This window comes from Gorilla gorilla, chromosome 23 (assembly GCF_029281585.2).
Source record: "Gorilla gorilla gorilla isolate KB3781 chromosome 23, NHGRI_mGorGor1-v2.1_pri, whole genome shotgun sequence".
Taxonomy (NCBI): domain Eukaryota; kingdom Metazoa; phylum Chordata; class Mammalia; order Primates; family Hominidae; genus Gorilla; species Gorilla gorilla.
In genome coordinates this window covers 34,832,683-34,975,645 of record NC_086018.1, presented here as the reverse complement: position 1 = coordinate 34,975,645, position 142,963 = coordinate 34,832,683, and the positions used below count along the sequence as shown (strand labels likewise).

General features: G+C 48.0%; 2 protein-coding genes and 1 pseudogene across 5 annotated transcripts; all 3 read right to left on the bottom strand.

Annotated features, from left to right (window-relative positions):
* Positions 1–27,603: 27,603 nt before the first annotated feature.
* On the bottom strand, positions 27,604–27,685 carry LOC115932023 (uncharacterized; annotated as a pseudogene).
* Positions 27,686–35,702: 8,017 nt separating this feature from the next.
* On the bottom strand, positions 35,703–62,533 carry CSF2RB (colony stimulating factor 2 receptor subunit beta). Of its 3 annotated transcripts, none has more exons than XM_031005664.3 (14): positions 62,449–62,533; positions 53,841–54,088; positions 52,760–52,883; positions 49,951–50,141; positions 46,564–46,721; positions 46,316–46,484; positions 45,617–45,752; positions 45,297–45,472; positions 43,240–43,379; positions 42,150–42,312; positions 40,703–40,793; positions 40,457–40,514; positions 39,492–39,595; positions 35,703–38,767 (listed from the first exon to the last, which is right to left on the bottom strand). In XM_031005664.3, exons 2-14 carry the CDS (start codon positions 53,914–53,916, stop codon positions 37,642–37,644), a joined length of 2,712 nt encoding a protein of 903 aa, XP_030861524.2. In that variant the 5' UTR covers positions 53,917–54,088; positions 62,449–62,533; the 3' UTR covers positions 35,703–37,641. The 3 variants fall into 3 exon arrangements, with proteins under 3 accessions (XP_030861524.2, XP_030861525.2, XP_055230532.1); XM_031005665.3 differs by having other exon boundaries at positions 45,297–45,454; XM_055374557.2 differs by lacking the exons at positions 52,760–52,883; positions 53,841–54,088; positions 62,449–62,533 and adding an exon at positions 52,310–52,396 and having other exon boundaries at positions 35,709–38,767.
* Positions 62,534–98,375: 35,842 nt separating this feature from the next.
* Positions 98,376–118,465, bottom strand: NCF4 (neutrophil cytosolic factor 4). Of its 2 annotated transcripts, XM_004063415.5 has the most exons (10): positions 118,243–118,465; positions 112,149–112,233; positions 111,206–111,359; positions 108,846–108,916; positions 105,766–105,893; positions 104,600–104,657; positions 103,884–103,982; positions 100,609–100,739; positions 100,298–100,363; positions 98,376–98,763 (listed from the first exon to the last, which is right to left on the bottom strand). In XM_004063415.5, the coding sequence occupies exons 1-10, from the start codon at positions 118,272–118,274 to the stop codon at positions 98,568–98,570; spliced, it is 1,020 nt and encodes a 339-aa protein (XP_004063463.1). In that variant the 5' UTR covers positions 118,275–118,465; the 3' UTR covers positions 98,376–98,567. The 2 variants fall into 2 exon arrangements, with proteins under 2 accessions (XP_004063463.1, XP_063560683.1); XM_063704613.1 differs by having other exon boundaries at positions 98,630–98,763; positions 100,298–100,739.
* Between the last annotated feature and the right edge of the window lie 24,498 nt (positions 118,466–142,963).

The window sequence follows — 142,963 nt, the reverse complement described above, 5'->3', positions numbered from 1 at the left end:
CAGGGACATCTAAATCTGGCCGGGCACGATGGCTCATGCCTGTAATCCCAGCACTTTGGAGGCTGAGGTGGGCGGATCACTTGAGGTCAGGAGTTCGAGACCAGCCTGGCCAACAAGGTAAAACCCCGTCTCTACTGAAAATACAAAAATTAGCTAGGTGTGGTGGTGCGTGCCTGTAATCCCAGCTACTCAGGAGGCTGAGGCAGGAGAATCCCTTGAACCTAGGGGGCAGAGGTTGCAGTGAGCTGAGATTGTACCACTGCACTCCAGCCCGGGTGGAGAAGACTCCGTCTCAATAAATAAATAAATAAATCTGCCTTCACGCAGCTGAATCAGTTCCTGGGAGTTGGGGTGGGTTGTGGTGGGGTTGGGCAGTCTCAGGACCGAGTGGTATCTGTTGGTCTATCAAAATGCTAAATCTGAAAAATATCTCAAAGACCAGTTTTTTTAGATTTCACAATAGTGATGTCATCTATAGGAGTAGGTGGGGGAATTATAAATCTTGCCACTTAACCCCCAGTTAAGTGACTCTGGACAGTAAGCAAATTATAGAAAAACAAGCTAAGCACTGGGCAGTCATTGTTTAACTCTGCCTATTCCTTAGCAAAGTTCAAGCCTCTACCTTAATTCTACCCTTGTCTTATGAATGCAGCTTCAGTCTTTGGACAACGAGCGGAGTGGTGGTGGGGATCAGTTTTCCTTGCCTGTAAGTTTAGCTACAAACTAAATTCCTCTCATAGTTTCTTGAACTCTGCACTAAAATAAGCAAAAAAGCAATTTAGCCTGTGAGGTTAGAAGCAAGACAGAGTCAGTCACATTAGTTTTCTCTAATTCATTACTTGTAATTATTATTATTATTATTTATTTATTTTTATTTTTTTAGATGGAGTCTTGCTCTGTCACCGGGCTAGAGTGCAGTGGCGTGATCTGGGCTCACTGCAACCTCTGCCTCCCAGGTTCAAGCAATTCTCTGCCTCAGCCTCCCGAGTAGCTGGGATTACAGGCGCCTGCCACCACGCCCGGCTAATTTTTGTATTTTCAGTAGAGACGGGGTTTCACCATCTTGGCCAGGCTGGTCTTCAACTCCTGACCTCGTGATCTGCCTGCCTCAGCCTCCCAAAGTGCTGGGATCACAGGTGTGAGCCATTCTGCAAAGGCAGTTTCAGTATTTCCGTGGGCTAGGTTTCTGAGAGTAATACGGCATGTTTAGTTAAAATGTTATTGTGTAAGTTAACAAATTGCCTTCCAGAAACACATGAATTTGCACTGTCATGAGTGAGAGTGAGCGAGCCCGTTTCCTCCTCTTCTCATGGACTTTTGCTGTCACTTGCTTTACTTTCAGTAATATGAGAGGTCTAATAGGATCACACAGTTGTTTCATTTTGCATTGCTTTATTAGTGAAATCGAGCACCTTTGCTCTGGAGGGCCTTGATTATGCTTGCAACCTTGGGAAGGGGATTCAGAGAGAGAGAAACAAACAGAGGGAACACGCTATTTGACAGCTCTGAAAATACAGTCCTCCAGAGCAAAAGGGCATCTTCGTTCTCCTCACAGGCACCGTCAGCCCTTACAGTCTATATCTCAGATGGGCAAATTCCTCCTGCCGGGTTTTAAAAAATATATTACTTTTGGCCAGGCACGGTGGCTCACACCTGTAATCCCAGCACATTTGGGAGACCCAAATGGTAGATCATTTCAGCGGATCATTTGAGGTCAGGAGTTTGAGACCAGCCTGACCAATATGGTGAAACCCAGTCTTTACTAAAAATACAAAAAAAATTAGCCAGGTGTTGGCTGGGCGCAGTGGCTCACGCCTATAATCCCAGCACTTTGGGAGGCTGAGGTAGGTGGATCACGAGGTCAGGAGATCGAGACCATCCTGGCTAACAAGGTGAAACTCCGTCTCTACTAAAAGTACAAAAAATTAGCCAGGTGTGGTGGTGGGCGCCTGTAGTCCCAGCTACTCGGGAGGCTGAGGCAGGAGAATGGCGTGAACCCGGGAGGCGGAGCTTGCAGTGAGCCGAGATCACGCCACTGCACTCCAGCCTGGGCAACAGAGCCAGACTCCATCTCAAAAAAAAAAAAAAAAATTAGCCACGTGTGGTGGCAGATGCCTGTAATCTCAGCTGCTCGAGAGGCTGACGTAGGAGAATCGCTTGAACCCTGGAGGCAGAGGTTGCAGTGAGCCGAGATCCCGCCACTGCACTCCAGCCTGGGTGACATAGCAAGACTTCATCTCAAAAATAAATACATAAATAAATAAAATAAAAATAAAAATATATTATTTTTTATCCTCTTTCCATTCCTTCTTTGGTTTTCGTTGCTGTCTGCCCCAGTCCAGGGTCCAAGTGGCCATTGTGGGGAAGAGCCTAAGTCCTTCCATGACACTTTTTTTTTGAGACAGAGTCTTGCTCTGTTGCCAGGCTGGAGTGCAGTGGCACGATCTCGGCTCGCTGCAACCTCCACCTCCCAGGTTCAAGCGATTCTTCTGCCTCAGCCTCCTGAGTACCTGAGATTACAGCCACCTGCCACCACCCCCGGCTAATTTTTTGTAGTCTTAGTAGAGACGGGGTTTCACCATGTTGGCCAGGCTGGTCTCGAACTCCTGACCTCAGGTGATCTACCAGCCTCGGCCTCCCAGAGTGCTGGGATTACAGGCGTGAGCCACCGTGCCCGGCCTTCCATGACACTTTTAAGACTACTGTTAGCATTCAGAGGGTGTAGGTCTGTTGGAGTCTTCAAAGCAGAACAGCTATAAGAGAAACCATCTCGATATACAGGATTGTCCGTGTCAATCCCCTGTCACCACCATTCCCTTTGAAGTTTTCCTCTGGATGGCAGAGACTTCCCAGAAGCCCCTTGTGTGGTTCTAGCTTTGTTCCCCAGTGAGAGGCTCTAGAGAAAGATCTAGAAGACAGGAGAGAAGGAGAGGACACTGTCTTCTGAAGGCGCCAGTAGCCAAGTGTGGGGCAAGTAAGATGCCCAGCCCCTCCCTTGGGAGCTCTTGAAAGCCATCCTTGCCCATTAGTGGCAGCTTCTCCCACCCACTGGCGGCTTCTCTGGCTTTTGCTCTGCATGCTCTTTCCACAGTTGTTTTGGTTTTAAAAGGGGTTTTTGGAGAACAAATATTTGAATATAGGAATCTGGAATTGTTCTTTTCATCTTTTTAGATTTGAAGGCCACAGTGACTTCATTGCCGGTAGAAAGTGAGACACTAGTCGTTCATGACATGCTTTGACAAATCAGTTACCTAAATTAGCATCTGTAATTGCCTGGGGTCAACTGCCTATGGCAAGCAAGGCCTTGGGACATCAAGTAGCTGTTGCAATATAAGATTCTTATATTAGATTCTTCTTGTAGAACCGGCGGGATTTTTCTGACCCTACTGGAAAAAGTGGAGGAAAAATAAAGAGACAAATTTAGGACTGTAAATTTCCAGCTGAAGGCAAAGATAGACCACCAGAGAATTATTAGATTACTCTGAAAGAACTCATTTCTTATGGTCACAGGGCCAAGATTTCTTTTCTCTATCTCTCTCTCAGTCTCTCTCTCTTTTTTTTTTGGAGTATAGTGGCATGATCACAGCTCACTGCAGCCTTTACCTCCCAGGCTCAAACGATCCTTCCATCTCAGCTTCCCAAGTGGCTGGGATCTCCAGGTGCGCACCACCAAACCTGGCTAATCTGCAAAATTTTTTGTAGAGATGAGGGTCTCCCTATGTTGCCCAGGCTGGTCTTGAGCTCCTAGGCTCAAGTGATCCTCTCACCGTGATCTCCCAAAGTGCTGGGATTACAGGCAGGGCCGGGATTTCTAAAAACCAAACTCCAAGTAAAATAAAATACAAATTTAATTCGTGACCTTGCTAGATCTCTTCTGTGACAAGGGATTAATTGGGAAGGAGAGAGACTCTAAGAATGAGAATGTGGAAATTTGGGCAGATTTTGATAAATCTGAATACCTTGAACCCCAGACTTCATCTCCCTAGTCATCAATAGCAGCTCTTTTTCTGGAGATCAATCTTCTTTTGCCTCAAGACTTTAATTAACTCACCTGAGGCTGCTGCCTTGAGGGGACTGTTGATTTTACTCCCACCTTTTATTATTTTCAGAACCATAACATCCTGGCAGACCCTCGGGTAATGACGACCAAAGCTGATCTGGGAGGAGGCATCCAAACAATTGCAAGACCTTTGCCAATTTATAGTGTCAGAATCCTGGGGAATACGTGAAGGAATGAATTTCAGGCTGCGAGACCAGGGCAGAAGGAACATAACGTTGAACAAACAGAACTGATGAAGATGGAAGGCTGGCTGGAGAGCCTGGCTTCAATCTGTCAGACGGAGCAGCTGGGGGCAGCTCTCATAGCTCACTGGGTGCTGCAACCCCAACCCGGGGCCCGTGGTCCATTAAATGCAGTCAGGATGCAGGCATTTACCTTGCTATATTATAGAGGAGGGGATTCAAGGCTTAGGCAGATAGGAACGTTGAAGTGTATTTATGGTGCGCAACCTGCTCAGCCTTCCCGGGGGATGATACAGAGGATGCTGTCTTCATCAAGCCTTTTTAAAAATACTTTGGTGTGATGAGACACAGTGAGGCCTATTGGGGATGGAGAAACCTAGTTCCAATCAGTCACCCGGGGACAGGGAGCTACACTACGGTGCAGATGTGCAGCTGCACAGAGACAAAAATATTATGTAATGAGCATGCGGAATGCCTGCTCAGAGTGAATTGTTGTTAGAACAAGTTTATAACAAGACATAATTTATAACGATGTGCAAACGCTTGCTGGCTGCTAGATGAAATACACAGTTAGCCTGTAAAATATCTTACCAAAACCAGTTCAACGGGAAATAGAGGCTGAGCACGTTGGCTCACGCCTGTAATCCAGCACTTTGGGAGGCCAAGGCAGGCAGATCGCTTGAACCCAGTTCAAGACCAACGTAGGCAACATAGTGAGACTCTGTCTCTACAACAAAGAAAACCCCCCAAAAAACAAATAAATAGTCAGGCTTGGTGACGTGTACCTGTGGTATCAACTACCCAGGAGGCTGAGATGGGAGGATTGCTCGAGCCTGGGAGGTCAAGGCTGCAGTGAGCCATGATCATGCTTTTGTACTCCAGCCTGGGTGACAGAGCAGTAACCCTATTTCTTAAACAAACAAACAAACAAACAACAACAACAAAAAAAACAAAAGGAAGTAGAAATGCTAGTGAGAAAGAAAAAAGATGAGAATGTTTCTGATGTTTATTTTAATCTGATGCCCAATTTAATACTAAGCTTTGGAAACCCACATGGAAGTTGACTGAAGGCAGAGACAGGCCTGGCATCTTGGAGTGGCATTTGCCTGGGACACAGAACCTTGAGAGGTGAATGCCAGCAGACATGTAGAAAAAGAAAGAGTGTTTTCAGAAAGCAACGTCTCCATTTAAATGGTAAAATACTAAAGAATAGAATAATTATAGAAAAAGTGGAAAAGTGTATTTAATAATTAATCACTTATAAATGCATCAGGCCTAGACAGTTTAACAGGCAAGCTCTTTTGTTTTTAAGCTCATTTAAAATGTTAAGTTCTTACAAGGCAGATTACTTTTTAAGTAACAGATAATCCTCATGTTATTTAAATAATACCAATGGAAAGATAAAGAAGGAAGGAAAATCCCCCAATTCGTTCAATGCAGCTATTATATCTTAAAATGCGGGATGAAAGCACACAAGGCCCTTTAGAAAGAAAACCCAAGATCAAGAGGATGATGCCTCTTTGTACAATGAAGATCACCTAGCTGCTAATCAGAAACAGTTGCAGGCTAGAGTTTAAAGCTAGAGAAAAGCCTCAAAGCCAAGAGTGTCGCTTTACCTGAACTTAAACTCCTGTCTCCCAGAAAAAAAAAAAAAAAGAACTCTGCTGATGTTAATAAAAGCGTTAATTTACTCATTGTTGCATGTATTAAGTCTCTTTGAAAAGCTTAATTATTTCAAATGCATGTGATACATTGCTGAGGCTAAATTACATAATTCATGAAAATTGATGATGGCTCAAAAATTAGTCAGTGTACATAAATGATTCAACAGTAAGCTTAGCAGATTTCTACAAAAAAGCATGATATTCATAAACTGTGAAACCTCAGTGGATAATTGCAGCATTAAGAGATCTCTACTGTTCTCTTTTTACAGTACCAGAATTTTTGAATATATGGTATTGGACAGCTTTTTATATCTTGAAATCTAAGTGTAAAACAATTCTTTTTATTTATTTTTCTTTTTCCCTTTTTATTTTTTAGTGACAGGGATTTGCTGTGTTACTCAGGCTGGAGAGCAGTGGTGTGATCACAGCTTACTGTAGCCTTGAACTCCTTCTTTTTTTTTTTTTAATTTGAGGCGGAGTCTTGCTCTGTTGCCCAGGCTGGAGTGCAGTGGTGCAATCTTGACTCATGGCTAATCTCTGCCTCGCCTTCTGGGTTCAAGCAATTCTCCTGCTTCAGCCTCCTGAGTAGCTGGGATTACAGACACGTACCACTATGCCCGGCTAATTTTTGTGTTTTTAGTAGAGACGGGGTTTCACCATGTTGGCCAGGCTGATCTCAAACTCCTGACCTCAGGTGATCCACCTGCCTTGGCCTCCCGAAGTACTGGAATTACAGGTGTGAGCCACCGTGCCTGGCCAGCAAGAGGCTTTTGAAAAGATTTACCAACATCTAAAAGGGACAGATAAATCATTTTCAATGACAAGTTTGCTAAAGAAAATGCTCTAAAATAAGGGAGGTCAGGGCCTAGACTCAATGAGAAGCCATCTGAAGTCAAACCAAGCTGAGGAGAACATTAAGGGCATTTTGGTTGGAGCTCTCTGTCACCTGCCACTGGTGCCCAACCACAGGAGCCTTCTGGTGCGGTCTTAGTCGGAGGCTCATTTTATTAAAACGCCTCACATGGCCACTTGGAGATGGAGGCAGAAACATTTCCCTGGACATAGACCCTTGAGAGGTGAATGCCTGCTGTCATGAGTAGAATATTTTTTTAGTAGGATCAAGATGACTTTTCAGGAAGCAATGCTAAGTTTCTCGAATGGTGAAGCATTTGGCATTCTGTATGCAATCTCTCTGAAGACAGGTGTGTGCAACACCAGGAATTTGTCAACATAGTTTTGAACTTTCTGGCAATTGTGATTGAATAGGAATAATATGTAAAATAACTATTAAAAATAAGAGACAAAGCTCATAATTTGAAGAAGATATGCTTATATGTCTAGAAAGCATGTAAGATTTAAATAAGAATTATTCAACAAAGAAGACTTCGAGAAGGAGCTGGGTATAAACTCATTACACAAACATCCGTAGCTTTTCTTTGCACTAATAATAATCATTTGCAATAAAATAGGTTGGGAAGATATTGGCCACAAAAGAGGAAAATGAAGAAAGCAAGCAAGCAAGCAAGAAAAAGGAAGGAAGGAAAAAGAAGGAAAGAGAAAGAAAGAAAGAAAAAAAAAGGAAGAAAGGAAGGAAGAAGAGGAGTAGGAGGGGGGAAGAAGGAAGGAAGGAAAAGAAAGAAAGAAAGAGAGAGAGGTGGGAGGAAGGTGGAAGAGAGAGAGAGAGAGAGAAGGTAGGCTGGCGCTGAAATCTTAAAATCCTGGAGATGAATCTAATAAGAACCTAGGAAAAAGCTTTTAAAATCTGCTGAAGTAAAATTCCCAAAATAAGTGGAAATCCATAATTATTGGATCAAAAGAGCCAGTATTACAAAGTTGTCAAAACTGTCAGATCTTCCCAAATTAAGAATTAAATTTAGTGCAATTCCAATAAAAATTCTAAGTGGACATTTTTATGACTTGATAAATTGATTCTAACAATAATTTGGAGGAATAATAGTGTAATTGTGTCCAATAAAATGTTGAAAAGGAAGACTAATGAGTGAGGATGCCAAATATCAAAACACTCCATAAGTTATAGCAACTGGAAAAGCATGACGTAGTCATAGGAATACAGAAGTGTTCAGAGGAACAAATAAAAATTGTCTTAGTTAGCTCTCACTACACATTGAACCTAAGACCCCATGATACCAAAAGCATCAGAACTTTCTTCTTATGCGAAGAGGGAATCATTCTTTCTTTCTTCTTCACTGTTGTCTTTTATTATTATTATTATTATTATTATTTTTAAAGCAGACTATGGCCTGTAATCCCAGCTACTCGGGAGGCTGAGGCTGGAGAATTCCTTGACCTGGAACCGGGGAGGCGGAGGTTGCAGTGAGCTGAGATCACGCTACTGCACTCCAGCCTGGGTGACAGAACGAGATTCCGTCTCTAAATAAATAAATAAATAAATAAATAAATAAAAAAACTAAGCAGACTATGTCAAGGTCTTCATGTCCCTTCCCAGAAAAGCTTGCCTTGACTTTAACAAGAAAGAATTGTATAATGTCTGCAAGTTATTTGCTCAAAGTTGCCTTCTCAGAATTATGCTGAAAAGCCCTCTGTGCTTGGAATTCCACTTGCCTGCTGTGTATGTATGTATGTATATACTTCACTTAAAAATCAGAGGAAAGTGGCCGGGCACAGTGGCTCACGCCTGTAATCCAAGCACTTTGGGAGGCCAAGGCAGGCGGATCGCTTGAGGCCAGGAGTTCAAGACCAACCTGGCCAACTTGGTGAAACCCTGTCTCCACTGAAAATATAAAAATTAGCTGGGCGTGGTGGCGCACACCTGTAGGCTGGAGATATAGTAGGCATAATCCCAGCTACTCAGGAGGCTGAGGCAGGAGAATCACTTGAACCCGGGAGGTGGAGGTTTCAATAAGCCAAGATCACGCCACTACACTCCAGCCTGGGTGACAGTGAGGCTGCCTCAAAAAAAAAAAAAAAAAAAAAAAATTAGAGAAAAGTGATTGCATCATCATCCCAAGTGGTAAAAGACAATTGTGATTCAGTGTCACGTGGGCCTGGAAACTCCTCCATTTCTCCATTGGGCTGTTGCAGAGGCTCTCTTGCACATGGGCAGATACTGCTGGTGTTGCCATCGTGCAAAGGAGACGTGGTGTAAAGCCAGACTCTAAGAATGTCCAGGAGAGTGAAGAATCCCACCGTCAAGCAGAGGTCTGGAAGCAGTGCTGGGATGTCTTGTCTGGATTGTGCCTGGCAATGTAATGAGCAGGAAATAAAGAGACACGTTCTTTGATGAATCTCAGGCTCTTGGGGTTGCACAACCATTTCACGGGGATCAAGATGAATCACTTTGTCCTCTGTTCCAGCGAGGGGAGGCCTTCCCAACCTCAGCCAGCCCTAGGGGCACACCAGGAGCAGCAGAGAATGGCTTCCTAGAGCCCAGGCAGCCCCGGGATCCCAGAGAATGATGTTCTGTGCCTGGGAGGCAGATTTGGATCATGCCTGAGAATTCACAAAGCTGAGCCCCCCCCATGTAAGGCCACTGGGAATAATCCCAATAGTTTCCACTTGTCAGCCTCCAGTTAGAGGGAGTCTGCCTCTCGTGGTCAAAGTTGCCAGGCCTGCAGACAAAACACTGGGGCAAGGCAGGTCCCCAAAGCCATCGTGGAGCAGATTGGTCCAGGATGAAGCTTTCACTGTCCATTCATGGGAGGAGAAAACCCTGGAAAATGAAGGCAAGGGAAATGGCCAGCTGCCTCTGTTTGAAAAGGGCCATCCTGTGAGCTGAGATCAGAATTCTTTGATTACTTCGTTTGTATTAAAATGTCCCTTTTTACCAGCCTGGCCAACACGGTGAAACCCTATCTCTACTAAAAATACAAAAATTAGCTGCGCATGGTGGCACACACCTGTAATCCCAGCTACTCGGGATGCTGAGGCACGAGAATTGCTCGAACCCGGGAAGTGGAGGTTGTGGTGAGCTGAGATCATGCCACTGCACTCCAGCCTGGGCAACAGAGTGAGACTCTGTCTCAAAAAACAAAAAATAAAATAAAATAAAGTAAAATAAAATAAAATGCCTTTTTTTAAAGTAGAAAATGATGTTGATAGTACATGATATTTTCTTTTTTATTTAAAAATAAAGTTGTATTTTTCTTTCCATTTTTAAAAATTTTTTACTCATCAATATAAACGAAAACTGTCTAGAAACCACATCTGTAGAGGTAGGGAAACAGAGAAGTAAGTCGTAATCAAGAACAACAAGGTCTCCAACCTGAGCTTTGTAGAACAAACTCCAGCATGGGGAAGAAGGCAGGAACTCAGTTGTCAGAGGCCACACAGGGTGGCCCAGCTCTCAGAAGCAAGGCTGGGCCCAGGGATGAGGACAGAGGCTCAAGGAAGTCTAGGCACAACTGTGACCCTGTGAACCCCTCCTGCCCTGGGACAGGGCTGGTCCTGGAGCTGAGGATGGAGCTGAGCCTCCAGCCGGGCAGAGGGGGAGGGTGTCTCAGTCACAGAAAGAGGAAGACCCAGGAAAAGGAGGCAGACAGGTCACCACTGAGAACAAGAGAGGCCTGGACAGGCAGATCCTGCAAGTGTGGCTCAAGGCATGCAGCTGCCTCTATTCCCCATTTTTGGCTCAGATGACCCCTTCCCATAAGCAACCATGTGTGTGGGCATTTCTCTGGCCTTAGCAGAACCAGTGGCCTAGGGCAACGCCTCTTACAAGAGACAAAGTCACTGGGAGTAGGGCATAGGGGGCTGGGGGGTGGCCAAAGAGTCACATTCTGGCACGTGGAGCTTGAGGTGTCTCGTCTCTGGAACATATAAGGAAAGAGGTTCTATAGGTCATTGAATTCATAGCTCTTAGGTTTGGGGGAAGAACACTTACTTAGGAAAACCCTTAGGTAAAACTTGAGAGAGCCTGCAAACTTGAAAGCAGAGCACGTAGGCCGGGATGAGAAGAGGAGCCCTGAAGACCCCTGAGGACACTGGTGCCTAAGGGCCTGGCTGAGGTGCTTGGGAGGCCAGGAGGGGAACAGAGAAGGGACAGTCAGAGCGGGAAGGAGAAAGCAGAGTGTGGTGGGAGGCATAAAAATGGAGAGACTTTTAAGGCTCTAGGAGTGGCCATGGTGCTGGTGTTGTGTCTGAGAGGTCAAGGCGGGGGTGAATCCATCTGGTTATGTGATGTGGAGCTCCTCTGTGATGCTGGCAGGAGACCATTCTAAAGCCAGGTCATAATAAATAGAGAGAGGAGTGAATAGGAAATGGGAATATGAAGACAGCTTTTTGGAAAAGCTTGACTAGAAAGAGGAGAAAAAGACGGTATGGAAGCCTAAGGTGGATACTTGATTGGGGTGAGGGAAGGGGGCATTTTTTTTTTAAGATGAAAGACAGTTGGTTATGTTTTCAGGTCCTAGGAAACATACCAGAAATTAATGAGATACAAGAAAAACAGGGGGTCTATTAACGGGGTGAGGAATGTGAGATGGATAGATGCTAGCTCATACTTGGTGGCAGTGTAGGAAAGTTGAGAAACAGTGACTGGGAAACAGGGATTCTCTGAAGCTGGGTTTATTAATTCCAAATTGCCAAGTGTCTGTTGTTGGGGACATTTCTGACATTGTGAATGTGTGATCATGTGATCCCAGGTTACATCCAATCTAACCAGCAAACAAATGTCTGTCATAAGAACAAATGATTGATTGCTGCCTAACAAACCACCTCCCAAGCTTAATGGCTGAAAACAACAACCATTTATTATTTGTCACCATTCTGTGGGTTGGCTGGGCTCACCTGGGTGGTTCTTCTGCTCCACAAAGCAGGCGAGGTCATTCCTGTGGCTGCATTTAGCTGGGAGCTTGACGAGGGTGGAGTGAGAGAGGGCTTCACTGGCTTATTCCCCTCCACATGGCTTCCCATCCTCCAGGGTTTCTGTCTCCACATGGCCTCTATAGTAGGAGAGCCTGGACTGCTTTACACCATGGCTGACTTCTAAGAGAGCAAAAGAAGCTGCAAGGCCTCTTAAGGCCTAGTCTCAGAAATCATATAGCTTCACCCCCACTGCCTTCTACTGGCCAGAGGAAGTCACAAGGAGGCCCAGATCCAAGGGGAGGGGAAAGAGATTCCACATCCTTATAGGAGGAGCTGCAAAGTCAGGAGGTGGAGGAGCATGCAGGATGAGAGGGACTGTGGTCACCAAGTTTGGAAACACCTGAGCAGAGTACATCTCAGGAGTCACTGTTCTAGCTGAATCTTCATTCTCAAACATAGGGAAGCATTTCAGATGCAATTTGCAGTAAACATATCTTATGCTTTTTAAACTGCTAAGTGAATGTGAATTAGATGAAAAAAATCATTTTAAATGAACATCATAATTATACTTTTATTACATAAATGTGTATTTGTGGTAAAATTACAAACAGTGTTTTACAAAAAGGAAAAACTGAAGTCAATTGAAATTCCACTCCCTAAATAACATGTGCAGCAGGCATATAACCCTGCAGGCTCTTGGACTTACAAACAGAAACTCAATCTGTAATTCTTTCAGCCAGAAATCCCTTTTCTGACAAATTAATTCTTAAAAGATATGTAGTCCTCTTTGAATAATCATTGAAAATCATTAAGTGGAACTTGAGACGTTATGGGAAAAGAAAAAGTTGTTGAGTTTAAACCTTATTTTCTGGATGTCTAGTATATGTCTGGGAGTATGGTAAGCTTTGAGGATTCAAAACTGCACAATACCTACCTCACCTCTGCTCTCAAGCTGCTTATGGAACAATAGGAGAGACAGACGCACAAAAAGAGAATTTCAGTAAATTGCGGTGGGAGCTACAGCACAGGGGTGCACTGAATGCCAGAGGAGAGGAAAGGGAAGAGGAAGGGGAGGGAAGAGGAAGGGGAGGGACAAGGAGGCAAGAGGAGAGAGAGAGCAAGTTTCTTGCCTGCACCTAAGGAGAGGGTCAGTACACCAGGGCAAGAGGGAAAAAGGGAAAACATGAAGGAACACAGGCAGATGGAAAAAGAAATTTATGAAAGAAGAGTCTTTGATGCTACATATTATGTCCCAGGTTTGGTTTTGTTTTTAAAATTTCCATATTCAATTTTTTTTCCTTTCTAAAAACTTGTTTTATTTTTAAGTAAAAATACCCCAAGCCACATGAAACATGGTTAGCTTAATAAATCATTGTAAGGCCAGGCAAGGTGGTTCATGCCTATAATCCCAGCACTTCGGAAGGCTGAGGTGGGAGGATTGCTTGAGGTCAGGAGTTCAAGATCAGCCTGGGCAACATAGTGAGACCCCCCCTCTCTACCAAAAGAAAGTATTTAAATTAAATTTAAAAATAAATCATTGTAAGGTGAATATCCTTGGATTGCTCCCCACCCTACACTCCACACGGGAGGCAGAACCTTGCCACCCACCCAGAGCCCTGCACTGCTCCCAGACAAACCTCCCAGTCCCCCAACCCAGGAATCCAGTGTCCTAATTTCCATGTCAGGGTCTCTTATTTTCTCACGTTATTTTATCACCCTGTGTGTATCTCTGAATACTATTGCTTGGTGTTCCCTGTTTTTAATCTATAATTTCCCTTCCACTTCTCTCTTTTTCTTCTTCACAGTGTATTTGCTTATGCAATTTTTCCCACATACTTTTTGTGCTGAAATTGAAGTAGTCAGTTGTAAACGCATATTGATTATTTCAAGAGTAAAATGCTGCAATAAGTAATGATTATGAAAGCTATTAATTTTATGAAGAAAGACAATAATTAAGAACTTTAGCTGAGTAGAAAAAAGATTGATTATTAATACAAATATTAAGAGAGTGCATTTGCTCGATCATTGTAGGAAGAATATTATAGACTGTCTGAGCTTATAAAGCTTAAATAATAAAAAGCAGAACAATGGAGATTTAATTATATTACAAATGTAATATTTGTAGAAATTTTAGAGAAGTAGCAGTTCTCACAAGAAACAAAATCCCTTTTAAAACTCTATTTCATTTTTTAGTGGCTTAGTTTCATTTAAGCCAGGGGTCCTTGAAGCAAAAGCACTATTTGAGAATTCTCTACATCTTGTGAGGAATACATTAGAAGCAAAATGTCGACTTTGTCATGTCCAAAGATAAAACAACTCTAAAATCAGTACATATCCAAGATAAATCATCTTTGAGTCAGACATAATAAAGACAATGGAGAGAATGAGGAAAGACATTGCTAAAAATAAACAAAGCACTCCACACGTTTTACTCTGATTATTCAAATGCAAAACAACAGATTTTACAAGAATGCTTTAGGAAGGCATTTCCTCACAGTTTTGAGTCTCTGGAGGGTAATTTAAACAAAATGTTTATAGAAATGACTCCTATAGACGGCCAAGCATTTTTGGAAATCGAAGACGAAGGCTTTGGGAATCCTCTTGAACCATTAATCCTAAGTGCAGAGTTCCTTCTAGGAGCAAATTACCAGAAACTATCTGAATAACGTACCACTAAGCCCTGAAAGATTAGGGATATTATCCAATGGGCTTGTTGAACAGGAGTGTTTATTAAGCATGGTGGGAATGTGGGAGAGGAAATCCAGGAGCTATGTGTAGCAAACAGCGTTGAGAAATTGGTATTCTTCCCCAGAAAAATGTCAACATTTAAAGTTTGGATACCAACATTGATAATAATGAAACTGTAGTAAGTGTCTGTCTCTGGACTGATGGTATTTCAGGTTTATTCTCGTATCCCACAAGTGTGTTCTATGATGATGATGGTGCTTAGACCTTCTTAGGAGTCCCAGGCTCTGCTTATGAAAATGTCAGCAGAACAGAGAGGGCTGGAGCACCCCCCAGGCTCAGAGGGATGCTGGGTGACAGGAGGACCAGGGATGGAGGTTGAAGGGCTCCCCCAGGCACACGGGGATTGGGGACTAGAATATAGACTGATAAATACCTTCCAAGACCCACATTTTACAGATGAGGAGAGCTCAGAGCCAGGTTCAGAGACAGTGGGAGAGTACACCTAAGTTTACACAGCTACACAGAGGCTAAGTCGAGGCTGGAGCTCATCTCTCTTGGGAAGAACATAGGTCCTTCCTGATGCTTCTCAGGTCCTGTTTCCAATCATCCTTTTTGGGGCTCGACATTTCTATTGTGAGCTCATTGTCTGTGAATCCACCTAAATCTCATCATTCTATTTTTCAGCCTGAACTCACCCTCCACACACGCCTGCCCAAGTATGAGAAGATCTCCAAGGTAACTTTCCTATAGAAAATAGCTGTGTCTCTATCTGAAGCCCAAATGTTCAAGCACACACTCCTTTAATTCCCCTTTATGTTCAGTTCCCTTCCTGATGTTGCATATTCCACAAAAGAGGTTTTCTATTCTACCACCATCTCAGCCTCTGGGAGGTTCTCCAGGAATCTGTCTGGAAACCAGGACTTGGAGTTTATCAGAAAGAAACTGGCATCAGCTTAGAAAACCAGCAAGGCAAGTGGAATGAGAATGAGGGTGGGTTAGAGATTCACCCATTCCAAAGACAGAGTAGATTCCACTCCATTGCCTCATAGAGTTTTTTAAGGACATACAGTCCAGGAAGCCTCTCCTCTCAGGACAGGCTTGGAACAATTCTGGGAGCAGGTAGACTTGGCACACGAATGAAATGAGGATGCATGACTGGGGCCCAGGCCAAAGGGACACTGCTGTCCGGGGATTGACAAATCGGGCCCCCAATAACACCTGGGATGCCCACGAGCGCCTTCAATGATAAACTAACTCATGTAGACAGAACACCTACATGCCATGATCTGTCCAAGTGCGTCATACATATCTACTAAAAATCCATATAATAATCCTGAGAGTGAGGGGCTATTATAATCTCCGTTGCACAGATCAGAAAACTGGGGGTCAGGGAGGTTAAGTAACTTGCCCAAGGCCACACAGCTAGCAAGGGGGCAGAGCTGAGATTTAAACTCAGACAGGGTGGTTCCAGCTACACAATCAATCATTACAGGATATTGCTTATCCTGACACCACCTTCCATAACCGAGTTACAGGAAATTTACCCTTCTGGTCAATTTTCATAGCTGGACCCAGGACCTCCACAAGGCTCATTGATCATTGTTTAGTTTTAAAGTATTTTATTGTTTAATGTTTTTATAAAAGGATACTTTAGAATTTGCAGTTACCACTGTCTGTAAGAAGCTTTGGCTTTGATATTTTCCTGTGTTCTACTTTCCACATACCACATACATTTCTGCATTGCACACACATTGCAGCCTGACCGGGGGTACTGAGCTCTTGCCACTCAGGGAGCTGGGAGGCTGAGAGGCATCTTCCTCACCAAGGGAAGGGACCAGCAGTGTGAGTCTCTCTGCACTCACTTGGTGGGCGGTGAGGGTAGACATTTCCTTGCGGCAATAAGATGCAGCTTCCTGAGCTCCAGGCAGCAGAAATCCCCAGCAGACCCTGTGCCGGGTCAGTTTTCCCAGGCCCTAATGTTTCAGGGCATGGCTGTGGGAGGAGGGCACGAAGGATGAGTCCAGCACCAGCGATCCTCTGAGAAGCATCCTCCTACTTCCACTCTGTGCACATCTCAGACTGAGCTCCTCCTGGCCAGCCCTGGGTCTGATGCCTCTCTGCATTCCCGGTGTGGTGAAGGGGTTCAAGGAAGCCAAGTGGGACCATCCAAGACAGAAAGAATGCTGGGGACAGGACATTAGCTCAGACCCTTTATGTCCCCTGAATGCCCTCTCCATGCCAGCACCGTGATTTCACACACATGCAGGGGTGCCAAAGAGAGCTCAGGGTCCCCAGGGTGCCCCAGGCATTCCCTGAACACCCTCCAATCCTCCACTCCAGGAAAGACTTTCCCCACCAGGGAAGGGCATCCTACGCTGTTCCCAGCCAGGTCCCCTTCCTGGCAGGCAGTAATTCAAGAATCATCAAGGCAGAATGTCAATGGTTCCCACCATTCCCTCCCCACATCCCTTCCCTTCTCCCCAACACAGGAAAAAGACAGGAAGAAAAGGTAGACACAAATCTCTGAATTCTAAACATCAGGACTCAATGTGCCCATCTCTGTGGCCTACACAGGGCATCTAGTCTTTATGTCACCAAGTGAGGTCCCTCAGTGTGTGTGCACAGCCTCATACCTGGCTGGATAGAACCAGAGATGCAAAGTAGAAAAGCATGGGCTCTGGAGTTTCTGTCCTCAAGGAGTTGCTCATCCATCCATCCATCCATCCATCCATCCACCCACACATCCATCCATCCATCCATCCATCCATCCATCTATCCATCCATCCATCCATCCACCCGTCCACTCATCCACCCACCCATCCATCCATCCATCCACTCATCCATGCATGCTTTCATTCCAATACCTTCCAATACCCAAATTTTCCAACACACAATTTCAAGTGCTACCTCTGTGCCAGGACATGTGCAAATAACCAGGGAGGGAGATGTGAATCAGGTGTGTTTGTGGGGTGTTGGGGGTGGGCATGAACACTGAGCACTCCAGGACTGTGTGGGAAGAAGGGACAGGGCAAAACAGGAACCAAGGAAAATACAAGTGATTTAGCTAACTCCGATCATCAGTTACCATGTGACAGCATTATTTCACTTGGTTCCTTCAAAATCGTTTTGAGGTTTGTAGATGACCATCTCCAAGTAACAGACGACAGTTTTGGGGCTTGGAGAAGTAACATGCAGATAATTTGCACAAGGTCTCATTCTTAGTGATACTAGAGGTGGGAGTACAACCCGGGTCTGTCTGGCTCTGGGCTCACACCAGCTGTGGTTATGGGAGCCACTCCCATCTGCATCCCCATGAGGAGTCAGGGAAGGCTGCATGGAGGAGGCCCTGCGTCAGCTGAGGCTTGAAGGATGCATGGAAGTTTATAGTAATTTTTTTCAGATTTATTCTGTGTTTAATTTAGGTAGTTTCAATTACTATGTTTTCAAATTCACTAATATTAAGCCAATTCAATGACATTTTCTTTTCATATGTTGTACTTTTATCTGTGGCAGTTTTATGTGTTTTTATTTTGACATCTTCCACTTCTGTTATGTTCATGTTTTTGAAAAATTATTCAGCCTATTCATAATAACTGTTTCAAAGTCCTTGTCTGCCAGTCCCATAATGAGCTGCATCATTTTGGGGTTCTATCTTTGACTTATTTTTCTCTTATTATGAGTTACATTTTCTTGCTTCTTTCTACATGTGGTAATTTTTTTTTTTTTTTTGAGATGGGGTCTCACTGTCATCCAGGTTGGAGTGCAGGGGCGCGATTTCAGCTCACTGCAACCTCCACCTCCCAGGCCCAAGTAATCCTCCCACCTCAGCCTCGCGAGTTGCTGGGACTATAGGTGCACACCACCATGCCTGGCTAATTTTAAATTTTATTTTATTTTTTGCAGAGACAAGGTCTCACCATGTTGTGCAGGCTGGCCTCAGACTCCTGGGCTCAAGCGATCCTCCCGCCTCGGCCTTCCAAAGTGCTGCGATTACAGGTGTGAGCCATTGCACCTGGCCTACATCTGGTAATTTTTGATTGGATGCTGAGCATTGTTTATTTTATGTTGGTGACTGCTGCATTGTGTTGTCTTTCTTCAAAAAGTGTTGGACTTTATTCCGATGAGTCATTAAGTTACTTGCAGATCAGTGACATAGTTTGGATATTTGTCCCCACCCAAGTCTCATATTGAAGTGTAATCCCCAAAGTTGGAGGTGGGGCCTAGTGGGAGGTGTTTGGATCATGGTCAGGGGGATCCCTCCTGAATGGCTTGGACCATCCCCTTGGTGATGAGTGAGCTCTTGCTCTGAGTTCACAGGAGATCCAGTCATTTAAAAGAGTGTGGCACCAGCCGGGCATGGTGGCTCATGCCTGTAATCCCAGCACTTTGGGAGGCGGAGGCAGGCAGATCATCTGAGGCTAGGAGTTTGAGACCAGCCTGGCCAACATGGTGAAACCCCGTCTCTAATGAAAATAGAAATATTAGCCAGGTGTGGTGGTGTGCACCTGTAATCCCAGCTACTCAGGAGGCTGAGGCAGGAGAATAGCTTGAACCAGGGAGGTGGATGTTGCAGTGAGCTGAGATCGTGCCACTGCACTCCAACCCGGCAACAGAGTGAGACTCCGTCTCAAAAATAATAATAAAAGCATAAAAAATAAAACTAAAATGTGTGTGGCAGCTGCCTCTGCACTAATGCCCTCTCTCTCTCTCTCTCACTTGTTCCAGCTTTCACTGTATGACGTGCCTTCTCTCTTCACCTTCTGCCATGATTGTAAGCTTCCTGAGGCCTCCCCAAGAAACCAAGCAGATGCCGGTGCCATGCTTCCTGTACAGCCTGCAGAGCTGTAAGCTAATTAAACCTCTTTTCTTTATAAATTACCCAGTCGAAGGCATTTATTGATTTACAGCAATATGAGAATGACCTAATATGGAAAATATCCCACTCTCAGTGCCAATTTTCTGTATTAGGTCACTTTCACACTGTTATAAAGAAACACCCAGGACCAGGTAATTTATAAAGAAAAGAGGTTTAATTGCCTTACAGTTCTGCAGGCTGTACAGGAAGCATGGTGCTGGCATCTGCTCAGCTTTTGGGGAGGCCTTCCAATTGTGGCAGAAGGTGAAGGGAGAGCAGGCATGTCACAGTGAAAGCAGGAACGAGAGAGAGAGAGAGATCAGCGTAGGGGTAGGTACCACACACTTTTAAATGACCAGATCTCCTGTGAACTCAGAGTGAGAGCTCACTCATCCCCAAGGGGATGGCCCAAGCCATTCACGAGGGATCCCCCAACCATGATCCAAACACCTCCACCAGGCCCCACCCCCAACATCGGGGATTACATTTCAACATGAGATTTGGATGGGGACAAAAATCCAAACCATATCAATCAGTTTGATCTTTCAAGGTTTGTTTTTAAGCTTCCTTAGAGGACTTTTATTATTATTATTATTATTATTATTATTATTATTGAGATGGAGTCTTACTTTGTTGCCCAGGCTGGAGTGCAGTGGTGCAATCTCTGCTTACTGCAATCTCCGCCTCCTGGATTCATGCAATTCTCCTGCCTCAGTCTCCCAAATAGCTGGGATTAGAGGCACCTGCCACCACGCCTGGCTAATTTTTGTATTTTTAGTAGAGATGGGGTTTCACCACGTTGGCCAGGCTGGTCTCGAACTCCTGACCTCAAGTGATCCACCCGCCTTGACCTCTGAAAGTGCTGGGATTACAGGCATGAGCCACCATGCTGGCCTAGAGCAGTTTTAGAATGGCCCTCTCCTGGGCTGGTTTAGTGCTGGCACTAAGGTGTTTTTCTTCTTGGTTCTCTACTGAATGTGTGAGGTGTTCAGTAAGAATTCCTATTCTGGCTTGTTGGAACTTGAACATCTCCCAGACCTTGGTGAGTTCTGGAAATTGTTCAGATACATCTCTCTGTGTACTATTTACACAGTCTAGTGGAGCTTCACCCCACACATGCATGGTTTAGTGTTCAGCAGTACAGGTAAGAGGATCTCTATGCAGATTTGCTGGGTCTCTTTCTCTGTGCAGCTCTTTCTTCTCTTGTTTTCTACACCAAATTCCAACTTCTTTTGCCTCCTCAGACTCAGACCCCTATCGCCCAACACAGCAAGACTGCCATGGTCATGTTGGAGTTCTTCTACCTACATCACAGTCAAGAAAGTGGTAGAAAGGTAGAAAGGTAGGCACGGTGGTTTATGCTTGTAATTCCAGCACTTTGGGAGGCCGAGATGGGAGGATCACCTGAGGTCAGGAGTTCGTGACTAGCCTGACCAACATGAAGAAACCCCGTCTCAACTAAAAATACAAAATTAGTTGGGTGTGGTGGTGGGTGCCTGTAATTCCAGTTACTCGGGAAGCTGAGGCTGGAGAATCACTTGAACCCGGGAGGCAGAGGTTGCGGTGAGCCGAGATCACGCCGCTGCACTCCAGCCTGGACAACAAGAGCGAAACTCCGTCTCAGAAAAAAAAAAGAAAAAGAAAAGAAAGGTAGGATGATCATAGGACCTACCGTGTTTGTTTTCACTCTCTGAGCGATCATATAGAAGGACTCCTCTTTTCTAACAGCTGAAAACAGATTTTTAATATCGTTTGTCCAGTTTTATACTTCTAAAGTAGAAGGCTATACCTGGTCCTAGTTACTCCATTATGGCCAGAAGCAGAAGCCTCTTCTCCCTCTGCCCATGCCTGTCTTTTGCCCCTCCTCCTCCACTTGGAGCCATTTGGCCCATTTGGGTGTTGACTTTGATGCAAGTCAGGGGTGCCTGCATTGGCGTCTGTGCATGGGGTTGTGGGTGTGCGTGTTTGTGTAGTGGCTGGGTATACGTGAGTCCTTAAGGTGGAAGTGGGGCATGGGAATGGGATGCAGGGGAAGTGGGGGATGGGAATGGGGTGCAGGGGAAGTGGGGCATGGGAATGGGGTGCAGGGGAAGTAGAGGTGTGACGGAAGTGGAGAGGTGTGAAATAGCTTCTTGGGAAGGGCAGAGTTCCTCCTTGCTACTGGGAAGTGTCATTTGGGGTCCTGGCAGTGTTAAGAGCCTCCCCACAACCCCCGCCTCCGATGGTAATCCTGAATTTAAGTGAGACCAGCTGGTGTGGTTTTGTTCAGCTGAGCATGGGCAGGGCAGGAAGACTGAGAGTTCACCATTTTCTGTACCGAGAAGCCCCTCTGCCTCCTCAGGAACTCCATTCCTATCCTGTCCTCCTTCCTGGCTCGTTCCCAGCATCCTCAAGGTCTTGTCAGCACCCTCGTAGGGTGGTCAGGTCCCATCAGGGTTGTCTGAGCATGTGTGTGCAGGTATGTGTAGGTGTGTATGTGAGTGTGTGAGTGGGTGGAGGCTTGCGTGTTTCATGGTTTCAGAAGTGTTGAGGAAGAAGAAAAGAAGACGTGTCTTTTCTTGTGACATCACAAAGGGCAAGAAACTAAGAAATGCCTCAGGCTCCTGCAGAGAAGAAGGGATGGGCAGTAACAGCTTGGGGCAGGTGAGGAAGGATGGTGGAGTGTTTGGTGTTGAGTGAGGTGGCCCAAAGGGTGTCTGTGCATCCTCAAGACCTGGGAGGAGACAGGCTCCATCTGTGGTGGGTGGATCCACAAAGCTTATCTGCCAAAATCACTTGAAGAGCTTAACGCAGCCCACTTGGGCATCAACCCAGTAGCACCTAATACAAACACACAGAATCTACACCAGCACTGCAGGGAAGGGTGAGAGCGGCAGAAGAGGAGATCCACACTAGGTGGAGAAGGCACAGGCTCAGGCTCCTGGTACCCCCAACATGGCCTTCTCCCTCCTCATCGGCCGTATCCCTGGGGAGACAAGAGGGGTGGATGGGCCTTATCCTGGCCCACATCTCCTTTCTCAGGACCTGGGGTAGGATGGCAATTCATGGATGGAGGAATAACAAGACCTGGTGAGATCAGCTTGGCCTGGCTCCCAGGTGGGCAGGAACACAGGACACCAGGGCATGGAAGACCCCACCCCCACCCATGGCCAGCATCCACCTGTGCCCGCACCTGCCTGTCCAGAGCTGACCAGGAAAATGGTGCTGGCCTGGGAGCTGCTCCTCATGGCCCTGCTGGCCCTGTGCTGGGGGCTTAGCCTGGCGGGGGCAGAAGGTGAATTCCGTGGCTCCCACCCTTTCCCTGCCCCCTCCTCACTGCTGCACCCTGGAGGAGGCCCGCACCATACCCCCGGGACCCTGCCCACCCACCCTCCTCCTGCTCCCCTTGCTTCGTCTCTCCCCCGGACTTCCCTGGGCTTCCTTCACTTCCCTCCTCCTGCACATTCCTGCTCATCCTGTCCTGGAAAGTCCAGCTGAGTGTGTCTGGCTTCCCAGCCCATATTTCCCAGCATGGCACTCCAGGCCCCCAGGCTCCAGGTTGGCTGCTCTGACCGTTTCTCTTCACCTCCTTCCCCAGCAGACACTCGCTGCGCCTCAGTGGTTCCACCTCCAGACCTTTACTCCAGCAGCGTCCTGGCTTGGAGTTCATCTCAAGGCTGGGTTTGTGCCTCATCCCAGGATGCTTGGGGGTCTGGGGGGCAGGGCCTGCCACTGCTGGGTGTCTCCATCCTGCAGGGATTGCACGGTGCTTCTGTCAGGAGAGGAGGGTCCACAGGCAGAAGCTCACCCTGGCAGAACCCCTTCCCAACCCAGGGCACCTCTGCCCCAGATCAGCTGGGGGTGGTGGTGATAAGGGACTCTGCAGGGGAGAGAGGTGACCCCTTCCTGCCCCTCTTGTCAGAAACCGTCCTGCTGCAGACCCTGCGCTGCTACAGTGACTATACCAGCCACATCACCTGGGGGTGGGCAGACACCCAGGATGCCCAGCGGCTTGTCAACGTGACCCTCATTCGCCGGGTGAATGAGTGAGTGACGCTGGGTGCAGGGGCCACGGGCAGGGGCTACGGTGTCCCCTCTGCCTGGCGTGGGATGTTGGTATAGAGAGGGATGTGTCAGGTCAGCCTCGGGGTGGGAGTAGACAGAGGACAGAGGAGGACGGACGCCCTCCCGGGAGCTCCTGCTCAGCCAGGCACCTGCCAGGCACTACTGTCTGACCTGGGGTTTCTGGGGAGCACGTTCTACACTGATGTCATTGATGATGGTGGTGGTAACAATGGTGACAATCTTCTCTTATTTTGTCACAATTTAACACAGTTGCCCCACATGACCTATCTTAGTTCCTCCTCACTGCGAGGTGGGCAGGGCCAGGCCACGACGCCCAGTTCACAGATGGGGAAACTGAGGCCCTGGAGGTGAGGCGCCAGCCCTGGCCACAGATGGGGAGTGGCAGAACAGGCCATGTGGATGTGTTTGGGAGGGGGCTCCATGCTCTCCCAGGCTCCTCCTCTGCATGTGGGCTGCCACCTCTCCTACCCGAGCTCTCCTGGGCATGAACCACACAGGAAGGGGACCGGCATTGCTCTGTGGTGTTGCCCAGGGTCTGAATCAGCCTTAAATGAAATAATTAAGCCACTGGAACCAGAGAGGCAGGTGACAACTGATTGGAGGTCCCCCCACCTAGAGGGGGAGGGGCCCCAGCTCTGCCACCCCCCACCCCTCCACCACCTTCAGTTCTCCTGGGGGCCTCCATCAGACCTTCTCCATTCTCCTCAAAGACCATCCTGCCCCTCCCTGTGACCTGCTTCCTGTTGCTCTGACATAACAGGGGACCAAGGAGAAGCTCCCCACCCACCCCACACTCACACTCCCCACCCCCTCTGCCCACCACTGGGGCCTGGGCCTGGGCCTGGTTCTGGGCTGGGGCTCCTGTCTAAGGCCAGAGACCCGATGCAGTCTGGCCCTGTTGCTCAGGAACATCACGGCCCCCAAGTCCCCACTCTGCCCTGCGTCACCCACCGTGCCCTCTCCCAGGATCTTTCCCAATCGCCTTGCAAACCTGCCCCAACCCCCTCACAGATGCCCACAGGAGTGCAGCGCCTGGGCATCTCCTGAGCTCACAACCCTGCGGCCCCCCTTTCTCTGCTTCCCTTGACAGCAGCAACCCCATAAAGAGTTGTCCACGCTCATCATGTCCAGTGTCTTTCCAGCCATTTCTTCCTGAGCCCACTTCCCCAGGATGTTGCCCCCATCAGGCCACCCAAACTGCTCTGGTCCAAGTCAGCAAACATCCCAGGAGCAGGATCTCATGGTTGGGCCTCTGCCTTCTTCCTACTTGACCAGGGGCAGCCCCTGACAAGGAGGACCACTTCGGCCTCCCTGCAGTTCCTCCTGCACCTGGCTCTGCCCACAGCTCACCCAGCGCCCCCAGGGCCCTGCCCATCCTCCTCTTTCTCCTTGTCTGCTGCCTCTATGTTCTCTCGGCTGCCAAGGGTGAAACGCCCCAGGCCCAGTCCATGGACCTCCTCTCTGCTGTATCCACTCTACCGAGACCACCTCCAGCCCTGAGGGCATCTTCCAAAGGCGACCTTGAGCCCACACTTCCCCTACGCTCCAGCCCTCCAGGCGCACTGGCCTCTCCGCCTGTCACTTAGACAACAGGCATCTCCCACTCCAAAGGTCCTCAATTAAAGTCCCCCTCTCACCGGAGCGGCTCTGCTGCCTCTGTCTTCCCCATCTCCCTTTGCTAAATGGGAGCTCCTAGTGGCTCAAACTAAACAACAGGGAGGATTTTGTTTTGTTTTTAAGTCTCTTTTGCCACCATTCCTTTCCGACTGCAGCATCCGATCCACCAAAGAATGCCGCTAACCTTATCTCAAGCAGAACGCAAATTCACCCACGACAGCCCCACCGCCCTGGTGCACACCACTTCCTGTCACCTGGATATTCCAGAAGCTTCCTAACAGGGCTCCCTGCTTGCAACATTGCCACATTTCCACCTCAGTCTGTTCACAACCGAGGACCCTCAGGAATCCTTTCAAAGCATTCATCAAAATCTGCAACGCCTTTGCTCATGACTGTTTCCCACTCACTAGCAGTGAGATCCAATCCCGATCCAAGACCCGGAGTCTTCTTCAGTGAGCGGTGAGCACTCAATGAACCTTTGCAGAGTGAGTGATCCCCATGCACAGTGGGCTAAGCTGTGTCCTCTCCCAGCAGAGACCCTCCGGAGCCCGTGTCCTGCTACCTCAGTGATGACATGCTCTGGTCAGCCTGCCCCTGTCCCCACTGTGTGCCCAGGAGATGTGTCATTCCCTACCAGAGTTTTGTCATCAGTGACATTGACTACTTCTCATTCCAGCCAGACAGGCCTCTGGGCACCTGGCTCACCGTCACTCTGACCCAGCATAGTGAGGGACTGGGGGCCTTGGCTGGGGCCTGGTCCCCTGTGTGAACCGCCCTCCTGTAGTTTCTATTTCTAGAAGGAAACAATGTTGCAACAAATATTTATGTACTTATAGTTTTGGGTATGGGTCCAGGTATTTCTAGAAGCATAATAGTAAAGTCAAAAGGTGTACGTTTTTCATTTTGCTAGATATTGTCCAAGAAACAACTTCCCACTAAAATGATCAAGAGAATGAGAAGTCAAGGCAAAGAGTGGGAGAACATGTTTGCAAAAGACATATCTTTCGGATAAAGGACTGTTACCCAAATTATTCAAAGAACTCTTAAAACTCAACGATAAGGGCCGGGTGTGGTGGCTCATGCCTGTAATCCCAGCACTTTAGGAGGCTGAGATAGGAGGATCACCTGGGTCGAGACCCTATCTCTACAACAAAATAAAAAAAAAAAAAAACAGTGAGAAAATGAACAACCCAATTAAAGACCAGAGTAGACACTTCATCAAAGAAGACATACAGATGTGAAAAGAGCATATGAAAAGGTGCTCACATCATGCATCATTAGGGAATTGCAAATTAAAACAACAAGATACTGCTACACGCTGGTTAGAATGGCCAAAATCCAGAACACGGACAGCACCAAATGCTGGTCAGGATGTGGAGCAGCAAGAACTGTCACTCATTGCTGATGGGGATGCAAAATGGTACAGCGACCTTGGAAGACAATTTTGCAGTTTCTTATAAAAGTTAACATACTCTAACCATATGATCAGCAATTGTACTCCTTGGTATTTACTCCCATGAGTTGAAAACATATCCACATAAAAACCGGCACATAGATGCTTATAGCAACCTTAACCAACAAAACTTGGAAGCAAAAAAGATGTCCTTCAGTAGGAGAATGGATAAATAAATTATGATACACCCAGACAATGGAATACTATGTAGCACTGAAAAGAAATGAGCTATCAGCCGTGAAAGGACACAGGAGAAACTTAGCTGGATATTACTAAGCGAAAACAGTGACTCTGAATAGGCTACATACTGTATGATTTCAACTGCATGACATTCTGGAAAAGGCAAAACTATGGAGAGAGAAAAAGGATCAGTGGTTGCCAGAGGTTAGAGTGAGGGAGGGATGAAAAAGTGGAGCACAGAGGGTTTTTAGGGCAGTGAAACTATTCTGTGCCACGTTATAATGCTGGATACCTGTCAAGATGTATTTATGTAAACTATAGCCCTTGAGTGATAATTATGTATCAATGTAGCTTTATAGGTTGTAACAAATGTACCACTGTTGCCATGGATTGAATGTTTATATCCCTTCAAATTAGTGTGTTGAAATCCTTTTTGCTTTTTTTTTTAGTTTCTTTTTTTCTAAGTTCATGTCTGATAGGTAATATGCCCACATGGTAGCTGACAGAGCAGAAGCATCGCCATCTTGGACAAGCACTGCCATTCTAAAGTTCCCCTTGATCAAAAATTGCCTAAATCCAAAGGTCATCAGCCTAATGACTAAGGTCAGCATGACCATAAACCACAAATGACATCTCCGACCAGAAACATTCCAACCATAAGATAAATCCCTCCCTGACCAGAGACAAGCCAGCCCGGAGATAACCTCCCCCCGGCAGAGAGACGTCAGCCCCAACATAACCTCCCCTTCGGCCAGAGACATTCCAACCCCACCATAAACTTCTCCCCCACACAGAAACATTCCAAGCCTGTGATAAAGCTCTCTCACTCTAAAACCAATATATACTCTTGTTGTTTATAAGCCACCGGTCTATGTTATTTTGGTTATAGCAGCCCAATGGGCTAAGACGATCGTAGTGCAGGCTGTTGATAGTTGCAATAGAGAATCCTCCTGACTGAAATTGGCCAGAAGCCCCTTTCAGGTTTATTCTCCAAAATAAACCTGTTTTTGACTGTTGAGCCCCTTTTCCGGCTTCTTTCCTCTTTCTTTAACTCTTACAGTAACAAGGTTTGAAGGTGGCACATCTCACACATGCATAGGAACACCCAATCATCACGTCTATGAATTACAAAATGATCTGTGTTGAAATCCTACCCCACAAGGTGATGGATTAGGAGATGGGCCTTTTGGAGGTGATTAGTTCATGAGGGCAGAGGCCTTAGGAATGAGATCAGTGCTTTTATGAAAGAGACCCGAGAGACTCCCTTGCCCCTTCGGCCATATGAGGTTACAGTGAGAAAGCTTCACCTATGAGGAAGCAGGCCCTAACCAGACACCAAATCTGCCAGCATGTTGATCTTGAACTTCCCAGCCTCCAGAACTGTGAGAAATAAATTCTTTTGTTTATAAGCCACTGGTCTATGTTGTTTTGGTTATAGCAGCCCAGTGGGCTAAGACGATTGTAGTGTGGGCTGTTGATCGTTGGGGAGACTGTGCATGTGTGGGGCAGGGAGTATATGGGCATTCTGAACCGCCCACTCAATTTTGCTGAGAACCTAAAACTGTTCTAAAAAGTAAAGTCTATTAAAAAAAAATAGACGTGTATTTTATAGTACAAGAGTACCTGTACCCCCACACACTTCCCACTCTGGATATTATCAGTTATTTTCCCAGTAATATTTACCAATGTGGTGAGTAAAAGAACTACATCTCATTTTAATTTGAATATACAGCCACACCTCATCTTATTGCACTTTGTTTTATTGTGCTTTGCAGATACCGTGTTTTATACAAATTGAATGTTTGTGGCAGCCATGCTTTTGGCAAGTCTACCATCACCATTTTTCCAACAGCATGTGCTCACTTCATGCCTCTGTTATAGGACCAATGGGTTCATATGCCCACCGTGCAGTAACAGACCCATTACATAGTGACAGCAGGGTTTGCAGCAGAGAAAGTTTAATGATTGCAGAGTGCTGAGTGACAAGATGGGAGGAGACCCTCCCGTTTATCTCACCAAGGAGCTTTGGTCTGGGGTTTTTAAGGGGATTATAGAGGGTGAGAGACTCCCTCCATAATTGGAAAATTGGGGTTGTTGATTGGTCGGGGGAAGGGGGGATGAAATCATCACGATATGGAAACTGCATTCTTTGGTGAGTCAGCCCATTGTGGGGTCCTTCAGACCAGCTGGGTCAGTAGTTTCATCAGTGTATGGGACCTGAAGGACTATCTCACAGGGAAAACTAAACATTTTATAATGTTCACGTTGTTATCTACGGAGCAGTTAAGGGGAACCGTGATCTTGTAACAGGGTCTATGTGATTTTAGCACGACAGGCACCAAACAGCTGTGAGGACACAGGCTGGAGAGCAGGCCGACCTCATGATGGAGGCCAAATGTGCTGCAAGCGTGGGTGACTTTTGTTTCTCCCCCTTCCTTCTTCCCTGATTAATTTCATAAAGTTTATAGGGGCAGTTTCATCTTTGTGTCACCTTTTGGTAATTCTTGCAATATTTCAAACTTTTTCATGATTATTTTCTCTGTCATGGTGGTCTGAGATCTGTGATGTTATTACTGCAATTGTTTTGGGATGCCATGATCTGTCATAGAAGACAGTAAACTTAATCAACAAATGTTCTGTGTGCTCTGACTGCTCCACCGACGGGCCGTTCTCTTATCTCTCACCCTACAGTGAGAAGCCTTCATCTATGAGGAAGCAGGCCCTAACTAGACACCTAATCTAGCCTCCCTAGTCCCAGAGACCCAACAATACATAAATTAGGCCAATTAATAACCCTACAATGGCCTCTAAGCTTTCAAGTAAAAGGAAGAGTTGCACACATCTCTTACTTTAAATCAAAAGCTAGAAATGATTAAGCTTCACTGAAAGCCTGGATAGCCTGAAAGCTTGGCCTCTTGGGAAAATAGTCAAGTTATGAATGCAAAAGAAAAGTTCTTGCAGGAACTTAAAAATACTACTTCAGTGAACTCATGAATGAGAAAAGAAAACAGTCTTATTGCTGATATGGAGAAATTTTAGTGGTTTGGATAGAAGACCAAGCCAGCCACAACATTCCCTTAAGCCAAAGCTTCATCCAGAGCAAGGCCTTAATGCTCCTCAATTCCCTGAAGACTGAGAGAGGTGAGGAAGCTGTAGAAGAACAGTTGGAAGCTAGCAGAGATTAGTTCATGAGGTTTAAGGAAAGAAACCATCTCTGTAACATAAAAGAACAAGGTGAAGCAGCAAGTGCTGATGGAGAAGCTACACAAAGTTATCCAGAAGATCCAGCTAGGATGATTAGTGAAGGTGGCTGCACTAAACACAGATACTCAATGTAGACAAAATAGCCTTTTTATCAGAAGAAGATGCCTTTTATTTGAAGCTGCAACGCTTCAAAGCACAGGCAGAATCTCTCGTTAGGGGTTAATGCCACTGGTAACTTTAAATTGAAGCCAATGCTCATTTACAATTCCAAAGAACCCTAAGGCCCTTAAGTATTGATACAGTTGGCCAGGTGCGTTGGCTCACGCCTGTCATCCCAGCACTTTGGGAGGCCGAGGCAGGTGGATCACGAGTTCAGGAGATCGAGACCATCCTGGCTAACACGGTGAAACCCCGTCTCTATTAAAAATACAAAACATTAGCTGGGCGTGGTGGTGGGCACCTGTAGTCCCAGCTACTCGGGAGGCTGAGGCAGGAGAATGGGGTGAACCCAGGAGGTGGAGCTTGCAGTGAGCCGAGATCGTGGCACTGGGTGACAGAGTGAGACTCCATCTCAAAAAAAAAATAAAAAAAAGATACAGTTTGGCTCTGTGTCCCCACCCAAATCTCATCTTGAATTATACTCCCATAATTCCCATGTGTTGTGGGAGGGACCTAGTGGGAGATAATCGAATCATGGGGACAGTTTCCTCCATACTGTTCTCTTGGTAGTGAATAAGTCTCACAAGATCTGATGGTTTTATCAGGGGTTTCTGCTTTTGCGCCTTCCTCATTCTCTCTTTGCCTGCTGCCATCCATGTAACATGGGACTTGTTCCTCCTTGCCCTCCACCATGATTGCGAGGCTTCCCCAGCCACGTGGAACTGCAAGTCCAATTAAACCTCTTTCTTTTGTAAATTGCCCAGACTTGGGTATGTCTTTATCAGCAGCATGAAAACAGACTAATACAAAAATTATGCTAAATCTACTCTGCCTGTGTTTTGGAAATGGATCAGTAAAGGCTGGCAGCACATCTGTTTACAGCATGGTTTAGGAATATTTTAAGTTCACTGTTGAGATATAATGCTCAGAAAATATATTTCTTTCAATATATTACTGCTTATTGCCAATGTACCTGGTCACCCAAGAGCTCTGATGAAGATACACAAGATTAATGTCGTTTTCATGTCTGCGAACATAACATTTATTATGCAGCCCTTGGATCAAGGAGAAATTCCTACTTTCAAGACTTGTTATTTAAGAAACACATTTCCTAAGGCTATAGCTGTCATAGACAGTGATTCTTCTGATGGATCTGAGCCAAGTAAATTGAAAACCTTCTAGAAAGGATTCACTACTCTAGATATCATTCAGAACATTTGCGATTCATGGAAGGAGGTCAAAACATCAACACTAACAGGGTTTGGAAGATGTCAATTACAACTCTTATGGATGACTTTGAGTGATTCAAGACTTCAGGGGAGAAAGGAACTGCAGATGTAGTGGAAATAGAAAGAAAACTAGAATTAGAAGTACGGCCTGAAGATGTGACTGAATTGCTGCAATCTCATGATAAAACTTGAACAGGTGAGGAGCTGCTTCTTATGGATGAGCAAAGAAAGTGGTTTCTTGAGATAGAATCTACTTCTGGTAAAGATGCTGTGAACATGTTGAAATAACAACAAAGGATGAAGAATATTAAATCAACTTAGTTGACAAAGCAGCAGCAGGGTTTCAGAAGATTAACTTCAATTTGGAAAGAAATGCGATCAAATAACATTGCATGCTACCAATAAAAATTTCATGAAAGGATGAGTCCATTGATGCAGCAAACTCCATTGGTGGCCAATCACAAAATTGCCACAGCCTTCAACACAACCCCAGCCTTCAACAACCACCACTCTGCTCAGTTGGCAGCTATCAACATCATGGCAAGACCCCCCAGCAGCAAAAAGATGACAACTTGAAGGCTCACATGACGGTTAGCATTATTTTTTTTAGCAGCAAAGCATTTTAAATTGCAGTATGTACATTGTTTTTTAGATATAATGCTCTTGCACACTCAATATACTACAGTATCCAGCAATTAGTCACATTTCTTCACTGTCTACAGCCCTTAGCCGAATAGTTGAGTCATCTCAATGCGGATGTCAAAGCAAACTAAATATGGCCTGAGAAGGACTCTGTACTTCCATATTTGAGTCCTTGTGATGAACTACAACCTAAATTAATAGGTAGACAGGATTGAAAACCTAACTTAGGAGTATGCGTCTGTAACAATCACTGAGTTTTGGCCAATCCCAGCAGTTAAACTTCAACAACTCATACGCTGCTGAGCGTTCAAACTGTGTTCAAATAAGGCAATCGCCAATCTGTAACCAATCCAGCTGTTTCTGTACCTCAGTTCTGATTTCTGTATGTCACTTTTTTTTTTGTCTATAAATTTGTTCTGCCCATGAGGCACCCCTGGAGTCTTTCTGAATCTGCTGTGATTCTGGGGGCTGCCCAATTCACAAATTGTTTATTGCTCAATTAAACTCCTTTAAATTTAATTCAGCTGAAGTTTTTAACAGGAAGATAGAGGACAGAGAATGACAAATTTCCAGAACCAGCCAGCAAGAAACACTTTTAACACACACACACACACACACACACACACACACTAGCAGATGCACTGTGTCTGAGCTGGGCATTGAAGCCTGAAGTGAGCCTGGCTCAGGGAGCTCTCAGTCTAGTTGGAACACAAAGCTGTGAGCCAGGAATTACAAGATGGGTAATAAAGGCAGGGGGACAAAGTTGAGTGGCAGGACAGAGAGGCTGAGACATGCTCTGTGATAGAAGCAGGAGGTGGACAAATGCCTATGCAGATGGGGCAGGTCCTCCGTGAAACCCCACCTCCAAGCCAAAGACAGTTTAAAGCCTGAAAGCCAAGCTACAAGTTAAATCATCCGACTGGACTGGATTGAGAACTTGTCTTTCTGTTTGGCATGCTTACCTCTGATTAGTCCTCACCCTTCACCTATTTTACATATACCTCCCTACCCTTGCCTAATTGGTTTTCTTACACCATTGTGCACAGCTTTGAGTGGTGTTGTCACTTTAACCTTTTTTGCATACTCACAAACCAATCAGCATACACTCCTCATTTTGAATCCATAAAGGGCCCCAGACCGAGCCACATGGCAAAACCTCCCCCTACACCCCACCTCCCACCCCTGAATCCCCTTTCCACGGAAAGCCATTTTCATCACTCAATAAAATTATTCTCAGTTCTCCTCACCCTCCAATGTCCAGTATATCTTCATTCTTCTTGGGCGAGGTACAAGAGCTCAGGAACCGCTGAACATGGGTACAAGTTATACAAGTTACATGCGATAGCATGGCTGAGTGAGACCTGGGCAAGGCATCACTGATTGGGGGCCCCGACTTGCAAAGTGACCAAGAAGAAAAGTCCTACATCGTTTGGGAAGACTTGGGGATTTCCAAGGGAGCTGGAGGGGCTGTGTTCTAAGAAGAACCCACACTTGAGTTAGGACTTGTAGGGTGACTCTGTCCCTGGTGGAGTCCTGATAAATAAGCAACAATGAGGAAGAGGCCCCAGGTTGGGGAGGGCCCCAAGTGGGGAGAAAAGTCATCAATTGTTCTGAGAGACAGCTAATCACAAACAACCGGGCACAACAACCTCGTTCTGCTTGTTCTGCATGTAGCCCTCTTCAACGTGACTCTATGAAACTTCCCTTCAGCCACTGCCTCTTTGCAGACAGCCCCTTCTCTGCTCATTGTAATTGCGACCTTGCGACGTATTTTCATACCTTCTCTAATAAATACCTTCTTTACCTACAACTGGCTTGGTAAATTCCTTTACCTCCTGTGCCACCAGACCCAGAGAGTTGCTACCTGCGTCACCGGGTAGATGAAGTTACCCCTGCTCAGGACACCCAGCATGACCCATGGCCCAAATCACCGCATTTCAATGCTTTGGGCACACTGACCCTGCACCCGGGCTGCCCAGCTTCTATTGATTGAGCACCACCGGATGCAGGTTGCCTTGTTGGGGTTGGGAAAGGATTGTTTCCAAACGAAGGAAAGGCTCCCTCTAGGAGCAAACGATTGTCTTGGTGCAAGCGTTCTGTGTGATCAATTAAACATGTGAAATGCTTGTGAGGCCCAAGCTGCTCATGGCCTCCAGCCCTACTCCTTCCTTATGTAGTGTGTTCTCAGGGTTCCCCACCATGAAGGGCTCCGGGACTGGCCATTTCCACCCAACATGGGCTCTTCCAACAGGCAATTCATCCCCCAAGTTCCCCATGGGGGGACAAATGTCAACTCTGGATGGCCAATGGCTTCCCCAGCCCACTTCTGCTTCCTGCCCTCCCTTTCATCCCCCTAATAAGTTTTTTGTCCTCCTCCATCTTAGGGACAGCCTCCTGCAGGCCTTGCTCACCTCAATGATCACCAATACATGCATGGCTCTGGGCTGGGTTCTCAGGGGAAGACAGATGAGGGAGCTGCAGTCCTCCAGGGAAGGTCTCTCTGGACTCCAATGGGTGAGAACTGCACCTTCAGTGTTCAGCTCCCAGATAAAGAGACATTTTTCAGGGTCATCTCTGATTCAATCTCCCCCTGTCACCAAATCAATTTATTTGGTTTATGGATTTTTCTGTCTTGCCAACCAACATGGATCATCTTACATCTACGTATGGATCTTTAGGTGAGAGACTTACCTTTTGAGGGCAGGCTCTGAGACACAGGGCTACAGTTCAAATCTTGGCTCTGCCCCTTACCTGCTGGCAGACCTGGGGCAAGTTGTGTGACATCTCTGTGCCTTAGTTTCCTCAATGACAAAAATGATAAAGATAGTATCTTCCACTTCCATAGTATCTAAATGAATTGGTCTTAGAGGTCACTCAAATGGGGCCTGCCAGGAATAAGCTCTTGATCACTCTCAGTTATTTGTATGGGGAACTCAGTCTCTATTTAGTTTTTCACTCTCATGACTAGGGATCAAATACAGGACGTTCAGTTATGTTGGAATTTCAGATAATAATGAACGATTTTTTTAAAAGTGTGTTCTTTATCCTCCTTTTCCTCACTGTCTTTCCTCTTCCCTCATCCCTCCTGGATTTTCCCAGGAGTGCCCTGTGCCTCCCTCCATTGCATGGTGTTCCACACGCCATCATGTACCGACTGTAGTGCCCCAAAGACCAAAGGCCCTTCTGTTTAGCAGAATTCATTTCCTTATGTTATAGGAATTATTAAAAAATTATTTGAGGCAGATAAAGAGGAAAAGGGGTCCTTGGGAAGTTTTCATTTCTGTTTTAAAAGCAGCTCCAAAAAACATTTCTTGTCTAGCAGGAAAGCCCCGGCTCTTAGAGTCAGGCTGGCAACCTTTGATATGCAAATGCAGACCGTTAGAAACTGGGTCCACCCAAACATGGGAATTCCCGCCATCTTTTCCTTGTCCCCATGTTTGCCTGGCAATATGGCCGCCCCCACATAGTCCCACCTGTATAGAACATCATGGCGCCCTGCATTTGCATATTAAAATGCTAGGGTGAAAGGGCCAGGTTTTTCAGGGTTACATGAATGACATGCCTGGTCAAACCAATCCCCTGAGCCCTATGCAAATCCGATACTGCCTTCTCTAGCCTCCTCATATAACTGGCTTATTTCTGTGGCACTCAGGGTTTCCTCTCTCAGCTTTGGATCCCCCCTCCCTCTGTCTCTGTACAGGGGAGCGTCTTCCTTCTTTCTTGCCTGTTAAACTCTCCACTCCTTAAAACCACTCCATGTGTTTCCGTGTCATTTTATTTAAATTGGCGCAAGACTAAGGACCCTGGTGTTCCTCCAGTCACTGGAGCTGTATCACTTACAATAGCAATTGAGGTTTCAAAGAGCAACCCCTTCCTCCAACTACACCAACATGCACACACAAAATCAGGGTTTCACTTTGTTTTATGTTACAAATATTTTATTGCAATTTTTTCCCTTTAACAATGTCTGGATATTTTGGAATTAATATCTCAGACTTCTTTCTAATCCACATTGGTTCATCTTGTTCATTATGAACAGAGGATTCTACTTTACAATGTACTAAAATGTTGTTATGTATTTCAGGACCATTGAACATTCAAGCTGTTTATCATTTTCTTTGACCACCATCATTGCTGTAATGAATAGGGATTTAAGAGCAAAAGTAACGAGAACACTTGCTTAACCACTTATGAAAACATATCATAAAAGTAGAACAATCAAAATGGTGGATGCCATAGAGAAAGCAAGGTAACAAAATAGGAAGCCTAGGGACCGATAAAGTATATATACGAGGATTTCCTATATCACAAAAGTAACACTTCAGGTACATGGAAAAAGAATTTCAGTACCAAAAGGCACCTCCGTCTCACATCCACACATTCAAAAATAATTAAAATTTTACATGAAAAGTTGGAAACACAAAGTGAACTAGAAAAACAATATATAAATTAGGACAAACACTGCTTTGCAATGGGAGGACCTTTGTAAATCTGACAGTAAAATTGAAGAAGGAGTTTACTAGGGATCTATTTGACATTACAGAAGCATTCACATGCATACACCATAAAACCTCATATACAACATTATAAGGCAAACTACAGATTTGGGGGAAAAACACTCCACCATCCGCGAAAGACTGTATGTCAATAGTCAAAAAGACTTAATCAGAAAATGATAGCATCCAGCAGAAGAAAGACCTTAATGGGCTTGGCCCAGTTAAAAAATACCAATCGATGCCTAAGATACCTATAAAAATATGTGCAAACTGGATAACTAAAATAATGCAAATTAAAGCAAATTAATGCCATTATTTTTCCTGTATCTGAAAGGCAAAGATTTAAAAGAACCATAATCCCTGGTGCGGGCCCAGGAATAGATCAGCAGCCCTCATCTGTGGCCGGTGGGAGGGAGAGTTGCCTGGTCTATCTGGAAGAGTGGCCACCCGGGCCATTTGGACCAAAGGCCCTAAAGCATATATGCCTTTGGGGCATTTTTCTTTGTTTGGCAGTTTCCCCTGACTTTTCTGCAGTAGACGTGGGCTCTGGACTCCTCTCCTGATGTTCCCCAGGTCCCACCAGCCTGCCCACCACTTGGGCCGTTAGCTTCTCTACATGACGTGGGGTCTCAAGGGACTGGAGGTCCCACAGACATCACTGAGACAACTAGCAGGGCTCCCCAGAAGCTCCCAAACAGTCTCTCATGTGCGTCCCTTGCAGTGCCCCCCACCCCAATACCATGCCCATTTCTCGGAGTGACAATCGAGGCTAGTCTGAATTCCCTGAGCCTCACTGAGCGTGCCCAGTCCTGTGCCACTCTTCCAAGCCCTAACCCCCATGGGTGCCCACCTGGTGCCTCCCACCTCTGCACCCAGATGAGAATCATGTCATGTGCATCAGCGACTGCCAGGGACAGGCAGCCCACACAAGTCCTCAACGCAACCAGCCGCGTCTCAGTCTGATAAGGCTCAGCTCAGGCCTCAGCCCCACCCTCATAATAAATCAGTGAAAAAAGAAGGAAGAAAAATGGCAAAAGCAAGGAAACCTGATTAAAAAAATGAGGGGGAGATGGAATGAGTATATCTAGAAAGTTCTAATAATTCAGAACCTACAAATAAGTTAACCTGACAGGGAAAATGTGTGCATGTACGTGTGTGTGTGTGTGTGTGTGTCTGTGTGAGCGCAGGGAGACAAGTGATTTGCTGAAGGTCAAGGGGACCGGAGCAAGGCTATCTCCTTTCCCAGGCCTCTAGCTACCTTGACAAGAGGCTGCCCCTTGGCTTTGCAGAAATGACTGAGGAAGGTCAGGCGGGAGGGAAGGCAAGCCCTCTCCATCCCCTTGCCTGTCGAGGTCTGCGGGTCTCAACACACCTCCCCAGGCTTGTTGACCTCCCAAGGGGGCAGAGACAGGTAGTCCTGCTGCTTCAGGGCTTTGAAGAGCTGAATGACGGGCACCTGGGGCACAGCCTGGCCTGGGGGCTTCTTGACTTGAAAAGCCTGGTCTAGGTCCCTGATCTCAGGACAGGGTCCCGGGGAAGAAGGTTTACTCCGGAGCGAGAGAGGGCCGGGCCCCAGGCCGGGGAGGAAGCAATAGTCGCCCACTTGCTGCAGGACAAGGAGGCCCTCGGGCTGTGGGGATGTTGGGGACACATCTGCCCGGTGTTCCCCTGGGTTCAGGACAGGGCTTCTGGCCTCAGGGGGGACAGGATTGTTCCTTGGTGACCTGGGGGACTGGCCCTCAATTGGAGGGAGCTCCACATAGCCCTCAAACCCTGACTTCACAGGGCCTGGGGCTCCAGGGGGTCCACTGGCCAGCCCAGGACATAAGCTGGGGGTCTGGTCTGAGGGGAGGCCCAGAGAGGGAACTAGGGAGACAGATGAGGCCCCTGAGTGTGGGGTGAATACCAGGTCTGCAGAGGAGACATAACCAGAGGCCACTCCAGGGTCCTCACTGTCCCCAGAGCTCATGGGTATAGCCACAGGGCTGTCCTTTTGGTCCTGTCCTCCCACCCTTGGCCCAAGAGCAGGAGGGGCAGGGCCTCCCCCGGACTCCAGGGAGGGGCTCCCTGCAGCCCCCTGGCTCGGCCTCCTCTCCACTTCCACGGCCTGTCCCGGTCCCATCGCCTGGGCCAAAGGGACCAGTTGCACCTGCCCCCCAGCAGGCAGACACAGGTACTCCAGGGACCCTGGAGGTGGGGACTTCTGGCTCCCACCCTCCTGTGGGGGCTCCGGCTGGCCCAGGATGTCAGGCAGGGAGCGGCTGTGGGGCGGCCCCAGGTAGGGCCCATTGAAGTCAAAGCTGGAAGCCTGTTTCTCAGGTGTGTGGGAGGCGGCAGGCGGGCCTGGCTGGGGGCTGGGGGGCTGCTCTGTGGGTAGATCTGAGGTAGCTGGAGTCGTGTCAGGCCCAGACGGTGGATCACAGACATGCTTGGGGTCCTCTATGGTGAGAGGTGACACCTCGCTGTCCCTGAATCCTACAGGGAACACCCTGTGGGAAGAACATGGGCAGAAGAGTTGGGACCACCCTGGGCAGATGATTCGGCTCAGGCACAAGGGTCTTGGTGGGGTGGAGATGGTTCTCTGGAAGCCCTGATGTCCCCCAGATCTCACAGAGAGAACCTGAACGGGACAGGGTTGAGGGAGCAGGGGCCCCAGAGAAGGACATGGGACATGGATTCAGTCTTTCCGTGGCTCAGGAGCTCCATCCTCCATGCTGAGCTCAAGGTCTTCCTCCGCAAGGCTGGTACCCTCTCCCTTTTGACCTTAAAGTCCATCCTCCTTCAGCACCAGGCTCATGCCCAGCCTGTGCACTGGGCAACCCTTCCATCATTCTATCAACCATGCCACCCCCTTCTCCCTGCCAAGTTGGTGGTCAGCTGCCGGCTCAGGCACTGAGTTCCCGGGAGTCTGCAGCCCCAGCTACCCCATGAGGCCTCTGCTGTGTGACGCCTCTGAGGCAGCCAGGGAGGGGAAGGCCATCTGTTTCCCTCTTTCACTTCCGGTCACTCCCCTTGTCTGGCACTTCCTTGCCTGGAAAGAGGAAGTTCTTCCTCACATCCCCCCCAGGTGCCTCCTGCTTTAGTGCAAACCAGCTCCCTTGGATCCCTTCACAGTGAGCCACAGGCAGCCTCACTTGAGTCCCTGATTTCCACAATGGAGTCAGCCCCCCGTATGATCCCCAAAGGTCAGGAGTGATCCACGAGCCCACTCACCCCTCCAGCTCAGGGAAGTGGCTGCCCCACAGCCCCTGGTGTGGGGGACTTCTGCTGGTGAAGGCCGACATGCTGCCTGGGGGCCAAAGCTCTGCGCTCCCGTTCTGCAAGAGCAGAGACATTTGGGCCGGTGAGCATCAGGAGGTCCGAGGTGGGGGCAAGGCAGAGGGTGACAGGGGTGCAGGAGGATTCAAGGAGCCCCCAGACAAGAGAAGAATCTCCACTTCTTCAGGACTGGCCACGGCCTTTTGACACCAGCAAAGTGAGGCCCAGAGAGGGGCTGGGACTTCCCCCATGTCCCTGCTACCTGAGGACAGGGCCCTTTTCCTGTGATTTTTCTAACCTGGAGTGCCTGTCTCCATGCTCACCCCCATTTCTCCTCCACACCAGCCAAGAGACCCCTCCACAGGCAAAGCTGGCCCTGCCTGCCTGACTATACAGCTCCCATCACCCACACGCTGGTGTCTTCCCCATGGTCATCTCAGCCTCCCAACATGGCCCCCAGCCTCCTGACTCACCCCTTCAGCTCCCTTCCTGAAGGGTTTCTGTCTCCACCCTCAAGATGCCCTGAGCCAGAGCAACTTTTGCCACCAGGCACCACTGGGACCCTCAAAGCTCAGCCCAGGTATCTTGTCCTTGGGGAGCCCTTCTGTCTCCTGACACCCCATCCATCCTTGTAGCAGGAACCCCCTCTGTGAGCCCACCCTGTCCCAGGCATCCCCACACTTAATTCTCTCCACTGGGCTCCATGCAGAGCCCCGGCAGGCAGGGCCAGGTGTGGGCACTCCAGGGAATCCCGGGAATGAATTTCCAAGTGCTGGCCCCACTCCCAAAGCTCCCAAAGCCCAGTCCACCTACATCCCTACCACCCAAAGCCCACAGGAAGGGAAGGAGGAGGTGGGGACAGAGACAAGAGAGGCAGGAACAGAGAAGCCCCCACTCCGCCCCTCGCAGCAGGTTCCTACCTGGAACAGGTGGCTCTTGCTGGGGTTGGGGATCTTCTCCTCCCACTTTCTGCGCAGCCTGGAAGACACCACAGAGGTGACAGCCATCAGAGACCTCAGGGCCAGCTGCTCCCATGCTCATGCCCAGAGGGGAAACTGAGGCCCAGGAAGCGAGTGGCAGAGCAGGGCCTGGAGGGAGCTGGGTGGGATTCCCTGGTGCCCTCTGGGGTCTCGGCTACCACCTCCAGCCCCACAGAGTCCCCTCACCTGTACCCGTAGATGCCACAGAAGCGGAGGGCCAGGAGCACAGTGATGGTGACGAAGATCACGACGAGGGCCAGTACCCACATAGGCAGCACTTCCAGCAGCCGGGGAGAAAGAGGAATGTCAGCATCTGGGCGGGAAATCGACCTCAGGGCAGGGAGTGGGGTTGGTGCAGTATTCCCTAAGACCCCGCTCTGTGCAGGCCCAGGGCTCTGGAACTTACTGCCTTGGGGGATTAGGGGAGAGAGGCCAGATCCATGCTGGGAAGGGCATTGGTCTGAACCCCCACAGTGTTCAAAGTGCTGGGAGGACACAGGAGGGTCAGATCCTTTCCAGAATCTATAGCACAGGAGGTGGTACAGGGAGGGCAACAACCACTGTTCATGGCAATCACAGGGGACTTCCTGAAGGAGGTGGCATATTAGCTGGGCCTCCAGTAATAGGAAGGATTAGAGGTGGAGATGGGGAAAGGCATACTGGCAGAGGCTCCAGCAGGAGCAAAGGCCCCTCCAGAGGCCCCTGATCCCTCCTGCTGCCCAGCCCTGAGCTCCCAGGCCAGGTTCCTCCAGGACTCCCCTCTTCCTCCTCTCTTGGGCCCATTGGTCCAGCCTCCTTTCTACCTGGTTGTGGCCCTCTCCCTGGGCCCCTGCCACTACCAAGCCTGGCTGGGGACTTGGGTTGCTCCCAGTATCTCCTGTATCCTTACTCTCTCTGAAACCACCCCTTGGACTTGTCTTGTTCTACGGGAGTTGCCTGGTGGTCACTATGGTGAAAGGTGAGGGGTCAGTGCACGCAGCAAGTGCAGGGAGGTGGGAAGATGAAGGAATCACAGCAAAACCTTCCAATCCAAGGACCCAGTCTGTGGCTCTAGATTTTCTTGCTTCCATGGTAACAGGAAACTCGGGCTGAGCAACCACAAAAACTTGGTAGTCCCAAAAGCTAAGAAACCAAGGGCCATATTAACAGAAGCCTAAGTCCCAGTTTAAAGGAGGAGCGATCACGAGACCTGCTCTCCTCTGCGCCCTCAAGTCCTCACTTGCAGTCTGTACTGAACACCAGGTGTCACTTTCCAACGACTAGTGGTCCAAGGGGGGGAAGGAGGCCTGAGTGGAATGGGGTCTGGAGCCCCACATCTCTGTGCCCACCCAGAGATGTGGCATCCTCTGCCCAGCTGTGCTGTCTCATGAAGAGTGGGTGGAGAACTTCTGACTCCATGCCCAGTTTCTGCCTGCTTTACCCTTTGCCTCTTGCAGCTTGTGGGTCTGATGACCAGGTGGGAGGTGCTGTCTGCAAAAGCCTTCCCTTTCTCTTTGGCCACCATCTAATCGGGGAGACGGCTCACCTACAAGCTGTTGCAGGCCTGCTACGGCTGCTGCATTGGGGATTTTCTGGCAGTGAGAAACTATGAGCTGGTCCTGGCCAGAAGCTCTGGACTCCAGCCTTCACCTACCCGACTCGGTGTCCCAGGAGCGCGCGTCACTCCACTCGCTCCAGATCCCATTGTAGCCGGTGCGGAAGGTCCTGACCCTCACCCTGGCCCAGTACCTGGTGGAGGGCTCCAGGGCTGGTAGGGCCATGCTGTGGGCGTTCTGGAGGGTCTCCGTCTTGCTGTCCTGTGGGTTGGCGCCGAGGGTGAGGCCTGGCCCGGTGCCAGTGGGAGCAGCTGCAAATCCCTCCCACCTGGACCCTCGGCTTCACTGGCTCCTAGCTCCTGCCATACCCCAGGCCTGCTGCGGCTTCTCTCTCACCACCGTGGATCCTCCCTGAGGGCCCACCCAGGGACAGCACTTCGGATGGCACCGGGGACTCCACCTGTCAGTGCAGCCCCTGACATTGACAACACTGAGGCCCAGAACCCTGAAGCCACCTGTCCCACCCTATTTTGAGCCTTCTCAGCTCCCAGCCCTTCTGGGGCAGCCTGCACCCATATTGTGGCCTTTTCAGGAATGCAGTGCAGGCCGACTGGACTCTGGACCCTGAGAATGGGGGTTCAGGACCCCAGGGCCCGCTCCTGGCTCCACCACTGGCCCACCTCCTTCCTAGCCTCAGTTGCCCCATTTCTAGACTGAAGGTGTGGGGTTGGTCCTGTGGTTTCTGTTCTGGGCTCTGTGGAGGCAGGGGACTGAGCCCTGGCCTGGGCGCACCCCCGACTCATTAGAAGCAGCTCTGTCTGTGCCTCCATGTGTGTCCAGATGAGATTCCTCTGAGGAAATAACCCCAAACTTTCATGACTTTTGAAAACCTTCTTCCCAGTGGCCTTTCAACCCCTCCCTGCCCAGAGGGTCTTCTGTTGCCTGGGAATTCAGGGTCAGCTGTTCATGTTGGCCAAGCCACGCCACTTTTCCGAACCTCAGTTACTTCACCAAGAGACAGGACAGTGACCTGCTGACCACACAGCCTAGTGATCACCACGTCCCAGTGGCTACCTCTCACTGGTCACCTGCCAAGGGCCCGATGCCTTGCAGGTGGAACGCCTCTGGCTGCTTTCCCCTCTCCCGCCCTCCCCAGTGTTTCTCCCCTCCCCGGGCAAAGGCCCTCACCTTCCACGTGGCCGTGTCTTTCCTGTACTGGATCTCAAATGTGTGGTCTATGTGTTCGTATCGCATTTTCATTGTTTCCCAGCGCAGGCTGTAGCTGTCTCCATCCTTGGTCACGTTGAGGGATGGAGGGGCCATCTGGACTGGAGGGAGGGAAACTTTTAGGAGAGTCATCACACCCACCCTCCAACGGAACATTCCCCGTGTCTCATGCTAGACACTGGTGCTGTCTCCACTGGCACCAGACCCCAGGTTCTGCCCATGGTTGGATCCTTTTCATCCCCACTTCACTATATCATGTTTTGACCTGAGTGGTATTCTCGTGGGAGATGCTGAGATACACTTGTTTTGTAGTGATGTGGCCCAATGCTTGCACTACTCCTATTTTTATTTTTATTTTTTGCAGTAAAAATAAAACCACTGTTAGTTGGTTCTATTCTAGTCAACTGGCTATTTTTTTTTTTTTTTTTTTGAGACGGAGTCTCACTCTGTTGCCCAGGCTGGAGTGCAGTGGTGTGATCTTGGCTAACTGCAACCTCTGCCTCATGGGTTCAAGTGATTCTCCTGCCTCAGCCTCCCAAGTAGCTGGGATTACAGGCACCCGCCACCAAGCCCAGCTAATTTTTGTATTTTCAGTGGAGACGGGGTTTCACCATGTTGGCCAGGCTGGTCTTGAGCTCCTGACCTCACGTGATCCACATGCCTTGGCCTCCCAAAGTGCTGGGATTACAGGTGTGAGCCACTGCGCCCAGCCTGACTATGTTTTAGCCACTGTTATACATCCTTATTCTACATGAATTATTCCACTCCATTCTAACAGCCCTATATGGTGGGTACTATTAACCTTCACTTTTCACAAACAGGGAAACTGAGTCACAGAACCATTAAGTAACTTGCCCTAAGGAAAGGCAGCTAAGCAGTGGTAGAGGCAAAGATTGCAATCCCACCAGTGTGACGGGCTCTCAGAGGTGTAGGGAGTTGACTAAAGGCCAGGACATTCACATGTTCTCATCGCCGGAAAATCCCCAATAAAGCGGCTGTAACAGGCCTTCAACAACATCTAGGTGAGGCCTCTCCCCAGCCAGATAGTGGCCAAAGAGAAAGGGAAGCCCTTTGCAGACAGCACCTCCCACCTGGCCGGCAGACCCACAAGTTGAAAGAGGCAAAGGGTAAAGAAAGCAGAAACTGGGCAGGGAGTGAGAAGTTCTGAACTCTAATCTTGATCTGCCTACTAATAGCTGTGCAACTTTAAGTAAGCCACTCAACCTCTCTGAACTTCAGTCTACCCAAAAGAAAAAAGAGAATGCTTATAACCTTGATGCCTTCACTGTATAAACATAATATGAATGCCCGTAATTTGCTGAGGTCTCTTATGTGCCAGGCATTATATGAGGCCTTTAATATATCCTGTGCATTTGAACAATCAGAATTCCTTTTTCCAGTGAGGATCCCAAGAGAGTTAATGATAAATTCAAACCCAGGTAATTAAGACAAATTGGCCTCTGCCCTTCACATATGCTAAAGACTGGATGGAAGAACTTGGTCATCATGAAACAACGTGAGAGGCTCCATTGCACTGGGGTCCTTGTTACATCACAGAAACGAGGGATGTTAACCTCCAAGGATCAACACTATTTGTACACACCACAGGCTCCAGTTGAAAAGTACATCATAGATCAATTACATTAAAGATAGAATATCAGTCGGTGGGGAATTTCGGATATCAGAAAGAGGAAAATCCAATGAGGAATGAAAGGGAAGGTTTTGGTGACCGGACCAGGAGGGTGTGGTTAGCAGTGGAGATTTGGAGAGCTGCAGGATAGGAGAGGGAAGCAGAAGAAAAGGACAAGAGATCAGAGGTTTTAAAGATCTGCTCCTGTTTTTGGCCACTGCCGTCGTGGTTTCATTGCTTCTCTGTTCACTTTTGGTCACTGGACTGCATCTCTTTGAAAGTGACAAACATGAAGACGGGGCCAGGAGGAACCCTGAACTGATCAGGTTACACAATGAGGGTGTGCTGGTCCCAGACCATCCCCACAGCGGGCTAGGAGCAAACTCACTGTTCACTGAACTCTTTATGTGTTTCTCTGCCCTCCTTGGCTGAACAGAGATGATGTATTGGCCGTGGGTTGCGGGGTCGGGCACAGGAATCTGGCAGTGGTGCCTGGTGTGGAGGCTGCTGAGCTCCTCCCTCAGCACTGGGGAGCACTCTTCCTCCCTGAGGAGCACAGCAGAGCTGAGGGCAGGGAGAGAGAGGGCACACGGGAGGGAGGAGAGCTTGGGGTGGGCTGTGGCTTCTGCTGGGGCCTCAGGGACAGGAGGAAGCTTGGAGACAGCAAGGCCAAGAGGAGGGGAGGGGACGGAGAAAAAAGACGCTCACCCTGCATCCGGGCTGGGCTTGTAGAATAGGCCAAAGGAGACCGAGCTGGCCACCTCCTTCCTCACCTCCCAGGAGCAGCTGAGCACGGCAGCCCCATCAAAGAAGCACTGCAGGTTCTGGGGCTGGGCCTCATCCCCTGGGGTGGAGACAGGTCCTCATGTACTCCCTCATTCATCCCTCCCATAGCTCTCAGTGGGTGCCCACTGTGTGATTCATCACACAGAGGTCACGAGCTCTGGGGCCAAAAGACCAGGGCTGAAACTTCAGCCTGAACCTGCCAGCTGTGTGTCCAACAGCTCCGAGAGAGAGAGAGTTCTGTGCACCCGCACACCCTCCCGGGAGAATGGAAATAGTATCTAAGTTTCAGTGTTTGGGGATTGAACAGAAAAATGTGGGTAAGCCCTGAGCATCCTGCAGCCTCCATTAACACACAGCTGCTAATAGCACTATTGTCGTTATTATTGTAATTGCCATTGGCAGAGAACGTGCAGAAGACTGGAAACCCAAAGTGAACAGATGCAGGGTCCTACTGGTCAGTGGTCACAGTAGAGGTGGGACGGCCCAGGGACGCTACTGGAAAGATGGCAGCAGGAGATCCGGGAAGCCCCCAGGTGGAGCCCAGGAACCCTGCTGTGCCAGGAGCTCCTGATGAGCCCGCCCTCCCACCATGGGGCATTTCATGGGCTCTGGCAACATTACCTGGCTGGGAGTCCCAGCAAACCTCTGGGCTCCACTTGCTGGGACGTCCTGAGAGCCGAGAGCCTGGGGCCAGGCGGGTCCGAACTCGGGCCACGTAGGTGCTGCTGGGCATGAGGTGCTCTGGCCCCAGGGTGGCCTGGGAGGTGTTGGAGAGGAGGATGGCTGCGTCCTGTCAGGAGACAGTGGGTGCTGGAGGAGGGGTGCCGCCCATCCCTTCGGGCTGGGGCAGAGCTGGCCGTGGTTCCTACCTCCCAAGAGTCCTGAAGCCGCTTGTAGACCACCTCAAATTCCAGATCCCCCTGGGACAACCAGTGGCTCTGGGGACCCCCAAGGGCCACACTCCAGGTCAACAGGAAGTGGTCCTGGTCGGTGCTGATCTGCAGGTCCCTGGGCTCAGGAGGCTGGACTGGAGGGGAGGAAGTGAAGGGCACCTAAGGGCTGGACCGCTGGGGGGGCAGTCAGGGCCTGCATGGCCTTTTGTGTGGACACAGGGGGTTCCAGGCCACCCCTGCCCCCAGCAGCTGAGGGACCTCGAGCAAGACCCGTTTCCTCTGTGAGCCTCAGCCCTTCATCTGCAAAACTGTAGGGTTTCAACATGAAAGCAATGGAAAGCCGTGCAGATTGCAACGCGCACGTGACCCGAACTCCATAAAAAGCGCTGGCGAGGAAACTCATTGGAGCCTCCTCTGTCTTGAGGCTCCCCACTGCCTACGCTGTGGCCTGGGTGGCTCCTGCCAGCAGAGGGGCCTGCGGTTCAGAGGCCTCCCCCTCCTGCTGTCCAAGCTCCCTTCCTCCTGCCCGGGGTCCCTCCTGTTGTCAATGCCCGGGGCAAATGCCTCCGGCTCTAGGAACATCCTCGGATCTGCATCTCCAGGCGGAATCCCTCATTCCTTCTCTCATTTCGCCATAGCTCAGTGGAATTCCCTCCACCAGGGCCTTACCACAGATGAGGGATTCCTATGTTTCTGTGTCTGCCTCCCCTAAGGTGTGAGGAGATGGGGGTGGGTGGGATTGGTCCTGACCCCCTTCCCTATCTCCAGGCTGAGATGCGGCTTCTTAGTGAATTATGGGGCAAGGTGAATGAGTGAATGAATGAACAAATACGCGTAGGCAACTTTGGGGCTTCTCATGAAATCCTTGCAGCCACAAGGCAAGCATCTATCTCCTGGGAACTCTGGGTTGTTCAAGAAAATGCAGAATGAAGACATGGCGCCTGATTTCTGGTTTCTGGTGTCTGCTTGCTGAGGGATGGCTTTCAAACAAAAACATCCTCACACATAGGATGTAAGTGCTCTCTGCTGGACATGGGCTATGGCATGCTAGAGAATGTCAGGAATCATCAACCCAGAATGGCAGACACACAGCAGGGGAACCGCCCCTCCTCACCCACAGCCAGGACAGGCGTCCCTCATGGGTCACTGCACTCCCAGCCCCCGAGGCTGTCATGGAGGGGGAGTTCTTCCCGGCAGGGCCCTCTCGGAAGCTGCCACAAACTGCACAGACTGGGAGCCCCATGAGAGACCTGCTCAGCCAACTCAAGAGGTTTAGTTCACCAGCTCATTTCACAGACAGAGAAACTCACAGAGGAAGTAAAATGTGCAAGGTCTCCAAATATGGAGACTCAGAGCAGATCAGATGCATGCCTGTCACCTGCCCAGTACCTCCCAGCATCCTTCATTCATTGCTAATCTGCATTAGGCTGGACCCTACCTCGCTACTCAACACAGGCTCCAGGAGGCCAAGGGCCACACTTCTCTCCCTATATCTAAGTTGTCTCCATCGCCCCAGAAACCTTCCTTGTTTCCAGGCTGTAAGCTCCAAGGGCAGGGTTGCTGGCTGGTTTGTTGACTGCTTTGTTGGCTTATGTAGGCGCTCAAGGAAAGAAGGTTGAATGAATGAATTTTGTGTATATCTGAACTATGATTTGCATGTCCTCATGTCCCCATCTCCCAGCCAGTTGTGTCCTCATCATCTCTAGGAATGAGTGCTTTAGTTCACATCCTGAATTTCAACTTCTTTCCCAACTCCTGCTCCTCCAATCTACCCTGTAAGTCCCCTGTCCCCAGCATTCTCACATCCACATCTGATCATGTCATTTCCCCTCAGTGCTCTCCATGCCTAGAGGGTCCCCTCTACCTGAGACTGCAGGAGACAGAAGCCTCTCCAGGGACAGGTCCTTGCCTGTGTCTCCTGCTTCTTCCCACCGCTGTCCAGCCCTTGAAGCCGATGCTCCCTGGACACAATGGTGAGCAGGTTCCCCAGCCGCCCATGCCCTTCTGATCCCCCAGCCTCTGCACAGCTGTTACCCTGCCAGAGAGGCTCTTACTGCCCTCCCCTCCTGTCCACCCTTCAGATCTGAGTTGCAAAGCTCTTCCCTCTGGGAAGCCTGTTCTGATCTCCCGGGGGCCCTGCCCTTTACCCCCTGCATGAGGCACCCAGCCGCCACTGTCAGTAAGTTCTCACGGTGGACGGCATACAGTGTTTCCCCTCCCTCCAGCCTGGGCCCCCTGAGCTCCATTCGGGAAGGAAGGGACTCTCGTGTCCATCAAACCCACGTGTGGAAACGTTGCTTCTGATGGATTCCTGGTGGCCTAACTGATCCCCTCCTCTGGCAGTGGCTTTATGATGTTGTGGCAAAAAAGGGCAGGAAGCCATGGTCAGAGCCCCTTCCGTGTGACCCTTGCAAAGAGCACCAGGTGGCTCGGTGGTTAGGACCAGGGACTCAGACCATCCTGCACTGGATCTCAGCTCTGCCAGCAGCAGTAGAGAGGCCTTGGACTAGTCACCTCCCTCTGTCTCCATTTCAGCAGCAGCCAAAGGCACCAATAACAGCACCAAGCCTGCCGTGGTTCTGAGACTCCAATGACAGCCTGCAGTACCTCCTACCAGCCGGCCACCAGCATGGGTTTTTGCCACGTCAACAAAAACTTTCATAAAACGTGTCCCTTTTTAGGTTTAGCTTCATTCTAAGCAATCATTTCCTTGAATCCAGGACTTCGAAGTGCAGGTTATATTTCTTTCTAATATAGAGGCAAATAAAACCTAACTACCTAAAATGATCATCTACCCCACCCTAGACCACAGATGGCTTCATGGACCACTGTGGGATTTCGGCCCACACCGGGGCCCCTCCTCCAGGGCAGGGAGGAGACAAGCTCCCTGTCTACCATGCAGGAAGCCCCCAGGAAGGCTGACCCATCTGTGTCATTACTGCTCAGCTGTGGGACTTCAGAGGAGGCATCTGACCTCCTGGGCCTCAAGGGCCACATTCAGGAAATGGGTTGCTTCAGAGATGAGATGAAACAACTAAGCGGACAGAGTTTTCTAACTTGGTAGGTTTCTAAGTGAGTGGTGAGAACGGTTTTCTTCAAGACAAGCCTGCAGTGCTGGAAGCCCATGGCTTAGTGGGAGGTGGTAGCAGCCAGGGGCATGGGAGAAGCCTTTGTCAGGGGCCCCTCTCACAGTCCCTGCTCTGAAGTCTCCATGTAACCAGACCATACCCTCATCCCTCAAGAAACCCTCACCCAACCCCAAGCCACAGCCTTCTGCCTTGAAGACTCCCTGGACCACCCCTGGTGCCCCCCCCCCGGTCCACACAGGAAACCAAGCCCCGGGCAGGGCCCCCAGCCCCTCACCATGCTGGGTCAGAGTGACGGTGAGCCGGGTGCCCAGAGGCCTGTCTGGTTGGAATGAGAAGTAGTCAACGTCAGTGACGACAAAACTCTGGCAGGGAATGACACATCTCCTGGGCACGCAGCGGGGATGGGGGCAGGCTGACCAGGGCATGTCATCACTGAGGTCACAGGACACTGGCTCCAGAAGGTCCCTGTTGGGAGAGGACACGGCTTAGCCCAGGGTGTATGGGTATCACTGACTCATGAAAGGTTCCTTGAGTGCTCACCACATGCCTGGCTCTGTTCAGAATCAGGGGCCAGCAGTGATAAAACACACAAAAATCCTGCCCACGGAGCTGCCATCCTGGGAGAAGGGGACCCGCATGGAACAAAGTGTGTAGCGTGTGCAGTGGAGAGAACTTCATGTGGAAAAATAAAGCAAGAAGCAGGTGAGGAGGGAGGAAGGGCTGGGCCAGGGAGGCAATTTGAAATATGGGACAAGCAGGCTTCTCTAAGGAGGTGACCTGGGGGCAGAATGTTAAAGGCATCGAAGGAGGGACTGTGCAAATTGTGAGGATTTCAGGAAATGGGAATAGCACGTGCAAAGGCCCTGGGGCAGGCAGAGTTTGGTGGGCTGCGTGGCTTGGCCTAAAACCAGTGCCCAGGGAGTAGAGCGTGTAATAGGGAGGTCTAGGAGACCCCTCCATCTACATGATGGGATCGGATCTCACTGCGAGTGAGTGGGAAACAGTCATGAGCAGAGGTGTTGTAGATTTTGATGAACGCTTTGAAAGGATTCCTGAGGGTCCTCGGTTGTGAATAGACTGAGGTGGGAATGTGGCAATGTTGGAAGCAGGGAGCCCAGTTAGGAGGCTTCTGGAATGTTCAGGTGACAAGAAGTGGCGTGCAACAGGGTGGTCAGGCTGGCGTGGGTGAGATTCGTGTTCTGCTTGAGATAAGGTTGGCAGCATTTGCTGGTGGAGGGATGTAGCAGTCAGGAAGGAATGGTGGCAAAAGAGACTTAAAAACAAAACAAAATCCTCCCTGTTATTTAGCTTGAGCCACTAGGAGCTCCCATTTAGAAAGGGAGATGGGGAAGACAGAGGCAGCAGTGCAGCTTGGGTGAGAGCGGGACTTTGGTTGAGGACGTTTGGAGTCGGAGACGCCTGTTGTCTAAGTGACAGGTGGAGAGGCCAGTACGCCTGGAGGGCTGGAGCTTAGGGGAATTGTGGGCTTGAGGTCACCTTTGGGAGATGCCCCAGGGGCCTGAGGGGGTCTCTGCAGAGTGGATACAGCAGAGAGGAGGTCCATGGACTGGGCCTGGGCGTCTCGCCATCAGGAGGCAGCAGACAAGGAGAAAGAGGAGGGTGGGCAGGGCCCCGGGGGCACTGGGTGAGCTGTGGGCAGAGTCAGGTGCAAGAGAAACTGCAGGGAGGCCACAGTGGTCCTCCTTGTCAGGGGCTGCCCCTGGTCAAGTAGGAAGAAGGTGGAGGCCCCATCATGAGATCCTGCTCCCTGGGACATTTGCTGACTTGGACCGGAGCAGTTTGGGTGGCCTGGTAGGGGCAGCATCCTAGGGGAGTGGGCCCAGGAGGAAATGGCTGGAAAGACACTGGACGTGGTGAATGTGGACAACTCTTTAGGGAATGCTGCTGTCAAAGGAAGCAGAGAAAGAGGGGCCACAGGGTTGCCAGGTCAGGAGATGCCCAGGCACTGCACTCCTGTGGGCATCTGAGAGGGGGTTGGGGCAGGTTTGCAAGGCAATTGGGAAAGATCCTGGGAGAGGGCATGGTGGGTGGCACAGGGCAGAGTGGGGACTTGGGGGCCGTGATGTTCCTGAGCAACAGGACCAGACAGCATCGTGTCTCAGGCCTTAGACAGGAGCCCTGGTCCAGGCCCAGGCCCCGGCGGTGGGCAAAGGGGGTGGGGAGTGTGAGTGTGGGGTGGGTGGGGAGCTTCTCCCTGGTCCCCTGTTGTGTCAGAGCAGCAGGAAGCAGGTCACAGGGAGGGGCAGGATGGTCTTTGAGGAGAATGGAGAAGGTCTGACAGAGGCGCCCTGGAGAACTGAAGGCGGTGGAGGGGTGAGGGTGGCAGAGCCGGCCCCACCCCCCAACGCTGGGGTGACCTCCAATGGGTTGTCATCTGCCTCTCCGGTTCCAGCTATTTAATTATTTAATTTATGGCTGATTTAGACCCTGGCCAAGACTCCAGAGCAATTCTGGTCCCCTTCCCTTGTGGCACGTGCCCAGGAGAGCTTGGTTGGGAGAGGTGGCAGCCCACATACGGAGGGGGTCCTGGCAGAGCGCAGAGCCCCGTCCCAGACACGTCCACACAGCTTGCTCTGCCACTGCCTACCCCGTGGCCAGGGCTGGCACCTCACCTCCAGGGCCTCAGTTTTCCCATCTGTGAACTCCCAGGCCAGCGCCATCTCTCCCTGGTCTACTCTGGACAGGCAGGCAGTGGCACAGCTGGGGCTTCGTGGCCTGGCCCTGCCCACCTCACAGTGAGGAGGAACTAAGATAGGTCATGTGGGGCAATTGTGTTAAATTGTGATGAAACAAGAGAAGATTTTCACCATTGTCACCACCACCATAATCAACAACATCACTGTAGGAGGCACTCCGCAGAAACCCCAGGTCAGACGGCAGCACCCGGCCTCGCAGGTGCCTGGCAGAGCAGCAGCTCTTGCAGGGCCTCCCTCCTCCTCTGTCCTCTGTCCACTCCCACCCCGAGGCTGACCAGACAGGTCCCTCTCTACACTGCCGCCCCATGCCAGGCACAGGGGATGTCGTAGCCCCTGCCCGTGGCCCCTGCACCCAGCATCACTCACTCATTCACCCGGCGAATGAGGGTCACGTTGACGAGCCGCTGGGCATCCTGGGTGTCTGCCCACCTGCAGGTGATGTGGCTGGTGTAGTCGTTGTAGCAGCGCAGGGTCTGCAGCGGGATGGTTTCTGACAAGAGGGGTAGAAGGGGGTCACCTCTCTTTCCTGCAGGGACCCTTGTCACCATCACCCCCAGCTGCTTTGGGATGCCCAGCTCTGGGGAGGGGTCTCCCAGGTCCCTGCAGAGGCACCAGGTGGCCAGGCACATGTACATGTGTTCATGTCTGCCGGGGTGGGCTCCTGGTTGCGGACCCTCCTCTCCTGGCAGAAGCACGATATTCTGTTGGTTCTCAGCACGCTTTCTGGGCCTCCGCAGTGTGCTGTTCCTGGGCACGGTCCCCTCCCCCAACCCCAGGACAGGGACATGCATCAAGCACAGGCCTGGCCCCTGGACCGACTGTGCAGCCTGGGAGGGGGCACACACTCAGCACTGGGATGCAGCGTGGCAGAGTTCTACCCTGCACCCTCCCCCTCCTCTCTAGTCCCCGTCCTCAGGAGCCTGGTATTTGTTAAGGGGACTGTGGTCCCAGCATTATCACAGAAGCCAGGTCTCTGGGAGCCCTTGGGAGGGGCTGTTTCACCTCAAGAGCCCAGGAGCATCCCAGTGCGGGCTTCAGGCACAAGGAGGGTGCTAGCGGCTGAAGCAGGGAGAGAACCCCAGCCAAGGCCCTGCAGGAGCAAAGTCCCGGAGGTGGGAACCACTGAGGCACAGAGAGTCTGCTGGGGAAGGAGGGGCAGGGAAACGGCCAGAGCAGCCATCCTGGAGCCTGGGGGCCGGGAGTGCCGCCCTGAGAAATGTGGGCAAGGAAGCCAGACACGCTCAGCTGGACTTTCCAGGACAGGATGAGCAGGAATGTGCAGGAGGAGGGAAGCGGGGGAGGCCCAGGGAAGGCCAGGGGGAGAGACAGAGGGAGGGGAGCAGGAGGAGGGTTGGCGGGCAGGATCCTGGGGATAGGCTGCGGCCCTCCCCCAGGGTGCAGCAGTGAGGACAGGGACAGGGAAGTGGGTGGGAGCCACGGGACTCACCTTCTGCCCCTGCCAGGCTGCGCTCCCAGCACAGGGCCAGCAGGGCCATGGAGAGCAGCCCCTGGGCCAGCACCATCTCCCTGGTCAGCTCTGGACAGGCAGGCACCAGCACTGGTGGGTGCTGGCCATAGGCGTGACAGGGTCCTTAGTGTCCTGAAGTCCTGTGTTCCTGCCCAGCTGGGAGCCAGGCCAGACCCATTTCACAGCCTCTTGGGACCTCTCCCTCCTGGCCTCTGCCTCCTCCAGGCCTGCAGAAGGAGATGTCAGCAGTGAGCTGCCCCTCCCCTTCCACGTGTCCCAGGGACACCGCCCGTGTTGTGGGGACAACCCAGAGAAGTGGCCCTCATGCATGACCCCTCAGTCTCCTGCGGCATGAAGGCAATGGACATGCGCTGTGTGGCCTGAGGGACTGGGTCCCCACTTGGATCACTGACACCTACCACTGCACAATGCGCTAGAGAGCAGAGCAGCTGAGACGGGGGCCTAGGATTTGACTCCTACTAAGCTCCCCGTGGGCTGCTGGTCCACGGCTGTTGGATGCCACAGTGTCATCCCCTGGACATGAACACATGTACACACACATGTCCTCAATTCCACAGGGCCTGTGCTCTCCCCACTCCTGCTCCTTTTACCGTCATCCCCCCCACCCTCTGCTTGCCAGTTCCCTTTTCTCCTCGGAGGCCGGGGGTTTCCTCCCTTTCATTTCACTGGTCTGGGAAGTACCCAAGAGAGCAGAACAGACAAGTGTGGCTCCTTTTCTTCTGTTAGATTGTTGGAAGCTTCACTCAAGATGCCCACGCAAACACACACACACACACACAAACACACGGACACATGCAGGCACACACATGCACAACACACTCACAGACACACACAGATACATACATATATACACGTACACACAAAACATGCACACACATACCCACATGTATACACACAAACGCACACACAGACACACACACATAGGCAGACACAGACACACACAGATACATACAATATACACACATATACACACACAAACATGCACACACACATACAAACACACACAGAGACACAGACACACATACACACACGAACAACACAGATACATACATGTATATACACATATATACACATATACACACAAACATGCACACACATTCACACATACACACAAATTCACACACAGAGGCACACACATACACAGACACACATACACACACGCACAACACACACACACATACACACTCGCATATACCATCTACACACAGACATACACACACATATACAGATACATGCACAGACACACATACACACACACAGAATCTATCAATGGACATTCTGGCTGGAAACAAACTCTACTTGACCCCAGACTGAGAAGGAATCAGGAATCAATGTGAAGTGATGAAATATTCAATTTAAAAAATGCTAAAATCATTGATTAACAACATAAAAATGCCTATCTAAAACCCCATTTCACACCATTCCCCAAATAACAAGTTAATTATAAATTTAAATGTAAAATGTTACATCCTATGAAAGCTGCAAACCAGAGGAGTGAATGCCTTTGAACTCTTTAAGCTTAAAAGCATAGGAGACATCACAGAGACAAAGGCTGGCAGAAGTACATAAAAGTGAAATCTTCTGTAATTTGTCAAACTGACTGAACCATAAAAGGAAAGGACGGAGTGCAAACAGAAAATCTTTGCACCAATGTACTCATCCGTTAGGCTACTGTAACAACATACCATAGATGGAGTGGCTTACTAGTAACAAAGTTTATTTCTCATAGTTCTGGAGGCAGGGAAGTTCAAGATCAAGGTGCGGGCAGATTCAATATCTGGTGAGGGCCTGTTCCTCACAGTCTTCTCTCTGTAATCTCACATGGAATATGCAAGGGAGCTCGCTGGGGTATTTTATAGGGTGCCACAGGCACTACCTCCAGATATTCTCACATTGGGGATTAGGTTGCAACATAAACTTGGGTGCACTTCAACATATAGACCATACCAACCAGAATTATGGAGGACAGGTTAGTGTCCTTTACTGTAAAAGGTTAAAACAAATCAATATCATCAAAGAGCACAAACAATACTCACATACACAGAGAGAATTCATGATAGTGGCTGACGATATTGCAGTGTTTTCCATGAGCCAGGCATTATTCAAAAGGTTTTACGGATATGAATACATCTATGTATGGGTTACCACTAGAAGCTCCACTTTGTAGATGAGAAAACAGGGGTGGGATGTTATGTAATTGGTCGACAGTCACACGGTTGGTAAGCAACAGGTTGAGATTCGAGCCCGCAGTGGGCTGCCTCCAGACTCTGTCCCTGACCTCTGTGCCAATAGTGATTCAATTTCCCAAATGTCAAAACAGCGCACATCTATTCTGACGTATGCTAACCCAGCAGACACTTCTACAGACATGCACAGATACAGCAAAAATAAAAGAGTACATGAAGACATCTAAATCAGCATCCTCAGGGAGATTTGAGAATCGTAGCCATTTAAAAGAAGACACTTCTATGCAAAGAACAGAGTTCTTGGAATTTGAAGATATGAGATCCATAATTTAAAAAAAAATCGATCAAAGGCTGGGCGCGGTGGCTCATGCCTGTAATCCCAGCACTTTGGGAGGCCAAGGCGGGCAGATTACTTGAGGTCAGGAGTTTGAGACCAGCCTGGCCAACATGGTAGAACCCCGTCTCTACTAAAAACGCCAAAAAAAAAAAAAAAAATAGCTGGCCATGGTGGCGCACGTCTGTAATCCCAACTATTCTGGAGGCTGAGGCAGGAGAATTGCTTGAACCTGGGAGGCGGAGGTTGCAGTGAGCTGAGACCGTTGCCATGGCACTCCAGCCTGAGACTCTGTCTCAAACAAACAAACAAAAAACAACAACAACAATCAATAGTGGGCCAAACCACAGAATGGATACTACAAATGAAAAAGATAGATATATAAAATAGAGCAAATAGTCAAGGAGATGAAAAGTCTTAGAGAAAACTTTAGGTTTGGGAAAGAAATTCAAAAATTCCAGCATTCAGAAGCAGGGGGTGGAGAGAACTAAGAGCAGGTATGGCAGGCAGTGTCAGCTACCTAGTCTGAAAGACAGTGGAAGACCGTGTCCCTTTCCTCCTGGCAGCAGAAGCCAAGGTTTTAGCTGAGTTCATTGCTACACAGAATAAAAAGGTCTATTTCCTTCCTATACTCCGTTGCCACTAGGTGCAGTCAAGTGACTAAACGTGATCCAAGGAGATGAGAATAGAAACATTGTGTATGTCTTCCAAAAAAGGCTGCTCAATGGCAGTTGACTTAGGTGGGAGGGGTTCATTTTTGTCCCTCTGTCTTTCTTCCTTCTTCCAGCCTGCAACTTGGAGGTGATAGCTGGAGCTTCAGCAGCTATTTTGGACCATGAGGTTACCTTGAGGATGGAAGCCATATGTGAAGATGATGCAACAGAAAGAGAGGAAGCTGGATTCTCACTCTCACTCTGGAGCAACCATACTATCCTGAAACTGCTACCTCTGGGCATCTTTTATATGCTGGGAAAAAGAAACTTCTATGTTGTTAAGCCACTGTTGCTTAGGGATTTTCCATGTGCAGCCAAACAGATACAACAGCAAATGGGGAAAGCTTCACAGGGCTTTCAAGGAGACAACAGGCCACTCAATAAAGAACAAGACTCCTTTTAAAAATATTTTTTAAAGACAGTAAGGAATCTGTATTCAAGGAGGGAGGCTACTACAATGGGGTTTTGTAGTAGGGGACAGAGATCAGGGTTAACTCCCAAGATTCCTTTTAATAAAGCCATGCCCAGTTCTCACTGGTAAACTTTTCCTCTTGCTAGAATATGAGGATGATTCTAGAAATGCTTCCAGAAGAAAACAAATAGGATACTTTGAATGCAACAAGGGTCAGATTGGCTAAAGATTTCACATAAGAGACTCTGAACTTTAAATAGATGTCTTGAAAATACCAAGGGAAAATTATACTTAAACCTAGAATCACAAAATGCCAAGTTTTCTTTGACATTTAAAGGACACAAAAAATTTTGGGTATGTAAGGACAAAGAAAGTTCTTCAGATCTTTTCTGAAAGAAATTACTCTAGGTTATATTTCAGGAAAAAAAAATCCAAGAAAGCTGAAATACTGAGGTAAAGAAACCAGTAACACTTACAGATAAGTAAAGAAGAATATTGAACTAAAACTCAGATGATTTTAACGTGGGAGTTGGCTGTGAGGCTGGGGTGGAGAGTGGAAGAGAACTGAAAACTTGCTAAAGATCTCCTCTTGTTTTGGAAGATCATATATGTGGTAAATAAACCCAAATGCTGGTAGCAAATATGGTTTCTTTAAAAAAAAATACTATTTTTTTTTTTTTTTGAGACAGAATCTCACTCCATCACCCAGGCTGGAGTGCAATGGCATGATCTCGGCTCACTGCAATCTCTGCCTCTGGGGTTCAAGTGACTCTTGTGACTTAGCCTCCCGAGTAGCTGGGATTACAGGCATGCACCACCACGCCTGGCTAGTTTTTGTATCTTTAGTAGAGGCTTGGTTTCACCATGTTGGCCAGGTTGGTCTCAAACTCCTGGCCTCAAGTGATCTGCCCACCTTGGCCTCCCAAAGTGCTGGGATTACAGGCGTGAGCCACTGTGCCCGACCCAGAAAATATAAGTTCAATACATTTTAAATCCCTAAAAAGTAAAGAATAAAAATCACTAAGAATGAAGAGTAAGCATGGGGACAGGAGGATGACAGAGAAGGGGTGGGAGGGACAGAGAAAGGAAGAGAGAGAAAAGAGAAGAGAAAAACCAAACACCTTCTTACTCAAAATAAACATGCACATATTACATTTCCAAGCTCATGAAGAAATTGAATGGCAGGGATAAAAACTGGGGGTGGGGGGGAAGCAAAATACAAATTCACTCCAGACAAAAACAATTTCATAGGTCAACCTGACAAAGACTTTTAAATGAAGAAGACATCATGGCCAAGTAGAGGGTACTCCATACATGGAAGGAGAACCCTTAAGAAACCTATTTATGATTCAAACAAACAGATGAACAGATTAAAAGGGAAAAAAGGATAAGCTGATCTTGACAGACACTCCTAAATATTTAATAATAAACAAGACATTTCTGGTTAAATGAACAAACAAACCCTGGCAAATGAAGCAGTGGAGGAAACGTTGGCATCACTGAAAGTCTGCCAGAAACCAAAGGCGATGACAGAGTCAAGGGGGCACGTTAGTGTCCTCCTGTCAAAGCCTCACACAGGAGGCTCTCACTATTGTCTTTACTTCCAGTGGTCAATGTCCCTCAGATAATCTCTAAATTCAATGCAATCAACATGAAAATTCCGAAAAGGAATTTAATGGGCTTGGCAAACTGATTTTTATTTTTATTTTTGAGCTGGAGTCTCACTCTGTTGCCGAGGCTGGAGTGCAGTGGTGTGATCTCGGCTCACTGCAAACTTTGCCTCCTGGGTTCAAGCAGTTCTCCCACTTCAGCGTCCCAAGTAGCTGGGATTACAGGTGTACACCACCAAGCCCGGCTAATTTTTCGTATTTTTAGTAGACATGGGGTTTCACCGTGTTGGCCAGGCTGGTCTCGAACTTCCGACTTCAAGGGATCTGCCTGCCTCAGCCTCCCAAAGTGCTGGGATTATAGGCATGAGCCACTGCGCCCGGCCTTGGCAAACTGATTCTAAATTATAACAAACCAGAGATGAGAGACTTGCTCCATTTGCTAGAAAAATAATAAGGAATGTAGTGACAGCCAAATGGAACAGAAAACAATAAAGAAAATAACAAAGTACGTATAGAAGCCTAGGATGTAATAGGGGCACTTCAAATCATTGAAGAGAGGAGAAATCACACACTCATAATTAGCAATGTTAAGACAATTAGATGGTAATTATTTTTAAAAGTTACTTTACACATTACTCACTTCTCTAAATTCTAGGTGGGCTAAAAATCTCAAAGTCAAAACCAAAATAGTAAAATTATTAAAACTCTTTCTGTAATCTTAGAGGTTTACAAGACACCAAACCAGAAACCATAAAGTAAAAAGAGGTTTACAAGACACCTGTGATCTTAGAGGTTTACAAGACACCAAAATCAGAAACCATAAAGTAAAAAGTAATGACGGGTTTGACTTAACAATGAAAACATTTTTATATGACATAAGACATCTTAAACATGGTAAAGAAAAAGATAAGGCATAACCTGGGAGAATATATTTTCAACATATATAAATGGATTATTAATACACGTAATAATTGAGTCACTCCAAAAGTTAAGATGTAAAAGAGAATTCAACAGGAGAGGAACAAAAATTTTTCCACGTTCATCATAAATGAAATCCAAATGGCCAATCCACATATAGAAAATGTACAACTTCACCCATAATCAGGGAAAGAAAAAAATCACGCAACATTGAGAATTTCCATACATAATACTGGACAAAATTAGAAGACTGATAATTTCTCTAAAGGTAAATTGGCCCCTTTATGCACTACCTTGGGGACGTCAGCTTAGCTCAGCTACTTTGAGGCTGATTTGACAATACCTATTACAATTTCTAACGCACAACCTCTGCACAGCAATTCTGCATTTAGTAATTTAGGCTACAGAAACACTTTCATAGATGTGGAAAAATTAGAAAAATCTAGGTGTCGATCAACGTGAGATTAGATGAATTGTGGTGTACCCAGCCTAATAAATGCCACATATTTCTTAGGGTTACTTAACGAGTTAAATCTGTATGTATTATTGTAGAAATTTGGAAATATTCCAAAATACAATATTAAGTGAAAAAATTAGGTATATATATATATATATATATATATATAAAATAATCCCATTTCTGTAAAAAGAAAAACTACCAGCCTGGCACAGTGGCTCAAGCCTGTAATCCCAGCATTTTGGGAGGCTGAGACAGGCGGATCATCTGAGGTCAGGAGTTCGAGACCAGCCTGGCCAACATGGTGAAACCCTGTCTCTACTAAAAATACAAAAATTAGCCAGGTGTGGTGGCGCATGCCTGTAATCCCGGCTACTCAGGAGGCTGAGGCAGGAGAATCACCTGAACCCGGGAGGCGGAGGTTGCAGTGAGCCGAGATTGCACCACTGCATTCCAGCCTGGGCGACAAGAGTAAAACTCTGTCACAAAAACAAAACAAAACAAAACAAAAAACAAACAGGAAAAGAAAAACTATATGCTTGTATCATGCTTAGAAAATGTTCTGGAAGAATACATGTGGTGAAAAGAATAAGCTATGGAACTAGGGAAAAGAAATTGCTGGGGACTTTGTCTCTTGTGCTACATAATTCTAGATTATTCTAATTTTCATGAAGGCAGGTTTCTGTGTAGTTGCTTGTTTAGCATTAAACACATTCCTTATACAACTCATGAATTATCCTGTGGTGTTGGTATATCTGTATACTGGAACAATATAAATAAAACTGCTGGATGAGAAAAAGGGTGACCAAAAGCTAATAGGAAATGTTTACTCATTATAAAATGATTACAAAGCAGGAAAGATGATAGAAAAAAATTAGAATTGGGCTGTACAAAAATATAACAGCAGGGTTTTTGAAGACTAAAAATTGCACATATGCAGCTTGTCGCTAGCACCTGTCTGACAAGGTCCCAGTGAAATACCTGCCCTTTCATTCTCAGGGCCAGTACACACACCTGCACACACCCTGAAGCAGGCACCCCAGATACCCACCCACCCAGCCAGCATACTTGGGTACAGAACACACACACCTGGGCCCCAACCCAAATCAGCAACCCAAATCAGCAGGGCAGAGTGTCATAACTAAAAAGACAGACAGACAGAGAGAGAGACTGAGAGAGAGAGAGAGAGAGAGAGAGAGAGAGAGAGAGAGAGAGAGAGAGAGATTGCTGGATAGTGCCTGGTATGTCTCTGGGCAAAGTGCTGGGCTCTTTCTCAAGTTTAAAGTGAGCTTCTCAAGCCACACCGCACCCAGCTCTGGGCCTCAGCGCAGCAAGCTTCCAGGTTTCACCCTCTGCCTCTTAGTCTCTTTGCACTCCTGCATTCCCAGACATCCGCACATGCACATACACACACAGGCACACACACAAATGCACACACAGGCAAACACACGAGCATGCGTTCTCTCTCTTTGTAAACCAAGATGTCAGGGACTATCCATGCTCCCCATTCCACAGATGAAGAGACAGAAGCCCAGGGTGTACAGGGGGTGCTCTCACTACCACCAGCATCTTAGTGACAAAGCGAAGACAGACTATAGGTGCCTGACTCCCAGGCCTGAGCTCTCTTCACCCCACTAGGCGTCCTTCCCACCAGGACCAACCAGATCCCGCTAGCGAGGCTGAGTCCTCCCCAGAGCTCTCCTACAACACCCAAGCAGCTTGGCACCCCTGGCTGCCTCCCCACCCACTGGCCGCCCTAGGAGTCTGGGCTCAGGTCATCCCAAGAGGCCAAGCCCTAACTCCTCCAAGTCCCCAGGGCACAGCTACCCACAGGACGCCCCCCAGGCTCCCCCTGTCCTTTTCCATCCTGGACTCCCCACATTCCCCCCTGCTCTGACCCCACCCCTCAGCCCTGCTCCTGGACGCCGGGCCATACCTCTGTGTGGTGGGAGAGACCAGTCTTCTTCTGGAGCCTCTAGGCAGAGTGAGCCTCCCACGTTTCCTATTTATGTTGATGTCATCAGGAAACAGAGAAGCAGAAAGAGGAAGCAGTGCCGGCCCAGGCCTACTTTGCTAATAGTGCACGTGACTTTTCTTACTTCCAGAAAGCCTCCTACTCCAATTTACCTTCCTATAAACTCCCAGGCCTCCTTCAAGCCTCAGCTGACGCAGGGCCTCCTCCACGCAGCCTTCCCTGACTGCTTGATGGGGATGCAGGTGGAAGTGGCTGCAATAACCGTAGCTGGTTTGAGCCCAGAGACAGACAGATCTGTGTTGGACTTCCAAGTCCACTGCTTCTTAAAGCGTGTCCTTGTGCAAATCATCTGCGTGTTACTTCCCCGAGCCTCGGGACATCCATCTGTCTGTTACTTTTGCAGAAGCATCTACAAACCTGGAAGGACTGTTGAGGGAATCCAGTGAGATTCTGTGCAGGAAGACCTTAGCTCAGAGCTGGCCACAGGAGAACCCCCTACAAGTGGTAGCTGGAGGCATGTTGATTTCCCCGATGTCCTCTTTGCCCTGCCGCCCCACCCCACCATGTGTCATATGATCATGTGTGTTCATGGCTATCTTTCCTCTGACACTATCTTCAGTGCTGGCTTGTGTCCGGCTTGCACTTCCCTCCCAAATACCTAGCACATGGCCTGGTACAGAGGAGAAATTGCACCTTTGACTGTGTGCAAATGAATAGATGAATGAATGAATGAATGAATGAATGAATGAGTGGCTCCCTGAGCACAGCAGGGCCAGCAGAATTAAGGTCAGGTGAGTGAGGCAGTCTCTCACGCTCAAAATTTAAACAGGCATTTAAAAATTCAGTAATTGATGTAAGTAATATTTTAATGCAATATGTTTTAAAAAAGTCCCAACTGATGCAGAAACTATTCACGGTGAACCAAATATGAAAAGTTTGAATAAAGACAAGATGAGTCACAGTGCCAAGACACAATAAAACGCAGTCATATTTCTCCTACATGGGGCTGCCTCCCAGGAGAAAGGGCAGCAGGCAGGAATGAGGGGAATGGAGGGCAAGAACGAGGGGAATGGAGGAAATGGAGGGGCAGGAACCTGCCTCGAAGCCACTGGAATTCTGGCCTGATTGTTGTTCTTTGCTTTCCTCCTACCAGGAAGGGCAGGGTTGGCCAGGAAGAGCTGGCAGGGCCTCACCCTAGCAGAGAAAGCCCAGGGTAGAGGAAGGCATGGGTGGTTCTCTCAGGCACTCCGGTCAGTGTGAGGTCCCTGCCTGGCATGGAAAAACCCTGCAGGGGTTTCTCCAGGGCTGGAGAGGATGGAATTAAAGCGGCGTCCCGGGCTCTCTTTTCTTCCAGGTGTCCCCACTCTGCCTGTCTTTGCTGAGGTCCTCTGTGGGACTGGGAGGCTGCGGGCCTGGATGCCCTCAGGAGCACAGAGTATGCTGTCTGGTGGAGAAACGAAGAACCCGAGACTCTGAGTCAAAATCACTCTAGACACCAGACCCAAAATGTGAAGGAGCTTTAGGAACACCTCAGCCAATTCACTTGACTGACCCTTTCCTTTTAAAAGTCGTCATAGAGCAGCAGGGGATAAAAATCTACATTTGAATGAGTCTAACAGAGTTCTCTCAATAAGTATTAAAAGTTCTAAGCGAGAAGAATCACACCGTCAGGAATGCATTGAATGTTTTCGTTTGTTTGTTTGTTTTTTCCCTCAGTGGTATGTAAAATACCGTGTCTTGCAATTGACGATCTTTTAGAGACTAAGAAACCCAAGAAAATGTTGGCAAGAACGTAGTACTCATAATGACCAGGGCTTGAGCATTTACGCTGTGAGCAGACCTTCGGCTGGGTGCTTCTCCATCTCTTCCCAATAACCTTTATGTAGCTGTTACTGTCTTCACCTTACAGATGAAGAAATTGAGGCATGAAAAGGAAGATAACTTGTTGAAAGTAGTAACTCGTATCTGTTAACATTGCATTTTTTTCCATTTCCATTTTTATTCTGAAACTATTTCAAAATACAGAGCGTTAAAGGAACGATACAAAGGACTCTCACATACCCTTCATGTGGAAACCCCCTTTGAGTTTCACTAAGCTTCTCAATAATGGTTTTGTAACAGAGAATCCATCTGGGACTTTGCATTCTCTCTAAATGCATGGCTGTTAGTTGCCATGTCTTTTGGGCCTCCAGTTTGAAACAGATGCCTTGTTTTTTCCTTGACATCTCGAAGACTGCAGGTTGGTTGTTTTGAATAATGTCCCTTGATTTGGCTCTGTCTAATGATTAGAACTGGGTTATGCTTTTTTGGCCAAAATAGCACAGAAGTGATGCTGGATCATTCTTGGTGAGTCCTATTAGCTTTCATTGTCAATCTGTCCCATCACTAATGTTGTTCGCTCTGATCATTTGATTAACTTGACGTCAATCAAGTTTCTCTATTGTAAAGTTACTTCCCCTTCCATATCGTAATTTATAAGCATTTGGTAGGGAGATACTTTTCAGCTTTCTCATCCCACTCCCACACTTGTATAATTTCAGTATGCAATGATGTTCCTTAATTTAATTAAACGTTATCACGATGATCATTGCCAAATGGTGACTTTGAAAAATTCTGTCATTCAGAAGTCCTAGCCAGAGCAATCTAACAAGAGAAAGAAATAAAAGACATCCAAAGAGGAAAAGAAGAAGTCAAACTTTCTCTCTTCCTTGATGATATGATTTTATACCTAGAAAACCCTAAAGACTCCACCAAAAGTCCCCAGGAACTGATTAACAACTTCTATAAAGTTGGAAACAAAATCAATGTGCACAAATCAGTAGTATTTCTATGCACCAATAAAGTTCAAGCTGAGAGCCAAATCCAGAATGCAATCCCATTTGCAATAGTCACACACACACACACACACACACACACACAAATAAAATACTTAGGAATGCAGCTAAGCAAGGTCATAAAAGATCTCTACAAGGAGAACCACAAAGCACTGGTAAAAGACATAATAGATGACACAAACAATTGGAAAAACATTCCATGCTCATGGATTGGAAGAATCAGTATCATTACAATGGCCATACACCCAAAGCATTCCACAAACTCAATGCTATTCCTGTCAAACTACCACTGTCATTTTTCACAGAATTAGAAAAAACTATTCTAAAATTCATATGGAACCAAAAAAAAAGCTCGAATAGCCAAAACAGTCCTGAGCCAAAAGAACAAAGCCTGAGGCATCACATTACACAAATTAAAACTATACTAAGGCTACAATAATCAAAGCAGCATGGCACTGGTATAAAAACAGACACATAGACCAATGGAACACAGAAATAAAGCTGAATACCTGCAGCCATCTGATCTTCAACAAAGCTGACAGAAATAAGCAATGAGGGAAGCACTCCCTATTCAGTAAATGGTGCTACGATAGCTGGCAAACCATACACAAAAGAATGAAACTGGACCCTTACTTTTCACCATATACAAAAATTAACTCAAGATGGATTAAAAGTTTAAACGTAGGACCTTAAATTGTAAGAATCCTAGAAGAAAACCTAGGAAACACCATTCTAGACATCATTCTTGGGGAAAAATTTATGACTAAGTTCTTAAAAGCAATTGCAATAAAAACAAAAATTGACAAGTGGGTCCTAATTAAACTAAAAAGCTTCTGCACAGCAAAGGAAACTATCAACAGAGTAAACAGACAACCTACAGAATGGGAGAAAATATTCACTCACTGCGCGCAACAAGGGTCGAATATTCAGAATCTGTACAGAACTTAGGCAATTCCGCAAGCAAAAAAATAATAATAAAATAACCCCAATAAAAAGTGGGCAAAAGAAATGAACAGACACTTCTCCAAAGAAGACATACAAGCAGCCAACAGATATGAAAACTGCTCAATATCACTAATCATCAGAGAGATGCAAATCAAAACCACAATGAGATGCTATCTCGCACCAGTCGGAATGACTAGTATTAAAAAGTCATAAAACAATAGATGCTGGTGAGGCAGCAGAGAAAAGCAAATGCTTATATGCTATTGATAGGAATGTAAATTAGTTCAGCCATTGTGGAAAGCAGTTTGGAGATTTCTCAAAAAACTTAAAGCAGAACAACCATTTGACCCAGCAATCCCATTACTGAGTATATATCCAAAAAGACACCTGTGCTCATATGTTCATTGCGGCACTATTCACAATAGCAAAGACATGGAATCAACCTGGTTGCCCATTAACAGTGGACTGGATAAAGGAAATGCGGTATATATACACCCACAGAATACTACACAGCCATGAAAAGAATGAAATATGCCCTTTGCAGCAGCATAGATGCAGCTGGAAGCCATTATCCTAAGCAAGTTAATGCAGGAACAGAAAACCAAATACTGTATATTTTCACTTATAAGTGGGAGCTAAACATTGGGTACTAACGGGCATAAAGATGGCAACAATAGACACAGGGAACTACTTAGAGGGGTGAGGCAGAGAGGCAAGGACTGAAGAACTAACTACCCGGGTACTACACTTACCATGTGGTTTGGGATACGAATTATCATTTTTCACAGAATTAGAAAAAACTATTCTAAAATTCTAAAGTATTATGAGATAACAAAGGGGCACGTATACCCCCTGAGTCTAAAATAAAAGTTGCTATTGTTAAATAAATAAATAAATAAAATGTCACCATTCCTTTTGTATTTAATAGTTGGCATTCTACCTAAGGAAGAGTTTGTTTTCCTTCTTGTGTTCTTTGTTAACTTATATAATCAGTGTGGACTCACGGATTTCTATTTTATTAAATGGCTTACAGTCAGTTCCTACCATGATTTATTTTAATGCTCAAATCATGCCAACTCTGGCCAGTGACAGCTCCTTCAAATGGGCTCCTGTGTCCTTTTCAATGATCCCCATCGTTCTTTAAGACCTCCCTGACTTTCAGGCAGCACGAATTGCTCATCTCCTCTCCTATTTACCTTGCCCTGGGCTCGGACTTGGGAATTTTCTCCAAGGGGCTCGGGTTCCTCATAGTAGAGAATGGTATTTAGAGCCAAGATACACACACAAGGTGATCTTGCTCCCTGCTGCTCAAGTGTCACTGCCCTCAGGTCTCTCACTGGACAGAGCCAGAGAATGAATGAACAAATGCATATATTGTACTTACAGCTATATATTTTTTTCTTTTTTTGAGACGGAGTATTGCTTTTGTTGCCCAGGCTGGAGTTCAATGGCACGATCTTGGCTCATTGCAACTTCTGCCTCCCAGGTTGAAGTGATTCTCCTGCCTCAGCCTCCCAAGTAGCTGGAATTACAGGCATGCACCACCACGCCCAGCTAATTTTTTTTTTTTTTTTTTTTTTTAGTAGAGACGAGGTTTCACCATGTTGGTCAGGCTGGTCTTGAACTCCTGACTTCAAGTGATCCACCTGCCTCGGCCTCCCAAAGTGCTGGGATTACAAGCTTGAGCCACCACGTCCGACCAGCTGTATTTATTTCTACACCTATCATTTTGAAAACCATGAGTTCACACTTACACTGCCAGTTCCAATCCAATACCACAGGGTTCTTTCTAGCTTTCTCTCTGTCTATATCTGTACCTCCCTTCTTGTCTGTGTGAAACTACACTATTGTTGTCAGTGTATTTACATAGTTTCTCCCCTCCTCCTGCCCCACTGAATATAGCCCACTTCCATGCTGGGCTGGGTCCTGCCCTGTACTGACACCCTCTGTTATGAGGTTGGCTTGTGTCTCCCAAAAAGATATGCAGAAGTTCTAATCCCCAGTATGTCAGAATATGACCTTATTTGGAAATAGGGTCTTTACAGAAGTAATCAAGCTAAAATGAAGTCTTATGGGTGGGCCATAATCCAATATGACCGATGTCCTTATAAAATGGGGAAAGTGTGGACACGGAGACAGACAGCCCTAGAGATAAAACAACTGAAGATACACAGGAAGGAGAAAGTCATGTGACTGGAGGGATCCCACAAGTTAAGGATCACCAGGGATTGCCAGCAGCCACCAGAAGCTGGAAGAAGGCAGGAAGCATTCTCCCTAGAGACATCAGAGAGTATGGCAGTGCCAGCACCTTGACTTCGGACTTCTAGCCTCCAGAACAGTGAGAAAAGACATGGTTGTTATTCTAAGCCACCCAGTTTCTGTTATGACAGCTCTAGGAAATTGACACACCCTCCTCGTTTGAGTCCTGGCTGCCCTTGGACTGCCTTCTGGCCCTTAGCAGACCTGCCCAGTGACTTTGACCGAAAAGGAAGAAAAAGAGAGAGGGAGTCTGGAATCAGAATATTAATACAGACCCATCTGCATCCAAAGGCTGTGTTCCTAACTCTTCTTTTTATAGGCTAATAGGCGAGACCAAAATAAGCCTATTAGCAAGCCGATCTTAGTAAGCTCTCAAGCAGGTGTTGGTGCACTCTGGTCTACACACCAAACATAGACTGCAGCCTCTTTTAGCTCAGCCCATGAGCTAAAAATGTTTTCTTTTTTTAATTTTTAATGCTTTTAAAAATAGCAAAATAAGAATAATATTTTGTGACGTGGAAATTACATGAAATTCAAATATCAGTGTCCATAAATAGTTTTTTTTTTTTTTTTTTTGAGACAGTCTCGCTCTGTCACCCAGGCTGGAGTGCAATGGCATGATCTCAGCTCACTGCAACCTCCGCCTCCGGGGTTTAAGTGATTCTCATGCCTCAGCCTCCCGAAGTCACTGTTGATGCTGCTAGAAGGGCCAGAGAGAGCCCAGGCTGGACAGGCAAAACCTGGCCTCGCCAGACTTCCAGAGCCTGCACAGAGTGTGTAGCTGAGAAGTCTGGATTCTGGTGCCAGACCGACTGCCTAGTGAGAAGCCTGGCACCACCGGGTCAGGTTAGTGCACTTTTTTTTGTTTGTTTTTTGTTTTTGAGACAGAGTTTTGCTCTTGTCCCCCAAGCCGGATTGCAATGGCACGATCTTGGCTCACTGCAACCTCTGCCTTTTGGGTTCAAGCGATTCTCGTACCTCAGCCTCCCGAGTAGCTGGGATTGCAGGCACCTGCCACCATGCCCAGCTAATTTTTGTATTTTTAGTAGAGATGGGGTTTCACCATGTTGACCAGGCTGGTCTTGAACTCCTGACTGCAAGTGATCTGCCCGTCTTGGCCTCCCAAAGTGCTTGGGTTACAGGCGTGAGCTACCGCACCCGGCCCATAAAGTTTTATTGGAACACAGCTACACTCATTCATTTTTGTTCTCTGTGGCTGCACGATGTTTTTGTGCTGCAATGACAAGGTGAAGTCATTAAAGCAGACACTTTACGGCTGGCAAAGCCATATTTACTATCTGGTCTCTTACAGAAAAAGTTTGCCAGCCCTGTTCTAGCGTAGGCATTCAAACAGCATCCTATTGGAGTATGCGGAAAAGAGAGATGACTCAGTAAGGGAGGCATGGGAAGACTTCTAGGGGCAGTGACATGGGCACTGTGGAGGATGTGAGATTTTGACATTTGTGGCCGGGTGCGGTGGCTCACGCCTGTAATCACAACATTTTGGGAGGCCAAGGTGGGCGGATCACGAGGTCAGGAGATCGAGACCATCCTGGCTAACACGGTGAAACCCCGTCTCTACTAAAAAAAATACAAAAAAAATTAGCCGGGCATGGTGGCAGGCCCCTGTAGTCCCAACTACTCTGGAGGCTGAGGCAGGAGAATGGCATGAACCCGGGAGTCGGAGCTTGCAGTGAGCCAAGATCGCACCACTGCACTCCAGCCTGGGCAACAGAGCAAGACTCTGTCTCAAAAAAAAAAAAAAAAAGATTTTGACATTTGTTAATGTATTCATCCTTTCAAAGAGCACTGAACACCTACTATATGCCAGGCAATGAAATACGGAGATGACATCATCAAATTTACAACTTAGAGAGGGCATGCTTCTACTCTGAGTTGGACGTCCTCTCTGTCCTATGCAGCAGAAGGAGAACCCCCCACTCAGAGCAGAAGCAAGTGGAAGCCAGAGACTCATCTCTGAGGGAGTCAGAGGAGGATCCACAGAGGAGGCACCCCCAGAGCTGGACCTTGGAATCTGTGGAGGTTCTTGTCAGGCAGAGCAAAAAGTGTATCTGGCAGCCTTCTTGGAGGTGGCGGCTTTTGCCCTCCCTGGGATCTACTGTCTGACCTGGCTAACTGTGTAACTGTGAGAACACCATGCAGTCAAGGGAACCTCCAGTAGGACTGGCCCAAGACCCACTTCCAGGCTCACAGGTAGCAAGTGGCATCCCAAGGTCACAGCCACTCAGGGGCTGAGTTGAGGCCAGCGCTACCTCTTATGGCCTCAGTGAGGAATCTAGGAGCAAATGTGGGGTCCAAGCTTTCTACTCTTTCTTCGCCCATACGCTCCAGCTCCTGGGACTTTGGGAAGAAAGATGACCAAGGGAGGCTCAACATTGCCCCACATGCACAGGAAACTTGGTGAGATCCTGCCTCTGCCCTCCCCTGTTCCTCTGCAGAAACCCTAGTTGAGCATCTTCCATGTTCTGTTGCAGCTGCTTATGCTTCTGTCTCTCTCACTAGCCTGACAGCCAATCAGAAGCAGGGATTATATCGTTTATTTTTGATCTCTAATGTTGAGGAATTGTAGATGCTCAATTAATGTTTATTGAATGGAGTAGGATATAGATGAATTGAATGGAGCAGACAGGAGGCGATTAGATCAAGTAGGAAAGACACTAAAAGGTGATTTCAGTAGGACATGTGTGGCCTCCCTACATCAATCTCAAAAGTTCCAGATTTTTCCAATAGTGCTTTTTGGGGTAAGTTCTAAATTCCCTCTATGGGTCTTACCTGGGAATTTATCTACCATCATGTATATTTTTTCAATGTTACCATATCTAAGTGGAGTTCCTTCTTTGATCTTGAGAAACGGCAACTACCAAAACCTCAATTTATTATCTCCCTAGTGCAGCCAGCCCCGGTCCTGAAGGTCCTTCCATAAACAAGTTACACTCAGGCCCTCATGCCCTCTTACCATCCCACCTGCTGTCAGACTGCATTTGTGATCATTTTGCTGTCCCTCCTGCAATCCCCTAGTCAGACCTTAATTAAATCTCCAAGAGCTTCCCACCAGAAGGTCCTGCCTCACACCCCTCTTAGCTCCTGCCCTTCCTCACAAGGCTGCCATGTTGCACAACTCCAGGGGGCGCCATTCCCGTTGTGTTCTATGGGATTGTAAATGGTTTCTCCTGAGTTGTACGGCACAATGACCCTGAGTGGTCACCAGAGTGATGTGTTGCTCCCTTGCTCAAAAAACCCCACTTGAGGTCAGGAGGTCGAGACCAGCCTGGCCATCATGGTGAAACCCCCTCTTTACTAAAAATACAAAATTAGCTGGGCTTGGTGGTGCACACCTGTAATCCCAGCTATTCCGGAGGCTGAGGCAGGAGAATCGTTTGAACGCGGGAGGTGGAGGTGGCAGTGAACCGAGATCGCACCACTGCACTCCAACTTGGGCAACAGAGTGAGACTCTGTCTCAAAAAACAAACAAACAAACAAACAAACAAACCCATCACCCAGGGAATTCCCAATACCCAGGGCCTTGACTCTAAGCCCTTAGAGTTATTTAAGACACTCCAGAAACCTACCTTCCAGCCGTACGTAGCTTCACCCTTCCCAGCTTCCTTGAACCAGGTCGTTTTCCCCAAGCCTGCTCTGAAACTCATCTCTCCTAAGACCTTGCGTCACGAATTCCCATTTCTCTCTTCTATGTTTTCAAACCAAGTTGTTTTTCCCTCAGCCATAAATAATCAGGCTGCACCCAGCTCTAAAAGCAGAAACCTTTTTTTTTTTTTTTTTTGCCCCAGGCTCCTTCCCAAACCCCGTCCTTCTCCCCATTCTGTCATTCACTTCATTCTACCAACCTTTCTAAAAACCTGCTGGGAGCCAAGCCCTTGCTCTGGGCACTTAGGACATATTGGTGACCAGAAAAAATGAGGCCTTTGAGACTGTTATAGTCTTGCAGGGGAGATACACAATCCACAATGAACACACTACATTAGTAAAGAATACAAGGCAAATGACACTTTGGAAGGTGAGTGTCAGTGCAATGGAACAAAGAAGTGGAGCCATTAGGGGACTAGATGGATGATGGGAGGGCAGATTCCAGCATTAACTGGGATGGTCAGGGTACACCTGCTCAGGCAGAGGATGTACTCAGCGTTCCTAAAGGGCCCACCTGCACTCACTGTCAGCATTTCTTTCCTCTCACTTATTCCCCAACCCAGTGAAACCTGCTCCGCAAACGCTGCTTTGTCCACAGGGACCTTCCTTTTGCCCAGTTCTAGAGCTACCTCCTATTCTGTTGCAGCAGAATTTGGCATTGTGGAGCCTTCACTTCTGGACACCTGTTTGTGCCTTGGCCTCCAGGACGCAATACTTGCCTGTTTTCTTCCCTTTCTCTAGTTCAGGGGTGTCCAATTTTTGGCTTCCCTGGGCCACATTGGAAAAAGAAGAATTGTCTTGGGCCACACATAAAATACACTAACACTAACGATAGCCAATGAACAAAAAAAAAATCGCAAAAAAAACTCATAATGTTTTTATGAATTTGTGTAGGGCTGCATTTAAAGTCATCCTGTGCTGCAGGTGGCCCACAGGCCAAGGGTTGGACAAGCTCATTCTGTTGGATCTTTGGCACTCTCTGTTGTCATTTCCTTTCTTTGCCCATCCCTCAAGTGGTGGTGTTTCCAAGACCCCATACATGCTCTCGGCTCATCTCAAGCTGTGTCTCCCATAGAGAATTTCATCCACACACTCACTCTGAAACTCACATCTCTGTTTCTCACTGTAGCCCCTGGATACATCAACAGTCTCCTTTCTGTTTATGAAAGGCAAAGATCTTGCCCTCCTGCCACTGACTTCCTCTATATAATGAAATCTCAGGAACTGGGAAGGGGTGGGGTTCCTGGCAGAGCTGGTAGAAGGCAGTGGAGGGTAGAAGGCAGGGCATAGGAGAGAGAACAAGCTCATCTGCCTGCTCCTGGCTCCTGCTTCCCATATTCCCCTCCAGGTGGCTGAGCTAACGGGGAACAGACATGACAATATGGACGTGCAACCACGTGACTTAGTACAAACACCAACTTGGCCAATGGAGGAACAATGAAGCAGCTGGATCCCAGATGTCACTCAGGCACAAGGTTCTGGTTGATTGTAGAAAACACCATTTCTTTTCATTGAACCACACTGACTTTCCACATAGCCACATGTTCCCATGTAGGAACCCATATTAACAATCACCAGACTCCCAAGGAAACAAGCCACCATGGGCAAGAGTCAGCAGAAACAACCAACAATAGATATAGACCTCCGAGGAACAAAGATCTTGGAAAAAATCAAATCTTGGATATAAAATACAAGGATATAAACCTTCAAGAACCAAAGAACTTGGAAAAATCAGATCTTCGATATAAAATACCTTCCTGTCCCCTGTCCCAAGAAGGTGGAACTTGATTAGTTGAAGCTACTCACAGTAATTTTCTTCTTTCCTGTGATTGGCTTATGAAGGATCATGTGATCTCAACCTGGCCAATGAGACAAGGGGAGATGTTGTTTCTACCTCTGGGCATCGCCCTTTGCATGTGATACCTGGAGTCCCCTAGGCCATCATCACTCCAATTCTGGACTGTCAGAGCGCAAAGAGGGGAAGCACCTGGGTTCTTGATGAGGTTGAGACCCTACACAGCCCTGCATGGTACTATTGTGTCCCCAGACTCTGTGTCTGAGCAATGACAAACCCCTTGTTTGTTGGCTACTTTCAGTGGTTTTTCAGTTGCTTGCAGCTGACAGCACTCTGCTGTACTCGCTAATATGCTGTGTATTCTGTTCCCCTTCGTGAAGGCCTTCTTTGTCTGCTTCACCTCTCTGTCATCCCTGCACCATCTCAGTGACTTTGTCCTGAACCTTTAGCTCTTCCAAAGCCGGAAAAGTGCCCAACACACATCTCACCAGCAGGAGCATCCTGAGCCGAAAGCAGGGAGCCCAAACCTCCACTTCCCGACACCATGTTCTGGTTTTCAGGGGCAGGCCAAGGTGGTAAAGCAGATACCAGGAACCGAACTGTGTGGTTTGGAGTCATGAGGAAGATAAGAGCCATCAGCGTCTGATCTACCGCAGAGGCAGATACAGCAACTGCTCTCGAGTGAGAAGTTGCAGGAAAACCCCTTCATAAGAAATAATGCTCCCTTCTTAGAGATGGGGCTCTTTCTCAAGATCTCCAGGTAGGAGGCTTCAGGGCTGAGGGACTTCAGGCCATTACTGTTGGCAGGTAGAAGCTGCCCAAAGAGAGGGGTGTCCCCACCGCAGGCTGATTACAGTGATGGGAAAAGCAGGGTTGTTCTGAGGGGCTGGCTGTCAACAGGGAGCTGGGCCCCAGGTGCAAAGGTAGGAGGGGAACAGGGATGGGGAAGGGCAAGGCAGTCTCCACCTTGAGCTTTCTAGGCCATGGGAAGGAAAGTAGGAATTCAGCTGTCAGATGTTAAGTGGGCCCCTGCTGTCGGAAACAAAGCTGGCACCAGAATGAGAACCGAGAATTACGGAGCACTGGGAAACAGCAAGTTTCCTCCTGCAAGTCCCTCCTGACTCAGGTCAGGACAGGTCCCAGGGGATAGATCTGAGCTGCCAGTCTGGGGGTCAGGGGCACCAGGGGGCAGGAACCAGGCAGGTTGTCCCTGAGAACGCTGTTCTTTCTGTGGGGTTGGAGGCTCTGCTCTAGGTGAGAATGCAGGGCTCTGTGGGAGGCATCCCGGGAGGGACCTGGACAGACAGACCCTGTGAGTGTGGCTTGGGCATGAAGTTGCATCTGAATGAGGACACTCTAAGGGCAGTGGTGCCAGTGGAAGAGCCAGGAGACGTGAGTGTAGTGTACTGGGCCCAGAGAGGGCAGGCTGTGCTGGGGCCCTGTACAGCCCTGGGAGCTGGCAGAGAAGTGGGAGGGACCCACATGACGCCTGTTCCTGTCCTGGGGATCCCCACCTCACTGCCACTGGCAGGGACCTGTCCAGGATACATGGATTGTTCAGACTCTGTCCCTACTTTCAAACACATGTCCCCTGTGGTCTCCCTGAGACCCTGCTTCTCTCTAGACTATGGTTTTATCCAGACTGTTTGTTGCATCACTTGATTCCTTCAAGTTGATAGTTTCCTTAGTGATAGTTTGATAGTATGACAGAGGAAGTGGTAAGTATGTGTCCCGGGGTGACTGGCATGGGGGTGGGGAGCTAACTGGACACATAGGGCCACTCACACCAGATAGACTTATTTGGCAGGGCAGGGAGGAGTTGAGGTTTGGTGGGGAGGCAGATGAGGAGAGCTGACTGGATTCAGACGGTGTGGTATTGTCAACCCTGGATCCAGGGCCATCAAGGTCCCTCTCATCTGGGAGCTGCCCCAGGGACTTGACCCTCAGCAGCTCCTTCCATCCAGCCCAGCCCATGGGGCAGCCTACAGTGCAGCTGGCCCTCCTATGGGTGCCAAAAATTCCCCACATTGCCTGCCTCTTCTCAAGGGCCCCGCCCCTGCAGCCTCAAGGGTTCCTGCTCCCCTGCATCAGGGCGCCTCACACCAGCCAGGAGCGCCTTCCATGTTCTTAGGATCTTTGTTTTCTTGCCAACTACAAGAGGAAACTTGACAGAGGTAGAAAATCTGATTGGTTGAGGGGAGTCAGAAAGGTTCCAGAACTGTGTCCCATGCCCTTACCGTGCGCAGAACTGTGCTTTCATGGCCCTGGAGGAGAGCTCTTGTCCCTTTATTTCCATGAGGATGAACCCCCACTCTCAATGCTGCCTAAGAGAGTGGGCCCTGAGGAGGCCTTTACTGCCCACTTGGCACCAAATTACTAAGAATGGAAGAAAGGCCAGCTGTCTGGTGGTCCCAGGCCAGCTGGAACTTGTCACCACCTTCCCCAAGGTGACCATCGTGGTCAGGCACAGCACATCAACTTTCTAGCTCTCCCTAGTCACTGCCAGAAACCCAGGCTCCCAGGACATCCCTTAAGACCCAACTTCATCCCCAAGTCCTCCATACGTAAGTCCTCTTAATAGCATCTACTGTCTGATCTCTCAGCCTTTCCAAGCTCTTCCCTGTACCTGTGGGAACTCATGGTCTAGCAAAATCCCCTGCTCCTTTTCTCTGACTGTTCTCTTCATTCCTGTTAGGGGTTGAATTGTGTTACCTAAAAATCCATATATTGAAGTCCTAATCCCAATACCTCAGAATATGACCTGATTTGAAGACAGGGTCTTTACAGAGATAATCAAACTGAAATGGGGTCATTAGAATGATCCCAAATCCAATATGGCTGGTGTCCTTGTAGAAAGGAGAAATGTTGAGACAGACGCACATTCAGAGAGAGCACCATGTCAACATGAACATGCCTTGTGCAAGCAAGAAGAGGGACCTGGAACAGGTCCTTCCCTCACAGCCCTTGGAAGGAACCATTCTGGAGCCACCTTGATCTCAGACTTCCAGCCTCCAGGACGAAGCCACCCATGTGGTACTTTGTTCTGGCAGCCCTAGGACACTCATGCCACCCTCTTGTGCCAACTCAAACCTGTCCTCCCTGAGCACACTGCTTCCTTGCAGCTCTCTCCATTGGAGGCTGATTTTCTCCTTCATTCCTGCCTTCTAGAATCCCCAGCTCATTTGCAGCTCATTCTGTGCTGCTGGCATCTACCAATGATCTGGTCAGCACCCACCTGTCCTGATAACATCAGCACCCAGCTCTTGGTCTCCCTCCCTCCACTTCCTCAGGTTGCCATCTCCCAAGAGCCATCCAGCCAATACCTCGACCTCTTGGTCATTCACCTCATTAGTGGCAGAGCTAGTTTCTTTCCACACCAGCAGCAACCAATAGGTGAAGAACACCAGCCCTGGGGTTAGCCTACTTGGAGCTGATTTCTGGCCCTGCCACCTATGGCTGTGTGTTCCTGGGCAAGTCTTTTCATCTCTTTGGGTATTAATGTCTTTGCCCATGAAATGGGGATAATACTAACAATGGTATTTACTTCGTGGTGTTGTTATGAGGACTAAATAAGAAAATCCAAATAAGGATCTATGTGGCACATAAACTCTGAAAATGCTATTATAAATAGCATATATAAATTTAAAAATGCTGTTATTATTTCCTGCAAATAAGAGCATTCTAGCAGGTAGAACTTTGTAACCCAAGAGGATGGGAATAGAGTTAGAGAGAGGGCAGTCCAGGGGACTGTTTCCTTGATTACTTTATATAATAGTGGTAAAACGAGGTCTGAAATACAGAACTTCTAAGTCCCAGAAAATGACTGTAATAAATATGATCAATTTATATTTATTGTATCAGTCAGGGTCCAGTGCGTATACAGAAATCACACCAATTATCTGACCAGAGAGAACTTAACATGAAGATTTGTTAATTAAGTACAGAGTTGTTAACTAGGTAACTAAAAGATTAAGAGAGTGAGCCAGAAAGAAAGAGAGAACTGTAAGGTATCATGGTGGTAACAACTGCAGGAAGCAGCTTTCACCCCTTGCAAAAGGGAAGAGGTTAAAATTATAAAAACTGAGAAACCAAGAGGAGGAAGATGAACCTGCGATCTCTGAGAAGGGGTCACTGTTTTACTGGTGTGTCAGTCTGTTCTTGTGCTGCTATAAAGAAATACCTGAAACTAGGTAATTTATAAAGAAAAGAGGTTTAATTTGCTCATGGTTCTGCAGGCTACATAGGAGGCATGGTGCCACGTCCACTTAGCTTCTGAGGAGCCTCAGGGAGCTTCTACTCATGGAGGAAGGCAAAGCAGGAGCAGGCGTGTCACATGGCAAGAGAGGGAGCAATCAGCCCCAAACAAGTTTGAGACCCGATAGGGCAGTCATTAAATCTTAAAGCTCCAAAACAATATCTTTGACTCCATGCCCTGCATCCTGGTGTTAGGGGATGCATGCCCTGCATCCCAAGGCCTTGGGCAGCTCCACTCTTGTAGGTTTGAAGGGTGCAGCCCTGTGGCTGCTCTCTTCAGTTGGAGTTGAGTTCCTGCAGCTTTTCTACACGAGGTCCTAGACTCTTTTAAATAACCAGATCTCATGTGGTTGTTGAACTAACTGAGTGAGAACTCACTCATCACCATGGGGATGGTGCTAAACCATGAGGGTTCCCCCACCCCTCCATGATCCAATGCTTTCCATTAGGCCCCACCTTCAACACTGGGAATCACATTTCAACATGAGAGTTGAAGGAGATAAACATTCAAGCTCTATCATTCCTCTCCTGGCACCCCAAATCTCGTGTCTGTCTTGCATTTTAAAATACAATCATACTTTTGCAATAGTCCCCCAAAGTCTTAACTCATTCCATCCTTAACTCAAAAGTCCCAAGCTTCAAATCCCAAGTCCAGAGTCTCATCTGGAGATGAGGTCCTTCTGCCTATAAGCCTGTGAGATCAAAAACAAGTTATTTACTCCTAAGATACAATGTACCCAATGGTACAGCCATTGGGTAAATATTCCCATTCCAAAAAAGAGAAATCAGCCAAAAGAAAGGAGCAATCAACCCCAAACAAGTTTGAAATCTGGCAGGGCAGTCACTAAATCTTAAAGCTCCAAAACAATCTCTTTGACTCCATGCCCTGCATCCTGGTGTGAGGGGATGCATATCCTGCATCCCAAGGCCTTGGGCAGCTCCACTCCTGTGGCTTTAAGGGTACAGCCCTGTGACTGCTCTCATGGGTTGGAGTTGAGTTCCTGCAGCTATTCTACATTGAGGTTGCAAGCTGCCAGTGATTCTACCATTCTTTCCCTTTCTTTCTTTCTTTCTTTTTCTTTCTTTCTCTTTCTTTCTTTCTTTCTTTTTCTTTCTTTCTCTCTCTCTCTCTTTCCTTTCTTTCTTCCTTCCTTCCTTCCTTCCTTCCTTCCTTCCTTCCTTCCTTCCTTCCTTCCTTCCTTCCTTCCTCTCTCTCTCTTTCTTTCTTTCTTTCTTCTTTCTTTCTTTACTTCTTTCTTTCTTTTTGAGATGGAGTCTCACTCTGTTGCCAGGCTGGAGTGCAGTGGTGCAATCTCGGCTCACTGCAACCTCCACCTCCTGGGTTCAAGCAATTCTCATTCCTCAGCCTCCCAAGTGGCTGGGATTACAGGCACGTGCCACCACACCTAGCCAATTTTTGTATTTTTAGTAGAGATGTGGTTTCACCATGTTGGCTAGGATGGTCTCCATCTCCTGACCTCATGATTGGCCCACCTCGGCCTCCCAAAGTGCTGGGATTACAGGTGTGAGCCACCGTGCCTGGCTGATTCTACCATTCTTGACTCTAGAGGGCAGTGGCTCCCTTTCCACAGCTCCACTAGGCAGTCCCCTGGTGGGGACTCTGTGTGGGGATTCCAACCCCACATTTCCCCTTGGCACTGTCCTAGTAGAGTTTCCCTGTGAGGGCTCCACTCCTGCAGCAGGCTTCTGCCTGAACACTCAGGCTTTCCCATATATCCTCTGGAATCTAGGTGGGAGATGCCAAGCCTCCTTCATTCTTGCATTCTGTGCACCTGCAGGCTTAATACCACATGAAAACTGCCGAGGCTCACTGCTTACACCTGCTGGAGTGGCAGCCTGACTGTATCTGGAGCTCTTTAACCCGAGACTGGAACCAGAGCAGCAGGGATGCAGGGAACAGCATCCTGAGACTACACAAGGCAGTGGTACCCCAGCCTGGCCCCTGAAAGCATTGGTTCTTCCTAGGCCTTTGGGCCTGTGATGGGAGCAGCTGTGAAGATTTGCCTTCAAGGAAAATCTTGAAAATGACTTCAAGGCCTTCAGTGTCTTCAAGACCTTTTCCCCATTGTGTTGGATAGTAGCACTGATTCCCTTTTAGTCATGCTAATCTCTTTAGCAAGTGACTACTCCACGACACTCTTTTAAACATATTCCTCTCCTGAAAATGCTATTTCTTTCTCTGTCACATAGCCAGGTTACAAACTTTCAAACTTTTACACTCTGCTTCCCTTTTAAATATAATTCCAACTTTAGGTCATTTCTTTGCTCCTGTATCTGAACTTAGACTATTAAAAGCAGCCAGGTCCTGTCTTAAATGCTTTGCCACTTAGAAATTTCTTCTGCTAGATACCCTGGGTCATCACTCTTAAATTCAAACTTCCACAGATCCCTAGGTCATGCATCAGTGCAGTTCAGTTTGGTGCTAGGGATAAACAGGGATGATCTTTACTCCAGTTCTCAAGAACGTCCTCATTTTCGTCTGAAAATTCTGTCAGCATGGACTTCACTATTCATATCTCTATCAGCATTTTGGTCACAAACATTTAACCAGTCTCTAAGAAATTCCAAACTTTCCCTCATATTCCTGTCTTCCTCTGAGCCCTCCAGATTCTTTCACCCTCTGCCCGTTACCCAGTTCTAAAACCACTTCCACATCTTCAGATATCTTTATAGCAATGCCCTACTCTTTGGTACCAATTATTTGTGTTAGTCCATTCTTGTGTTTCTGTAAAGAAATACCTTAAACTGGGTAATTTATGAAGAAAAGAGGTTTAATTGGCTCATGGTTTGGCAGGCTGCACAGGAAATGTAGTGCCAGAATCTGCTCAGCTTCTGGGAAGGCCTCAGAGAGCTTTTGCTCATGGCAGAAGGCAAAGTAGAAGCAGACCCATTACATGGGGAGAGAAGGAGTGAGAGAAAGAGAGAGAAGGGGGAGGTCCCAGACTCTTTTAAACAACCTGCTCTCGTGTGAACTGAATAAGAACTCACTTATCACCAAGGAGTTGGTGCTAGGCCACTCATGAGGGATCTGGCCCCACGATCTACCCACTTCCCACCAGGCCCCACCTCCAACACTGGGAATCACATTTCCACATGAGATTTGGAGGGGACAAACACCCACACAGTATCAGCTGGTGCTGGTGTCTTGTGTGGGGGCCAGGGGAAAAGGGGAGTTTCTCATCAAAACTGGTTCTGCCAGGGCTGGAGAAGCTGCAAAATGGATTTAAATGCTGTCACAGGAAATAATTGCTGCTGCTAGGGTGAAGGGTGAAGAAGTATTCCTACAGTGAGGCTCACTGGAGCAGCAAGTAGGCAGGAAGGTGCAAGTCCTCTCTTCCTCCAACCTCACAGCTCACAGCTTCCCTCTAGCACCCAATTTGGCAGAGGGTACCAGGAACCAGCTGACATCACTGTGGTTGGGAAGTCCCAATTCCAGTATCACAACAAAGTACAGAGGGATGAGTTTGGAGCTGAGAGATAATAGCTTAATAACTGGCATAGGCAGGTTTTTTTATATGGGCGTAAAATAAGGAAATGGGCTGAGAGCGAGTTGGGAAGGGACTGGGTTATCTAACAAAAAGATGAATTCTTGTGGCCACATTTATCAGGGAATTCCCTAGTTTTCTCTGTTTATGAGCACTTTGACAGCCATTAAGTGACATCCTCCCAGAATTTAGAAGACAGGCCCTCACTCCAAGAGCTAAACTGTATAGTCATGCAATGCAAAGATAGGCCAACCACCTCATAAAACAGACAAAAAATGACAATCTGAGGGCAAAAGTTTGCAAAAACGTATGCAAAATACAGAGTTGGTATCCTGAATAGCAAGAGATATTATAACTAAGTAAGAAAAATATGAACATACTAATTAACAATAGTTCATAAAGGAAGAAATGCAAAGGGCCAATACATGTAAAAAAAAGTTTAATCAAACAGGCATGTAGCATCACTGGTGAGCCATCTCTGGGTCTCTGTACTTCAGGCTTCAGAAACATCTTGTCCCTTTTGCAAGACTTTGAACTCATTCATCCCATAGTACTTTTGTTGCTTTGGTATTCTTTGACCCAACCCCTTCTTCCAACACACAGATACACACACACACACACACACACACACACACACACACACACACACAGACACACACACAGATCTTTAGAGGTTCTATGATTCAGTCATGGGCACTCTAAGATTCTAATTACCCGGTTTTGAAAGTTGTAAAATGTTAGAATCAGCAAGAGTTAATGTTGCTGCTCAAGGGTTCCGCTTTTCAAGCAGGAGGGGCACAATCCCTAGGCCCAAATCACCAACCATCCCAACTTGAGTTATTTGGGCCGAAGTGTACATTATTGAAATGTCAAATGTGTGAACAAGTCCATCCTGCTCTGCAGGAAACTTGATGATGACTTCTCATAGCACTACAGGAAGAGAATGCAGCTTGTGAAAGTCTACTTAACAGCCATAAGCATATCTCATACACAGTTGCTTGATGGTTTACTGTTTCTAGGGGCAGTTTTATTCCTTGAAGAAATTGTTATAGTGGCATGGCGGGAACAGGAGAGTATGCTGGAGGTCTCCATGTTTCCTCCAGATTCCAGCTGGCCTTTACTATGCCATAGTCGCCATTTCAAATTGCTTAGTTTCTTGTTAAAGCTTCTTTTTAGGTGGTCTTATTTTTTTAAGTCTGTGTTATTGATGGGTGCTGTGTGGCAGGCAATGTACAAAATATATTTCCTATTGTCGCAAAAACCATGCAACAAAGGGAGGTATGAAGATAAGGAATCTTATCTCCTTATACTTGACTTTTTCATTCAATCATGTTTCTAAGAATCATCCGTGTCATCATTGTGCTATAATCACTGTATAAACCTACTGTTCTCTGGACAGGTGTTTGGGTTGTTTACATTTGTTGAGAGCTATTACGAGGAGTGCTGCCATTATTATTAGACCATTTTACAGATGGGAAGACAGTCACTTACCCAAGTTATCCAGCAAGGAGGTAGCAGAGCCAGAACCCATGTTTTTACCTCCAGGGCCTCATGGCCTCCCCTGCTTTCTTTCAGCATCTTCCTAACAGCCTCTAAGTGAGTGGTTGTCTGCCTTTCTTTTTCAGCATGAACTCCCCCCTCTCCACCCCCACTCCCATGCTCAGCTGAACCTGTCCTTCCTGTCCGTTGTCCCATTCCTCATTCCCCCTAAGGACAAACCTCCAGCCCGTGGTTATTGTAAGGTTATTCCCTGCACTTGTTTGCAGGGAAACAGAATATTAACCAGAACTTCAAAGGTGGAAAGTCCCAAAGTTTTCAGCCTGGGAAGAGAGCTCCAGGTCCCTCCAGCCAGCAATGCTAGGCTTGGACTCCTGCCTCACCCTTTCCTCTCCAAGGGGAGACTCACCACAGCCTCATCCCACCCTGTCTTTCAGGAAAACCCCACTCCTACCACGTGGCCAGCAATGCTCTTCTGGCATAACAGATCAAAATAATTAATTTATGCCAAATGAAGTCAAAGCTCTGAAAACTGGAGAATAAGAATCTTTTATGGAAACCAATTTTTAAACTTGTAAACTATATGTTACCTTTAATGTCATATTTGACACATGCAAAAGATTATGTGTAACCTATATGTAAGCCATAAAGTATAATAAACAGCTGTGAACCCACTCCCCACCCACTCAACCCCAAGTATTCCAACAAATTTCAGTACCTGTTACTGATACTTACCTATGTATTCCTCTCCTATGCCTTTGCTACCTCCCTCCCAAAAATAACCACTATCTTGAATTTTGTATCTGCTATTTCTGTTTATAGTATTTGAGCTTTAAAAAAATAGAATCTTATCTTCTGATAGTTGATTTTTCATTCAATTACATTTCTAAGAATCATTCATGTTGTCATTGTGCTATAATCACTGTATGAACCTACTCTTCTCTGGACAGATGTTTGGGTTGCTTACATTTGTTGGGGGCTATTAGGAAGAGAGCTGTCATGAATGTTCTTGCTTATGTCCCAGGGTCACGTGCAAGGTTCATTGCTGAGTCATAAGATATGAGAATGTTCAACGCTACAAAATAATTGCAAACTGTCTTCCAGAGATTGAACCAGTTTGCACTCCTCTTATTACTACTGAGTATCTTTTTATATAGTTATTGACCATTTTTTTTCCTCTTTAATGGAATATCTAATCATGGCTTTGCCCGTTTTTTATATAGTTGTCCTTATTTTTCTTATTAATATGTGGGAATTCTTTATGTATTCTAGATACTAATCTTTTGTCAGTTACACATCTTGCAAATATCTTCTAGTCTTTGGCTTATCTTTTCTCTTCCTTGTGTCTTCTTTTTGTTTTTTGTTTTGTTTTGTTTTGTTCTGTTCTGTTTTTAACAGGGCCTCTGTCGCCCAGGCTAGAAAGCAGTGGTGCAGTTGTAGGTCACTGCCACCTCGAACTCCTGGGCTCAAGTGATTCCTTGCCTCAGCTTCCTGAGTAGCTGGGACTACAGGCACATCAGCTAATTTTAACATTTCTTTTATAGAGACAAGGTCTAGCTTTGTTCCCCAGGTTAGTTGCAAACTTCTGGCTTCAAGCAATCCTCCTACCTGGGCCTTCTCAAGTGCTGGGATTACAGGCTGAGCCACTGTGCCTCTTCTCTTGTGACTTTTGATGATGAGAACATCTTGAGCTTAATGTAATCAAATTTATTAATGTTTATTTATTTTTGTTTTCTTTACGAAATTGTTCTCTACCCCAAGATTTGGTAGATAGCATCCTATATATCTTCTCAAAGTATTACTTTTCCGTCTTACAGTTTAATGCATAAGTTGCCTTTTGGAATGGTTTAAGTTAGGGATCCAATCTCATTTGTTTTGTGTTCCATATGGCCTAGCAATTGCCCAAGCACCATTATTTGATTTGATTTCTCTTCCCCCCACTAATCTGCAAATCTACCTTTTTTTTTTTTTTTTTTTTTTTTGAGACAGAGTCTCACTCTGTCACCCAGGCTGGAGTGCAGTGGTGTGATTTTGGCTCACTGCAACGTCCGCCTCCCGAATTCAAGCGATTCTCCTGCCTCAGCCTCTTGAGTAGCAGGGATTACAGGTGCATGCCACCACACCTGACTAATTTTTGTATTTTTAGTAGAGAAGGGGTTTCACCATGTTGGTCAGGCAGGTCTCAAACTCTTGACCCTATGATCTGCCCGCCTTAGCCTCCCAAATTGCTGGGTTTACAGGTGTGCGCCACTGTGCCCGGCCAAATCTACTTGTATCACATATCAAGTATTTCTGGGCTCTCTATTCTGTTCCATAGATAAATTATCAGTCCCTAGGACAATATTACATTGTTTTCATTTCCATTGCTTTATAATAATTCTTGCTATTCTAGAGGTCATCTCCCATCCCTTTATACATCTTCAGGAGTAACTTGGCTATTTCAAGTCCTTTGCTCTTCTATATAAATGTTAGAAAAAGTTTATGCAAATATATACAAAAACAAAATAAAACAAAAAGAAGAAATAAATTATTGGGATTTTTTTCTATTTGCATCAAACCTATGGATAGCTATAGATCAGTTGGGAGAACTGGCAGCTGTGCAATATTAGCCTCCTATTCATGAACATGGGTTGTCTCTCCATTTATTTCAGTTTTCTTTAATCTTTCAGTTAAGTTTTACCATTTTATACATACAGGTGTTGCCTACCTTTGGTTAGATTATTTCCAAGTACCTTAAGGTTTTATTGATGTTGTAAATGGCATCTCTTTTAAGAATTCTTTTCAAATTATCTATTGCTGTTGTATAGAAAGGCAATCAATTTTTAATGTTAGCATAATCAGCCACACAGTGACGCTCTATTATCACAGTGAATGATTTGCCTATACATTCTATTGGGTTTTCAACGTAGACGATTATAGCAAATGTGAATAATGACAGATATGCTTTTGCCTTCCAATTCTTATGCTTTTATTTCTTTTTAATGCCATGCTGCGTGGCTGGGGCCTCCAGTGTTGGTAGATGAGTGATAGTGGACATTCTTGCCTTTCTACCATGTAAAGGAACTGCTGCTATATTCAAATGTGCCCCTACTAAATGTTAGAATGATGTTTGCTGCAGATTTTCTTGAAGACAGCCTTTATTAAATGAAAGGCATCGCTTTTATTCCCAGTATACTAAGAGGTGTGTGGGTATGTGCACGTGTGTTTAATTTAAATTCATGAATAGGTCTTGAATTGTATCAAATTATTTTCCCCACATCTGTTGAGTTGATCATATAGTTTTTCTCCTTTATTCTTTTATGTGGTGGTGAATAACTTTTTTTGTTTTTTTGAGACGGAGTCTCGCTCCGTCGCTCAGGCTGGAGTGCAGTGGCGCGATCTCAGCTCACTGCAAGCTCCGCCTCCCGGGTTGACGCCATTTTCCTGCCTCGGCCTCCCGAGTAGCTGGGACTACAGGCGAGTGCTGCCACGCTGGCTAATTTTTTGTATTTTTAGTAAAGACAGGGTTTCACCGTGTTAGCCAGGTCGATCTCCTGACCTCGTGGTCCACCCGCCGAACGAGGTCGATCTCCTGACGTCGTGGTCCACCCGCCTCGGCCTCCCAAAGTGCTGGGATTACAGGCGTGAGCCACCGCGCCCGGCATGAATAGTATTTATACATGTTTAGATGCGAATCTTTCCTTGTATGTCTGGGTTAAACCTAATGTAGGCATTTATATTGTCTTTATGTGTATGTGTGTTTCCTGCTGAATTTAGTTTGCTAAAGTCTCTATCTTCATATATGTGATTGATTTATAATTTTTACTACTTGTACTGCTTTTGCCTATTTGGGAATTGCTGTGGTCTGAATGTGTCCCCTAAAATTAATGTGTTGGAAACTCAATTTCCAATGTCACAGTGTTGGAATGTGGAAGTTTTTGGGATGTGTTTAATGGATTAATACTGTTATAAAAAGGCTTTGCAGGAATGGATTTACTCTTTTCCTTTTCTGCTCTTCTGCCATGTGAAGACATAGTGTTCCTCCCCTCTGGAGGATGCAGCGCTCAAGATGCCATGTTGGAAACAGAGAAACTGGACCCTGATCTACCGGTGCCTTGACCTTGGACTGCCCAGCCTCCAGAACTGTGTGAAATAAATTTATTTTCTTTATAAATTATCCAATCGGTGGTATTCTGCTGTAGAAGCACAAAACAGACTAAGACAGGCAACAAGATTATTCTGGCTGCATAGATGAGTTGGGAAATATTCTATCTTCTATTTTCTGGAAGATTTTTTTGTAATATTAGCATAATCTGCTGTTCTAACGTTTGGTAGAACTTGCCCATAAAACTGTATGTGCCTGGGGAGGCAACATTTCAACTTCAATGTATTTAATAGTTAAAGGAAAATTCAGTCTATCTGTTCTCTTGATTTTTTAAACCAAATTATACTATTCTAAGTATTTGTTTAACCTAAATTTTAAAATTTAGAATATAAAGCTTTTGACGAAATTCTCAGTGTATTTTAAGCCTCTGTTTCATCTATAATTATGGTTCATTTACATTCCTAATACTATTTTTTCTTCTTTCTTTTTATCTTCATCAGTTTTACCATAGTCTTTCCTAAGAACCCAATTTTGGCTTTGTTGACCTTTTCTATTGTATTTTTTGTTGTTGGTTGTGGTGATCTTGAGCTCTGGCCTTATCTTTATGTCTTTACTTCCCTCCTTGAGCTAATTCTATTGTTTGTTTGTTTGTTTTTGTTTCTTTACTTCTGATTTTGGAAGTTTAGCTTGTTAATTTTCAGCTATTTTTCTTTTATGTACTTTCTGTATTGTTATATTTGACTATTAAAAGTGTTTTTTTAAGCCTGTATATGCAAAGTGACCTGCAAACACAGGAGCCAGGATACCAAAGAAGGAAGCAGACGAATCCAGCTTGTTATAGGATGGTTTTATTTGGGAACTTAGGGACTGAAGGATGGTCTTGGGCAGCTGTGAGACAGGTAGATCTCTACACTGTTATCCCCCAGACCCAGGGATTATACACCATAAAGAAAGGGTAGCACGCTTAATTTGATCTAAAGGCAGGATTTATGGTAGGCATATGTTCTCACACAAAGAACAATAGATAAAATGGAAATCTTAGCGGCATTCCCAGAACCGGGGTTAATCAGAACTCAACATGGTGGATTAGCTTCCAAGATGGAGTCACTTTAGCCTCCTCACTGTGACTTCTACACCTATATTTCCCTCGCTGTTTATTTTGGGAAATGTCTCTCTGCTGCCTTAATGTGTCCCCTCAGGAGAATGCTGCAGATGCTGGAGCAGTGAGCAGCAGCCTCCCTGTCCTGGGGTTATTGTTCTCGTTTACTTTCTTGTAACACTCTAGTGCAGTGAAAATTACCATCATCTCTTGAACAAACTTTCTCTTTATTTCATGGGCTACAAGGAAGAGATAAAATGCTGTATCACTACACACCACAGGTGTTAGGCCTTATACCTGACGACACATGATGTTCTGTGGAGGTGGTTTTCCCAGACATAAACAGGATGCTTCAGTTTGAGAAACCTCACCCTTGTTATCTGTTGATTTTGATTCACTCCCTTAGCTTGTCTAGGTCTCTAAAACTGAAGGATATGAAAGACAAATGAATCTGCACGAAACGTGCAAGGATACTTTAAAAAGAAAAAGAAAAAAAAAAGTGTTTTTTTAAAGTCCTCACATGGCCAAGCATGGTGGTTCACAACTGTAATCCCAGCACTTTGGGAGGCCGAAGTGGGTGGATCACTTGAGGTCAGGAGTTCAAGACCAGCCTGACCAACATGGTGAAACCCCATCTCCACTGAAAATACAAAAATTAGCTGGGTGTGGTAGTGCATCCCTATAATCCCAGCTACTTGGGAGGCTGAGGCAGGAGAATCGCTTGAACCCGGGAGGCAGAAGTTGCAGTGAGCCAAGATTGTGCCACTGCACTCCAGCTTAGGCGACAGAGCAAGACTCCAACTCAAAAAAACCCCCAAAAACAAACAAACAAAAAATAAAATCCTCACATGTTTAAAAATTTTAAAACACACTTCTAAGTAACTGATAGCTCAGATAATATAATCCTAATTGAATTTAAAGAATAGTTACAATCAAATGACAATAGGGCATATGAAAACTTGTGGCATATACAAAGTGATATTTTTTAGAAATTTGAACCATTTGACCCTCCTTGTGCCACTGAGCCAATAGGTGGAGAAAGAGGTGGAGAAAGGTGGATCATCTGAGGTCAGGAGTTCAAGACCAGCCTGGCCAACATGGTGAAACCCCGTTTCCACTAAAAATACAAAAAAAAAAAAAAAATTAGCTGGACATGGTGCTGGGTGTCTGTAATCCCAGCTACTTGGGAGGCTGAGGCAGAAGAATCACTTGAACCCAGGAGGCAGAGATTGCAGTGAGCTGAAATTGCGCCACTGCACTCAAGCCTGGGCAACAAGAGCAAAACTCCATCTCAAAAAAAAAAAAGAAAAGAAAAGAAAAGAAAACAGAAAGGAGGTAGAGAGGACTATGTGTGGTCCCACCGTGATTCACATAGGTGCCTCTCAGTATTTTCTTACCCAATAGTCCTGGTCAATGGAATACTGAGGCAATCTGATAAAGACAAGTCTAACGAGAACTCAGATTCCATAGGAATGAAGTCTTGAGTCGCTCCACCACATAAAGACCCTTATTTGACCCATGTACTGGCAGAGGAAAGAGGAACATGAAATGAACACTGGGAACAGGTAGCTCAAAATATCAACTTTGGACCTGTGACCAGCTATGGATGCAGGGACTCTAACAGCCATGTGTATATTACTTCATTCATCATGCCTCCACTGCTTTATATAAAGAATACCCGTAGCAGCTAACACTTTGGGTTTCAGGTGGGAGTATGTCTGTATGGATATGATCCTAAAATGCCAAAATAGCTGATGGGAATTCCTGTGTTCCCTGTCTTGGGAACATGGAGTTTTCACTTGGCTGAAGGATAAACGTATATAATGAGGGGCAAAACGGGTGGAGGATGCCAGATATCTTCATTTTTCCCCACTCACATCTACACTGTGCTCTCTTCCGCCCTGCTGTCTACCTTGGGAAGCTAACCTGTGTGGATTACAACAGCCTGGCCCTAGGGCTTCCAGTTTTGTTTGGCAGTAGGGAACCCCTCCCCTGAGATCAGAATGGGGAAGGAGAGGAGGGCGGGGTATTTGTTCCTCTGATCCCCTCCCAGCAGGTTACTTTGGGTCAATCTCGCCCACCAGTCAAAGATCACCAGTCCTTCTAAGGAGGCCATGTCTACACAATCCCCTCCTTCCAGGTTTTGTAGACACTCCTTCCCTTTATTCCTTTGGGCTCAGGAATGTAACAGGTCTGAGGTCCTATCCCTGGGATATTGAACTATTCCTTGAGGTTTTCCTGTGTGTCGTCTACGTCTTTGTAAACAGTCCCTTTATTAAACACACCTTGAATTATCTTAACTTGAGGATGCCAGATATTCCCTCCTGGACATCTCATGACGTACCAGGAACAGGGTCCTCAAACCAAGAAGCACACTGCAATCGATTGCCTTTTTAATGACTTCTTCCAGTATCCTATTCCATGAGATGCCTACTTGAGAAGCCTGTTTCTAATTGGATAATTTTCCGTTATCTCCTGCTCACCATTAATTGAGAATTGCTCAAGGCCCATAATTAACTAATTAAATATTCACCATATTTTTAATGGGAATGTTTTACTCTGTGTTAATTGTGTGGTCATTATCATCACAGTTACCGCCAACCCCTATCTGTATTTGTTAGCAACTTCCCCACTATGCAGAGAATGAACAATAGCTGAATCATGGTGTTTGACATTTCTTTGGTATCAGTTTTTCTCAGTTATTTCCACTTTTAGCTGATAAACTTTTTGTGTAAGAACGAAGTCTTACGTCATCATTTTCTCATAAGTCACAAAAATTCTCCAAAACCTTTATGTACAGACTTGTTTGCAAGCATCAGTATAGTCAGAATCTGTGTCAAATGTGTTAATGTATAATCAGCATCATTCCAAACACTGTCAATTGTGTACATGACATTCTTAACACTGGAATCTTTCGGGAGCCATGGAATCTTAGGTTCTGTGATTGTAGCAAGAGCACAGCCTGAAAAAAAGTGTTTACCCTTCCTCTAAACTTGTTTTCACTTAGGCTAAAATGCACGTATCCCCCAAGGGGAAATAAAAGCTGAAACTGCTTTTCCACAAGATGTTTAGGGAGGGAGTATGCATAGCAGTTTCCTAGGAATGATAACATCTAACAATTGTTTTTTCCAAGCTAGAATCCCTGCAATGAGTTTGTACCGCTGGTATAAAAATGTTATTAATCAGTCAGAAAATATTTCTCTGGTTACTCATGGTGTCTAGTATGTGTACTGACAGACGGTAAATTGGATACATCCTACAAAGATGGTGGATGTAGGCTTTTTCCAGTTACTGCCAAATGTATCTGGTGTGTTCCTGTAGCACATGGTACGCCAAGAACAGTCAACAGGGTATAAGCAATTGGTGGGTCCTCATCAGCCATTCTGCAGAGCAGACCGAAGCCCACTGCCAATTGATCAGAGCCAAGGTTTTCATCAGATACCATTACTTAACAAATCCACCCATGCAATTTTCATCAGCTTCATTATCAGCAAAAGCTTTTCACTTCTGATTTTGACGGGTTCTTACTTCAGCTGTACATAAAATCAAAATTCATCCCCCCAAAAGCATCAAAAAATAAGGGAATAGCAGAGACACATATCGCTGCTAAGCGTAACTATTCAGCTCAGGGTCAAGGAGTGCTACCAAGTGAGTTTGAGTACCAAGTTTACACAAAAGTAGATTGTGAATCTGTATAGACGTCCCAGCTGTCTTCTGGTTAGTGGTTTCCAGGAATATCTTTTTTCATACTTTTTTTTACTTTCAATGTTTCCATGACGTTTTACCTTACGTGTGTCTCTTGTACATATGACACTTACATAGATTTAGATTTTTAAAAATTCAATCTGACAGTCTTTTTTTTTTTTTTTTTTTTTGACGGAGTCTCACTCTCTCGCTTAGGTTGGAGTGCAGTGATGCGATCTCGGCTCACTGCAACCTCTGCCTCCCGAGTTCAAGCAATTCCCCTGCCTCAGCCTCCTGAGTAGCTGGGATTACAGGCGTGCACCACCACACCCGGCTAATTTTTTTGTGTTTTTAGTAGAGACGGGGTTTCACCATATTGGCCAGGCTGGTCTCAAACTCCTGACCTTGTGATCTGCCAGCCTCCACCTCCCAAAGTGCTGGGGTTACAGGCATGAGCCGCTGTGCCCGGCCCTGACAGTCTTTTAACTCATGCGTGGAATCCATCTATGTTTATGGTATCAGAATTATTGATAAATTTGGACTTTTTACTAACTCACCCATTGAATAATATATATGTGTGTATACACACACACACACGCACACACATAGATGCGTTCATACCTTCTTTCTTTTACACATCTGAAAATTTGCCATCTCATTCTTTTTTGCTTGTTTATCTTTATGGTTACATTCTTTATTTCTTTAAATATTTCAGTCACATAATTCAGTAATCGGTAGTCCCTGGGGCTCTAAAGCTATTGTTGATTGCCTCTGCTCATTCTGACTCACAGAGATTTGGTGATCTTTGACTATGAGCCTTTTGCTTGATATTAATCAGGGTAACTCCTGCCAGCCTAAACTGGAAATACTTTACTCCAGAGGAGACCCTCTTCTGCTTCTGCTTGAAGCCAGGAATGCCACTCTCTCAGGATCACCTCAGCTCTCACATCTAGGGCCTTGGCCTGGCACAGAAGCCCCTGGCCCAGCCTCCCTACCTCATGGCCTCCCCATGGCTCTGCCTTCTGGACTGCCTCTGCACTCCAGAAAACAACACCCCAACTGCTCTGTATTCTGGTTTCAGCTCCTATCATAGTTTTTTTGGTGGGGAGTGGAAGAATCATTGGAGAACTCCTTTGCTTCTTGTGAGGCTCATAATTCCTCAAAGCCTGTGTCCTAGTTGAGGTCTGGTGGTTTTGCGGCAGAAAATTTTCTTGGTGAATGTGGTCAGGCGACAAACTAGAAGCCAAATAACTGGGTTTGGGAGATCACACCTTGCAAGGTCTTTTAAAACTTTTCTTAAATGGATATTTTCTAGTGTACTGTTATGGTTCAAACTGTATTCTCCCCCAAGAGATATGTTGAATTTCTAAGTCCAGTATCTCAGAATGCAGTGATCTTACATGAGATAGAGTCTTAGCTGGGTGCAGTGGCTCACACCTATAAGCCCAGCACTTTGGGAGGCTGGGACATGCGGATCACCTGAGGTCGGGAGTTGAAGACCAGCCTGACCAACATGGAGAAACCCCATCTCTACTAAAACTACAAAATTAACCAGGCATGGTGGTGCACGCCTATAATCCCAGCTACTCAGGAGGCTGAGGCAGGGGAATTGCTGGAACCCAGAAGGCAGAGGTTGCAGTGAGCTGAGATCACACCATTGCGCTCCAGTCTGGGTAACAAGATTGAAACTCCATCTCAAAAAAAAAAAAAAAAAATAGAGTCTTTACAGAGCTAATCAAGTTAAAATGAAGCCATTAGAGTGAACTTCCTTTAATATTTTTTTGTAATGGCAAGTCTGCTTAACAATGAATATTCTCAGTTTTTGCTTATTTTGGAATGTTTTAATTTCACCTTCATTTTTGAGTGATAGATTTGTTTTATGTAAGATTCTTGGTTGACAGGAAATCAGCTGTTAGTCTTAATGTAGTTCCCTTTTATGCAGTGAGTCATTTTTCTCTTTCTGCTTTCAAGATTTTCTCTTTATGTTTGGCTTTCAACATTTTGACTATGATATGTTTAAGTGTGGCTTTCTTTGTATTTTACTACTTGGAGTTTGTTGAGCTTTTTGGATATGTAGATTGGTGGTTTTTTAAAAAATAAAAATTGGAAAGTTTCCAATCATTATTTCTTTTCATCCTTTTTCTGTCTCCTTCTCTCCTCTCTTTCTGGTAATCTCATTATGCATATGTTGGTACACTTAATGGTTCCCACATTTCTCTGATGCTCTGCTCATTTTTCTTCACTCCTTTTTCTTTATTTCTTTCTTAAGATTGCATCATCTCTATTGATCTATCTCTCAGTTTGCTTATACTTTCTCTGCTAACATTCTTTTGCCAACTCAAATCTACTGCTGAGCCTTTCTAGTGGACTTTTCATGTCAGTTATTGTTCTTTTCAACTATAGAATTTCAATTTGGTTCTCTTTTTAAAAATCATTTATGTCTTTGTATTGATATTCTCTATTTGAAGAGTCATTGTTACAATACTTTCTTTTAATTCTTTAAACATGGTTTCCTTTAGTTCTTTAAACATATTCCTAATATAAAGTCATTGTTTGCTAAGTCCAGCATCTGAATCCTTCCCTCAAAGGCAATTTCTTTTTTTTTTTTTTTTTTTTTTTTTTTTTTTTTTTTGAGACGGAGTCTCGCTCTGTCGCCCAGGCTGGGGTGCAGTGGCGCGATCTCGGCTCACTGCAAGCTCCGCCTCCTGGGTTCACGCCATTCTCCTGCCTCAGCCTCCCGAGTAGCTGGGACTACAGGCGCCCGCCACCACGCCCGGCTAATTTTTAGTATTTTTAGTAGAGACGGGGTTTCACCGTGTTAGCCAGGATGGTCTCGATCTCCTGACCTCGTGATCCACCCGTCAAAGGCAATTTCTTTAGTTTCCTTTGCCTGCTTTTATTTGCCTCCTGTGTATGGATTACACTTTGCTGTGTCTTTGCAATTCTTATAATTTTTTGTTGGGAACTATATTTGCCTGTTCTTGCACTGCTATAAAGAAATACCAGCTGGGTGCAGTGGTTCATGGCTGTAATCTCAGCACTTTGGGAAGCCGAGGCAGGTGAATCACCTGAGGTCAGGAGTTCGAGACTAGCCTGGCCAGCATGGCAAAACCCCATCTCTACTGAAAGTACAAAAATAGCTGGGCAAGGTTGGGGGTGCCTGTAATCCCAGCTACACAGGAGGCTGAGGCAGGGGAATCACTTGAACCTGGGAGGCAGAGGTTGCAGTGAGCCGAGATCACGCCACTGCACTCCAGCCTGGACAACAAGAGCAAGACTCAGTCTCAAAACAACAACAACAACAACAACAACAACAAAAAACAAAAAAAACCCACCTGAGACTGCATAATTTATAAGGAAAAGAGGTTTAGTTAGCTCTTGGTTCTACAGGCTATACAGGAAGCCTAGTGGCTTCTGCTTCTGAGGAGGCCTCAGGAAACCTTACAATAATGGTGGAAGATGAAGGGGAAGCGGGCAAGTTTTAAATGGCAAGAGCAGGGGAAGAGAGAGAGAAAGAGGAGGTGCCACATACTTTTAAATGGCCAGATCTCACACACTATGGCAAGAACAGCACGGAGGGAATGGCGCTAAACTATTTATGAGAATCCACCTCCATGATCCAATCACCTCCCATAAGGGTCCACTTTCAACCTGGGGATTATAATTAGACATTAGATTTGGGCAGGGACACAGATCCAAACCATATCAGAAACTGAACATTTTAGATTATATTTTGAAGCAACTCTAGATGCTGCTCTCCTATTCCCTCTAGGGCTTAATGTTTTTGTTATTTGGTTTGTTATCTGTTTACTTATTTAGTGGCTTCACTGAACTAATTTTGTGAGGGCCGTTTCCCCTACAATGTGTAGCTTATGATGCCCCCGCTCATATTTTTTCCTCTTGTGTTTTGTTTTTTTTTTCTTTCTCTCTCTTATCCTGGTTTCCTAGAGGTTGCACCTGGCTCTGCATAAACCACCTATTGGTGAAAAGTTGTGCTGAAGCCCCCTCAATTAGATTGGTTTCACCCCTTACTTTTGGCCGTGAATGTGGTTTGAAGACATCTTTTACAGCTCAGGGTTCAAAGTTGCCCCATGTTCAGTCAGAAACTGATAGCCCAGCGTTTCTTTCTCCAGTCACTCCTGAGAGTGATTGGCCTGGGCGTGCACGCAGTCTTCCAGACCACCAGGAAATGAGTGTAATTTTATTTTTAAGCCTGCCTTCCTAAGAATCCCCTCTGCGTCAGATTAGCTTATTGTTCAGCCATTGCTTGGTCAGAGGTTATGCTTCAGCCTCTTGAGCTAGCGTGTTTTGCTGATGGATCTGTATGTGGTTTAGGGAATGATTTCGAGTCTGCCACACTTTCCACTCTGATTTCTGCTGTGTGGGTGCAGCCTGGCACAAGAGCACAATCTTCTGAGTCCTCAGGGATGACTGTAGTCCTAGAACCACTATTCTTCGTTATTTCTTTACCTGGTTCTCTGTTAAATTTCTGGCCTTACATTTCACCTGATGGCATTAGTATCTAGCCCCTCCTTAATTGCCGGCCACCAAGATTTCCATTATTTTTGCCAAGTTCTTTGGCATGCTTCCCAAATAAAGTTAGTCCCCTCAGGAAAAGCTGTGGAATTCTCCATCCCTAAGGCCTGACTCTCTCCCTGGGCAGAACCTCTGCACCACTGCACCAGAGCTGGGGATGGGGAAATCAGCCTGCCTCTCCAGCAGTGATGTCCTGTTCTGTGAGTGGGCACTGGAGTGGAGGACGGTATCCCTTGATCTCAGATTGCCCCTCTCAGCATGGAACCCCTGCTCTACCAGAGGGTTAAGGTTCAGCATTCTTAGCCTGCTACGCCTATTGCAGAGCCCTTGCCCTAGGAGGAGGAGCTGAGTGGGTAAAGGGAGTGTCATGGGTTGAAGTGTTATGTTGGAATTAAAAATGACATGTGGAGGTCCTAACCCCTAGTACTCCAGAATGTGACCTTATTTGGAAAGAGGAGGTTTATAGAGGTAATCAAGGTAAAACAAGATCACTAGGATGGGCCCTAGTCCAATATGACTTGTGTCCTTATACAAGGGGGAATTTGGATGAGGAGACAGACATGCACAAAGGGAAGACACTGTAAATACACACAGGTAGAATGCCATGTGAAGACAGAGTGATCCATCAACAAGCTAAGGAGCACCAAACATTGCCGGCAAACCACCAGAAGCTACGAAAAGGCAAGGAAGGATTTCCCTACATATTTCACAGGGAGCATGGCCCTGTGGACACCTAGCATTCAGAACTGTGAGACAATCGATTTCTGTTGCTTAAGCTCAATTTCCTGGTACTTTGTATGGGAACTGCAGGAAACTCAGTCCTCTCTGCTGTAATGACCTGGAATAGTGCTTCTACAACACAGGGCTGCAGAGAGAAGAGATTCTGGCAGCCTATTCCTCCTGGGGTGAAACTGTGGAAGGTTAGGAGCTGAGGGATGAGGGAGCCCATCTTCCTGGCTGCATCCATCCAGAGTGGAGGATCTGGAGTAGAATTTCCATCACATGGAGCTGGGGGTGGGGGGACGGGAACACGATGTGTCTCCAATGCCACCGACTCACTGTTCTTACTGAGACGTAATGATCTTCTTGAACGACTGTCTCTCCATGTGCTCTGTGCCCTTAGAACAATTTCCAGAGACTTTAAACAGTTGATTTTAAGTATTTCTCATCAGTTAAACTGCTGTTTCCTTGGGGAGAGGGTCCACCAAGCTCCTCACACCACCATTCTGGGAGTCACACCTGTTTAATTTTTGGCAGATTAGGATAGAAGGAGATTCAGCTCAGAGAAGGAGATCCCGTTGCTTTGTGTCCCCCTCCTCCTGGATGAGACTAGAGTCCTCCCCCTGCCCCTACTTAAAGTGGAGACAACCAACCCTGAGACCTGCCTTCCTGCTCCACAGAGCAGCAGAGACAGGAAGGCAGAGGAGAGCTTCTGACCCTCATCACACAGCCGAGGACTTGGCATTGGTGGAACCCCAGAGGGCACCCAGAGCAGATCACTTCTGTGGGGCAGGTGGCCAATCCCAGGAAAAGGGGAGCAATGGGAGGGAGAAAGGGTATGGCTTGGGGACCCTCGGGTTTCCCCCCAACACAGGGACAGAGCAAGGAAATGGGGTGGCAGGACAGGGGTCTCAGAGCCAGGGCCCCTGCCAGATATAAATGGCGCCCTGTGGATGCTCATTAAATGGTATTTTACTCCCCATGAAAGACACTCTTTCCCGCAGCCTGCCCCTTTCAGATGGAATGGTTTATTTAAATCAGATGTAAATAGTAGAAAGAGACAGATTACAAGCCCCATGGGTCCATTAGCCTCAAAGACAGGAAGTCTGCCCATCCTCCCAGGTTTTCCTGGTCCCAATCTCCTCTGAGAGCTGAAGGTTCTTGCTGGTGTCCCCTCACTGCTCCAGGGACACCGTCAGCTCATGGCATCGTGTTGTAGACCCTGTAGTTGTCCTTCTGCGTGATGTGCAGCTTCCAGGGGAAGAGGCGCTTCTGGGAGGGGAGGCCACGAGCCTGCCGCACCATGAGCGCTACGTCCTCATCCGACAGCAGCCGAACCAGATCCCCCTCAGCGTCCCGGTAATTCAGAGCTATGTCCTCCCTCTGGAACTCCCGCCTGCATGGGAAAAGTCAGGGATAATCAAAGGGCCTAAGCATAGGGTAGGGGTAGGGAGAGGGGGTGAAAAGAGTTTTATGTCCTGAAGCCAGGAGTGAGAAAAAGTCAGAGCCTGATACAAGCCCGTGTCATCCAAGTAATCCAACCTCCCATTGTACACATGGGGATATCGAGGCCTAAAAGGGAGAAGAGACTGGGTGCGGTGGCTCACGCCTATAATTCCAGCATTTTGGGAGGCCGAGGCAGGCAGATTACCTAAGGTTAGGAGTTTGAGACCAGCCTGGCCAACATGGTGAAACCCTGTCTCTACTAAAAATACAAAAATTAGCTGGGCGAGGTAGCATGCACCTGTGATCCCAGCCACTCAGGAGGCTGAGGCAGGAGAATCACTTGAACATAGTAGGCAGAGGTTGCAGTGAGCTGAGATTGCACCACTGCATTCCAGCCTGGGCAACAGAGTGAGACTCCATCTCAAAAAAAAAAAAGGAGAAGGAGAAGAGACTTTCACGGAAATTAGTGGCACAGCCTGAAATGTCTCGTGTATAAATGTGCTAAAGGCTTAAGAGTTGTGAAGAAGAGTGGGTTTGACTGGGCACAGAGTAGGGCTGTATAAAGCCTCAGAGAGACACCTGTGTGAGGTTATTGAGGAGAACCTTGTAAGGACAGGAACCGTCTGGCCTGGGTGTGGGAAGATGCGCATCCTTCTACTTGGCTGGTGTACGTAGAAATTGATCTGAGCTTTCTACCAGTAATTTCACAGTGTGGGCCAGAAGCCTATGAGACTTGCAAACGCTTTAATCCCCAAATCCACTTCTTGAAAATCATTAAAAGGAAATGATCAGATAAGTCATCAAATGGGTTAACTAAGACGGTCTGTACAATGTTGTTTAGAGTAGTAAAAAAGTAGAAGAAATCCTAAGAGGCCAGCAAAAGCGCATGGCCATGTTAATGATGTAGCCACTGAAAGGTTTTGTGCAGCCAAAGTAACTTTTGTGTGTGCATGTGTGTGTGGGGTGTAAGTACTGAAGAAATCTGAGTGTACGTCACATAATGAGGGGAGTAAAAATATGAGGTGATTTCACTTCTTTGTATCTTTCTGACATGGTTACTGACATTTCTTTTTTAATATATAATGAGTTGGTACAACTTTTATAGTCGGAAATGTAGCAATGCGGTTACCATTCTGTAAAATAACTGTCCAGCAATGTCCTGGACCTGGGGGGGTAGTGAGTCCCTGAGAGTGGATGGTTCAAGTCCAAGGCTTTTAGCCAGAGAGACTTTAGCTCCAGCTGCAGATCCGGATCTAAACCCACAACCTGTGCGAGCTCAGCCAGTTCCCCTAACCTCTCTGCAGCTTCCCTGCTCATCTCTAAAGTGGGGAGATGCTGCCTAACCTGCAGGGCTGGGCTGCGGATAAAACAAGAAGACAAAGTACATGCAAAACCCCAGCACCTTAATACTAGTGCTTAACATTTCTCCCTGCGCTCTCTTCTCCAGAGTATCTAACTCCCCAGCCCCATTCCCAGCCCCTCACCTTGTGAGCTCCAGCAGGTCTTTCAATAGGGGAGTGCTGCTAAGATCTTCCTCCACCGCGATGTCCCTAAGGGGGTGACAGGCTGGAGTAAGAAGGCATCAGGCTGGAAGTGGGGCGTGGGGTGGGGGAAAGGGGAATGAGGCTGGCCAGGCCACCCTGGACGTTGATGGCTTGTTACAGCATTGTGGCTCATCTGGGAGCCACTGGGGGCTTTGGAGTGGGAGAGGGACCCATGAGAAGGTGATGTGAGGGGTGGTGGTTGTAGGGATGGCAGGAAGGCTGGACAGGCCCCTCCCTCCCAGGCCACAAACTTGATAGTGCTGATGGTGTCTTCGTAGTAGTAGCAACGCAGCCAGTTGGTGGGGTCGTCCTCCTCAGGGAAGTCTTTGAGGATCTTCACGAAGGAGAGAGGGAAGATGCCCGTGGCTCCCCGGACAGTGCCCTGCAGAGGAAGAGAAGGGATGCCATGCTGGTGAGAGGAGAGGCAGCAGAGCCACGCCTCCGAGCCCTCAGCCCCGTTCTAATGATGGGGAAAGGCAGGATGAGGTCCGGGTCTCCTTCTGTAGAGGGAGGAGGGAAAGCGAGGAAGTTCGCTGAGCTGGTCACTTCTAAGAAGGCTTATATTGGGGTTTTACAATATGCCAGAATCTGGATTTATATAGAAAGCTGCTTTTATCTCACTCATTCACTTATTCATTCAACAAAGGCTTCTTGAGAACCAGCCACGTGACAGGCTCTGGGCTCTCAAAATAGATAAAAGTCCTTGGGCCGGGCGCAGTAGCTCACACCTGTAATCCTAGCACTTTGGGAGGCCGAAGCTGGTGAATCACTTGAGATCAGTAGTTCAAGACCAGCCTGGCCACCTTGGTGAAACCCTGTCTCTACTAAACATATAAAAATTAGCCAAGCGTGTTGGTGTGGGCCTGTAATCCCAGCTACTCGGGAGGCTGAAGCAGGAGAATCACTTGAACCTGGGAGATGGAGGTTGCAGTGAGCCGAGATCACGCCATTGCACTCCAGCCTGGGCAACCAGAGTGAAACTCCGTCTCAAATAAAAAATAATAATAAAAAAATAATAATAAGTCCTTGCCCCCACGGAGTTTCCAGTACGATGGGGAATGACAGGCTGTGTGCGCTGTGAACAATGACCTATCCAGTGAGTCAGATGGCGGCAGGTGTTACAGAGGAAAATAGAAAAGGGGAGGAAGAGGATGAGGGGTGAGGAAGGGCCTGCTGCTGATCCCGCTCACTCACTCATTCATTCATCAGATACAACTGTGCCTCTACTCTAGACCAAGTAGCCAGAAATCAGACCCAGACCCGGCCATGGCCTGGGCTTTGGGCACGTGTTCTGTTCATCTTCACAATGACCCTATGGAACATGGATTATTTATGTGCCATTTTACAAACATATTAACCAAGGCTCAAAGTGGTCCCCTCCCTGCCCCTCTGCCCCCACCTTCAACCTGAGGCCAGAAGTTAGCCAGCATACTGATAAGTAGGACTTTCCGGAAAACAGGAAGGCAATACATGTTTTCTATTTCTGGAAAGTGGCCCAGAGATACTCCTCAGGCCTCTGTAAGAGCCCTGAGTTCCTGAGATGGAGATCTATGATTAGGGTAAAATGGAAACTGCTAAACTGGCTAAACCAGTGGCCACTACTAGCTCCTCCCTAGGGCCTGGACGCTAGGGACCCAACCCAACTCTTAAAGGTCCTGGGACCCCTGGGGGCTGACCCTGCCTCTGGGCCTGTCCCAGAACCTCCTTCAACACTCCCCACAGGAGCACTAAGTCTGAAGACAGGACCTAATACAAAAGGCTGGTCCCAGGTCAAGGCCCAACACAGCCACTTCCCACCTCCACTCACTGAGTCAGAACACAGCCCTTCTGTGGGCCACACAGGGACAAAGCAGTGACTGGGAAAGTCCCTGGCTTTGAAGTTTCATTTAAGTCTCCTAATGACCCTAGTACCTGGCCAGGCGCCGCACATCCAGGCTCTGGGGCGAGCCCTGGCCATCTACCACCTCTTTTACCCTTTCCAGGAAGCCGATGAAGAAACATTTACAGAAAAGGAAACCGCAAGTTTGAGCAAGTTTCCAAAGGTCCACAAAGCTAGTGAAAAACAGAGCTAGGAAATGGCCCAAACAGGCTGACTCTGAGTTCACACTCTTCATCAGCAGCTTTTACTGCTGCGGGCAGGGTATGTACTGTTGTTCCATATTACACAAGTGGTTGCGATTTCACCCCTCAGGAGCAAATATCTGGAGAGACATGTGATTGGTGCAATTTAGCAGTGCTGCTGGCATCTAGTGGAGAGGCCAGGGATATTGCTGAACACCCTGCAACGCTCAGGACAACCCACAAGGGACCATCTGGCCCCAATGTCAATAGTGCCCCTGCTGAGACACCCATTACAGACCAAGAAACTAAACTCAGTAGGTTAACTTACTTGCCCTAAGCAACCCATTTTTCAGGGTCAGAACCAAAGCATGAGCTCCAAGAATGTTCTGCTGCCACCGAACACCTGCCTCCCCAAAGGCTTTGTTCCCGCAGGCTCCCCAACCTGCCTGGATCTCCAGGACTATCCTCAGATAGCATCTCTTCCCTGAGGCCTTCTGAGACCATCCTCAGTCTCTGAAGCATACAATGCCTGAAGCACCCTCACCTCCAGCCTCACCTCTAATCTCAGCCTAACCTTACCTGCATTCTCACCTCCATCCTCACCTCCAACCTCACCTCCATCCTTATTCCCAACCTCATCTCCAACCTCATCTCTAACCTCACTTCCAACCTCACCTTCATCCTCAACTCCAAACTCACCCCCATCTTCATCTCTAATCTTACCTCCATCCTTACCTGCAAACTCACCTTCCTCACCTCTATCCTCACCTCCATCTTTACCTCTAAACTCACCTCCAATCCCACTTCCATTCTCATTTCTATCTTCACCTCTAATCTCACCTCCAATCTCACCTCCACGCTCACCTCCATCCTCACCTCCAGTCTCACCTCCACCCTTACCTCCACCCTCACCTCCAATCTCACCTCCAATCTCACCTCCACCCTCACCTCCAATCTCACCTCCATCCTCACCTCCATCCTCACCTTCACCCTCATCTCCACCCTCAACCTCCATCCTCACCTTCACCCTCATCTCCACCCTCAACCTCCATCCTCACCTTCACCCTCATCTCCACCCTCACCTCCATCCTCACCTCCAATCTCATCTCCAATCTCACCTCCAACCTTACCTCCAATCTCACCTCCATTCTCACCTCCAATCTCATCTCCACTCTTACCTCCACCCTCACCTCCAATCTCACCTCCATCCCCACCTCCAACCTTACCTCCAAACTCACCTCCATCCTCACCTCCAATCTCATCTCCACTCTTACCTCCACCCTCACCTCCAATCTCACCTCCATCCTCACCTCCACTCTTACCTCCATCCTCACCTCCAGTCTCACCTCCACCCTCACCTTCATCCTCACCTCCAGTCGCACTTCCACCCTCACCTCTATCTTCACTTTTAATTTCCCTCCAACCTCACCTCCAATCTCACCTCCATCCTCACTTCTGAACTCACCTCCAGCCAGTCTTTGTTGATCCGACTGAGGAGGAAGATCACATCTCCAGCTTTGAAATTCAGCTCCAGTTTGCTGTTTCCAGTGAAGTCAAATAGAGCCTGAGGAGAAGCGTGCAGTAAGGAGGGAAGGAGAAAACACTCACTGAGTTCCTATAGAAGTGCCTTACATACTTTAGTCTCCCATTTTACAGATGTAGAAACTGAGGCTTGGGGAGAATAAGCGACTTCTCTGAGGCCAACCCATCTTTTAGTGGAGGAGCTGGGAATTGAACCCAGGTCTCCCTGACTCCAGGATGGGTGCTCCTTCCAAACCTGGTGGGGGTGAGCACACAGGGAAGGGTTCGAACTCTCTGGGCTGAGCACCCACCCTGGTCCCCAGGCTTCATCGCGGGCTGGGCCTTGTCTGAGTCATCTCTGCAGCTTCCATGCCTAAGGCAGGGCTGACTCAGAGGAGGCCCAGGTAAACTGGCCGGATGAGTGTAGGGATGGAAGCATTCTCCTCTGGCTCCACACGCTGGTCACATTCCCTCCCCTTAGCTGGGCTTGGGGGACCCCCAGTGGCAGAGGCGGAGGCTGTAACCCCTTCCTTCCTCCTGGTGCCCAGCACTGTCCCAGGCACACAGCAGCGCCCAGCGGGAGAGGCCCAGTGGCTGGCAGGTGGGCCAAGGCATATGCCCACAGTGTGAGGGCCTGGCAAGCGCGGGGGTGGGGGGTACCTCTGCTCTCGGAGCTGCCATGCGGTCAACGCTGTTGCCTTGTGGGGACACGCTCTTGCTGTGGAGAGAGAAGAGGAGCTTGTTAGCCCTGTGATTCTCTCAGGGCCCAGCTTCCTGCTTCTGTGTCCAGAGGAGCCCCTTGCAAGGAGCAGGGAAGGCAGGGGAGACAGAAGATGCTGAAATGTGGCTGCAATTGCTCCTCTGGGAGGGCACACTTGTCCCCAAATCCTCACAACCTCTTTGGAGGTGGGATTGTTCTCCCTTCTTTATGGACCAGGAATCCAGGCTCAGAAAGCAGGTGGGCAAGGGGATACACGCTCATTTGTTGTCTTTCACTTGCCAAAGTGTTCAGATTTGTTTGTTCCGCTGCTCGCTACAACCAAGCTCTGATGTAAATGTGACTGTTTCTAATTTTTCAGCTGAGGGAAACTGAAGGTTGGAGAGGTGAAGTGCCTTGCTCTGGGGCCTGTGGCTGCCACATGGCACAGCTGGAATTAAGACACACCTGCCTGTGTGCACAGGCGAGATGCCAGGCATGGAGAGGACCCTTGGAGACATTGGTGGGAGGAGGCGGAGGGAGGAGCTGGTGGGGAGCTCAGGAGCTCTGTCCTGCTTTTCCCAGAATTCTTAGTAGCAGCAACCTGGGCTTTGGAAGCCCAGCAGTCTATGAGTGGCTTGAATTTTTGGTGGGAGGGATGGGTTTTTGGAATAAGGGAGGAGCAGTGTGCCCTGGAGGCTAGCATGATACAACTAGAGCCATAGCTGGCCCCACGGAGCTCCAACACACCAGGGAGAAGGCATTCCCAGAGATGCTCAGAGAATGTTTGTGGATGGGGCAGCTCTTCCCTCCTCTCTGCCCCCAATTCTTTCCAGGCACCCATAGCTTCTGGGCTATCCCCAGTAGTTGCTGTGGCACCAAACTCTCTGGAGTCAATATCCCAGTCCTCGTCTTCCAATTCTTATTATCACATTGAAAGTCACACACCCTCTGTCCCTCCAAGCCTGAACATGACTTTCTAAACCCATCTAATAAACCAAATCATCCTGGAGTGTCCAGGGATATGGCTGATCTGTATTTTCCTTCTCTCCTTTCAGGGAAAAGAGATGCTTTTCCAGCAGGGACCCAGGGCTCTGGCCATGTGGAAGCCCAGGGGCTGGTCACTTACACTTTCCGGGTGCGTGGGCGGAGCCGGCGGAGTGCCTGGGGCACCTGCTCTGAGTCATAGGGCGACTGGTAAAAGAAGATCCGGACGTCCTCATCCATCAACACCCAGACCGGCAGGCTGAGCAGGCTCTGTGTGGGTGAGACAGCAGAACCGGTGGGGTAGTCAGCAGAAAGATCTGGACACCCCAGCCTAGATGTCCCGTCCCCGAGCCCTGACATCAGCCCTCCTCTCTTTACTAATGCATGATGCCTGATAACAGAAACGCGTTGTTTAAAAAAATAAGGAAACTCAGCATGCTGAAGGTAACACTTCACAAGCTCTGCTCCTGGGTCCAAGGTCAGGAGAGGGACCAGGGGCTTGAGAAGAGTCCATTTGGAAAAGACTTAAAGTTCTCCAGAAACAGCAGTAATGGTGATGACAACTAACATGACCCGGCGGTGACTTTACCAGGTGGGTATCACATGCGTGCCCTTGCTCCATCTCATGACATCCCTTGAGTTAGGATCAGAGAGGTGAAGGGATATGCTCAAGGCCACAAAGCCTAGCAAGGGACAGAGCTGGGGCACCCAGAGCCATCTGCCACTAAAGGCTACCCAAAGCTTAAGGTGAGACAACAGTTGGCGGGGGTGGGGGGCTCCCAAAATAACCCAAATTAACAACAGTTGGTGGCATTATAGCCTACAAAATGCTTCCTGAGACTTTATCTCATATCATAGTTGAGGAAACTGATGCTTGGAGAGGGAAAGTACCTGGCCCAGAGGAGCCGAGCTAAGTGACAGGGCCCGGACTTGAGCCCTAGTGTCCTTGTTTCATCCAAGCTGGTTACACCCACCACGATGCAAAGACCTTGAAGCTGTGAGGACGCGAGCACCCAGAGCCTGGCGGGGTCATCTCACCAAACTTCAAGCGCACAGGTCTGGGGACACTGAGGGTTGGCTTTGGGTGCTGAGGCTCCAGAGGCACCCAGAGCCCTGCAGAGGATCCCATGGGGGCAGCAGGATGAGGTGGGGTCGGGGAACTTTGTCCGAGAGGAACTGGGGATGCAGAGCCCGGAAAAGGCTGTCATATGGGGACAGCCTGGGAGGTGTTTAAGGAGCCAGGGGCTCCTGGGATCGAATCCCAGCTCTGCCTGTCACCAGCTGGGTGGCTTTGGGCAAACCTGGCTCCAGATGGTCATTAATAAAATGGGGACAATAATAGCCTCTCCCTCGTGGGATTGTGTGAGAATTAAATGAGTAAATACATGCATAATCCTTAGAACAACACCAGGCATATAACAGGTGCCCATCAAAGTTAGATATCATCATTGTTACTGTGATTTTCATTACAATGAGGCACAGTGGGTAAGAGCTCAAACCCTGGAGTCACAGAGATGTGAGTTCAAATCTCATCCCACCTACCTAACTGCTCTGTCACACTTAACTCACAAGTTATTGAGGGGATTAAATAAGATTATTCATTTATCCATAAACGTGTATCAGGAGTCTCCTGGTTGCCAGTCAAAGCTCTTCACGCAGTTCCAGGCAGTTGTCATTATCATATGATTCACATTCTTCATGAGGGCAGGGTGAGACCAGTGGGCAGGACTTACAGAGAGTTGGGCTTTTCTCATAGCTGCCCAACAATGGGACAGGCAGCCTGGGTCAGGGCGGAGTGGTAGTGAGCTCCCCGTCTCTGAGGGTATGCAAGCACAGGATGGGGTGGCCATGGCAGAGATTCCTGCCCTGAATGATCTCTGGCTTCCAGGAACCCAACTGGACACAAAGAGGCAGAGATGGATCCTCTGGGCTGCTGGTTGCTAAGACCAGGTGTGGAATGAGGAGCCCCAGTTCCCCAGCCTCGCCTCTTGCCTTCTCTTCCTCCTTCCCTCCCTCCCTCCCTTCACAGCCCACTCCTCTATTCTAGCCTAGGGGGAGAAGGGTGGAGTCTCAGCCTCCCTGAAGGAGCAGCTGGAGCCCACCCAGCTCCCCTCCCTGCCTCTTCCCTGCTCAGAGCCCAGGATTCCTGCAGCTACCTGCTCTCTCCTCCTTCCTCCCACCTCCTCTGCCCTCCATCTGCTCCTTCCCTCCATCAAGAGTCAAGATCTCTCACATTCTGGAAGCAGGTTCACAGTTTACAGAGCACTTTCTCATCCTGTTCTCGACAGATCCCAACTTCACTCCTGTGATACTAGAGGGCACTGCCCCATTTCACAGGTGTGAAAACCAAGGCCTAGAGAGGATGGGCAACTCACCCCAAATCACCCAGCCAGTCAGTGTCAGAGTCAAGACTAAAGGATCCTAGTCCAGTGCTCTTCAGCTGTGAGGATGCCGCTGGGCTGGGAGAAGGGCTTCGCTTGCCAGCTTCCTGAGGTCACTATCAGGCCTCTAGCGACGCTGCACTCACTGCCACATCATGAGGAACACTGCCCCTTTCCTGGATGGCTCTGGCTGGTGGAAGTCCTTTCCTGACCACCTTGGCCTCTGCCTTTAAGATGCTCCTTCCTCTACGCTCCCATCTCATAGAGATGCAGAGTTTGCAAGTCGGAGAATACACAAGGGCCCCCAGCCAAGACCCATGAGTGTAGCTAAAATCCAGCCCATGTTCAGGTAAGGGAGTGAGTTGTCCCAGAGGAGGCCTACTCTAGTTTGCACAAAGATGCTATATGAGCAACCTGCGGCCTGCTTGGCCACACCCCCATGATGGAGGCACACATATGTCTCCGTGTGATCTTATGATCCACCTGTTGGCATTCCCATGGGACAGTGGGTACCTTGGGGGCAGGCACTGGATGGAATTCACCTTTGTATTTTAACGCCTGACATAGACATTCACCTGTGGGGCTTGGAGCATTAAATGAAGACTTGTCAATTCCAAGTGTGGCTCTTTTATCTTCTCCATTGCTCCTGCTCCTATCCCTGGAACCCTAAGGACGCATCCTGTTTTTCTCCCCAGACCAGGCCTTTAGGGATTGAAGATGGGGCCATCAGAGCCAGAGAGCCAGCCCCAGTTCCCAAAGCCATACCCAGGGATAAAACGTGGGCTCCCCCACCAATACTGCATGCCCTTCCACGTGCCAAGGTGGCAAGGCCCACTGGTACCTTCATATAGGCGTTGAGGGCAGGTATCCGCATCTCGGCGATCTCCTGTTTCACACCCACGTAGACTTTGGCTGAGAAGAGACAAAGAGCTGTCCTAGGAGCCTGGCCCAACATGGCCCCGGGGCTCAGGGATGCCCCTACAGGCCAGGAACCCTGGCCAGAGCCCCTTCCCGATGGCTCAGCATTCTTCCCTGTTATCTTTTCACAGCACTGAAATGGCCACTCTGACACCATCCAACTTTCATCCTCTGAGTTGTGCTATCACCAGCTGATATTTTTCTTGTCTTACTTTTTTATTTACTGCCTGTTCATCCTAGCGCGCGCGCACACACACACACACACACACACACACACACACACACACACACGACTCTTAGTTCTAAGAGAGCAGGATTTTCACCTGCTTGGCTCACAGCTGTACCCCCATCACCAGGACAGTGGCAACACTGGCTGCACATTCAAGCTACCCAAGGAGCTTGTAAATATCTCACTGTGTGGCACTTGCCCCAGAGCAATTAAATCAGAATCTCCGGGGGCAGGACTCAGGAACCAGGATTCTTTCCATCTCTCAAGGCACGTCCACATACCACCAAAGTTAAGAACCATGGGATTAGAATCATGCCCAGATGAATAAGCATTTGTTAAGTGGATGAATGAACAATTCCTCAAGCTCAAGGCAGAGTGTTCTGGAGGAAAAGAAAATATGACGGGCTACCAAGAGACAAACGTCCCCTCCAGGTGCCTTCAGGTGGGTGCACTGGTGGAACCATTCACCAAGAGAACCCCCACGAGGAAGCAAGTCTGAAACCTGCCTGGCTCCTGGTGTCCAGGAGATGGACAGAGGTGATGGCGGCGGCGGTAGGAGGGTCTGGGCTAGAGCTAGACATTGGGAGTTAGTAGCAAAAATGTGACAATGAAGTCCTAGACATGGGTGAGTTTGCCCAGGTGAGTGTTTGGAATGAGAAGACAAGGCAGGGGAGAGAGGATGTCTGCTCAGAGGATCCCCACCTTCCAAGGAGCAGCAGAGAAGGTTGATTCTGTAACAGAGAAGCTGAAGGAGTCTCTAGTAAGGTAGGAAGGGGATTGGGAGACACTGGTGCCTCAGGAGGTTGGAGAAAGCTTAACGGAGGAAGGAGTGGGGGTGTGAAGATGAGGCTTGGCACTGGCCATGGAAGCCAGAATTGATGGGTCATGGCCCACCTCACCGAGAGGAATTTCAGTGGAGTAGTCAGAGCTAAACCAAGCTGAGGAGTTAAGGAGAGGATGGCCATGCCAAGGTGAGACAATGCGTGAATTTGATGCCAAAGGAAGAAGAAAGAGAACTTTGGGGGCCCTGGGGGCACAGAGGCTCAAGGAGGCTTGTAAGAACGCTGTTTCATGGCTCAGGATTGTTTAAAGACAGAAGAGGGTTGAGGCTGTGGAGACGCTTAGCAGAGGGAGTTGGTATATCAAGAGGAAGATGAATATACAAGGAAAAGGAGGGGTAGATTGTCAGGGGAGAGCCCCAAAAGAGAGAGGAGGGAAAATGATGGAGCCTGAGAGGGGAGGCTGGCTTAGAGTAGGCAAGACTCCTAGGGGGAGCTTCAAGTTCCTTGGTGGGGCTGGATGAGAAGGAGCGGGGTCATATGCTGAGACAGAGAGAGACAGAAAAAACAAACTGGAGATGGGGTTGGAGCTTGGGGAAGGGTCCCTGAGGCTTGGGGAAGGGAGACAATTGTCCCTGTCTCTAGCCTGCAGGGCATGAAGGGCGCCGCTGAGACCACCCCCCTGTAACCCATTCGTGATGGGGTTTCCTCCTGCGGGGCAGGTGCCGAGCAGCTAAGGGCTTGGCGCTGTCCAAGGTGCGTGTTAGGATCCAGCTGGGGAGGAAGGACCAGGAGGCCAGGGGGCAGGGAGACTGTTTGCAAGCAGAGGCTTGAGGCCGCCCTCCTTCCTGGCGGGACAGGGGAAGAAGGAGAGCCACAGGGACGCTGGAAGCCAAGACCATGAAGTCAGAGGGCTGGTCTCGTGGGAGGAAGCTGAGGGTGGGCAGGGAGGTGAGTCAGTGTGTTTAGGGACCAGACTGGGGGATTCCTGTCTCTGAGGAAGGGAGGCCAGGTGCTGAAGTGCTCCAGACTGTGGCCTCCTGGTAGTGGACGGCAGAAGCGAGTGGCCACGATGGTCATCAGAGCTCCGGGGCTGTGAGGCAGGGGGAGCCATGCGGGGAGGGCTTGGCAGCCTGTAACTGCCAGGAGTGGGGGCTATAAACTACATGAACAGTTTTCACTGGGGTTGAGATCAAATCACAGAACAGTGTCAGGGGCCCTGGAAGGAAGGAGAGTCAGCAGCTCTGCAGCAGCAAGACGGGAGTGGCCGCCTACCTGGGAGTGTGGGCAGGGTACAGGCCAGGGCACTGCTCTTGCTGTCTGGCCCGAAGCGCTCCTCCAGCTTGCTCTGCAAAGCATGGAACTGGCGGTAGCGGCGGTAGATGAGGTACTTGGATCCTCCTTTTGTCTTCACCTCGATGACGAAAACCTAAGGAGGACAGAGGTTGTGGGGAGGGCTCAGGGGCCAGGAGCACAAGCCAAAAAGAGGTGGAAGGGAAAAGGGGAGGAGGAGGAGGAAGATGATGAGGATAAGGATGCAGAAGGGTCTCTGGAGAAGGAGACCCCTGTCAAGTCAAAAGGCTGGTGCCCCAGAAGCAGACGAGCTTTGCAAAAAAAAAAGAAAAGAAAAGAAAAGAAAAAAAAACTGGAAAAAGAGAGGAAGTGAGACCTAGTGTTAGAGGCAAGAGCCCTTGGAAATAGGCCAAACACACACTCAGGCCCAAGAAATGAGGAGCCATGCCTTGGAGGTCATGGTGCAGAGTGAACCTGCCCCTGGCTGTGCTGTGGGCGCAGGATGCCCCTCCATCTGTGTCTGAATATGACAGGGGTGTTGTGGGGGCAACATTAAAGTCCCTCACCCCCGACTCTCCAGGTGGAGGTTCTGAGGTCAAAGGACGCGATCAGGATTTCTCAACCTTAGTATTATGCTGGGGCCAGATAGTTCTTTACTGGGGACAGGGCTGTCATGTGCACAGTGGGGTGTTTAGCAGCACCCTGGATTCTACCCACTAGATGTGAAGTAGACCTGCCCCAAGATGCAATAATCAGAATCTCCCAGGGTAATGTCAAATGGGCAAAATCGGTCCTGTTGAGAACCACTGAGATAGAAGTTAAGAGATCAGAGAACTGGAGGTTCAGAGGTCAGAGGGCAAGGTTCAGAGGTCAGCAGGGTGGAAGTTCAGAAGTTGTTGGGTGAAGGAGTAGGAGTCTGTCTTACAAAGTGACTGGTGAAGCCTCTCTTCTCCTCGATGTCAGCAATGTTGGCCGAGATGGCAACATCATCCGGAAGCTGTTCAAAGTCACTGTGCGAAGGAGAGGAAAAGAAATCCTGCTTATCACCCTGATGTGTTTTGTGGGCCCACCGGGTATGAGGTAGAGTGCAAAGCAAACTAATGTTGTGAATCCAACATTCGTCTCTCAGCATCCCTTCCCAGGCCAGGTCCAGCCACTGACCCTGGGAATACGGAGATAACAAGACACAGCCCAGGCCTTGAGTGCAGGAATGGGAAGCTGGCGGCCATACTGAGTGCAGGAATGGGAAGCTGGCTGCCATACTGAGTGCAGGAATGGGAAGCTGGTGGCCATATTGAGTGTAGGAATGGGAAGCTGGTGACCATATAGCAATAGCCAAATTATAGTCTAACACATTGCTGTCAATTGCACAGATTCACCTGGGAATAAGGCATCAAACATCTCCATACCAGGCCCTGTCCTAGGCCCTGGGTCACAGATGTAAACAAAGTCAACATGTGCCCTGGATGGAGTGCTATGGGACCCCAATAGAGAGACTGCCTAATTGTGCCCAGGTTGGGGAAATCCTCAAAAAGGAGATGACATGTGAGCAGGTCTAGAGGGTAGAATAGGCATCTGCCAGGTAGAAATTGGGGAGGGTCTTCCAGGCAGTGGGAGCAGCATGACCTGCGGAGTGGGCCCGGATCTGTGTGGCTGGGGCCAGTGTGATCTGAGACTGAGTGGGCAGGTGAGGCTAGTCTGAGGGTCCCAAGGGCCAAGTAGGGAACTTATGTAGGCAAAGGGGAGTCATGTAGGGCTTCAGAAGAAAGTAAAACATACTTTGGAAGAAAGTAAAATGGTGGCTCTTGCCTGTAATCCCAGAACTTTGGGAGGCTGAGGCAGGCAATACAAAAAAATGACACCCATCATCCCAGCTACTTGGGAGGCTAAGGCAGGAGAATCGCTTGAACCCAGGAGGCGGAGGTTGCAGTGAGCCAAGATCATGCCACTGCACTCTAGCCTGGGGGACAGAGCCAGACTCCATCTCAAAAAAAAAAAAGAAAGAAAGAAAGAAAGTAAAACATAAATACAATTTTGGCTTTAGGGGCCAGCTCAGGCAGGCGTGTGGGGAGGAAAGAATGGGTGGAGACTTAGGGGAGAGAGCACCACTGGGAGATCCTGAAGTGGTCTGATTAAGAGATTGTGTGCATGTGAGCCAGACAGCAGGGACAGGAGGAGATAGACACAAGGGCCACCAACCTTGGTGGACACTGTGACCATTTACTGTATCCTCTGCTTCTTCCTGGCTAACCAAGCACTGGTTTTGTTCAGAGTGGCCATGTGCCTAGCCCCAAGGTGATAGATCATGATGGGTCTGAGCCAAACATCACCATCCAGCTCCTGTTTTCCAGCCTCCCTTGCAGCTAGGAGCAACCATGTGACCAGTTCTGGCCAATGAGACCTAAGAGGAAGCCTGGTGCAGAAGCCTCCCCAGAGTGCTTGCTTTCCTGATCCCAAGGGATGGACAAGCTCAGCATGGTCTCCCCCTTTGAAAGCAGTCTTGAAGCAAGTGTGACATCCAGACCTACAGCAGCTATGTTGTCTCCATGACGCAAGACACGAGAAAGGCCAAAGGAATCTCTGGGGTGCTAGTCCTGATGTCACTGACCTACAGAACCAACCATGGCTTACCTCTGGACTTTTTTTTTTTTTTTTTTTTGAGACAGAGTCTTGCTGTGTCCCCCAGGCTGGAGTGCAGTGGTGCGAGTTCAGCTCACTGCAACCTCCGCCTCCCAGGTTCAAGTGATTCTCCTGCCTCAGCCTCCCACGTAGCTCGGATTACAGGCACAAGCCACCACACCCAGATGATTTTTGTATTTTTAGTAGAGACAGGGTTGCACCATGTTGGCCAGGCTGGTCTCAAACTCCTGACCTCAAGTGATCCACCTACCTCGGCCTCCCAAAGTGGACTTCTTGTTAGGTGACCAAATAATCCCCTGTTTGTTTAAGCCATGGTCAGTTCCTCCATTCCCTGCAGCCTAATGCATTTCCAACAGACACATTACCAATTTCTTGTTGTTCCTAAGTCATGATCAGGAGAGGTTGGGCACTGTTTGGATGTGGAGGTGAAAGAAAAGGCACTGTCAAGAGTGACACCCACACTTCTGGCCAGGATGGGGATGGGGGGCAGAGTTGATGGACTCAGTTTGGGGCATGCTAATTTGAGAGGCCTGCTGTATAGCTCAGGATCTCAGCATGGGGGTCTCCACTAAAAGTGGCGAGGTAGGAATAACCTTCTGCCTGTGGCTTGTGGCTAAGACCCCCGCTCTTGACTCAGTGAAGACCTATCAGGGAACAGAGGAGGGGTCTGAGAGGGACAGATAGGGGAAGAAGAAACAGACTGCCAAGGAGCAGGAGAAGGCACAGCCAGGAGTCTCTGAGTGGTCACTGAGTCCAGCCACTTGGAGACAGACAAGGAAACAAGAAGCAACTATGATTCTTCTGGTGCGGCAATTGGGAAACAAGGGAAACAGTGGCGGGGGTGGGGGGGTGGCGGTGGTTGGGGGATTGCAGGGGCTGCCAAGTCCAAGGCCCCAGAGCTGCCTGGGACCTCCGGAGTCTACACACAGTAGTCCCAGTCCACGCCGGACCCACATGACCTAGAATCTGAGGCTGCATCAGAATTCAGGGGGCTGCCACGTGGAGGTGACTCAGGATAGCAGTGGGCAGGTAGTGGAAATCCCCCCTCCCAGCCCCACTTACTTTCCACACATGCTTCTGTGGTGATACCCTTGGGAGAAGCTTCCTCCTCTACTTTCTCCCCTGAGGCTGTGCTTGTCCTGGGTAATTTCCTCTGCAGTACGATAAGGTGGGAAGGTGGGGGTGGGGGGCACACAGGAAGGAACCTAAAGGGTAGGAATGGCCCTGAGCAGGGCGGCAGGCAGGTTGGGTAATAAGAATGGCAGCTGCCTGTTTCCTGAGGGTGCCAGGTGCTCTTCTAAGACAGTGTCACCTTTGTACAGATCGGGAGACTGAGGCACAGTAAGATTAGCCCGAGTAAGTCGGGAAGCTGGGATTTGAGCCCAAGCAGTAGCAGTCTAGCTCCAGAAATTTGTCACCAAACACTGCCATACTGCCCTGCACTCTGAGCCTCCCTGCAACTTGCTGTGTGAACTTAAAAAATTCCCAGCCCTTCTCGGCCTGTGTCTCCGTCTAAAATAATTATAATTTTAGCGAACGTGTATGTGGCACTGCCTGTGGGCCAGACACTGTTCTAAGCCCATTAAGACATATGGGCTTCTCAGATCTCACAGCTCCAAGGAGAAGGGAAGGGGACACTGGACACTAAACAAATAATGACATAATTCAAATGGGCATAGTGCTGGGAAGGAAAAGCACGTGGCATTTTGAACTAGAACAGGAGCCTGGCCATTATTATATTCCCTCAAAGAATCAATCATGCAGCAGACAGGGGAGATTGGGAGCAGGAGCTTGTACTATGGAGGCTCATGCGCCGTCAGAGGGCATCCTCGGGCTGAAGGTGGTCAAGGAGGGCTTCCCAGAAGTAGCGGCACCAGTGATCAGCCGGGAAGAGCAAAGAGGAGTTGGTTGCAGGACGGCAGGAAAGGCATTTCAGGCAGGGGGAGCGGCAAGTGCAAAGGCCACAGCTGCTCAGTTCAGGGAACTGCAGGTTGCTGAGCATGGCTGCAGCACAGAGCGGGAGGCAGAACGTGATGAGAGACCAGTCGGAGAGACAGGCAGGGCCCGCTCACGAGGCGCCTTGATGCCTCGCAGAGGGACCTCGAGTTTTCCCTGGGGTGGTGGGGGCTGAGGAAGGAGTCAAGCAGGACAGACATTGGCAGATGCTCGAGGCATAGGTGCAGCACTGGGGACAAGAAGATCAAGCTCCCTTGGAAGATTCCTCCCTGTGCTCTGCTCCTTCCCTCCTCTGTAAAATGGAGACAGGAGAAGTACTTATGTCTCCGGGTGGTCATGCAGTCCCATCTGTAGCAAACACAGCCCTAAAATCCCCACGAGGGCAAGGACTCTGCTCACCCTACATCCCAGTGCCCAGAACAGAGCCCGGCATACAGTAGGTGCTCAGTACTGCTCAATACACGGCCACTACCATCGTCTGCAATTATAGAGTTTTTTTGATGAGCAGCATGAGAATGGCCTGGCTGCCTGTGGGGCGGGCAAGAAGAGCAGCAAACCCAACCGGAAGTCCCCTGGAATATCTGCTCCCTTGGGGACCTCACCCAGGCCCTGCTGGGCCGGGATGTTCTGGCTCAAGACACACTCGCACAGTTCACAGACTTTGGAGCCTGGCCTGGGGGAGGTTTTGGAGCCTGCCCTGGGGGAGGCTGAGGTTGGAAGAACCCTTGGAGGGCAGCCAGGGCAGGTTTTCTGGCACCTGGCACATAGTAGGTGCTCAAAACATGTCTGTTGGAACTGAACTTGCCACCCCTGAGGCAGCCCTCCCCATCTTTGGATGTCTCGCCTTGGGGTTCTAGAAAGTCCCCGCTGTGCGAACCTGCGCCCTCTCCTTGTACTCTCTGCTTTGACCTTAAGCAGAACAATCCAGGCTCGCTTTCAGATAAGACCTTCGAGGTACAGGGAGCCCCCATGCCCCTAGCACCTGGCTCAAGGCCTCATGAAAAGCAGTCCCTCCCCCTCTGAGGGCTAAGGCAGCTGAAAGGGGACAGGGAGTGGGGGAGGGAGCGCACAGTCCTGCTGGTCAGCTCTCCGTGTCATCCCCTGAACCCTGTACCCCAGAAAGCAGGAAGTGCCCAAGCCTCAAACAGCTGCTGCTTCCGGAAGGTTCGAGTTTGCGTGCGGCTGGGTCCCCCAGGAGCATGTGTGGGGAGGAAGGAATTCAGGTCCGCCAGCCTTACCCAGCTCCTGCACCCCGCTCTGAGGCTCAGGAAGGCCATGTGGACGCCCCTGTAAGCATTTGCTTCTGCTGCCCTTGCCCCCACCCACGCTTCAGGTTCTACTTCCAGCCCCAGGCCCCAACATGGGCCTTCTGTTCCCTGCGTAGGCACACACCAGCCTGGCCTGTCTCTGGTGACCCCCTGAGTGGCCTCCACATAGGTAACAGAGGTCACCTGCTGTTCCAATCCAGGGGGTGCAGGGGCCAGGCTTTGTGTCCTCAGGGCCCCCGCAGCTTAGAGCTCAGACCTGGCTACTGAGGAAAAATTCTGAAAATGCTTCCCAAGCGACTAGGCTAGATGCTGGTGAGGCTGTGCTCCAAGCCCCAACCTTGCCAGTCACTCTCTGTGACCCTGAGTAAGTCTCTTATCCTCCCTGGGCCTCAGATTTCCAATCTGTACAATGGCAAGGTTGGACTAGAAGAATCTAAGACCTTTTCCATCTCAAAGATCCACCCATTCATTCATTCATTTATTCATTCATTCAGCAACATTTATTGAGCTCTTGGTCCTGGTGCTCAATAGGGATGAGCTACCTTCTAGTGATACAGCAGCGATCAAAACGGACACAACCTCGTGGAGCTTGCTTCTCATGGGGGAGCCAACGTACAAGAAAAAAATAATAAATGAGCATATAATATTATTCCTGTAATATAAGAACCAGGCAGAAAAGAGAAATAGGGCAAAGGGTCAGACAGCAATGAGGTAGGGGCTGTCAGGAAGGCTTCTTGGAGGAGGTGACATTTGAGGCAAGCCCTGATTAGAGGAAGAACAAGCCAGATTCTGTGAATTCTGTTTGCACAGAAGATGGAAAGTCATTGCTGATCACCATGTGAAGCAAAGGGCCCCAGCCTGGGACCCAGGACACCTGCATTCCTCTCCAGACACTGCCGGTCACTCGTTGTGTGACCGTGGGCAAGTCACTCCCGCTCTTCGAGCCTCAGTGTTCTCATTTGTGTCTGAGGGTGGTGAGCCACAGCTCAAAGTTTCCTTAAAGCAGTTCTGAGAGGTTGCATTTCTGAGTATTTGGGTTCTGACTCAACCCCAGCCTCTCATGTTGATCAGGGACTGCAGAAGGACTGGCCTTTGTCCCTAAGGCCTATGAGGAGCAGTGAGAAGGCCCGGGGGTGGCCACACCCCGGCACTCACCTCTCGGCCCGCAGCTGCTGGGCCACAGCCATGGTGGGCGATGGTCCCAGGGAGCAGGTGGAGAGTCTTGCCCAGCCAGTCCCAGGCTGAGTTCACCTCTCACTTCCTCCAGCCACCCTGCGTCTTGTCTCAGCCTGTGGTCCTGGGAGTCCCCAGGAGCTGCCTGTGGGGAGGCTCAGGCCTGCTTCTCTCCACTCTGGCAGAGGCTCCTCCTCCAGGCTCTCTGGGCCTAGCCTGTGGCCCACACTTCCTCTTACCTCACCTCCCAGCTGCACAGAAATTGAGGAAGTGGACCCTCGGGTGCCAGGTTTGCAGGAATCCACTTCCTTGATGTCAGTCCTTGGCACCAAGCCTCAGTTGGGTATCAGAAGCCTTGCTCCATCAGAGATGGGGTCCCAGCCATCAGGGTGTCTTGTGACCTTGAGGAGTCACTTATCCTCTGTCCCATCAAGCCCCACCTTTATTCTCTTACTGCCAAGCCTTTGCCCAAACTCTTCCCCAGGCCTAGAATGCTGGCCTCCATTTTCCTGTGATCCCTTAGGCCCAGAGTAAATGCCACCTCCTCCAGGAAGCCCTCCTGGTTCCTCTGGCCTCTGTCTTCCTAGAGTGTGAAGTTTGGTTTGCGCGCCCTGGCACTCTGGGATATCCTTTCCTCATCCTTAGATCTCCATGCCCAGCCAATCCTCTTTCACAGGGCTGCCAATCAGAGTGAGTTTCACCCTCCCTGCTTAAACTCTCCTGCCCCATCACCCTGTGCTCAGGATAAAGTCCAGAGTCCTTGCCCTGCCTGCCTCCAATGCCCCTGAGGCCCTGCAGCCTTCCCCAGCCTCTGCTCCTGAGCTCCCTTTTTCTCACTGGCCTCCTTTCCATTTCTAGAATGTTCTAAGACGTCCGCCCCAAGGCCTATGTGCATGGTGTTCCCTCTGCTGGAAAAAGCTCTTCACTGCCTCCTTTGCATCTCAGCTTAGAAGTTACGTCTTTAGCGAGGCCTTCCCTGACTGCACACCCTAAATTAAGGCCCTCCCTACTACATTCTCTCACAGGTCCCTGCAAGTCTACTGCAGAGCACTCATAACTATTGTCATCTCACATTTGTTTGTTTATCTGTATGTTTAATGACTGCCTCCTTGGCTAGCAGCGTGCCTGGCACATTGCAAGTGCTCAACCAATATTCAGTGAACAAATGAAATGCTGCTAGTCAGTGACTGCAGCTCCTAACAGGTATGGGTATTTGATTCTGAAGGGACTTCTCTGAGAAGAGGTCCACAGGAGTCATTGGCACAGCCACACCCAGTAACTCCCTGCCAGCTACACACGCTCACACACTCGTATTCATACATGCAGAGCAGAAAGTTGTTTTAAACTACTTTGAACATACAAGTCCCAGCTAAAAAAAAACAAGAAAGCATAATTTTCAGGTAGGATCAAAGAGAGGGGTTAGGAATCTATACCAGGGAGAGAGGAACGTGGCCAACAGCCCATGGGAAAACCAAGATTGGATATGCATTGTTGGGCTGAGATTTTAATGCCAAGTCTGGGACTAGGTACAGGCCACAGGTCCTGCTGTTAGCAGAAAGTCAAATCTGAGCTCTCAGTGTAAAGTGGGTGTCAGACTGATTATGGGAACAGAGTTTCTCAGCCATCAGCCTGGAGTCACGGCAGGAGCTGAGGTCCTCTCTCAGCCCATGGGTGGAACAAGGGACATGTGTACCAGATCAGCCTCAAGCCTGCCCTCTGCACTGGTGTAAAGCCCTGATATAAGCTACCCACATGGTGCAGAAATCCTAAGCTGAGGCATTATATAAAAACAGCTTGGAGTCAGTGACTTTGCAGGGCCTACTCTGTCAACTCACAGACCAAAACTACAAATCGTGAGCTGTGAAAGACAGCTCAGAGCCTCCACATCATGAAGAATTCACACCCAAAGAACTAGAAATAATACAAACAATAAGTCTGATGAGTTGCTGGTGTCTTGGGGCTCCCAGGCTAGAGGATGAAACGAAACACAGAAAGAACAGGGTTATTAGTGCAGGTGTCTGTAAGTACCAACAGGTGCAAGCACACAGCCATAACTGAGGGAAGAGGAGGACATTGGCCTACAGTTGGTCAGGAAGGACAGGAAATGGCAAAACAATTTTAGCAAGCAAGCATGATACAGAATTTGTAGGTGATTGTGTAAACCGTGTGTGTAGTATATGCCTATAGTTGGAAACACATATTTGTTTATAAACACATACAGCTCGCATAGGCAAATGTAAGTGCATTTGTGTTGTGTCTATAAAAGACCATATAATGTGTGTAGTGGTGGCATTGTGGCTGTGAGAGAATGCGCTTAGATGTTTAGGTTGCAGTTGGTGCCAAATGAGTATAAACACAAGTACATTTATAATAGGTGAACTCAGGCAAGATAACATGTCCTTTTTGAACCTTTCTTCCTCACCAATCTGTAAAACAGTCTTGCCTAATGGAGTTGTAGTAGGAATTAATAGAAAACTGTATAAAAGTGCCTAGACACATGGACATTTCTTGTTCCTTTTTTAATCGTTTTCAGTGTGTATATCTGTATGTGTGTGTTTCAGGTGGGTTAAGCCCTCAAGTTTACCTTCCCAGGCATTTTCATGGCTTGCCTTCCAAACCCCGGCCCCCCAACCCCCCAAGAAACCTCCTGTGGCCCTGACTCAGCCACTGGGAAGCCACCTCTGCACCTGGGGGACAAAGATGTCCAGGGAAGAGCCCGTGACGGGCCAGCTCTTCCCCTCCTCCCCTCTTTCTCTCCTTTTCTTCTGTCCCTGCCCGTGGTTCTGCTGAATACAGGTATTTCTCTGTCTCCTCATACACAGAACGCTGCTGCTAATTTTATGCCTGAGCTCTGATACAGTGTAATTTGAGGCCAGGCACTCTGTCAGCAATGGGCTCCCGTCCTGCCGCTGCAGCAATGCCTGTACCTTCTACTCCCACTCCGGAACCGGGCTCTTGCTGCTGCCGCTGCAGGGGGAGAATGAGGCAGAGGGATGACCTGGAAGAGGAGCCAAGCTCTTCACACATTCCATTAAGCAAGTATGGATGGAATCTTTTTTGGATAAGTGCAAAGAAATGCCTGAAGTGACCTCTCACTTATGGAGACCTGATTTTTGATAACCTCCACATCCCACAGCCTGTGAATAAACCAAAAAAAGAGAAAAGCCATTGAATGGTTAGAACTGATAGCTCAAAGTCTATGCATTGACACTGGCATATTTTATTCACAGAAGAAATATAAAAGGAGCCTGGTCCTCTCTTCCTGCCAACTCAAGAACTTGAAGCAGTGAGTTAGGGGAAAGAAGAAAATTACCAGGGGCAGCCAAATGCAAGCGACAGTTCAGTGACAGCCTGACAATGATAAAGACCATGGAATACCAAAAAATATATATGTTCTCAAGAACTCAAAAAACAAATACCAGAGGCCATTCAGAGAAGGGCATCTCTGCATAACACCACTTACTAATGCCCATTCATAATCACATCTCCAGGAAAAAGTCTAATACACCCAGACCATGACTGGGGGATCCCCAGAGCCTGAATGGGGACTGGATGTGCGAATCACAAAAGTGCACAGCACTTTTCAGTCCTTCCTCATGCAGGTGCTGGGGTATACAAGGTAAACCATCGCCCCCATTTTGGACATGAGGAAACCCTCCTTTGAGCAGCCAGCGGATGGGGCTGAGAGCTCCAGCCATAGGAACTGGAACTCTGTGATAGGGAGGAGGTGAGCCTCTTCTACAGGACCAGGAGATACCCTTGAGAGCTCATTATAGGTACTCAGCAAATCCCCGCTGCCTACATCAGCCACTCTCCAGGGTAAGAGAAGGAAAATCCCTGATTGGACTGTGTAAGATTCCTGCGGATCCCTCACACACTGAATTCCCCAATCTTGACCCACATGTGTCTCCCTTTATAATTTATGAGGGGAGCTTCACTGGACCTCCTCCCTGAGCCATAAATAGCCATCCCTGGCAGGCCACCCAGGCAGTATTTGAAGACAGGGAGGGTGTAGACGTGGCCAATTAGACAGCAAACTCCCTGAAGGCAGAGGGTCTTCTCTTCTCTGAGAAGCCCTGGCACACGGCTGAGCTGGGTCTAAACCTCGTGTGCCCTCGCTGTGTCACGCATTAGTTGTGCAAACTCTCCGACCATTGTTCAGTTTTCTAAATGGAGATAATATTTGCCTCTACATTATTAATTGGAGAGAAAAATTGCAGGATTATTGTATTATTCATTTCCAAATGTGTTGAGAACCTACTATGTGCCAGACACCCACTGTGTGCTAGGCCCTAAATGAAACACAGACACTGTTCTTGAGACACGTACTTACTAGAGGTGTGTTAAATAAGGGAATGAACACCAAATGTTTAGGACAGTGGCTCGCGCATAGCAGGTGGTCAATAAATTCTAGACGTTAATGTTATTGACGATCATTCCTTGGTGTGGCTTGGTCCCTCCCTTTCTATCTCCCTCTGCTGCACAGCTTGGTCCTCTCTGTCACACAACTAACGTTAAATTCTAACTGTTTCCCGCAATCTGTCATCCACTCTCATCACGCGGGGGCACCGGGACGCGCACTTCCCTGGCGGAACCGGCTCTGCGCTTAATCTAAATGTTGACGGGAACAGACCGCCAGGGGGCGCCGCGATCAGCAGCCGAGTCCCCGCTCCGCAGCGCCACCTAGAGGTTGAATGCCATAAGCCGCACTAGAAGGACCCGGCCAAGTCGAGAGTCAAGTTGCAGCTGGCCAGGCAGAGCGCGCAGCCTGCTGGCTCAGACAACCTCTCCAGACAGCCCTATCAGCCAGAATCTGAGCTGCACTCAGGGAAAGCTTCCCCAGGGGCTAAGAATCCTGAATCTCCTCTCCACCATCATAAATACGGTAACAGCCAAGTCACTCTGAGAGTTGAGTGTGTAACCACCCCTACACCGTGAAATTGCCAGGAGGAGCACGAGAGCTAGCATTTGCAAAGCCCTTAGTACAGTGCCTGGCCCACAGCCTGGCTTGGTCCATGTTGGCTCTGATTGTTGTTACTTAATCCTCACACCAACCCCCATAAAATAGTGGTATTCTTATCCCCACCGGGAGACAAGGAAACCCAGGCTTTAAGGGATTAGGAAAATAAACCAAAGCGGCTTGCTTAATGACCGGCAGAGTAAGATTTGGACCTCACATCAGTCTGGCTTCAAGACCCACACGTAATAACTGCTGTACTGGCCCTCATTCATTCATTTATTCACTCCACAAGCATTCATCTAGTATCACTCTGCACCAGGTGGAAAGGATATTGAGATGAATTCAGCACAACTGCTGCCCTCAGGTAGCTCACACTGCTGTTGAGGTACATAAATAAACACACGTGCACAACACAGGCACATATACACATGCACACGCAGGCACACATACACATGCACAAACATGTATAAACACATACACATGCATGCACACACAGGCACATATACACATGCACACGCAGGCACATATACACATACACACGTACATATACACATGCACACATAGGCATGTACACAGAGACACATACATATACACACGTACATGTACACCTGCACACACATGCATGTACACACAGGCATATAGAAATGCACATACATGCATGCACACACATGCAAATATACACGTGCATGCATACCCATGCTCAAACATGTACACACACATACAGAATCAAGTACAATTTGGGGAAAACGAAGAGATACATGTTTCACATCTAGTTTCTCTGATTCCATCTCCAGTGCTGTCTTTGGTCCCCAGAGGTTACGAACACAAATGTCTACAGCGGCCTAGCAGGTAGCCTGGAGGTTTCAGATGGATCCGGGGGTGGAAAGGCAATGGCAGTAGGCTGTAGTCTAGCGTCTGCCTTTCGTTAACCTTACATTCTGGGACAGAACTCCAAACTCTACATTTGAACCTGGCCTTCCAGTTTATCATGAAGGTAGATTTATCAAAGAAGGATAGAACTTACTTTTTAGCAGTTGATTGGCTTGATTCCTAACTGTACATATTTAGAATCGTGGTACGTGGGCCTCTGTCCCATTGCTCTAGGCCCTCCAAATGTCAGGGTCAGTGAGCAGGACAGATAGGCTTGTAGGTCATGGTGATTCTCAGGATTTCATTCAAAGAGGAAAGAGAAACCATTCGAGTGTTTTAAACAAGGAGTGATATGATTGAATTTATGTTTTTATAAGATGCCTTGGTCCACTACTTGGATATGGGCTTGCAAGAGGGTGGCATTAGAAACAAGGGGAGGAAGCACCACTTCTAACAGCGTTCTACTTCAATTTTTAAAAAATCAGCTTTATCAAGGTGCAATTCACACACAATAAAACTTACCAACTGAAAGTATACAATTCCATGGGTTTTGACAGTTGTGTAACCAGCACCACAATCATTATATAGGACGTTTCCATTATCTCAAAAGATCCCTCAGGACACTTTGCAGCCAATCTCTTTCCCCTACCCCCAGGCCCTGGCAATGACTGATCCACTTTCTATCACAGTATTTTGCCATTTCTAAAATTTCGGACAAAACCAGAGTATGTGATCTTTTGTGCCTGTTTTTTTTTTTTCACATAGTATAACGCTGTTGAAATTCATGAATGTTGATATGTACATCGGTATTCATTCTTTTTATTGTCAAGTAGTATTTTATTGTATGGATATAACATAAGTTGTTTTCCATGCACAAGTTCATAAACATTAGGGTTTTTTTTTTCCAGTTTGGGGCTGTTAAAACAAAGGGGCTACAAACATCAAGCATAAATGTTTGAGTGAACATGTGCCTTCATTTCTCTTGGGTAAATATCTAAGAGAGAGTTGCTGGGTCATATGGTAGATGCATATTTAACTTTATAGGAAAACTGTTTTCCAGGTCGGGTGTGGTGGCTCACGCCTGTAATCCCAGCACTTTGGGAGGCCGAGGTGGGTGAATCACCTGAGGTCAGGAGTTCGAGACCAGCCTGGCCAACATGGTGAAGCCCCATCTCTATTAAAAATACAAAAATTAGCCACGCATGGTGGTGGGCACCTGTAATCCCAATTACTCGGGAGGCTGAGGCAGGAGAATCCCTTGAACCCAGGAGAGATTTCAGCGAGCTGAGATCGCGTCACTGCGCCCCACCCTGGGCGACAGAGCGAGACTCGGTCTAAAAACAAACAAACAAACAAAAAGAAGGAAACTGTTTTCCAAAGTGGTTGAATCATTTTGCATTCCCCCCGACCCATGTATCAGAAGACAGAGGCTCCAAAGTACCCGGTGTGCACTGGCTCAGAGGCAGTGGCTCCAGGTCTGCACAGACTGGGGGTCTAAATGAGTCATAGCCTTGGGGCTGGTTATTAAATGATTTTCTCCCAGCTCCAAACCTTTCTTCTATCCTCTGCTTTGTGGTGCCGGAGCTGGGACTCAAAACCCTGTTTGTTCTGCTTTGCCGGCTCATTTCTGCTGCTCTTGGCCAGGAGGGGGCGCTGGAGGGAGGCCGGAAGGATGGGAGAGGAAGGAGGGGCTTGCTTCTTTCTCTTTGCAGCCGGGACCCAACTGCCCTGCCCTGGAAGCCATGTTGGCCCAGCAGCAGTTGATTCTAGGTTTTAGTTTTTTTCACATTCCCAGAGCCGGTCTCACCCCACCCCTTCCTCAGAGGTCTGCAGTTCTGAGTCCCAGCTCCTCCCCGCAGGTCTAAGTCTCCTCCTCCAAGCTTCCAGGCTAGGGTAACCCCGCTCTCTTCCTTCTGTTCCCACAGCCTCAGGGGTGATGGCTGCTTCCTGAAGTTTCTATCTCTGGTGACCTCGGTGTCTCCTTCTGCCTTTTCAGTCTAACAGAATCTGTTCAAGCAGTCTCCTTTATAGAATTCTCACTTTAAAAATTATTCATTTGCTTTCTGTGTCGCCAAACCTAGCCAGCCTAGCAGGCAGCAAGGCCCAGCTCCCAGCCCCAGGGTGTCCCAAGGGAAGCAAGGCAATAAGGCAGAAAGAGCTCTCACTCTCTGGGTATGAACTCTCAGACAACTCCCTCAAGCACTCCCAGCTTCAGGTTATTTATCTGCAAAATGCATCCAAATAGAGCCTAGTATAAATGAGGGCTTAATAAATATTTGAGCGAGGAAGTGGAAGAAGGAGGTATTTTATATCCGTTATTGATACCTACTTCATTTGAGCATGTTACAAGTTTTTTTCTAATACTCTGCGGGGAATGCCAAATCCTTCCCCTCTGCACTCTGTCTTTATTCTTCTCGATAAGGTGTAGCAGAGACTGCTAATATCCCCTACGATCCACTCTGTCCTTTCTCCTTTAGTGATAAAGTCCCTGAGTTGTGGCTGGACTCATGGCCACCCAGCTAAAGAGAACATTTCCCAGCCTACCTTGCAGCTACCTGTGGCCATGTGACCAGTTGCTGGCCAATAGAATGGGAGGGGAGGCCATGGACATGCCATCAGGCTGTGTCGTGAAAGACAGAAGGTGTATCTTCCATTTCCCATCTCCCCTTCCAGCTGGCTGGAGAGGCCAGCTATGGAGAACAGTTAAGCAACAAAACAGCTTGGATCTCTGACCCTGCTTCTGTTCAGATTTTTCAGGGAGAAAGTAATTTCTATTGTGTTTTAGCAGCTGATTCTTTGATGCTTGTTACAGCAGCTGAACCTGTACCCTACCCAGTACACTGGAGCAGGGATTGGCAAATGCTTTCTTTTCATTTTCTTTCTTTCATTTTTTTTTTTAAGTTGGAGTCTCGCTCTGTCACCTAGGCTGGAGTGCAGTGGTGCAATCTCAGCTCACTGCAACCTCTGCCTCCCGGATTCAAGCCATTCTCATACCTCAGCCTCCTGAGTAGCTAGGATTACAGACATCTGCCACCACACCCCGCTAATTTTTGTATTTTTAGTAGAGATGGGGTTTCAACATGTTGGCAGGCTGGTCTCAAACGCCTGGCCTCAAGTGATCCACCTGCTTCAGCCTCCTAAAGTGCTGGGATTGCAGGTGTGAGCTACTGCACCCAGCTGAAAAAGAATTTCTAAAAAACGCCAGATAGTAAATAGTTTAGGCTTTGCAGGGAGTTGGTGTCTGTCACAACTGCTGAATTCTGCTGTCACAGCACAAAAGCAGCCATAAACAATAAAGAGTTGAATGTGCATGACGATCTTCCAATAAAACTTTATGTATAAAAGCAAGCAGGTCTGTGTGGACCCTGCACCAGAGTTAACAGCAAAGAGACTAGCTTGCGACAGTTCACAGAGAGGGTTAAAAAGAGCTCAGGAAGGTGAATCCTGGGTGAGAGGTGAGGCAGAGCAGCTGCCTGAGGGTTGCCTCCTCCCTGAGGGTCTACCTCTGGTTCCTGCTGCTGCTAAGATGCCACTGCCTTTGAAACTGCCCCAGGAAAGGAGGGCTCCTCTAGCTGCAGTTTATCCAGCACAGACATGTTGGAATTTGATTTTCCTAAAGGCATCAAAAGGGGAAAAATCTACAGCCAGCAGAAAAGTGTGGCTCCAGGCTGACCAGCATCTGCATGAAACTATATTCAAAAATTAGTCGTGCCTCCAAATATTAACTACAAAGGAATGGCAACCTCCCCTTTCCACAGCCCTCTCCTCCCTCCTCTGCGCTGCAGCACTCTGAAGCCCCTCACCCACCCGCACCCTCCCTCCAGCCCGGGCCCCAGGACATGCCTTCCTCCCTTCCTCTGCCTGCTCATTGTCCTGTACATCAACTTGACCTCTCCTGATGCATTCGCCCCATCTTCCTCCCGTCTCTATGATTTTATGGCTTTTCTTCATCCATTTGATTCTTTGCATCACCTAAGATTCAAAACTGGTCAAAGACTTCCCTGGAAGGCTGGGGGCAGGACCCTCCCCAGCTAGAGCTGTCACTTTAATTCCAGCCTCTGTCAGCATCTTCACTTCTCACCTCTTCCTGCTGAAGATTCCATAGCATGGGCACATGTGGGGGCAAGAACCATGTCCCATTCATCTATGAATCACCAGTGTCCAAAACAGGACCAATAAGTGTTTGTGGGAGGAAGGGAGGGAGAAAAAGAGGGGAGGATGGAGGCCGAGAGTGAAGAAGGAGACAAAGCAAGTGGGTAGACGTGCAGTAGGACTGGGCTTTTGGTCTCAGACATTGCCCTCTTGCCGGATGAGGCCAGGACCCAGATGATTGAAATAAAAGCATCTCTCGCTCCTCGTGAGCTCTGCCCTCTACGTTAAGGGGAGAGTTTCCCTCTCTCATGCCCACAGTGTGGCGATGACTGCCCAGGGTGCCCCACTCTCTCGGAATTGCACAGCCAGGAACCAGAGAGCTTTGTAACACGCAGTCCTGGGAGTTCTGTAACTGGCCTTTCAGCTCCTGGCCCGTCGGCCACCTGCTCCCAGCTGTGACCTCCTAGCCACAGCCCTCAGTGTACTCCTGTCCCCAGCCCTCACCTGGGGTCCTTCTGCAGCTGTGGCCTCTGCTATTTGTTTTTTGTTTTGTTTGTTTTTTTGTTTTGTTTTTTCTGAGACGGAGTCTCACTCTGTCTCCCAGGCTGGAATGCAGTAGCGCAATCTTGGCTCACTGCAATCTGCCTCCCGGATTCAAGTGATTCTTCTGCCTCAGCCTCCTGAGTCACTGGGATTACAGGTGTGGACCACCATGCCCGGCTAATTTTTGTATTTTTAGTAGAGACGGGGTTTCACCATGTTGGCCAGGCTAGTCTTGAACCCCTGACCTCAGGTGATCCACCCGTCTTGGCCTCCCAAAGTGCTGGGATTACAGGCGTGGGCCACTGCGCCTGGCCTGGCCTCTGCTATTACCTACCACCCACAATGCTGCCTCGGCTCCCCCAACCCCTGTGCCACTCGCTCCCACAGCTTCTCCTCTGTGACTGGGGCTCCTCCCAGATGCCTCTCCAACCTCAGCCACCTTCCCCTACATGCACTCTGAGTGGGGGTTTCCTTACTCCCGAGCGCTCTGTTACCATCTGCACACCGAGGACTCTGCGGTCGCTCGCTGGGCACCAGGCCGTGTGTCCCAGCTGCCTCCTGGACCCCCTACCTCTCCCTAGCTGTTCCCCGAGCCCCTCCAAGCCAGTGGTTCCTTTCCCTCCACAGCGGCCCCTCCTCCTGAGCTCTGTCTCCACCATTTACGGAAGACTGAAACCTGGAGTCACCTTGGCCTTCCTGTCTCCTTGGCCTGCCACAGCCGATCTGTCAGGAATGTATTTCACCTCCTTAAGTTCCCTCTAACTGCCCCTCCTCCTCCATCCCTACAGCCTGGGCTTAAATTCAGATTTTCCTCCTCTCCTGCCTGAATAATTTCAACAGTGGCCCACCTGGTCTTGTCCTCCATCCGTCCTGCGGGTTGTCATCCACACCAGCTCCTGGGAGGCCTTTCCTGAATATGACTAACCCCACACATCCCATCCCTCCAGGCCTCACGGTGGCTAAGAAAACGAGTCCATATCGCTCTCATTCAGCCAGGCTCCAGCCTAACTCCAGACTCATTCCTCTCCTCTCCCAGCTAAAACTCCTGGGGCAGGTGGTCCCTCAAGCCCCAATGTGCCCAGGCCTTTGCATGTTCCAGTGCCTCCACCCCCCAACCCCAATATCTCTGCTTAACCAATTCCTAGTTCTTCTTAAAGACTCCACACACCATCCATTAGGAAGGTATAACAAGGGTTCGAAATGGAACATCTGCCTGGCACACAGTAAGTGCTTGAGATGATGGAATTAGGAGTGTTATGGTGGGTGCCCTGGAGCCCTGGGGGCGATAAGAAAGATCACGAGGTGATCTTTAGGATCTTAGAATGGGCTTCACAACGATCTTAGAAGGGGCTTCAGCCTCAGGGTAAAGTTTGATGCTCAGACCACTTCCCCTTCCACTTAATAGCAGGATCTAGACTTTCTCCAGCACCCCTCCCAGGTCTTTCCAAAAGTCTTCTTCTTCTCTGATGAGGGAGGGAAAGGGTCTTTTCTCCCCTTGTTCCTCTGCCCCCACACACTCCCATCTGAAACCCCTACCTCCCGGAGCCCTGCATTGTAGGGCATGGACCTGCCCCTTATCCCCCGAAAACCCTATATACAGACTCTAACAGAAGGGCAGAAGGTGTAGGGATGACTAGGGGATGAGGGGCTCTGCACACGCCCCTCCGTAGGGCACTCATAGCCCTCCGCTATGCTGGTGGTCGTGGTGTCCTGAGACTCTCCTCTCTGCCATCCTCAGAGAATCGACTTCCCGCAGGAGGCTCAAGGATAAGCCCTGGGCTGCTGGCTCTCACTGCACCCCCGTCGTCCTCTCCACCTGCTCCCCTCACCTTGGGGACCCTGTGGCGGGGGGGGGGGGGTGGGGTGGGGGCAGGTCTGAGCTCATTGGTTTTCTTTTCACTGGCGCTCCGCTCTGCGTAGTGTAGGTTTTCTTTTTCTTTTCTTTCTTTCTTTTTTTTTTTTTGAGACAGAGTTTTGCTCTTATTGCCCAGGCTAGAGTGCAATGGCACGATCTCGGCTCACTGCAACCTCCACCTCCCGGGTTCAAGCGATTCTCCTGCCTCAGCCCCCTGAGTAGCTGGAATTACAGGCACCCAACACCACACCCAGCTAATTTTGTATTTTCAGTAGAGACGGGGTTTCTCCATGTTGGTCAGGCTGGTCTCAAACTCCCGACCTCAGGTGATCCACCCGCCTGGGCCTCCCAGAGTGCTGGGATTACAGGCATGAGCCACCACCCCTGACCATCGTGTAGGTTTGCTGCCCTTGTGAATATATTACCTTTCCTCGAAGCAAATCCCGCCTTCCACAGTGTATTACCATCTCACATCCGTTGATGCTCTTTCTCTTCTCTTTGTCCTTGACTGACGGACTATCCTTTATATACACATACATACATATACATATAGAGATAGATAGATAGATAGATAGATAGATAGATAGATAGATAGATAGATATAGATATAGATATTTTTTCTTTCTATGTCAACAAGGGCTCAGGAGGGAGGAGAGACCAATGCCTGTAACTTTTTTCCACAAAGTAGTTGATTGCTTTCTGTATGTACAACTGTCTTTTATCCAGACTTTTCCCAGAAGGCCTCTCCTTTTCAGCAAAAACAACACCAAAATGAATCAAGGTATTTTCCTGAACTTGGAAGTCATCTGTTCCCTTCTCCCCCAGGAATGCACCAGAATAAGCATTTCACTTTTGAAAGTTTGCAATATGTATTTTTTTCTTTTCTTTACAGTATTCCTCCCACAGATGAGGAAACTGGAGCTTGGAGGGAATGAATTGCTGGACGTCACAGAGATGAGCTGGGACTTGAGTTTCATGCTTCTCATTCCAGAGGGTGCCCTAGCTTCGCCTCCATCACATGGCCTGGGACACTGGAACCTGATGAGAACCCAGGAGAAGGGACCTTGGGCTGGCCAGGTACTTTCCCTTTGCCCATGCAGTGCTGCTGGTGGCAACAGCTTCCATGTCACACAGGAGGGAACGGAGGCTCGGAACTGCCAAAGCTCCACACGGATACACCCTTGTAGAGAGATTCCCCCCATGGAAGGGTCACCTCAACCACTTTCTGCTGGTTCCCTTGCAGACATTTCAAACTTTGTCACCTATTCAAAGATGGCTTTCTACAGACTCCATGAGCAACCAACAAGCTAACCCATTGGGTGCCATGAAAAAACATGAAGCAACAGCCACATAGGAGAGGGGATTCCGCACTTGGAGACGCTCGTCCTACCTGACGGATGAAGACCCCTGGTGGGAGGTCACCTGGCTCCCATCTGTCGAGGGCTGTCAATCCTACACCTGTCCTCTCACAGGGTAAGCCAATCTGCAAGCCCATTTGAATGAAGGTGTCATGTGGTGAACCACTGTTTTACATGCCATTCAATGTTGTTTGTTTGGTATATGCCATGGGCTCCGTGTTCCATGTCCCCATCCTGAAAACGGAGGTCCTGGGGATGAGGGATCTTTAGGCAAAAAGAACCAGGCCAGATTGGTGTGCACAGTGCCATGTGGTAAAAGAGGCTTTCCAAGCCCTGTGGGCAAACTCTGGGGAAAACAGGTCACCGAAGGCCCTGTGCAGGCTTCAAAATAAAAGCCTTCTGAGAGGGCTGTGCTGGGGTGGCTGGCAGAGCAACAGGGCAAGGCCTGGGGAAGCTGGGGAGAGAAAGGAAGGAAACGGGACCCAGGGGAAGAAAGCGCTTTCCAGAGGGAACGTTGGAGCTGTACTAGTTGTTAAAACGTGGACGTGCATCTGTAGCACTTGGTTCCACCCACTGCCCCCCAGCGCCTGTGCTGCCCCTCCCCCTCCCCGTGGCATGCCCAGAACCTCCTCATGCCCATCACCTAAATGGTTAATGCTGGGCACATCTGGGGGGCCACATGGACACTGCTCTGGATCAGACAATCATTTTGACTATGACCCCTGGAAAAAATCATGGCATGAACTGCCACGGATGCAGCAGTGGCTTACAGAGCATTCACTTCTCGGCATCATCCTATTTGGAGCACACACCAGCCAAGGTTTACGGAGCCCTGTATGGTTGCCAGGCACAGTGCTAGGTCCTGGGGAATCAGACAAAAAGCAGGTACAGCACAAAGTCAGGCAAGGCTCAGAGACCCAGGAGCTGGTTCATTTGGCTCAAGATGGAGCAGGAAGGGAGAAACAGGAGAGGAGAGGCCAGGAGGTCAGCAGCGGACAGACCAAGGAGGGCCTTATAAGTCAAGCCATGGAATTTTAACTTTATCAGGCAGGCCAGGAGAGGTGTGGGAAGGATCTGAACAGAGGAGATACTGAGTGAGGTTTGTGTTTTACCAAGAACACCGTGGATGCTAAAGGGAAGAGAGGTTGCAGCTGAGCAAGACTAGAGGCTGGTCATTGGGCTGAGGGTGAGCTCAGGGTGGGGCTGATAGGGTCTGAGGAGGAGGACAGTGGAGATAGACAGACAGAAAGCAGAATCGGCTGGGTGTGGTGGCTCACACCTGTAATTCCAGCACTTTGGGAGGCCGAGGTGGGCAGATCACGAGGTCAAGAGATCGAGACTATCCTGGCCAACATGGTGAAACCTGTCTCTACTAAAAATGCAAAAATTAGCCAGGCATGGTGGCAGGAGCCTGTAGTCCCAGCTACTTGGGAGGTTGAGGCAGGAGAATTGCTTGAACCCGGGAGGCGGCGGTTGCAGTCAGCCGAGATCGTGCCACTGCACTCCAGCCTGGCGACAGAGTGAGACTCCTTCTCAAAAAAAAAAAAAAAAAAAAAAAAAAGGCAGAATCACAGGTCTGTGGCTGGTTCCACACAACCATACCATGTACCAAGCAAAGCTTAACAGTTATCCCCATTCGAATGATTGGGCAGGTTAAGGTTGCAGAACAATATTGTATGCTCAGCACTGCTCCAGGGGCTTTTGGATAAAGTACCCAGCGAGGTGTGTGTTCATTCAGTTTCCACTTTACAGACAAGGAAACAAACGCAAAGAGTGTGTAAGTGACTGGTCCAAGGTCACACTACTAGAAGATGGTAGAGTCAGATGAACATAGGCAATGTGAGAAGAGGAGAGAACTCAGAAAGAGACTCATGTTGGCTTTAAAGAAATGTAAATTTAATCTGTGTCTTCAAGGAGAAATCCCAGAAATGGGGCTAAAAGCAAACTGGAAAGGAAATGCAGGCTCAATATAAAGAAATTTCAAATAATCCAGGCTGTCTTTTTAAGGAATAAGCTTCTGGCCAATGGAAGTATACAAGAGTGAGGCCATGCCCCCGCAGAGCGAGCCACCTGGAGAAGAGGGATGTCCCTGAGAAAGAATGGAGAGGTTTCATCAGAGGAAGGCTCTGGATCCAGATTAGTTGAGTTCAAATTCCAGCGTCCTACTTACCAGCTGAATGACTTTAGTGAAATTACATAGCCTCTGTGGCTCAGTTTTGTCATCTGTAAAATGGGGCTAAGAGGAGTACCTATCTCACAGGGTGGTTAAATGAATTAATACATGAATTAATCAATGAGCTAACTTAACATTCTCAGCATTCTCGGCACTAATAGGATCAGGAAACCAAGCCCTGGGAATAGGTGGCAAATGGCGCTGTTCTCAGGGAAGCAGCCCAGGAGCTAGTCAGTGAGGGACCCCGGAAAGCCATGTTTCTGTGGATTCTCTTGAAGGACAGGGTGCAAACAGGTTCCAAGCACTAAGAAGACTTGCTTACATCCATGCCCTCTTTGCATTTTCTTAGTTGTTTTTCCTTAGAGTTTACTAAAGCACTTTGACAGTTTCAGTCTGACTTTGATATTCCAAGAATAAATCCAGGAAGGAGTTTGTGGCCCTGGTTGGGCCAGAACATTAAAGGGATAGCGGTTCCCCTCTCTGGTCCTTGAGACCAGAGTAGAAGTGCTGAAAGGGGTCAAATCCAGACTCTGAGGACTTCACTTCATTGCACTCACAGCCTTGCCTGTCAGGGTTGTAAAAGTAGGAAGCAAAAACCAACAGGAAAGAGATGGCTAAGTAAGTTGTAAAATCCATTTATTTATTCATGGGCAAGCCTTATTTTTGATGCAAAATGGTGTTAGTCTGATTCATTCTCTCTCTCTCTCTCTCTCTCTCTCTCTGTCTTGTCCCTCTTTCTCCCCAAGAGTGGGATCTGAAGGATGGTTACTGTCCCAAATCAAATTGACCTCATGCATCAGTCAAGACCCAGTCAAAACCAGAAAGCACACACACCAGTTACTTTAACAGAGGGAATTTACTATAGGGAATTGGTTAGACAGGTCTCTGGGCCTGAAAAGGCAATGGGGGACTTAAGTGAGATGCCTAGAGATAGTAACTTCAGGAAGGAACTTTGCCCCCAGGGCTGTCAGAACAAAGGGGAGAGGTGGTGGTGAACAGAACCCGGAAATTCCAAAAAGAGACTGCACAAGCTGGGATGTGGATGGCTGAGGAGGGGACACTGGCCAGCTGACCCTGAGATCTTGAGGGAGTGTGATGGGGCTGATATGGAGGGTTCTGGAAAAAACTGGAGGGGGTAACTAAGTGCTGCTGCCAGGCTGAGGGACCAGTGCTGGGGTGAATAAGTGAAGCTGAGGGGATGCTCAGCGGATGGGCAAGTGGGAAGGAAAGCACGAGGCTCTTCTCCTCCAGCCTCACAGGCTCCCTCTAGCACCCACCAGTGCCAGGGCCTAACAGGAGGGAGCTGGCAGTGCGGAAATGGGTTTGCAGAATCCCAGCCTTAGACTGGGAGCTGAACGGGGGAGGGTGGATCGGGGGTTTATATGAGATGACAGCTTAATAACCAACACACTCTGGGGACTCCCAAGGAAATGGGCCACAAACCTTGCGGCAACTCCCAAAGCCTAATTTTGAGATACAAACTCCTCTAGAAATAAATTCTAAGAGCACCTACTACGTACCAAACACTGTGCTAAGCGCTATGAGAAGGCATGGAACTAGAAAGACGTCTTCAGAGCTGACTGTTCAAATGTTGGCTCTACTATTGTATGTTGGGAGACCTCAGACGACTCACAACATTGAACTCTGTTTCCTCAATCATAAAATTCAGATGGGGGATGGCTACTCTATGTCTCATGGCATAATTAGAAGAATTGAATGAGCTTATGACTCTAAAGTGCCTGGCAACCCTAGCTTCCAGTTGGTCTTTCCTTTTTTCCCCTCCTTCTCATTCTTCTCTTGTGTTGGTCCCTCCTCTGCCCCTGGTCTTTTTCCTCCTCCTCTATCATCACCACAGTCAATACCACCATTGCCATCCTCATCACCACCACCACCATCATCATCATCACCACCATGATCATTGCCATCATCATCACCATCACCAAGCAAGACAAAATATCAACATTAACAGGAGTTTGGAAGAAAGATTTCTCTGTAGCACGTGATGCTGTTTGGTAGCATTCTGCCCACAGTAGAACTTCTTTCAAAATTGGAATCAATCCTCTCAAACCCTGCCGCTGCTTTATCGACAAAGCTGATGGAATATTCTAAATCCTTTGTTGTCATTGCAACAATATTCACAGCATCTTCACAGGAGTAGACTTCATCTCAAGAAAACACTTTCTTTGATCATCCATAAAAAAGCAACTTCTCATCCATTCAGGTTTGATCATGAGATTGCAGCAATGCAGTCATATCTTCAGACTCTACTTCTAATTCTAGTTCTCTTGCTATTTCTACCACATCTGCAGTTCCTTCTTCCACTGACGTCTTGAACTCCTCGAAGTCGTCTATGAGGGTTGGAATCAACTTCTTCCAAACTCCTGATAATGTTGATATTGTGACCTCCTCCCATGAATCAAAAATATGTTGAGTGGCATTTAGAACAATGAATCTTTTCCAGAAGGTTTTCAATTTATTTTGTCCACCTCCATCAGAGGAATCACTGTTTATGGAAGCTGTAGCCTTATAAAATGGTTTCTTAAATAATAAGACTTGAAAGTTGAAATTACTCCTTGATTCATGGGCTGCAGAATGGTTGTGTTAGCAGGCATGAAAACGACATTAATCTCCTTGCACTCCATCGGAGCCCTTGGGTAACCAGGTACATTATCAATAAGCAGTAATATTTTCAAGGGAATCTTTTTTTCTGAGCAATAGGTCTCAATAGTGGGTTTAAATGATCAGCAAACCATGCTGTAAACTGATGTACTGCATCCAGGCTTTATTGTTCCATTTATAGAGCACAGGCAGAGTAGATTTAGCATCATTCTTAAGGGCCCTAGAATTTTCAGAATGGTAAATGCGCACTGGCTTCAACCTAAAGTCACCAGCTGCATTAGCCCATAACAATAGAGTCACCCTGTCCTTTGAAGCTTTGAAAACAGGCATTGCCTTCACCTGTCTAGCTATGAAAGTCCTAGAAGGTATCTTCTTCCAACAGAAGGCTGTTTCATCCACATGGAAAATATCTTACTTAGTGTAGCCACCTTCCTCAATGATCTTAGGCAGATCTTCTGGATAACTTGCTGCAGCTTCTCCACCTTGCACTTTTATGTTATGGAGACAGCTTCTTTCCTTAAACCTCATGCATTAACCTCTGCTACCTTCAAGCTTCTTTCTGAAGCTTGCTCACCTCTCTCAGCCTTCACAGAATTGAAGACAAGTAGGGCCTTGCTCTGGATCAGGCTCTGGCTTAAGGGAATGTTGTGGCTGGTTTGACTTTATATCAAGACCACTCAAACTTTCTCCATATCATCAATAAGGTTGTTTCACTTTCTTATCATTCGTGTGCTCACTGGAGTAGAACTTTTAATTTCCTTCAAGAACTTTTCCTTTGCATTCACAACTGATCTAACTATCTGGTGCCCATCTTTTGGCCTATCTCAGCTTTTGGCATACCTTTCTCACTAAGTTGAACCATTTCTAGCTTTTGATTTAAAGTAAGAGACAGGACTTTTCCTTTCATTTAAACACTTAGAGGCCATTGTAGCTTATTAACTGGCATAATTTCAATACCTTTGTGTCTCAGGGAATAGGGAGAGAGACAGGGAATGGCCATTCCATGGAGCAGTGAGAACACACACAACATGTATCGATTAAGTTTGCCATCTTACATAGTCATGGCTCATGGAGCCCCAAAGCAATTACAATAGTAACATCAATGATCACTGATCACAGACCACCATAACAGATATCATAATAATGAAAAAGCTGAAAATATTGCAAAAATTACTAAAATGTGGCACGGAGACATGAAGTGAGCACACGTTCTTGGAAAAATGGCACTGATAGACTTCCTGGGTGCAAGGTTGCCACAAAATTTCAATTTGTGAAAAACCCAATATCTGCAAAGTGCAACAAGGCAGAACCCAATCAAAGGAGGTGAGCTAGTATTTTGAAATGAACGTTCCTTTGGGAGAATATTCATACATTTATTCATATAATAAAGTCATATAACACATTAAAAATAAAAGAATATTTGGAGGCTTACCTCCTAGTGGTGGAATTGCTGGATCAAAGGGCATGTGCTGCTTTTTCTTTTCTTTTTTTTTTTTTAGATGGAGTCTTGCTCTTTCACCTAGGCTGGACTGTGGGTGCAGTGGTGTTATCTCAGCTCACTGCAACCTCGGCCTCCCAGGTTCAAGCAATTCTCCTGCCTCAGCCTCCCAAGTAGCTGGGATTACAGGCACCTGCTACTATGCCCGGCTAATTTTTGAATTTTTAGTACAGATGGGGTTTCGCCATGTTGGCCAGGCTGGTCTTGAACTCCTGACCTCAAGGGATCCACCCACCTTGGCCTCCCAAAGTGCTCGGATTACAGGCGTGAGCCACCAAGCCCAGCCACATGTGCATTTTTAATTTGGATGGAAATCTCAAAATTTCCCTCCTAAAATAGAAATTTACATTTTCTTAATTCATTGCCATCACTGAATACAACTGTACTTAAACATTTTTACCATCTGATAAGTTAAAAAAGTCTCTGATTTTGGTTTGTATTTCTCTGATGGCAGAGGAGGCTGAGTATATTTTCATACATTTATTGGCCTTTTGTATTTATTTTTTATCACCCTCCTGTCTGTGCCTTAGGACCCTCCTTTTTATTGGACCGTTTATCTTTTTCTTATTGATTATGAGCTATTTGTAAATCAACAGCATTGGTCTTTTTTCTAGCACTTGTCTGAAAGTATTATTTGGCCATTTTGTTGTTTGCTTTGGACTTGGTCCATGGCATTTTTTTTTTTTTAATCTCACACAAGTTTTAATTTGCTACAGTAATGTTTGTCAATCTATTTGTTTATGGTTTCTGGGCAGACTCATGTCTTCAGAGCTGTCCCTATCCTTGCCAGCAGGTTGAAGGAATTTCCTGTGTGGCTCGGTGACATGGCAGCCACTGGATGTGTCCCCAGGCTCGCCCTCCACCACCTCCATGTGGAGATGCCGCCCCTCAGAAGATTCAGCAAACACAGCCCCTTGGCCCGCTCCAAGAAGGTGGCTGCCCTGCCTTTCACAGCCAAATTCAGGATGCACCCGGCTTTCGTTTTCCCCTGACATCCAGCTCCTTTTAAGGAGCTATGCATCTTATACGTTTCTTAATCCCCCAACTAAATTTACCAGCTGTTGCTCACAGCCAAGACATCAGCTAAATTAAACTTTGGAGTGGCAAACACGGTGTATCAGATGCACTTCAGTGAGCCATGGTGGGAGCAGCCATGCTCCATCTGTCCTGAGGGCTGGGGGTCATGCTCTCCCTTCCCTCCTGGAATCTAGCCACAGCAGCATCTTCCTTCTCTCAGAAGCACTAGGGTCCTGCCACCGGAGGACCATGGGTGTATTGAGTTACTTCCACCATTGAAAAGATTCTTCCTTTCATTCTACAGATATTTACTGAGGGCTCAATTATTGACAGGCACTGTTGTGGCAGTGGGGAAACACCTGAGGTTTTCTTTCTCGTGACAGAGAGGAATGAGGAACAAATGAATGTATAATCCACAGTTGAGCAGCAAGAGAGCCTCGGAGCAAGGGAAGCAGATAGAGAGAGAAGTGAGGGTAGGGCTGGGTGTCTCTTCGGACATGGTGGCCGGGGAAAGCCTCTGATGAGGTGACATTTGTGTAGAGACTGGAATGAGGTCCTAGACACAGCCATGTGGGTATCTGGGGGAGAAGGTTCCAAGGCATGTTCTGGAACCAGCAGGGCCACCAGCAGTGAAGGAGGAAGGGCTGGGTGAGAGGAGAGGTGGAGCGAGTTGTGGGAAGATGCTAGCATTCTCCTCCATGTGCTATGGGAAGTGAGTCAAGGTTTGAGAATTGGGAGAAGGGTGAGGTGTTTTCCATCTGAAGTGTGTTTGGTTTGCATTTGCCCTCTATGACAGCTTAGGCACAGGAAAGGTCAGACGTGGATTGATGGTGAAAAAGAACTGATGGGCCGGGCGCAGTGGCTCATGCCTGTAATCCTAGCACTTTGAGAGGCCGAGGCAGGCGGATCCCCTGAGGTCAGGAGTTTGAGACCAGCCTGGCCAACGTGGCGAAACCCCGTCTCTACCAAAAAAAAAAAAAAAAAAAGAAAGAAAGAAAAAAAATAGCAGGGCGTGGTGGTGCACGCCTGTAGTCCCAGCTACTCAGGAGGCTGAGGCAGGAGAATAGCTTGAACCTGGGAGGCGGAGGTTGCAATGAGCCGAGATAGCACCACTGCACTCCAGCCTGTGATGGTGAGAATTCAGGCACCCCAGAGCAGATCCTGGGGATCCTTTGAGTGAGCAGAGTGGGTGTGCCCTATGCTGCTCCTGTCACATATTGGGTTTCTGGGTGAAACTCTCCCTGCTCTGGACACAGTCACAAAGCAGGAAGGTCTACCTGGCTGGAACCTGCATCCCTGTTCTCTGGAGGGAGGAAGCCCTTCCCTCACACCTGGACACTCAGGCCCAGCAGGTTCTCTGCTTGGGTCCAGCTGTTACCCTGTGTCCTGCTGCAAGGCCCCAGCTGCTCAGCCTGGCCTCTGAGGACCTGCCGGATTGGCAGGGACTGGCCGTCCTGGGCAGACACCGCAGACTGGGGCTGGCCCTCAGTGCTGAAGGCTCCTGAGTTGAACTGGCCAGCACACCGAGGCTGGGCCAAAAGTGCAGCCCGGCACCAGCTTGCAAGGAGGCTCCCAAAAGGAACAATTAGAAAGCACCGCAAAACACCTGGCGGACAACAGGGGCTGGAGAAATGCCAGCTTCCGCTCCAGTCACACACAGGCTCAGGCAGCATAACAGCCATGAGACACACATGCTACCCAGGTGGTGTTGAAGACAGGCAGGGACAACCTAGGTGGTGTTGAAGACAGGCAGGGACCACCCAGGTGGTGTTGAAGACAGGCAGGGACCAGCCCAGCAGGAGCCTGATCATTTGCTGACTTGACAACCTTACTCTCTCTCTCACACACACACACACACCACACATAGACACATACAGACACACACACATACACACATACACACACATACACACACACCGCCCACACACACACATACACACATACACCACACACACACATACACATACATACACACACCACACATACACACACATACACAGACACACACACATACACACACATACACATACACTGCCCACACACACACATACAAACACACACACATACACACACCACACACACACACACACCCACCACACACACACACACACACAGTGTCGGCTCCATATGAATAGGCACTGATATGGTTTGGCTGTGTCCCCATCGAAATCTCATCTTGAATTGCAGCTCCCATCATTCCCATGTGTTGTTGTGTGAGAGACCAGTGAGAGATAATTGAATCATGGGGTCGCATCTTTCCCCTGCTATTCTCATGATAGTGAATAAGTCTCACGAGATCTGATGGTTTTGTAAAGGGGAGTTTCCCTGCACAAGTTCTCTTCTCTTGTCTGCCTCCATATGAGATGTGCCTTTCACCTTCTGCCATGATTCTGAGGGCTCCCAGCCATGTGGAACTGTGAGTCCAATAAACCTCTTTCTTTTGTAAATTGTCCAGTCTCAGGTATGTCTTTATCAGTAGTGTGAAAATGGACTAATACAGGCCCCATCACTCATTTCTGCAGAGTAAGGGCCCTGAGGCCCAAATATCACTCCCAGGATTCCATTGTTAAGCCCCAATTCCACCATTAAATTCCACTTGGATCACAGATGCTGCACATACACAACCATGGCCAAGCCTCTCAATTTTATGTTTATTGAACATGCAGAACAGCAGACATCACTAAAAAGGCGTCTCAGTCATGCCCAGTGTTCCAGTAAATTGGAGGTAGAAATTATGCCAATCAGAAAAAATACTGCCTTTTTGGCAATCACCAAATCACTAAAGCTTTATGTGTGTAGTCGTACTATTGGAGCATCTGCAGATGTCACACATGTAAATGCAACTTGGTGGTCAATTAGAAAATCAACTCAATGTTTCTTTTAACAGATTCCTTAAGCTTCCTACATAAATCTCACTCCAAATTAACATTAGCTTTCCAAAGAGAAAAGAGCATTCTGTGACCATTTCCACTGCAATTTAATTCTTTTTTAGTTCTCAGAGTGATGGCAAAGCCATCAAGAGTGAGGATGATGGCTCAGCATTTTTGGGGCCTCCTGAATATATCAAAGGGAGAAGCTAGAGGTTAAAACAGCCCTCAATAGAGGAGCCTGTCATGTCAAAGGAATGTGCAGGAAGGCTGAGCAGAATTAATTTCCTCCTGGTATAAAATATTCCTTCTGATCATAAATAAATCTGCTCAGAAGTAACTCCAACAAACCACGAAACTGTTTTGAGGGGGCTAAGTGGCAAATCACAGCTTTGATGGTGACAAAAAAGAAAGAAAGTGAGATCACTAGATTCAACTTTGTCCTTTCCTTGCATTCTTCAAAAGCAAAATCCCCAGCCTCCCTCCTCATCTCCCCCCACCCAAGAACTGCACATTTCTCATGCCCTAATATGAACAAAACGGTTTATGACCAGATGAGCAGACAGCCAGATAACTCTAAGGAAGAAAGAGGGCAAAAAGGCTAAGATGAAGACACAGGGTGGAGAAACTCTGCCTGGCTCCAGCTGCCTCTCTCACGTCCACCATCCTGCATCTGGCAACAGGAGTTCCCCAAGTGTCACGGGAGATGCTCCAGCTGAAAGGGTCCAGGAGCTATAGGACAATAGAACGTTACAGGCCTCTTCTTCCCACCTTGGAGAGAAGGCTGCAATGAAAGAATCTTGTTTGCCTTTTATTTTTCCATTGTGTATTTCTTTTTCTTTCTTCCTTTT

Excerpts from the sequence above, each read along its gene's own strand:
- CSF2RB (XM_031005664.3), bottom strand. The coding sequence starts at position 53,916 with ATGGTGCTGGCCCAGGGGCTGCTCTCCATGGCCCTGCTGGCCCTGTGC. Across the intron at positions 45,753-46,315 it reads TTGCTGGGACTCCCAGCCAG|GGGATGAGGCCCAGCCCCAG; the intron begins GTAATGTTGCCA and ends TCTCCACCCCAG. Across the intron at positions 38,768-39,491 it reads CACTTCCCTGAGCTGGAGGG|GGTGTTCCCTGTAGGATTCA; the intron begins GTGAGTGGGCTC and ends TTCTTCCCACAG.
- NCF4 (XM_063704613.1), bottom strand. The coding sequence starts at position 118,274 with ATGGCTGTGGCCCAGCAGCTGCGGGCCGAGAG. Across the intron at positions 108,917-111,205 it reads TACCCTGCCCACACTCCCAG|CCAAAGTCTACGTGGGTGTG; the intron begins GTAGGCGGCCAC and ends GTCTCTTCTCAG. Across the intron at positions 105,894-108,845 it reads CCCTCAACGCCTATATGAAG|AGCCTGCTCAGCCTGCCGGT; the intron begins GTACCAGTGGGC and ends TCACCCACACAG.